The sequence below is a fragment of the Camellia sinensis genome, chromosome 13 (assembly GCF_055761805.1).
Source record: "Camellia sinensis isolate YWXY chromosome 13, ASM5576180v1, whole genome shotgun sequence".
Lineage (NCBI taxonomy): Eukaryota > Viridiplantae > Streptophyta > Magnoliopsida > Ericales > Theaceae > Camellia > Camellia sinensis.
In genome coordinates, this window is record NC_138973.1 from 115,218,637 (window position 1) to 115,362,815 (window position 144,179).

A 144,179-nucleotide genomic window follows, 5' to 3' on the forward strand; every position below is an offset into this window, starting at 1 on the left:
GATATGACGGGGAGGAACTTTCGTCTGCTATGACCTGGTTGAACTTTCATTGATTTGATCTGAGGAGACCCTTATTGAGAGCTATTATCTGATTCGATTACATTATGGGGGATTGTGAATTGGTTATGATCGAGTAACAGGGCCGTGTTGCTAAGGGAACTAACCGAATGGGAATTAGAATCAATCTTGAACCCTTAGGAAGAATGTGAACTGTCAACAGCAGACTATGAGATTACGAATAGCTTCTTACTGTATGCCCATAATCGATTGGGAAAACACGTGAATGAGATTATGAAATATGGTAACTTGTGCTTAGGAAATATGGGAATACCGTATACATGACACGTGGTTAATTACCCAGTATTACCGTTATGACTATGAACTTGTTTGACTAGAGAACGATTGCTTTGGTGTTGCTGTACTTCAAACTGATGGAATTTGTTGACAACAGACTGGTTGATTATAAACTCTGACTACCTAGGGGTATATGTAATCAGTATGACAGAGCTGTGTTGACACATAGTACGAATGAATCTATGGAAACTGAGGCTGATGAATAGTATATGAATGATTACTTCGGAATTTCGTTTACTGCTACGGGGTTAATGTACGAAATTGCCTTGTATTTCTGCTATACTTTGGGTGACCTGGACTAACTGTAATGGATTACCGATTTGAAAACCAAGTTGAACAAAGATCGGATGAATGACTCGGAATGAATAATCAAATCTCTATAATTTAACAGGGGAAATTACTTATGAAAATGGAAACAGTGTGAATCTATGACCCCGATAAGTACTTGATATAAGTAATGTAATTAATAACGTAGTAAAGTTGTGTTCAACTGCATTTGCTTTCTGTATGTCTAAAGGGGATTTGTTTTCTAAAATATTATGTGTTATGCAATGAACAATTGTCTGATCTCTGATATGTATTCATGTGACTCTTGGTATTATGTGGTATCTGTTAGCTGTTACCCGGTATCAGAGGTTCCTTTATGGAACTTATTTCTGTCTGCACTATGTTACCCGTACCGAAGGCCCTGTCGCGGGGGCTCAGCTTCTGTTCTATTCTGTTACCCGGATTCGGAGGTTCCTTTATGGAACTGGCTATTTATAACCATCACGTGTCTGTATCTGTTCTGTATCTGCTATGTCTACATCTGTTCTATATCTGCTCTGTTGTGCTAATAAATGCACCATGTATGTTTAAGCAAGACTTGTGACATCTGTGTATGATCTGGACAAGAATATGAATATTAGCACGTATCTGAATCTATTTTTGAGTAAAATCAGGATGCGTATAAGACTCTATTTTGTTACGAACCCTAATCTCTGTATATGATTTATGATTCTTTTTCTATACGAAGCTAAGGTCGAGATTAGGTCATGAATATGGTTATGCTTCTGTTTTGTAGAGTTAAAGTTATATTTTTTATGGGCATCATTTCTGTTAGCATAAGATAACTTGAGTTTGGAGGACCAAACTTTTTAAGGTGGGGAGACTGTAATAACCCCGATTTGTAATTAGCCACTAATCCGTAATTAATGATGCTAATGAGAGGATTAAAATAAATTATGTGTTTATTCTGTATTTTGCATGATATTTGGCTTTTTATCTGTTGCCTGTAGAAATATCTGTTCGGATTTTCCGCTTTAATATGTAAATTGAAAGCCTTATCGGCATCCGAAACCGAAATTGATTACAGCAATATGTTATTTGGGATTTTTAGAACCTTGTGGCAAATTTTATTAAAAATTGATTCAGAACGATTAATTAGGTCGTGTTTGGTTAGCCTAATGTCCCAATTAATGCATTATATCGTCATAACTACATATGTATCACATTTAGCTCTTTTGAGCTCATTTCCTTTCATTTCCCTTGAGTGGGAAAATCTGAGATTTCATCTTAGAGAGAGACAGAGTGAAATTCTAGAAAGAGGGAATGAGAGATTAAAAGAAGAAGTTGAAGATTTTACTTGAGTTCATCAATTTTGTGCAAGAGCTAGACTAATTCAAGACTATAGGTATGAATTCAACTCCTAGATTTATGAATCTAAGTTGTTAACATGTAGATTGTGAGTTTTAATGTGTATATTGAGCCTAGGATGAAGATTTGAGTTACAAATCATACATGCATGCTCATATAGGTGTTAATTACCAAGTTAGCTTTGAATTGCATCAATTGTGTTGGAAATGGAGATTGAATGGTACATGCATGCATATTTCATCAAGTCTTGTAAGTCAATCCCATGTTTTTGAAGTCTTGAAAGAGAATTTGGAAGAGAAATCCACATGCATGCATGAATACATGGAGTTTTGACATGTCAAGTTTGATTTTGGGCATTTATGTTGTTATCATGAGTTATTTGGCACATGCATGTGTAATTCATCATATTTTAAAGCTTAAATCCATGTTTTGAAAAGGATTTCCCTCATGCATGGAGCCTTTGAGCTCAATTTACTAGTTTCATGGAGTTTGAAGAAAAGATTTTACATGCATGTTTTGTTTCTTGAATTTCAAGTTGAAATTGTGAATTTTTAACAAAACCTTGGGCCATGATTTTATGAAATGATCCTAAATTCTTCATGTTTTACAAGTTTACTATGTTATCTCAAGTTTTGGGGCCCAAGAGATGTGTTTTGGTAGATTGAATTCGAGTTTTGAGCTTGGTGATCAAATCTGGAAATTCCAGAATTTGCATCCACGCTCGAGCGTGGGAGTTCACGCTCGAGCGACCACTCTGAGTGCGTGCACTCTGCTCGAGTGACCAAAAGTCCACTCGAGCGTGAATTGCAAGCTCCCAGAAGTTTCATGTCATTTACAGATCGTTCGAGTGAAGGAATGTGCGCTCGAGCAACCATTCACATTTTGCATGTCCGCTCAAGCGAGGAAGTCTACGCTCGAGCGGGGACTTTATTTTTAGAAAATTTGCCTAAGTGTTCCAACTCATGTTTTGGCATCCTCATTGCATCTTAGGCATTCCTAAGACCTAATTAAGCTTTGATAATGAGATTATGGATTAGAAACACACTAAGTGAAGAATGTTCTAAGTTATGAGATTCAAGAGTGTGTTTAGAGCAATGTGTTAAGCAAGAAACCTATGTAAGCTAAGCTGTGTTGGCCACTTGAATGTGTAATGATAAGACATGCTTGTGTTATGTATTTTGTGATTGTAGGTCAAAACTCTAGGATTGATTGACCGCTTACTAGAACCACTGTAAGTAACGTTATCGTAAAGATACATTTATATGAAATTATGTTCCAAATGAAATGTGATAAGCTATGATTTCTGAAATGATATCTGTTTACGTGAACGAACATCCCAAGTTTGAAATCTATTATGACATCCATAGATAGTCCCAAGTCATGCGGGACGGCATGAAAATGCGGGTCCATGACATACAAGTAATTACGAGACCTCGTTAGCCACTTCACTGTGGTGATATGTGTTTAATCGGTATCCGGAACCGATTACTCTAGTCGGAAGACGTTCTGTGATGTGTTCTATGGGATGTACCATTATTGTGTTCTGATATGAGGATGATTATGCTATGATCTATTTTCTGCTTATGATTTGTTCGGATTTCGTTCACTAACTCATTTACCTTAATGTTATTCACTGGACTTTAGCTCACTGTTTGTATATATATATATATATATGTATATGTGAGCCTTCTGGAGTTTGAGCCTGAAGGTTTTTGTTTGGATCTGGGGTCCGTTGTCAGCCAACCATTGTGCCTCAGGTGGAGGTTCCCGAAGTATCATGTGTTTAAGCTCTGTGGTTTCTGTTTATATAAGACTTGAATTGATGTCATTGGCTGTACTTAAAAATACTATAATGTGTGTGGGTATAATGTATGAATGATTTTTGACTATGTATATAAAGTTTTAAATATTCTGTTCATATAAGTCAGCACAGCTCATTGGACAATTATATTTATGTATTTGCTTCCGCTAGCCCCCTTAATTTTGTTAATCTGTTCAGAGGCCTTTGATAATCCAAGGATTACTGGCCGGTTACGATGCTAAACCTACAGGGGCAGGTTTGGGTCGTGACACCTTAGCACAAATGTACCAAATTACTAAACCAAACTTCAATAGAGAGATAGTAAATTAGAATGCAAAAACACAATGAAGAACCCTAGATAGACACAAACGGACCAAAGCAAGCACACAAACCGAATGAAAACAAAAAATAGATAGAATGACTTACCAACAATGAAGATGCACGACTAATGAAGAGAAACGCCCCAAAAACAAGTGAAACCCAAGAGATGAAAAGCAAAGGAAGAGTAATCGCCCAAGGAGAGTGAAAAAGAAAACAATCGAAGCAAAAAGGGCAAAATTGATAACTGAAAGGACGAACGGTGCTATTTAAACCTGAACAAGTAGCTCGAGTGAGACAACGGTCGCTCAAGCTTAGACACTAACGCATAAGGGGTTGCTCGAGCCAAGATCTTGTCACTCAAGCCTAAAAAGCACACTCTCATAATCTAAGCCATCTGCAGAAGCACACTCGATCGAACACTCCCTTGCTCGAGCGAAGAAGAAAAAAAAACAAAAGAAATTAAAAAAAAATTTGAGCAAAAATCCAATACGCACATTATGAAGTGAAACCTGAAACAAAAGTAGTTGAGTACAATAGCATGAAGGTAATACTAAGATGAAATAATCTACAAACCATGAAGCCTGCAAACTTGCAATTTTGACAATATAAAGCATATAATCATGGGCAAATCAGATAAAATATAATTAGTGATCATAAGCTACATGAGAATGTACAACTCAAAAACCAACATGAGAGCTCACAAAATGAATGTGTGTGTGTGTGCAGTCCTTGAGAGGCTACAGAGCTAGAGTTAATCCTCGTAGTGATCGGATGGCTGGACCTCCAGCAAGAGTTACTAAACATCACAGAGAAAAGTCAAACCACTAGGTATCACGGGATATTTGTTGAGTAAATGCGGAGGCTCCCCCTCAAACGATGAGTCCCTATTTTATTTTATTATTATTCTTTTTTCAACTTTTATTTCTTGTGGGCACTCACTGGTGGCATGCACACTCAAGAGTATGGAGACCAAACCAAAGAAGTATGAAATCAAAAAGGATGGCCTGGTTGGTGCCTTTGAGGTAGCCTTTTCCTAATGCCCGGACTTCAATGAATTGAGGGAGAAATCGTGGAATTGAAAAACAATGGTAGATGGTTAAGAGACTCAACATCACCCATGATATACTAGTATAGGTCAATTCTTCTGAAAAAGTACAAGAAACACTATTAGTGATCCATAGAGAACTTTGATCACTTGTACGGAAACCCCTGCAATAGTTTATCTCAAGAATGTGTACAGAATGAGATCATGAAGTTAATGAGCATGGGCATTTAGAATGAGCTATGAACAAAGAAGAATAAGATCTTGTAAGCAGCATGAGCAGTGTTCATATAAATTTGGATGCAAAGATGATAGGAATCAATGACTACGAGATTATAGCATCCAAGCACACATAAAGCCAAACACTTAGACCCACATAAGGAACAAGTAACACTCTAGTGATCGAGCACTACTCCCAAGGTCTTTCTAAGGAACTCAAACCGAAGAAGATCAAGGGATTTTGTAAAAATATAAGCTTTTTGATGCTCAGTGGGTACATGCTCAAGAACATCAAGGTCCTTTTTCACTAACTCTTGAATAAAATGATGACGAATGTCAATGTGTTTGGTGCGAGAGTGTTGGACAGGATTTTTTGAAATGTTTATGGTACTTGTGTTATCACAAAAAAAGAGTGAGAGTGTTCTGATCTATCCTATAATCATGAAGCATTTGCTTCATCCACAACATTTGTGCACAACAACTACCTGAAGCAATGTACTCAACCTCAGCAGTCGAAAGAGAGATGGCATTTTGCTTTTTACTATACTAGGAAACCAAATTATTCATAAGGTAAAAACACCCCCCGGATGTACTCTTCTTATCATCAGCAAACCCTGCCTAGTTGGCATCAGAAAAACCAGTAATTTCAGTTGTAGTATCAGTAGAAAACCAAACCCCATACCCTAATGTCCCATTAACATATTTAATGGTGCGTTTGACCACAAGAAGATGAGACTCTTTAGGACTGGCTTGGTAACGGGCACAAACACCTACACTAAAAGTAATATCAAAACGACTAGCTGTGAGGTAAATAAGACTCCCTATCATACTCCTATAAAGGGTAGGATCAACATCAGTACTAGAGGAATCTTTGGAAATGTGAAGATTGGTGCTCATGGGAGTGCGTGCATGTTTGGCAGACTCAAGACCGAACTTTGACACAAGATTTTTGGCATACTTGGTTTGAGAAACAAACATACCCGAAGGAGATTGTTTAATTTGAAGACCTAAGAAATAAGACAACTCTCCCATCATGCTCATCTCAAACTCACGTGTCATGCAATCTGAAAAATATTTTACAAGATGATCAGTAGTGGATCCAAACACTATATCATCAATATAGATCTGAGCAACAAAAATATGAGACTTAGTATGTTTCACAAATAAAGTCTTATCCACACTACCCCTTTGAAAGTCATTACCAAAAAGAAAGGTAGTAAGTCTATCGTACCAAGCCCGAGGGGCTTGTTTCAACCCATACAAAGCCTTGTCTAACTTGTAGACATGGTTTGGACATTAAGGGTCCTCAAATCCTTTTGGTTGCTCAACATAAGCCTCTTCTTTCAAGTATCCATTCAGAAAGGCACTTTTCATATCCATTTGAAATAATTTAAAATCAAGAAAACATGCAACACCAAGTAAAAGACGAATAGATTCAAGACGTGCAACTGGGGCAAACGTCTCATCATGGTCAACACCCTCTACTTGTGTGTAGCCTTGAGCAACCAACCTAGCTTTATTTCTAACCACAGTACCATACTCATCAGATTTATTCTTAAAGATCCACTTGGTACCTATTACATTCATGTCTCTAGGTCTGGGAATTAGAGTCCAAACATTGTTACGTTCAAATTGACCTAATTGTTCATGCATAGCATTGACCCAACTATCATCTAGTAAGGTTTCTTTTATATTCTTAGGTTCAATTAATGAAGCATAACATATATGAGATACCTCATCCCGAATTTGTCTTTGGGTTTTTATTCGATCCGAGACACTTCCAATCACCTGTTGAGCTGGATGATTCAGTTTCACCCTTGCTGATGGTTTAAACTCAGGACTTGTGGTGACAGAAGCATCAAAAGCGGTGTCTCTCTGTGCACTCTTTGGACTCTGACTTACCTGAGAAGTTGGTGCTGTCTCAACTTCTTGTGCTTGGACCTCAGCTTCTCTTTGACTTTATAGTTCAGTATCTAGGATTGGAGGCTCACCATTTTCTTTCTTATTTGTTACTGAAATAGGAGAACCTGTGTTATCTATAACCATATTGATTGATTCCATTAAAGATGAAGTTCACAGGTTATACACTCGAAAAGCCCTACTAGTGGTTGAATACCCTAGAAAAATACCTTCATCACTTCAGGAGTCAAATTTGCCCAAAGGCTCTCTATCTTTGAAAATGTAACACTTGCTCCCAAAAGTTTTGAAGTATTTTACATTAGGTTTCAATCCCTTCCGCAATTCATGTGGAGTTTGTAAAGTGTCGGGCCTTAAATATACACGATTTATGACATAAACAACAGTATTTAGGGTTTTAGACCAAAACTTTGGAGGAAATTTCTTACTAAAGAGCATGACCTTAGCCATCTCTTGAACAACCCTGTTCTTCCTCTCAACCACTCCATTTTGTTGTGGTGTAATAGGTGCAGAAAATTCATGCTTAATTCTATGCATATCACAAAAATCTGAAAGCGAACTGTTTTCAAACTCATGACCATGATTAGCTTGGATTCTTATGATACGCCCAATGGCAACACCTTGTTCATTTTGGATTTTAAGGACTAAAGCCTGGAAAGCATCAAACGTTTCAGATTTTTTTCTTAAAAAATTTACCCATGAAAACTGAGTAAAATCATCAACAGTTAAAAAAAAATATCTGTTACCTCCAATGCTTTTAGCACGAGTAGGTCCCATTAAAACCATGTGAACCAATTCAAGAGGACGTTTGGTTGTAATGCTGTTCACCTTTTTATGAGGGGCATGGGTTTGCTTTCCAAGTTGACATGGTCCGTACACATGGTTCAGATTCTTACCTAGCTTAGGTACGCCTCTCACAAGCTCTTTGTTGGCTATCTTAGTTAGGTCTTTGAAATTCATGTGACCTAATCTTTGATGCCATAGATCAATGTTACTTATGATGGCTGAGTGGCAAGTGAGATCATTAGTAGTAACAATCTCATAGTAGTTATCAGATGTGCAAATCCCATGCAAGACAGTATTTCCCTTTTTATCCAAAATTTCGCATTTATTTTTTGAAAACAATACTTCATGGTGGGAATCACACATTTGACTAATGCTCAAAAGATTTGCTTTAAGACCATCAACAAGTAATGCATTTTCAAGCTTGGGAAGACCAGCTACATTTATAGAGCCCTTACCAATGACTCTAGAAGTGCCACCATCTCCAAAGGTAACAATTTCACCTTTATATTTTTCAAGGGAGGTGAAATAGGATTTGTCACCTGACATGTGACGAGAGCACACACTATCAACATACCACATGTGTGAGTCATGTGCTTTTAGAGCAGTGTGAACAACTAAACAAGTCAAGTCATCTTTTCTCACCCATATCTTTTTGGTCTTAACAAAATCAGGTCTGGCGGTCTTGGTAAATGTCATGGTGTTGTGAACACCCTTATGTATCTTGGTGTTCCGCCTAGACATGTAAGGTTGTCTCCTAACCCAAAACGTATTTGAATTTCTACCATTTTGAGACACCTTACCAAACAATTCAAAGCAATAAGGATGAATGTGGCCATACCTACCACAATGATGACAAACAAAAACAGGTTTTACCTCTTTTTTGTTGATCTTACCCCCATTAGGTAGATAAAGTGAGGGATCACCTTGGTGTACCTTCAGCTTTCCCTTTGCTTGAGTATTCAGGTCATGTGATGTAGAGGCCTATCCCTTGTGAGTTGTCGCGTTACCATAGCCTACACTACAAGAAAAAACACTTTTGGCGACCACCTATTTTTTTGGGTCGCAAATAGTCCACTTTTTGCGACTGAAATTTAACTTTTGGCGACCACAATTTTTTGGTCGCGGAAAATCACCTTTTGGCGATCAAAAAAAAAAGTTGGTAACGAAAAGTATACCTATTGGTGACCAAAGGTTTTTTTGGTCGCGGAAGATCACCTTTTGGCGACCCAAAAAAAAGTTGGTCACGGAAAGTATATCCTTTGGTGACCAAAAAAAAAAGTTGGTCGCGGAAAGTATATTATTGGCGACCAAAGGCTTTTTTGGTCGCGGAAGATTACCCTTTGGCGACCAAAAAAAAAAGTTGGTCGCGGAAAGTTATGGCGGGATAAATTTTTAAAAAAATGATACTATTGTAATTACATGCTATTTTTTTGTTTAGGCATTGAAAGTTTTATAAAATAATATATAACCCAATTTTTATGGGTTATATGTTTTTTTTGCCAAATATGAACAAGAAGCATGTTATTGGCAGAGAGGATTGGGTGCATGGTGACTCCTTGGTCAGGAGTTTAAGTCCTAGGTAGTACAAAAGAATTATTATTTTTGGATCAAGGCGATGATTTTTGGCGACCAACTTATTTTCAGTCGCTAAAAGTTTACTTTTGGCTAATATGAATTGGACTTTCCGCGACCAAAAAAGTTGGTCGCGAATGGTCACTTTTAGCGACCAAAGGGTTTTTTGGTTGCAGAAAACTATCTGTGACGAGGCTTTAGCGACCAACTCGCGACTAACATATTTTGGTCGCGAAAAGGTTTTAGCGACCAAATATGGTACTTTTTGCGACCAAAATGTTGGCCACGAAAAATGTTTTTTCTTGTAGTGCTAGCCTACTTTTGTTACAACCCATTTGTTGAGACTCGAGGATGTCTTCTAATGATTTGGAACCTTTGTTCCACATGGCAATTGTGGCTCTAGCAATTCGGAGTTCTTCATCTTTATGACAAACCATCTCTTCCAATGTAGCTTGTGATATCTCAAGGCTTGCAATCTTCTCTTCATATGTGGAATACACTTTCAAGAGTTCATTCCTTTCAGTTTCACAAGATAGAAGTTTCCCACATAGGTCTTGCATGTTACTAGAGATCTTGATGACATTCTGCTTTGCTATTACAAGTTCTCATTTTAGCTTGACATTCTCGCTTTTCACATACTTTGAGCTTGAGAGTGAGTTTGTCATTGATCTTGGACAAATTCAGAGATTTGTCGTAAAGCTTTTCGTAAGCTTGTTGTAGATCATCACCATTAATCTCATCATTGTCTTCTGATGTTTCATCATCGTCTTCTGATGTTTCATCATCTTCTTTTTGCTCCTCATTCTCCTTAACCTCATTCAGTCGAGCAACTAAGGCAGGAAAGGTGATAGATGGTGGTAAAGATGAGTCTCCTCTTTCATGAAATTGGCTCAAAATGTCCCATGCATCTTTAGCCTTTGTGCAGTGAGCAGCCCAATGCTGTTCTTCATCAGAAATTGTTCCATGAATAGTAATCAGAACTCCTTGATTGCTCGAATTGTCAGCACTTTCAACATCCTCTTCAATGGCTTGCCAACCTTCTGGGTTGAAAGCTCTCAGAAATGTCCTTATTCTGATCTTCCAATACAGTAATTACTCCTATCAAAGATGGGAGCATGATGCAGATTCTGACCACGATCAAATTCCATTGGCTTCGGAAGAGGTTGAGTGAAAGTGGACCAGAATGCCATGAAAGCACTATCCCCATCTTCACCGAATTCAGTTTTTTCGGGTTCTTGTTCCGACCTGCTTTCATCATCCCAAGTCACTGTATAGACTTTCTTCTGATTCTTTTTCGATGGACATTCAAGTGCAATATGTCTAAACCCTTGACATTCATAACACTTGACCCCTTGCCCATTTACTATCTTCTTTTTAGTTTTTGGAGCAAGTTTTGGTGAAAAAGTTTTGGGTTTATCATTACTTTTATCTTTTGAAATAGGGTTTCTGAAATTAGGCTTCTTTTTCTTTAAAAACTTTTCGAACTGTTTAGTAAACATAGCCGTCATCTCGGACTCTAGATCAAACTTAGTCTCAGGAGTTTTTGTAGTCTCATGAGCACTAGTGAAAGCCACACTATCTTTTTGTGTTTTCTTAGAAATCCGGTGGGCTTCATAAATCTGCAAGTTTCCAACCAACTGATCAAGCTTGATGGTATCAACATTCTGAGCCTCCTCAATGGCTGTCACTTTTGATTGGAACCTCTCAGGTAAGACCTCAAAATTTTTCCAACAACCTTAGCTTCAAGGATTTTTTTATCGAGTGTGAAACAGGAATTCACGCTGTCACTAAGTTTAGCGTAGAAATCATCAAGCGTCTCATCATCACTCATAAAAAGGGTTTCAAAGGTAGAGGTGAGACGTTGAAGTTTTGACCTTTTAATAGAAGTAGTACCCTTGTGAATTGTTTCAAGAATGTCCCAAGCCTCTTTTGCTACCTCACACGTGCAAATATGACGAAACTCTTCGGGTGTGACGGAGCAAAAAAGGGAATTGAGAGCTTTACTGTTCCAACTCAAGTTTTGATAATCGGTTGTGTCCCATTTATCAAGGGGTATCAATACAATCAATGGTGACAATAGGTTCACTCCACCCATAGATCACACAGTGCTAAACTTTCTCATCGATGGATTTTAGAAACACTCTCATACGAGCTTTCCAATAAGAATAGTTTGTACCATCAAGTAACGGAGGTCTATCGGTCGAGTTACCTTCACGAATTGAATCCATACCACCAATCACACAAAATCACACTCCTATAGTTTTGATAAAAACAAAGAGTGACCTGCTTTAATACTTATTGAAAATCCTAAATGATTCGTGATTGGATCGAGATTTAATTACTCCAATTCCCAATCATTCAAAACTCACAATCTAAATCATCAAGTACTTACGAAAGTAATTTAAATTGTTGTTTTCGAAAAACAATAAATCGACACAAACGATTTTTACGTGGAAAAAACCATAATTGAAGCACCTTCAATTGTAATAAAAAAACCACGGGTGAAACACCTCTAATCAATCCACTACTGAAGAAACAAAGATTAAAAAGATAACAAACAAATTACCCAAACGCTTCCAATTTGTCTTCAAATCTTCTGTATATCTTTCACTGCAATCTTCGTCTCGGAATTGATTAGACTGAAGTTGAATCCACAACTTCTATTGTCGAATCAACAACTACGCACAGTATCAAACTTTTTTGAAACTCCACGCTTGAATCTCCGGATTCCACCGAAGAAGAACACTCTTGAATATAGCCAATCAACCTTCTTGATATGTGCTTAACAAAACATGAGTTTAATACTCACTCAACTCATCAAAGAAAACTCACAAAAAACTCCAAAAGAAAACCTCAGAAAACCTTAAAGTAGATCTCAAAACGTAATCCTAGTTTTGGACTAAAACTAGTATTTATAGAAAATTGGGATAGCGACGCTCGCTCGAGTGAGGAACCAATCACGCGTATTTTCCTTAAGTGGCTTTGCTCGAGCCACGCTACTTGCGCTTGAGCGTACATTCATCCTTCTCAGGTTTTTTACAAAAGCAGCCTTCGCTCGAGCAATGACTCCTTCGCTCCAGTGAGCAAGACAAAAAATTTAGAAAAAATACAACTTGATAAAACCATATTTGTCCATGGGATTGACAACAAGACTAAGGGACCTAACAAAGTCAATTCCCGTTCTTTTTTTGAGTTGATGGGCCTTCTGAAACATTTTTAAGGATGCTAACCATGAATTTTCTATTTTCTGAATTTTGTGATAAATTAAATTATTGCTATTATATCCCCTTGCTACTATTATTAGGGTTGTATAAAATACCATCTAATTTGTTAAAATCACCTAATTTGCATTGATTTCTTCGCTAATTGTAGGCTAGTTTGATTAGTTGTTTGAAATTTATAATCCACCTTCCAAACAGTCCCGCCTTGCTATAGTTAATACATATATAATTTTTTTATATTTTATTTTCAATGAAATGTCAAAATAAAAATCAATGTAAGAGAGATGTGAGATATGTGGAATTAGTGTCATATATATATATGAAAAATGTTATGTAAAATCAGTTATTGTTATATATATAAATATTATAAAATTAATGTTATATATTAGGTAAATGCTTGATAATTGTTTGAAGTTATTCTTCATTCAACTAATAGGTTGAAACTGCTCAAACAATGGTTTAGTTACGGATAGTAAATTTGTCAAACCACCATCCACGGTATAGTTATAATTTTATACTCAAACCATACCGAATCGCATCGGACAGACCCATAATTGTTACCCTTTTCTCCTTTTTCTTTTTCTTATATATATATATATATATATATAATAAGTAGCATAAAACCCAAACTATACATGGTCTTAACAGTGATCCAAATTTTTATTTTAAAATTAAATTAAATTAAATTATTTTAATTTTTAATTTAACTATAAAAAAAAAGAAAAAAAAATGTTGATAAATTCAAGCTGAGGGGTGCGTTAGGCGTTATGCATTAGGTCAAAGTTTTGGTTTTTGCTTAGTTGTAAGGACACACGCTTGTCATTTCCTCATTGTTTAGTCCAAACATGCAGTGATAAACATATATAATTTTTTATATTTTTACCTTTTATGTGTATTTTATGTTAAAAAAATTTCAAAACAAATATGTTTTTAACAAAATTAATATACGTAGATTTGTCTTTTCCACATCTTTCAAATAAGATCAATATTGAATATGAATTTTTTTTTTTTTAAAAAAAAAACATTTAATAGATCGATTTTTTGCTTAATTAAAACAACGGAACAACAATTTTCCTATAGGAAGCGCTCCAAATTGTTTTCAACAATTTTAAATAGATAAATCTTCAAAAAAATAAAAAAATAAAAAAAATACATGGAATAAAAAAATTTTAAAAAAAATTCCATCCAACACGAATTGCCAAACATAAAATTATTAGCTATTGAAGTTTTAATAAACGATTTGAATAGTTAATTACAAACAATTTGAAACATGATTTAAACAGATAATATATGTTTAAAAGTTCAATAGGTCATAAGTTTACATTTGGTAGTCTATTTTGGACGAATTATTTTTTGATTCCATGTATTTTTTTGAGATCTATCCATTTAAAATTGTCAAAGACGATTTCGAACCTTTACTCTTTGAAAAAAAAATATTATTTTGCAGTTTTGATTAATTGAAAAATTAATTTATTAATTTTTTTAACTTCAATTCTACAAATGCATATCTATGAATTTGTATTTTTGAGATCTTTCAAATAAGATCAATATTTAATATGAATTAAAAAAAAATATATTGATAGATTGATTTTTCGATTAATCAAAAGAATGAAACTATATACTTTTTCAGAAATTAAGTACTTGAAATCGTCTTTGACAATTTTAAATGGATAAATCACCAAAAAAATACATTGAATCAAAAACAAATTCGCTCGAAACAGACTACCAAGCATAAAATTATAACATATTGAAGTTTTAACCAAATAGCTATAGGTTTAAATCATTTGAACACGTTAGTTATCTATTCAATTGTTTATTGTGTTAAAACTTTAATATATCATAACTTTATACTCGGTAGTCTATTTTGGATGAATTTATTTTATTCCATGTGTTTTTTTTTTTTTTTTTATTTATTTTTTTAAAGATTTGTCCATCTAAAATGTCCAAAGACGATTTCGAATGGTTATCTTTTGAAAAAATGTTGTTTCAATATGTTGATTAACAAAAAAATCAAGCCATTAATTTTTTTAGCTTGAGTTCTAAAAATCCATTTTTAACAAAATTAAAACCAACAAATTTATATTTTCGAGAACTTTCAAATTAGATCAATATTGAATGTGAGATTTTAAAAAAATAAATAAAAATTAATAGATCAAAATTTCGATTAATCAAAATAGTGAAATGATAATTTTTCAAAAATTAAGTGTTCGAAATCGTCTTTGACAATTTTAGATGGATAGATCGAAAAAAATTATATGGAATAAATTTTTTTATCCAAAATGAACTACCAAGTATAAAGTTACGACCTATTAAAGTTTTAAACAGATAGCAATATATTTAAATCGTTCGTTTACATAAATTTGTGTTCGGTAGTCTATTTTGGACTAATTTTTTGTTGATTTGAGATATATTCATCCAAAATTGCCAAAAAACAATTTTGAATACTTGCTTTCTGAAAAAATGCCATTTCATTGTTTTGATTAACCAAAAAATTAGTGTATTAATTTTTTTTTTAGCTTGAGTTCTACAAATCCGTTTTGATTAACCAAGACGGACTATCGAACAAAAAGTGATGACCTATTGAAGTTTTAAACAAAGATATCTATCTGTTCAAATTGTTTATGGTGTTAAAAACTCAATAGGTTATAACTTTATGTTCTAGTCTGTTTTGGATGAACTTTTTTGATTCCATGTATTTTTCAAGATCTATCCATCCAAAATTGTCAAAGACAATTTCAAATGCTTACTTTCTAAAAAAATGTTGTTTTGTTGTTTTGATTAACCAAAAAATTAATCTATAAATATTTTTTACTTGAGTTTTAAATATCCATTTTGATTCACTATTTGGATTTACCAAAAAATCAATCTATTAATTTTTTTCACTTGAGTTTTCATAACAAAATTGATATATGTAAACTTGTATTTTTGAAAATTTTCAAATAAAATTGATATTGAATATGAAATTTAAAATAAATATAAAAAAAATTATTAGATTGATGTTTTAGTTAATCAAAATAGTGAAACAACATTTTTTAGAAATTAAGTCCTCAAAATCATCTTAGGCAATTTTGGATAGATAGACCTTGAAAAAATAAATAGAATTAAAAAAAAATTCAAAATGGACTACGGAGAATAAAGTTACAACCTATTGGAGTTTCACTAGGTCATAAGTTTATGTTTGATAGTCATGTTTTTTTTTTTTTTTAGATTTATTCATCCAAAATTGATAAAGATGATTTTGAACGATTACTTTTTAAAAAAACGTTGAAAAAAAAAATCAATGTATTAGTTTTTTTAACATGACTTTTATCAATCCATTTTTAACAAAATTGATATCTGTGAATTTATATTTTTGAGATCTTTTAAATAAGATCAATATTGAATATGAAATTTCACCAGATAAAAATAAATAAATAAATAAAAATAAAAAAATTAAGAAATTAATTTTCAGTTAATCAAAACAGTGAAACAATATTTTTTCGTAAATTAAGCTCTTGGAATCATATTTGACAATTTTGGATAAATTTCGAAAAGATACATAAAATGAAAAAAAAAAAAAAAAAAAAAAAAAAAACTCTGGGGGCTCGTAATGGTCTACCGAACATAAGATGCGTGAATAATACGATTTCGATGCTCTCCATTACATGTTTATGAAACTATGGAAGCCATGAACACCCTGTACATGTTGGAAGAAAACTTGCAATTACCCAAAATTTAGTTGAGCAGGGTCCAAACACCCGTTATAAGTAAATCTGTGAGTTGTGAGTTGACATCTTGGAAGGTACCTTCTCCCCTATTTTTTTTGAACTCCCAAACTTTCATTAAAGAGGCAAATGGGATACATCTGAAGAAAGAACAGAAATTAAAGCAACAGGGGGGTTGACAACCCAATTAAAGGGTAAAGAATTTGTGAACAAGGCCTTTGCTATCCAATGGGCTGCACCATTGTTGTGTCTGCTAGTCAGAATGTCCAGAATTACAGCACTAGATTCCCATGGCGGCACTGTTTCAGAAACACAGATGAATCACCCAATGATTATCACTCTCAATTTCCGCATGTGACAAGGGCCCGAGCCATAAGGCATGCCAAACGCACTGCAGAAGCCTCAGCTTGCGGAGCAGACGTGGCTTTGATGAGTTTAGCACATCCATCTATAAGGTTTCCTTTTGAATCTCTGAGGATCACAGCAATAGCAGCTGAAGAAGAAAGATTGCAGAAAGCTGCATCGCAATTGAACTTAGCTCTACCACCCGAAGCCGGTTGCCATCCTGACGTGATTATTATTAGAATCACTTGAGGACTGAGGGGGTGTAGTAGCATGGTGAAGAAGATCCTCTCTTTTCTTCCAAAAGCGATTGATTTTTTGAAGAGTGACATAAGGATCCACCAAGACATGATTAAACACGAGCTCATTCTTGGACTTCTAGATAAACGAGGCAATAGTGGCAACTTGACTGATGAGTTGTTTGGCTTCTTCCTTGAATCAGGATCCTCTCCTTCCTACTTGATTTCTTACTTGTTGAGCTATTGGGCTTACTTTTAGGCCTAATTTTAATAATCCGAACTATTCACATTTTAAGATTTGTTGAGTATATCATACATGTAAAAAATCAAATTGATTGGATATCAGAAAGCATGTGTTTGAATAACTATTTATTAAAAATCAAGTTGAACGGTTCGAATTATCAAAATTAGGCCTAAAAATAGGCCCAATAACCTAACAAATAGGAAGTTAAGTAAGAACCTCAAAAAGAGGATCCTGATTCTTCTTCCTTAGTGAGGGCGCGCTGCTTTCGGACATTGGTCCATTGGGCCACGTTACGAATGAAGCCTGGATCCATTCTCATATTTAAAGAGCTACCAAACCAAACACTTCTAGTCCAGGGACAATCAAATAATAGACGCTCCACTGACTCATCATTTCTTCGACCAGGAATAGAATTAGAATTTCATCATCACAATCAAATTAGAATTTTTTGAGAAACACAAACCAAATAAGGCCATTGGCCTTGTTTGGTTTGTGTTTCTCAAAAAATTTTGGGAAAAATTCTCTACAAATAAGTTTTCAAAAGTAATCAAATCAAACAAATTTTTCCAAAAAAAATTTTCAAAACTTGTTTGGTTTACAAGTTTTCCAAACAAATCTCTCTCTGATACACATCAAATCAATCACTTTTTCCAAAACTCTCTCTCAAAATAATTTTTCAAAACATCTTTTGAAAAAAAACCAAACCAAACAAATTTTCGTACTTTTTATCTCAAAACATGTTTCTCAAATACAAACCAAACAAGTGTATAGACAAACATGTTGGAGATTTCTTAAAAGTTTCAAAAATTTATTTGTATTTATTTATTATTTATTATATTATTTGTATTTATTTATGTATTTCTTTTAACAGTCATATTTCTTTGAATTTTAAATTTATATTTAATTTCAAAAGGAATGGGTGTACATGTTTCTAACAGACACTATAGAGCCTATCTATAAAGGACTCTAATTCGGGAAAAACACAACAACGTATTTTGTTTTGCTCTCTTTCTCTCTGCTCTTTACTGTATTTTTTATATTCTATGTTTTTGGACAATTGATACATACTTGACAAATCATTCTAGTACAACTATGCATGCTACCAGATCCTGTGAAGTTTTGGGTTGTATCTTGGCATTGTTTGTAATCGTTATAACATGCACGGAGGGAGCACATAACGATTTTAGGACAACGTTTTTAATATGCCTCTCACAATTACATAGGCTATTTTTCGAACCCTTTTCTTGTCTTCTTGTTATTCTGTTATATATATATCAAATGGTAAAAAACCTATTTTCAGAATCTGTTTTGATTAATGCTTTTATTCTGTTTAATATCAGTGTTCTGCAAAATTGATTTAGAATAATTATTGTTCAATTCCCACAACAATCACTACAAGAAAAAACACTTTTCGTGACCAACATTTTGGTCGCGAAAAGTACCATATTTGGTCGCTAAAACCTTTTCGCGACCAAAATATGTTGGCCGCGAGTTGGTCGCTAAAGCCTCGTCACAGATAGTTTTTTGCGACCAAAAAAGCCTTTGGTCGTTAAAAGTGACCATTCGCGACCAACTTTTTTGGTCGCGGAAAGTCTAATTCATATTAGCCAAAAGTAAACTTTTAGCGACCAAAGGTAAGTTGGTCGCCAAAAGTCAGCGCCTTGACCCAAAAAAAATAATTCTTTTGTGCTACCTGGGGCTTGAACTCTTGACCAAGGAGTCACCATGCACCCAATCCACTCTGCCAATAACATGCTTCTTGTTCATATTTGGCAAAAAAAATATATAACCCATAAAAATTGGGTTATATATTATTTTATAAAACTTTTAATGCCTAAACAGAAAAATAACATGTAATTACAGTAGTATCTTTTTTTTTTTAATTTATCCCGCCATAACTTTCCGCGACCAACTTTTTTTTTTGGTCACTAAAGGGTAATCTTCGGTAACCAAAAAAGCCTTTGGTCGCCAATAGTATACTTTCCGCAACCAACTTTTTTTTTTTGTCGCAAAAAGGTGATCTTCTACGACCAAAAAAGCCTTTGGTCGCCAATAATATACTTTCCGCGACCAACTTTTTTTTTTGGTCGCCAAAGGGTAATCTTTCGCGACAAAAAAAGTCTTTGGTCGCCAATAGTATACTTTCCGTGACCAACTTTTTTTTTTGGTCACCAAAGGGTATACTTTCCGTGACCAACTTTTTTTTTGGTCGCCAAAAAGTGATCTTCCGCGACCAAAAAAGCCTTTGGTTGCCAATAGGTATACTTTCCGCTACCAACTTTTTGTTTGGTCGCCAAAAGGTGATTTTCCGATACCAAAAAATTATGGTCGCCAAAAGTTAAATTTTAGTCGCAGAAAGTGGACTATTTGCGACCAAAAAAAATAGGTGATTGCCAAAAGTGTTTTTTCTTGTAGTGAATCTTAAGTCATTATTTTGTAACATATTTAATCTTTACATTATTTGTGTTTTACAATTCAATCTGTTGGTCTTGAACAAATCTGTTAGGAAAAAAAAATCTGAATTTTTGTTTCCGTTAATTTGGTAAAAAATCTGAAAATTTTATTTTCTCGATCAATTCGATAAACATGAGTCCCTTGCTTGATTACAGTACAATACATAAATATGTTTGTATTATAGATGTGAGTCCCTTGTTTGATTACAGAGATCTGCATATAGTATTGATTCTATTAAATTACAAATTATTCTTGGAAGTTGTAGAATTTATTTGTTTTGGGAGTTTTTTTTTTTCTTATTATTATTATTTTTTTTTAAAAAGAAAAGTTGTAACGTAAGTTTTCATATGGTAAACATTACATTATTATTTAAAAGTGTGTAGTCATATGATGTTTTCTACATTATAGAACACTTCATACAACTCATGATATTTAATTAGCATTGTTCATGTTATAAATTATTTTGTTTAAATTGGATCTGAATAAAAACTGTGCATTTTATCTATCCTTAAATTGTTGATAATTAAATTTACACTTTCAATAACATTAGTATTTGTTTTATTGTTATTACAAATTAATATAGGAAAAATTAGTCTAAGGTCCCTTTCCCATTTTTAGTAATGGAAGACATCTACAATATTATTTTATGATGTCTAAGGTCTCTCAACTCTCACACCCATATATTACAGAGAAATTTGACCGAAATCAAACCTCATGTTTTTTCTCTCTCTCACTCTAAACTCTCTCGGTGTGCCCAATTCATCAGATCGTCCACCTCTAAGATCACAAACTTTGGCACCTTCGACATCCCCGCCAAAGACGTCACTGAAGGTGGCGACGCAAGGCGTAGGGTGTGGGATGCGACGGCGGAGCTGTTAGCGACTGCAAGGTTGTGTGGATCGTCGCAGCCCTCTATTATGTGATTTGAGGCGAGTTTCGAAGTAGGACTGTGGCGATTAGCTGCACACACACACACACACACACAGAGAGAGAGAGAGAGAGAGAGAGAGAGAGAGAGAGATTGAGATTTTTCGATATGCCCTCGATGCCTTCAGTGCTACGTCCTTGATTTGCAAAACCTTGAAGCTTATTCCCCTAGTTCACTTGGTACCCATGTGTGTGTGCCTACAATGAGAGAGAGGGAGAGAATGCAACCCTGTTGATTATCAGAAAGTGAAAGAGAATATGTTGATGGCACCGTTTTTGGAGGAATTGTAAGCTCTTCCATCTCAATGATACATCTAAACTGTTTGACAAAAGGCCTCACCCAGATACATTCTTATAGCTTTATTTTTAACCATCATCATCATCATCATTTCTCTCTCTCTCTCTCTCTCTCTCTCAGTTTTTGTGAATTTCTCTTGATTGAAGGGAATTTTCTTTGGGTTTTTTTGAATTTCACTAGGTTGGAAGGGAATTTTCTCTACATTTTTGTGAATTTCTCTGAGTTTAAGGGAATTTTCTCTGGGTTTTTGTGAATTTCTCTGGGTTGGAAGGAAATTTTCTCCGAGTTTTTGTGAATTTCACTAGGATGGAAAGGGAAATTTCTCTGGTTTTGAGAGAAATTCTCTGGTAAGTTTTTCTCTATTTCTCTTGTTTTTTTCAGTCTTCTGTGAGTTCGTTTTTATTTTTTTATATTTGTTTCTATAACTTGTTAACTTTCTGGATCATATAGTGTTTGTTTTTTTAGATGGGATTTTATAAGAGAAGTCTCTTCAATATGCAAACTTGCAGGAGTTATTGTTGTAATTCTTCATGATGTAAAGGTGAACAAGTACTGCGGATAGCGTCCATATGTTGATTGTGTTCCCTCCAAATGGTAGAGCGGCAATGACAAACCATTGCATTGCGAGGTATTTTCTTAAGTCAAAACTGTAAGATGACATTTGAATAAGTAACCCATATGAGCAGAAAACTACAAAAATGATAACACACTGAAATGTGAATGCCAATTGTTAAAAGACAAGAAGTAATTTAATTTCTAGCATGGTAAATATTGCTCAACATATCATTCTAAAAGAAAACTTCAAATGCAATCTTATTTTTGTTTTTGTCATGCTACTAACATCTGGCACCAGACAGCTAAAAACCCATTCTTATTCTAGTGTTTTTGTTTTTATGGTAAATGTAGACAGAGGTAAGAACAGGGCGATTGACTTTGACTTGCGAGGGTGGTAACAAGTTCAGGGTTTTCCCTTTCACTGACATCTCACAAGGAAGGATTGAGGACTTGTACAATCTGATATGCTCATAAAAGAACCCTTAACCTTGTGTGAGATTTGTAAGCAAGCTTTTCTCCACTTTGAGAAAACTAGTTGTAGTTTGGGTCTTGTAACATGTTTGGATGACTGATATTGGTAACTCTGTTATCATTCATGTAAAAGAATTGTATAAAAGAATTGGTTCATAAAAACAATGAATTTCTTTGGAGTGGTTTGGAAATTTCTTTGGACGTAATTTTGTGGAAGTCCAGGGAAGGTCTGGAAGGTCAGAGAAATTTAATTTTCAAAATTTCTCTGGAGAGTGGGAAGTATAAGAAAGGTCAGAGAAAAAAAATTTCCTGCAGAGAAGGGACGGCCAGAGAAATTTACAATGGGAAGTGTAGGGAAGGTCAGAGAAATTTTCAAAAGTCCAGAGAAATTCTTCCCAGAATTTCTCTAGACCAATTTTCACTATGAAGTCGAATTTTCTCTGGATCAATTTGAGAAACCTTAGACATTATTAAAATATTAAATGTCCTTTATACTATAAAATCTTAATAATAGGGACCTTAAAAAAAATTCCCCATTAATATACTCTATTGCTCTCATGTTCTTTAAATATTTAAAATGGCTAATTTAGAAGAAACTGCTTGTGTGAAACCTGAAAAATTTAATGGAAATTGTTTTGAAAGATGGCAAAAACAAACAAAATATTGGTTGACCCTGTTAGGTCTTATGTTTAACATAGAAGATCAGGATTTTGTTGGATCCTAGTTGTCTCCTGAACAAATTGAATTTCATTGTTACAACATAATCCTTAGTGTTTTGTCCAACCATATGTATGATGTGTATCAGTCAACCACCTCGACTGCAAAAGAACTATGAAAAACCTTAGAGGCCGAATATGGAACTGCAGATGCTAGTATTGATAGATTCACTATCTCTAAACTTAACAGGGTATAAAATGAAAGATGACAAACTTTGAGGAGACCAAATACATGAGTTTCAAGAACAACTTAGAAAAGTAGGAAAGAAAGGAACAACTTTTGGTGAGGAGTTTAAAGTGTCTTCCCTTATCGATAAACTACCTCCATCTTGGAATGACTTTTGCTAAACGTCTTAGGCACAAACAAGGAGATTTGTCATGAAATCAACTAATCAATACACTTAGGGTGGATGAAAAGTATAGATCAAATCTAGAAACTGGAAAAGAGAAAACTTCTAAGGTAATTTGGTGGAGAATGGGAATAAGAATATTTCTGACAATAGGCATAACTTTTGATCTAAAGGTAAAAATTTCAAGAACAACCTTAAGTTTAAATCTAGAAGTCAAAATGGAAAACACCAAAATAACAACTACCAAACCAATACTAATAATTTTAAGGGATAAGGGAGTGGCAAAAGGTTGTACTATGTGTGTGGGAAATCCAATCACTATGCTAAGGATTGCTTCTTTAAGAAGACTTGGGATTATAAACTAAGGATCAACAACAAGCAAACTACTAAAGGTCATAATGCTCAAGTAAACATGATATTGGAAAAAAAGGAAATTGCCGGACCATCTTTTAGGTATAATTCTGAAATTAATTCTATCAAGATTTGTGGTTAGATTCTGGGGCTAACATACATGTGTGTTTTGATTATGGTTATTTTAAAACTTTCTAGAAATCAAGTGGAGGAATTGTAACTTTGGGGAATGGATTAGTCGCACTGATACTTGGCATTGGAGATATAAATTTAAAGATGACTTCTGGAAAGATTTTAACTTTGAAAAATGTGTGATATGTTCCTAAAGTTAGAAAAAATCTTATTAGTAGATCATGTTTAGTACAGTTAGGTTACAAAGTCGTAATCAAATCAAATAAAATTGTAATAAGTAAAAATGATATTTTTATTGGAAAAGATTTTGTATGTGATGGTTTATTTAAATTAAATATATCTTTTGAAGTTTATAATATCTCTTATAATATTTTGAATATTGAAGTTTGTGATTTCTAGCATTGAAGACGTGGGCATGTGAATTTAAGAAAAATTAGGAAAATGATGGATTTAGAATTAGTACCTAAATCACCAATTGATGTCAAATGCAAATGTGAAATATGTGTGCAAGCAAAACAACTTAAGAAACCTTATAAATCTATAAAAAGAAATTCAAAACTCCTAGACCTTATAAATAGTAACATTTGTGATTCTAATAGACCACCAACTAGAGCAGGAAATAAATATTTTGTGACTTTTATAGATGATTGTTCTAAGTTTTGTTACTTATAGTTAATAAAAACCAAAGATGGAGTGTTTAATAAATTTAAAATTTATAAAGCTGAAATGGAAAATCAATTAGAAAAGAAGATTAAGAAACTTAGATTTGATAGAGGAGGCAAATATATTGTAGGTACCCTTAGTACTTTTTGTGTAGAACTGGAATTATTCATGAAGTAACCCCACCTTATTCTCCACAATCTAATGTAGTAGATGAAGAGAAAAATAGAACTCTAATAGATATGATAAATGCAATGCTTATTAGTTCTAGTATACCGAAGAGCTTGTGGGGGGAAGCGATACTCACTGCTCGTGTTATTTTAAATAGAATGATTGTGAATGATAATGATAAAACACCTTATCAAATTTTGAAAAAAACAAGTACCTAATCTTAAAATGTTGAAAGTGTGGGAGTGTCTAGCAAAAGTAGTAATTCCAGAACCTAAACATAAGAAAATAGGACTCAAAACCGTTGATACTGTTTTCATAGGATATGATTAAAATAGTAGTGCTAATAGATTTCTAGTAATAAATTTAGAAATTATGAAATTACTAATAATACAATAATTGAATGTTGCAAAGTTACATTTTTTGAAGATACTTTTCCATATAAAACTAGGATCTCAAATCAGGTTGTAGATAGAACTTTTAATACTAGTACAAGTGTTATTCCTTTGAGAGATGATTCTGAACATCTAGACTTAGAACCTAGAAAGAGTAAGAGAACTAGAATAGAGAAAAACTTTGGAGATGATTTTTTTATATATTTTTAACTAAAGGAGAACCAAATACTTTTATAGAAACTATGTCATCATTAGATGCATCACTTTGGAAGGAAGCCATTAATAGTGAGATTGAATTAATGCTTCAAAATAATATTTGGTATTTGACTAATCTACCTCCTAGTACTAAAGCTATCGTTTGCAAATGGATATTTAGAAAGAAATTAAAACCTGATGGAAGCATAGATAAATATAAGCAAGATTAGTAGCCAAGCGATTTACACAAAAGAAAGTAATAGACTATTTTGACACATATTCACCTGTTTCTAGGATTACAACCATTAGAATCTTAATTGCTCTAGCATCCATTTATAATTTAGAAATTCATCAAATAGACGTTAAAACTGCTTTTTTGAATAGAGATTTAGAGGAAGAAATTTATATGAAACAACTTGAAGGTTTTGTGATTAAAGGACAAGAACATAAAGTTTGCAAGTTGGTTAAATCTTTATATGGACTTAAGCAAGCTCTTAAACAGTGGCATGAAAAATTTGATAAGGTAATTTTAGAATATGGTTTTAAGATCAATGAACATGGTAGATGTGTATACTTTAAAGAAGATAATTGATAATGTATTATTTTGTGTTTATATGATGATATCTTATTATTTCGAACAAATTTAGAGATAATTAAAAATGTGAAATTCATGTTTGTTTTCAAAATTTGATATGAAAGATTTAGGAGAAACTTATCAGTGCGTTTGGTTTCAGCTTTTTGAATTCAGTTTTCTGAAAATAGAGCTTTTTTGTTTTTTTAAATTTTAAGGAACTTTTTTACTTTTTTGGATGCACCTTACTTAGATATATTTAAATAGTAAAATATTTGTGAAAAAATATTTTAAAAAATTAATAAATACCCAAAAATATAAAAAAAAAATGTACTAAATTTTCGTATTTTTTTTTTGTATTTTTTGGTATTTATTAAATTTTTTGAAGATTTTTTTCACGAATATTATGCTTTCTAAGTGTATTTATGGTAGGTGTGTCTAAAAAAAATTTAAAAAAAAAATTGTTTAAAATATTAAAAAAATTCATTGAAAACATTAAAATGTAAAATAAAAAAGTTAAATTTTCTTTAAACCAAAACCAAACAAGCTATATATAATTTTAGGTATGAAATTAGAGAAAACAACCAAAGGTATTACATTAAATCAATCTGGAATCCTAGAGAAGATGTTTAAAAAGTTAGATTATTATAATCGCAAACCTATTTCAACTTCTTTTGATCCTAGCATGAATTTAAAGGAAAATAATGGTGCACTTGTATCTCAACTTAGATATTCTCAAATTATTGGATCACTGCTCTATATTGCTAATAAGACTAGACTAGATATTGCCTATGCAATTGGAAGATTAAGTAGACACACTCATAATCCTAGTAAAAGATCATTGGGTTGTTGTGGAAAAAGTTTTTAAGTATCTAAGAGGAACTCTAGATTATTCACTCCGCTTTAGTGGTTTTCTTGATGTGGTAGAAGGTTATAGTGATGCTAATTGGATAACAAATAGTCTAGATGTTAAGTCTACTACTGGATATATATTTATGTTAGGTGAAGCATCAATATTTTGGAGTTCTAAAAAGCAAATTGTTATCTCTAGAAGTACAACATAATCAAAACTTATAGCTTTAGATACTACATGTTTTGAAGCTGAGTGGATTAAAAATTTACTCCTTTATATTCCACTTATGAAAAATCCTATTCCTGCTTTTTCCATACATTGTGACAATAGAGCCATAATAGAACTTGTGAGACAAGCACATACTAATGAAAAGATGAATATGCATATGCAAGTGAGGTATAAATCTTAAAGAAGTTTGGTGAATAAAAATGTTGTATATTTGAGTTTTTTGAAATCTGAAAAGAATATTGTTGTTTAGTTAACAAAAGGTTTATCTAAGAATGTGGTCTTAGATTTATCGAGGGGATGCGTTTAAGCCCATAGGGAGTCAACTAAGGAGGTAACCTGACTTCTGTGATTAGAGATTCCATGAAGGAAGTTCAACAGGTAGGAGGCTTTATTAAATTGATTATTTATGTTCTCCTGCTCATCCCTAAGATATCAGTGCTGATGTAAATCTGATGGTTAAGGAAGAGTACTTACTCTAAATGAATCCCAGGCGGGCATATTCTTGCAAGATAAACATCCGTTACTTCTATCTTTGGAGGATTCACCTAAGTGAGAGCGTCATGAAGTCACGACTGTGGAAATAGGGTTGTTCCCTAAAACTCTCATGAGAATCAATATTGAGCTCATAGCTGCTAATAGTGCTAACCTACGAAACAGTTATGTCTCATACCATAGATGTGACATGTTGAATTCTGGTTAAAAAGATTTAGTTCAAGACTTGGTTTACTAAGATTCTTTTCAGAATGAAACTGTTAACACTAAGTGAGGTTCAAGTTTGAAAAACACCTACACCCATTGTATTGTTTTAGTGTTACCCATATTATTATTATTGTATTTATTTGATGGTTTTACAAAGTTTTGAATCTTGTGAGGGATTGTTAGAGATTTCCTAAAAGTTTCAAAACTTTATTTGTACTTATTTATTATTTATTATGTTATTTTTATTTATTTATGTATTTACTTTAACAGTCATATTTGTTTGAATTGTAAACTTATATTTGATTTCAAAAGGGGTGTGTTTGTTCCTAATAGACACCATAGAGACTATCTATACAGGACTCTAACTTAAGAAAAACACAACAACGTATTCTGTTTTTCTTTCTCTCTATCTCTCTCTCTCTCTCTCCCTCTCTCGCCCCTCTTTACTGTATTCTTTATATTCTATGTCTCTCTCTCTCTCCTCTTTACTATATTCTTTATATTCTATGTTTCTAGGCAACTGACACATGCTTGGCAAATCCTTCTGGTGCAACTGTGCATTGTGTTAGATCCTGTAAAGTTTTGGATTGCATCTTGGAGTGATTTGTGGTCGTTAAAACCTACACGAAGGGAGTGCATAACGACTTTAGGACAACGTCTTTGACGTGCCCCTCACAATCACACTGTTTATTTTCTGAACCCTTTTCCTAATCTTCTTCTTATTCTGTTACATATATATAGTTTTATCAAATGGTAAAAGAACATATTTTCAGAATCTGTTTTCATTAATGTTTTTATTTTGTTTAATGTCAGTGTTCTGCAAAATTGATTTAGAATAATTATTGTTCAATTCTCGCAACAAAACACACATGTATGTACAATACGATATATAAATTATATATATTTAGAACTGCTATGACAAATATAATTTTTTACAAAAGCAGGGGGGCCATAGCCCTCCATAGTTTTCTCTTAGTTCAATCCCTGCCTTTGATAGATAGGGCATTCTCCAGAAGGTGCACATTTATGTCTATATAAGCCCACTTTGGTAGCTAACAGATTGTGGCACACCCTCTACCAAAAGTGACAGATTTTAGAAGGGACCTCAAGACTCCAAATAAATTTCTAGAAGTTTGAGTCAAGGTTGAGGTATCCTGAAGGCCTGTTGGGAGCACTAAGTTGCGTGGTTAGATAGTAACCCGATTTAATTATGTAGATTCCGGAGGAAATTGGGTGCCATACCAAATGGTCATCTTTGTTACTAGTTGCAATGGGAATGGCTAGGACAACCTCCAAATCCTCTCTAGACAACCAAGTTTTGAGTTCATTTTGCTTCCAAGTCTTAAAAACAAGATCAATAGCATATGAGACTTTATGGATACTACATCGTCAGGTTTATGTGAAGCAATGATTAAGCCTTTAGAAGAAGAGACCAAATTGTCCTCCAAAAAATTTGCAAGGTTGCTATTGTGGATTTGCCATTGTAGCCCATTTTGGAGGAGCTCTCTCATTTTCAAAAGACTTGACCAAGCCCACGAGGCTTGAGTGCCTTTAGAAGCATGCAAGAAATTAGAATAGGGAAAGTAAAGGCCCTTTTACATACAAGCCCATAAAGAGTTGGGATTCATAAGAAGCCTCCATCTCTATTTGGCAAATGAGGGCTAGGTTGAAAGCTTTGAAATCTCTGAAACCCATACCACCTTGAGATTTAGGGTTGTCATTGTTACCCAATTTAACCACGAAATACCTCTACACTTGGGGCCCCTTTTCTACCAATAATTGGTGATGAGAAAATTTAGTTTGGAACAGAAAGATTGTGGCAAATCAAAACAAGACATGCTATATGAAGGTAGGGCCTGAACAATAGCTTTAATTAAAATCTACTTACTAGCTTGTGATACTAGTTTGGACTTCTACCCTTGCATTTTAGCTAATGCTTTTTTGATCAAACTCCTAAAAGCCTCCGATTTAGATTTGCCCCATGAAGATGGAATGCCCAAATATTGTGCTCTAGGATTGGTTTGCGAAACACCCAATAAAGCATAAATGGAGCTTCGAACTTGTGTTGTGGCATTAGAAGAAAACATATGATTCCAAACTTGTCAAGATTGAGAAGTTGACCAAATGCCTCACTATAAATTTTCAAAACATCCTTAATATGCCTGCACTCATTCAGATTTACCTTTAGGAAGAGGATGGCATCATTGGCAAAGAAGATATGAGATAGAATTGGGCATGATTTTCGCATCTTCAAACTTGAAATTTCCATATCAGAGATATCATGAGTAATAAGATTTGACAAGACATCAGCCATCAAAAGAAACAAGTATAGTGAGAGTAGGTCGCCTTACCACAAACCACATGAAGGAATGAAATAAGTATGTTTTTCCCCATCAGCATAAACTACAAACCTCACTGTAGTGACACATTCCATAATCAAATTCACCTAGTTCGTATGGAACCCCAACTTAAGTAAAATTGATTTCAAAAAATCCCATTGGATCCTACATAGGCATAGTTCTAAATCGCAGTATCGGGTAACGTAACGGTATCGATCGCAGAGTATCGGTATCGATAGTATCGACCGGTACGTATCGGGTATCGGACGTCGCGGCTGTGAAATTTCAAAAATCATTAGCAATCCCTTTAAAACTCAATTTTATGCATTTTTTTTTTTACTCTTTTAGCCTTAATTTATCACATTTTAATCAAAATTTTGATATATAGAGGCACTTTTGACTCATTTTCAACTAAATGATATGTATTTATTTTAGTCTCAAGCTTTTATTTAGCATATATGTTAAACTTTTAATATAAAATTGATGTGGAAATATTTTTTTACTTATTTTCAACAATGAAATACTTCCACATGCACAACAAATTAATAAGAGAAAGAGGGACATGAAAATAAATCATTCGCTTCAGTCATAATCGCATATAAATATTTGAAGAATTATAAATATATATTAAAATATATCTCATTCCCATCCCATACCATAATATATAAATAAAAAAATAACCACAGAAAAAAGAAAAAAGAAAAAAAAATGCAAATTATAAACAAACCGAACACAACTTACAAGCAAAACCATGACTTCTTCAGCCAAAAGAAAAAACAGAGGCATTATAAATGCTTCTAATAAACAGAGCATGGGATGTGAATGTATCGGAGCTGTATCAGAGCATGGGATTAGAAAAAATAGAGCATTATAAACAGAGCATTTTTGCAGGTGCTTTGCTCGTTTTCAGCCGTATCAGACTATATCGGAGCTATATCGCTCATGTATCAGATTCAGGCTGATACGTATCGGGAATCGGCAGCTACGGACGTGAAATTCATTCTCACCGGTATACCAATGAGTATCTGACTTGGCACTCCCATTTTCCGGTATGAACCGGCCGATACGGCACGTACCGGCCGATATTTAGAACCTTGATCATAGGCTTTGTTGAAATGTAACTTGAGGGCCATATCTGCTTGCTTTCCCTTCTTCTATTTTAAAAAATGGAAAGCCTCATGAGCCATGAGAATGCTATCTTGAATGAGCCTACCGGGGACAAAGGCAACTTGCTGTAGGGAAATGAGGTGATTCAATATCCCTTTTAGTTTGTTGGTGATGACTTTAGTGATGACTTTAATGTTGAATTTTCTTAGACTCATAAGGTGATACTGGTTAAGGCTTGTTGGAGCAACCTCTTTAGGGATTAAAATGAGGTTGGTATGATTAAGGTTTTTAAGAAGGTACCTCACTAGTAAAGAAGTTCTGAATTGTAGCACACAACCCTGGTCCCACTTCTTCCTAATTCTTGTGATAGAAGATCCCTGGAAAACCATCAGGCCCCGGGGCCCTTAAAGACCCTAATTAGAAGGTGGCACATTTAATGTCCTCATCTGTGACTGGTCTAAGCAATCTATCATTCATCTAAGTTGAAATCTTTGGACTAACTACTAAGAGGGCTTCATCGATTTACCCTAGGCCCAAAGCTTTCAATAAATTAGTAAAGTAAGAATGAAGATGAATGCTGATTTCATGTTTTGTGTCCAACCACACACCTTTATTATCTCTTATTTTGACCAATTGATTTCTTTGGCGTTGTTGGTCAACTGTGGCATGGAAGAAGGCTGAATTATGGTCCCTATAACTTAGCTAATCAATTCGAGATCATTGATGTTAATATATCTCTTCTTGAAATAAAATTATTTTCATCTCTTCTTGGATTAACCGAATATGAGAATCACTTTCAAGTGAATAAGGGAGTTGTTGAGCGAGAAGTAGCTTGGTTTTAACTCAATTAGTTTGATTCGGTGATTCCCAAAAGTACTCCCATTCCAAGAAGTAAGTCCCTATTGACAAGAGGCCAAACGATATATGGGTGATCCTTGTTGATGTAAGCGCCAATTAGATTTGATGATCTCAGCACATTTTAGCTTAGTGGTCCACAACGACTCAAATTTCAATTGTCGCAATATCTTCTTGAGTGGAACTATATAATGGAGCACCAATGGGCAATGGTCAGAGCCCACAAAAGCCTTATGGCAGAGTTGAGCATAAGGAAATTTCATACGTCAGTTAGTGATTGCAAAGGCTTTATTAACTCTTTCTCGTAGGTAGGCATCTCCCATTTGATTATTGGTCCAAGTGTATGGGGCCCCTTTAAATTCATGATCCATGAATGAGATAAGTTGTTGGAACTTCTCCTTTCTGAGTTTATTACAGGCCACTGATCCTTGTGTTTCCCATGACATACCCATCTCATTAAGGTCCCCAATGCATAACCAGCGGTACTGATTTTCTGAAGTTATCTTACACAAATAATTCCAAAAAACTTGTCGCTCTGCCCATCTAAGGGAGGTATAAATGAAAGTAGCAAGCCAATCATCTGAAATTACCCCATTAGAAATAATACATCCAAAAATATTTGACGATTTGAAATGAATTTGTAGACTCACCTCATCAGACCACCATAGAGCCAAACCTCTTGACATACCAAGAGGTTCTACATAGCATTTGTTAGGAAAGTGGAGCCTTCTGCCAACACCCTCTAGCTTTACAGCCTTATTATTATTATTATTATTTTTGGTCTCCATAGGAAAAATTATTGTAGGGCAATGGGTATTACAAAACCCTCGGAGGATCTGGAATGTCAGGGGTCGCCCTATCCCCTGACAATTCCAACACAAAATCAACATGGCTTTAATGGCTGTTTAGGGCCAGCTACCACCGCCTGATCAAGGGATTCCAAACATGGAAAAGTGCTAGGGACTTGGGATGCATAAACATCGGACTTGAGCAAAAGTTGGCTTACCTCAATGGGTTCAAAAAAATCACCCCTTTTCTCCTTTTCTTATTGAACATTGACGGACCCTAAGACTTCGGGTGCTTCTAAGCTTCCCGATGATGAAATGGTAATTTTTCCTTCATTAGCGACACTTAAGTCTGGTAAGAGCTACTGTGTAATCCCATTTTGGCCAAAAATCATATTTTTGTAAAAATGATCATTTTGCCCTTGAATCCATTTTCATCCAAAATTAAATTTTTGGTTTTTGCCAAGGAAGTAGAGGTCTGGTTGAGCTTGAATTGATAGATATTTTCCAAATTATTTCACCCAAAAACATCAATTAGAAGTCAAATAGACCTACTTAGGAGAAATGAAGGTTCAAAAGCCTAAAATCATGTACTTGTGCATGCATAGAGAACATATGCGCCCACTTTTGGAGGCAAGACTGTATGACCAGCCACATAAGGCTTGTACACACTACATAAACAAGCCATGCGGCAGGACCTCCTATTGGCGGTGCTGAGTGAGTTTTAGCTGCGATTTGATCGGGGGGTGCAAGGAGAAAGTGATGGACAACCTTAGGGTGACCTAAGGCATTCCGGAACCTTCTCCTTCAGCCTATATGTACCCCCTTCCTCCCCTCTTTGGAGAGGACCAAGTTTTGACCAAGCTTTCACTAATTGTTGTGAGTTTAAGAGAGCACACTTCCTCTTTTCAACCCTCAACCCTAAGTTCGAAATTTCAAACCCTAGAAGTAGCTTTTGACAACACTAAAGTTCATCTATGATCTAAAACAAAGTAATTAAAGTGAAACTGAAGCCTATGGGAAGTTTCATACAAGCATTCTCTCTTCCAATGCTCCAAACTCCATCATCGTCTCAAAATGTATGTTTCCCCAGCCATAGTGGTTAGTCTCAGAACTCAAGCCAATTTCAAAGTTAGCCCATGTCAATTTTCTTTACCCATTCATTTCTTCTTTACTCCTCCTCTTCGAACAAAAACTAGTCTTCGTCCATTTTTGTTTGATTTTCTTTCTCCTTATTCTTCCTATGAAGTACAACAGACTTCAGCCAACCCAACATCCCTTCATTTCAGTGTTTCCCTTTCAATATAGCAGTTAAGGGTTAGAAATTTCCTTTTCCAAGCACCCTAAATGGACTCTCGGATGTTAGTTATTTCCCACTCCTCTAACTCCATGTGACGACCGAGTCTCCTTTTTCCACCCTTTCTTCTCTTTTCCTTCCTTCTTCACTCTACTTTCTTTTATTCTCATTGAGCTTGAAACGCCCGAAATTTAGTTTTTAAAATAAAATCCTTACTCTTGTTTCGATTTGGTTTTAAACCTCGTTTGTTCCGGAGAGTGCAAGGACAGGTCCGGAGTGTCCGGGAGCTAAATCAGGAGATTCTGGGCTACTGGGCACGGGATGCACGTGCAGGGGCCCAAGGCCGCACATACGGGGTTTGGTTGCACGTGCGGTAGGCCAAGCCACACGTGCGGAGAAAGGGGAGGTAGTGTGCGTTGCATTCTGCTTAAAAAGCAAGTGCGGGAGCAGCCGTACGTACGGAGATCAGTGTCGCACGTCTGGGAGAGGGTAGCCGCACGTGCGGGACGGGCAGTCCGAAAACTCTATTTTTCTACTCCTTTGGTCTGAATTTGTATCACATTTGGGGCTCATGTCTCTCACTCAAAAACCTAAATTTTCTCTTCCTTCTCTCTAGAAAAAAATTCCCAAACATTAAAAACCCTTGATTGTTGCAATCCATTGGGTCTAGATCATCATCCTCACTCTCAAATCTTGAAGGTCAAGTAGGGGCTCTTCTTGGTGTGTTGGAAATCAAGATTCTTCTCATCCTTGAAGTTAGGTTTTCACCCCTCCTTCTTCATCAATCCCTAAGGTAGGGTTAGTCTTGAGTTATATATACATGCTTTGCAAGATTCAGTGTGGATTTTTATACTTCTTGAATTTATTTCAAAATTTTGGTTTTTGATTAAAAAATAATGAGATTTCTCAAAGGAAAGTTTAAAGACTCAAAGCTTTTTATGTTAACCCTTAAGATCTTGTATTTATGATCTCATAAGGTAGATTTTGATAAACTTTCACCATAAAATGGGAGTTGCTTGGGTTTTTGATGGAACCCTAGAAATTGGAGATCTTGCAAAATAATGAAAATGTCTTTGAAATAAATTCCTTTCTTGTATTAAAAGGGTGCATGAGATAGTATGTAAATATTGTTGCTCATCCTTGAACTTGTAATGTGGTAAGATGATAATTGTTAAACACCGTGGTTTTTGAAAAATTTAAATCTTGGAGGGTGATGCTTGAGAAATTTCATACAATCTTGAAATGGCTAGAATGTTAACGATATGTGCATGATGAGAAGTTATGTTAAGAGTTGATAGCGTTATTTGAGCTTATGGTCAATTTGTGAATTGATATTGGAAGAAGGTAAAGCGAAGAAGGATTGTGAGATATAAATTGTTGCATCATATTTGCTTTTAAATTCATTATTATTATTATTGGACATCTTGATATGAGTTGGAGATTGTTTATATTGAGAAAGTTTACATTGTAATGAGAACTATGGAAATGTGTTATGGGGTAAATACGTGGTAAGTTCAGATAGAGGGTGTAGTTGAACTTGATTAGTTGGCCTGAGTGTCCTTGGTGAAAGACCAGAAAGCCGAGCGGATAGGTGTTGAGCCTTCCGGTTAATACCGGTAAAAATGACAGTTTGGTAGTACTCGTAGAGTCTACTTGCAGACACCAACCTAGGGATTACCAGTGTCGTATTTACCGCCCCTATTGAATTAATATTGAAAGTTTGAAATTGATGAAATCACGTGATAATGCTGAGTATATGGTGATTTTGAAACAATGCATTGAAATGAATATTTTCCTCATTGACTAACCGTGGCATGGCATTGCATTTACATTTATTTTCATGTTGAGGAAAAAGCATAACCGTATATACTTTGTGAGAATTCTCTACTGGGCTTTGTGCTCACCCCTATGGGATTTGGTGCAGGTAAAGATGTTGTGATCCCGCCGAGCTAAGGGTGTGGATATGTTTTGGTGAAGAGTAGTCTTGATCTTATTTTTGTGGTGATAATTTTTGTAAGCCAAGGGCTAATATGTTTGGGTCCGAGAGACCATTTTGTGTGACCGAGCTATTTCCTTGGAAGATGTAAACCCTAAGGGCATTTTATTGTTTTGAGATTAGATGCCTCACATGCTATAGATTCAAGTGGTTCTTTTAACATTGAATGAACATTTGTATGTAGACTTTTGTATAAACTCTCTCATTGATTATGTAAGGATGGAAAGTTTATTGTCATGGCTTAGTGGATGTTAATTAATGTAGGTTGTTCATGTTGGTTTATTTTCGGGGCATTACACTCCAGGTAGACTTCAGTTTTCTCCTCCCCTTCCTTATTGTCATTTTCCTCTTCATTGAACTTGCTTCCCCATTCTTGGTTTCTACATGTTGGAAACCATCAAGATCATCGGGGGTAGTCTAGAATGCTTGAGTTCCCGAGAGTTGGAAGGTTTTTTTTTATGAGGTCTACCCCTAAGAAGTAGACATCCATGGATTCAGGGAGTACCACTTTTGGTTTCGACTCACTAGTAGGTACAATGTACTTAGTAGGACCATATGACTCCCCGGGCTGCTTTTCTCACTTGTTGTGGAGATTGTTGGTACCTCCTCTACCAATTCGATTTTTCCAAACATGAAGTCTAATTATTCATCTTTAGTAAAGCCTTCATCTTGTTTTGACAGCCCTAGCTTGTTCAACTCTTCTTCCTTTATGATTAGTGCTTTCGTTTGCATGAGGAAAGTCACTATCGGGTCATGCCGACATGCTGTATTGGCTAGGGTTGAATGTTGTTAGGGTGGTTTGTATGGCATTGACATTAGGTGGATGAGGGATGGCTTTGTTATGTTTAGGCAAAGGGTTGGTGGTGAGACACAGCTTAGGTTCGTATGGCGTGAATTTCAGTGGGCTTGGTATTCGAAGATGTGGTTGGTGTGTTTCTGGTAAAGGCCTTTTTTTGAGGTTGTATAGCTGTGGTGTTGGTGTTGTGCCTTTTTCAAGTCTAAGGCATTGCTTCCCACACCAATTTGCTTTGACCAACAAAGAGTCTCCACTTCATTTTTAATGAAGAATTAAAAAAAAAAAACTTTTAATGATGAAAACTAAGTTATGGCCTACTCCGTCATAATCAAGAAAATTTCGGGTTCGGGAGCTTAGGTACAAAAGGGAAAGGCCATTTACATGGAAACCCTTTTTTGCCTAATCCAACGATTGACTTCTACTCACTTTCTATTTTATGATTTTAGTTTTTAAGTATTCACATAAATTCATTTTTAGACCTAAAACCTTTAACTAGCCTATACTATGTGATTTGAAGAAAATAAATACCGTATATTTTAGATTTAAAGAATAAAGCCACGTTCCTTGTAAAATAATGATTTTTCATAATAAAAAAAAGATTTTTAACATAACATGACTATAAACTTAATCTAAAATAAACAATATTCATAAAAACATACAAAACACACAATTTTGCATAGAAAAACAATTAACTTGCATAATTGAAAAACAATGCAAGAAACAACCATATGCCAAGAAAGAAAAGAGGACTTACCCGGTCACCCTCTTTCAGCCTCTTACATGAATGCATAAAGTAAATATTTCCTAATATGCAAATAGTACACACAATGATGGTCCTAGACCTGGTTTGAGGCTACAAATGATGAATATGCACAAAGATACAACTAACAAATAAAAAAAAAAGAAAAAAAAAAGAAGCATAAATATAAATCAAACTACATGATAATCAAACCAACCAATGCATGATTATTCGGCTAAATAAGAACCAAAACATGTTGTTCTAATGACATAGAAGAAATGTGCATAGAAAGAGGCCAGAAAGTTAATGAAGTAAAGGAACTACATGATAGAATGATGAACTAACAACCTAGCATGGATAAGCATTGAAAAAAAAAAGAAAGAAAGTATTAAAATACAAAAAGGCAAAGAGTTTTAATTGTTGGTTTGATTAAACTGAAGAACACACCAAGAAATAGCAAAAAAAGTCTAGTTTCTTGCTTGCAAGCCTTCCTCAAGCTTAGGTTTCTGAAGTAGTTCAGGTTCTTCACATCCTAGGATGATTGCCAAAAGTTCAGAGCTGCTGTGAGTGTAGGAATTTAGTGGCTGAGGCTAAGGGAGAGGAGGAGAGGAGTGTTTGGCTTTTAAAACTCTCTAAAAGCTCAAGATTTCTTAACCCCTTGAAAATGAGGGGGAAGGGATTTATTTATAGGTATGGTGGAAGGTTCTGAAACTCTTTCTAGGGATCCATCGCTTTCTCCCTCTACCTCCCACAAAAAATGCACCAACATTGAGTTTCCATACCTGGCTCTACAGCACTTAGATATGCATATGTGCAACAATTGTGCACATGCATAGATAAGGTATGCACACACCTGGCACATGTGCACATACCCTTTTCCATGGTACACGTGTCATCCCTGTATACATTCCATGTTCCTGGCTTGCTTGTAGCCCAAGTAAGTCCAAATTGTTTTTTGATCAATGTTTTTGACTAAATTGGTCACTAATTTTGAAAATTATATTTGATCAAAGCACAATCAGGCTTATCTCTCTCTTTCTTATGGTTAAAATTTTGGTTTCCCCCTCCCCCTAAAAATGGGTTCAGAGGTAAAATGGTTATTTTGCAAAAAGTCAATTTTTGGCCAAAACGGGTTTACATAGTAACTCTAAACACCTTCAAATAGTCTGAAGATGAAGTAAGTACCGTTTCATTATCGGGAGACTTGCAAGCGCCTAAAGTCTTGGGATCACTCAAAATGGGATGTTTATAATTGCCTCTCTTTGACAGAGCTCAAACAATCATGAAGTGTTGAGAAGTGAATGTCAATATTCGAGACTATCCCAGTTGACATGACACTAAGGCTTAAGGCAGTGCCATACATTCTTTCAAGTGATCGAATTCGTAGGTTGTCTACATATCCTTGGTGCAAGGAATCAAATCAGTGTAGTTCAGGGACCAATTGTGCAATAATTCACACGTGAATGAGTGTGTGTAACAAGCACTCAAACATTCGTCCAAGCATGCAAAAGAGGAGAGCGGGCAATACCTGCCATGCTTACTTTGTTGTGCTAGTGCCTATGCTTAGTTCCTTTTGTTCCTTTCCAAGTGTGTGCTAGTCTTGCAAATTTGTTTCCAAAGAGAGCTATTCCAAATAATACACACTGTAGTGTGCTTAGAGTAATGCCTGCCAATGTATTCTCTTTTATGCTCGTATCAATGAGGCAACAGTGTGCCAATGTATACCATTCCATACTTGTATCAATGAGTCAGGGGTTCATCAAGAGCCAAGTGGTACTATTCTACGCTTGTATCAATGAGTCATGGGGTTTAATAGTTTGCCAAGTGGTGTCATCTCATGCTCTTATCGATAAGTCATGGGATTTAAGAAATGTTATTCCATGCTTGCATCGACAAGACACGGGGTTTATTAGATGCCAAGTGGTATCTGTCCATACTTGTATCAACGAGACATGGGGGTTTATCAGGTGCCATTCCACACTCGCATCGACAAGGCGTGTGGGTTTATTTGATGCCAAGTTGTGCCTTTCCATGGTCGTATTGACGAGACATAGGGGTTTATTAGGTTCCATTCTATGCTCGCATCAGCAAAACGTTGGGGTTTATTATTCCACGTGGTGCCAAGTGGTTCCAAATTTTCTAAGCGTTCGCCAAAATGTATTAAATGTGTGCCAGCATTTACCAAGTGGATGCCAAGTATTTGCCAGAATTTACCAAGTGTTACCAAGTGTTTTGTCAAAATTTGCCAATGTGTGCCATACTGGCAAGTGTGATTTTGAAAACATTTTACCATTCTAGTTAACAACCCAGCTAGGGGAAGTTAAGGGTTCACTTCTCGTGCAGATATCGAACGATTCCTGTGCCAGTGTGATGCCATGCAATAGATTATTGAATTCAGAATTAAAAATGTTGTGCCTTGAAAGACATGCCAATGTTTGAGCTTGAGTTTAGAACGTATTTGTGCCTTATGAGGTCACCCGTAGGTGAAATGATTTGCGACACGTACGGGAAATGTGGGCCATACATGTGCGAACTTAAGAAGTGCTTGCCAGTGATGACCACTGCTGTTTTGATGATGGTGCCAGCAAGTGGCACAGTGGTAGGGGTCACTCCTGAGCTGGTCATAGCACCTTTCCATCTACCTACTATAGTCAAGCAGATACTTTCTCCATTTTTTTTAGGTGTTTGTATCTTGTTTTTGCCTTGTAATTGTACTAATCATAATCCTCATTTATAATACAGGTCTCTTGTGAGCATGCCAAAAGATGCTATAGGACACTGTCAGGCATGATGGTGCTGATTTGAGAGTATGCTACAGATGTCCAGGGCTTGATTTAGGTAACTTACTCTTCATTTTTTCTGATAATTCGAACCATTTTCTAATCCTGTCAAATTCAGACTTCTTTTTGATTATTTGTGGGGTGCTTGCCCTTCGTGCATCTGCATCCCATACGGCTAGGCGAGGTGTCTTGAATGATGGCTATAAGTCCAACAACAGTGGCTACGATGATGATGAATGATGATTATAAGTCCAATTTTCCAATCCATTTTCATTAAACACATGCTTGACTATTGAATTTGACAATGACTATAAATTCAAAAAAGAAAAGTGAAACTTACGACTCGAAAAAGCTATACAAACATCCTAACCACCGAAAATAAAAAACATGACTCTAAAACTGATGTCAGAATTCCCCATTGCTCTTGAAACACTGTGTCGTTCCCAGCCTTAAGTTGCCAAACTGTCAGGCCAAGCACTCGTGTCTTCCGATGAGAACTTTGCCCCACTTTCAATGAATTCAAAACTCTTCTAGAATGTCCTCCACAGGCTAATTTGGTGCAACCGATTTCCTTAGTAGGCTACCTGTCATGACCCAAACCCACCCCTATGGGTTAAGGACATAACCGGCCAATAATCAAGGGATTACCTACGACCTCAAACCATTCCGGACAAAACTCAACAGAGTAAAGGGGCCAAATGGAAGCAATTTTAAACTTTTGTCCATAGAGCTGTGCTTATATGGCACGTCATAACAATCCATACATATACATGTTAATAACTCACATCAAAATATGAATTAACACAGAGTTCTGTACATACAGGATCATTCAAGTCTAGGTCAGCCAATCAAAACTATATATAAACGTATCCAAAGTCCTCGCCAATATGACAAAATAAAACAAGATAGCAGAAGAGCGAAGATGAGTCTCATGCGTGAGACGTAAGGGCTGACTCTACAAAACCTTGGTTGTTTCACACAAACTTCACTAGGGCTGGGTTTGGACCACCCTTAGCTCACCTACAGACACATGAATGAGTGTGAGCAAAAGCCCAGTGAATAATATCAAATAAAGAAGTTACACAAACGGTATTTAGAACAACGTGCTTCAAACAGCCTTGGGCCCAATTCGTTTGTGTCATTCATGTCAAACTAGCCTTTGGCCCATTCATTCTTTCATTCATGTCAAACTGGCCTCTGGCCCATTCATTCTTTCGTTCATGTCAAACTGGCCTTTGGCCCATTCATTCTTTTGTTCATGTCAAACTGGCCCTTGGCCCACTCATTCTTTCATTCACGTCAAACTGGCCTTTGGCCCATTCATTCTTTCATTCATGTTAAACTGGCCTTTGGCCCATTCATTTTCATTTATTTCATTCATGTCAAACTGGGCTTTGGCCCATTCATTCTTTCGTTCATGTCAAACTGGCCTTTGGCCCATTCATTTATAGCAAACGGCCTTAGGCCCAACCATATGGCATGGCAAATATTTGTCCATAATTCGACTCAACAAACTCATAAGGCTTATAGAGAAATAAGCAGTTGGACAAACAACATATCTCAAAACATCTTCATTAAGATATTACTCACAGTGATCGACGGGATGATTTGCCCTGGAGCTCGACCCTACACATTCCACGAACACAATGGGTCACAAACAATTCAATCCGTTCTTGATTCACACATTCCTCTTTAAGCTTTATTCTTATCCTTTTAACTCATTTACAATACTTGATGCATGCCTAAGAGTACTTAGAAGTGAAAGGGAACGAAAAACGAAACACAGAACACATTTATAAAATTTCAGAAACAGGAGTCCCGCTCGAGCGTGAGTTTGGGCGCTCGAGCTGAAGGTCATTCCACATAGCTCCCCGCTCAAGCGTGAACTTCCCCACTCGTGCGGACATCCATGACTGTAAAAATACTGGGAGCTCGTATTTTACGCTCGAGTGGCGGTTCCCCCGCTCGAGCGGACGTCAAGAATTCTGGGTTTTCCAGAACTTGTTCTTGAGCTCAAATTCGACCTTCAAACGTCCAAAACTCATAATTTTGGTTCCAAATCATGCAAATACATTATATATCATGAGTATACAGGCAAGATGAGGTCAATTGCTCAAAATCATGGTCCAATTCTTCAAAATAAATCAACATTTCTTGGCATAATCAAGGCTCATGCATTCAAATCTCATTTGAGCTCCATATCTCCAATAATCAAACATGCATGTCAAAAATATGGTGCAAATGGTGTTCATTCTCATGAAGCTCAACTAAAACCATGCTTGCATGTATGATTCAACCCACAATCTTTCATAATTCACATGTTACATGCTAGATTATGTAATTTTATAGGAATTTTCTACATGCATGCACACATGGACTTCAATCTTAACTTAATCAACTCAATTCATGATCTAACCCACCAATTAATCTTCAATTCACAAAACCATAACTCAAACTCATGAATTAAGGGTTGATTACTCACCTAGGAGCTTTAATGTTTCCAATTTATGATTAAATCTTGACTTGGTCTTCAATTTATGCAAGCTTCTTAAACAAACCTTCAATCTCCTACACTCTCTCTCTCTCTCTCTCTAATTCGGTTCTCTCACTTTCTAGAGAACCAAAATCAGCCAAAATGAAATAAAATAGAGGAATTGAGTGTATAAGGGTCCTTTTTATATAAGTTCCATTAATCACAATTATTAATATTAAATAATTTGAGCATTACACCATCAATTTGATCTAATTAATCTGATCCGAATAAATTTTTAATTAAATTTCACCGTAGGCTCTAAAAATTACGCTAGTCATAATGGCGTAGTCAATTTCAGTTTCTGTGACCGATAAGACCTTCAATTTAATTTCCAAAGCAGAAAGTCAAACAGATATTCCTATGGTGAACAGATAGAAATTCAAAACCACATATTTTCACATAAATGGCACACGAAATCATATCAAACACATAATCACATTCATAATAAGGACCAACTAGCATGATACGGAATAGGGTTATCACATATCTCAAGTTGCTCGGAGATATCTGTAGGTTGTTTTCGGGTAAAGCCAAGGCTTCTATTCAAAATGATACACTATCAATCATCACTTTGATTGATAATTCACTTGTTGGTGAGATACGAGGTTCCAAAAGTGTAGGCAAATTGCTCTATGTATCTGTTTGCTAGCCCACATCTTGGTGATGCCGAATAACGGGATAGTTAGCCCTATTTTAGTTAATGTGGTTTGGATGAAGTTCATGTTGTTAGGACCGTGGACTTTGCTGGTAGCCCATTTATTGCTTTAGGTACCACCTAACTCACTTGGTTTCTCACATTTCACCTCTTTATTCTTTATCTCTCTTTTATGTTTTTGCACACTCTAACTCACTTTTTCCTCTTATCTCAAGCATCTCTATTCTTTGGTCTCTCTTTTCTTTTTCTCTCTTTCCCTAGATATGGCTTATGGACAAGTTGAACGTGTAGACAGCTCCTACTTGTTACTCAGCAATCTTGTACCATACATGTGCCCAATTGGTAAAGACGGACACTGTTGATGGTTGGCATGACTAGATATGCATTTAGACTTGCAGAGACTTTACTTGGCACAGTTTCTAGTTGACACTTTTGGCCATGACTCGAGAGATGCCCCCATTTGTTGGCATAGAGGTAGTAAGGTTGACTCACACGACCTATTACTTTTTACATTGAATTTCGTGACAACTTGGGCAAAGACAGGTGGCCCACTTAAGGGTCAACTCATATCATATTTTCTTTACTTTCCAAGTTTCTCACTTGAAGGCAAATGTCTAGGTTTAACAGGACAGGATGTTCATGATGGCAGAAGAAGGTTTTAATTGCAAACTTTCTAGTGAGTACATTCGATGGCTAGAGGGCAAAATTTAGTTGGTCAAAATACACACACACACACGAAGCGAGAGAGAGAGAGAGAGAGAGAGAGAGAGAGAGAGTACGAATAAAGACTAAGTGATTATTGACGCACGGTGCCCCTAATTTAGAGTTTTTGCTTTCATTTGATATATCTGAGACTATTATCAATAAAACAGTGCAATGAAGTTTATTCCTTTATTTTTTGAAATTCCTGTGCAATTGGTCAATCAGAAAGGAACATACATCACCCACACTTCTCATTGGAAATAATTCAAAGTACATTTTGTAAGTTCACTAATCAAACATTTCCAGAATTGAATCCATGAGTTGCATAGCTAAACATTTCTAGTCCACTCTAAGTATCCAGATTTATTTGTGAGTGCTTGAGTTTCTATAATTTGTAATATCCTCTAGTGTTGAAGGGAATGTACCAAGGTTATTATCATGTGTTGTTATAAGTGTTGTGTTTTGAATATAAAGTGGATATGTGTGGTCATTATTGTTGATTGAACTATTTCGCACTTATAAGATATCGTAAACCGTTGATGTTAGCCTTGGGGCTAGGCACTTGGAGGCCGTGACGAGAATGGAAAATCTTGATTGAAAATGGATATTGTGATTTGAAACAACTTTTGCATAGTTTTAATCACTTGCTATCTTTTCTGGTTTGGGAAGTTTATTCAAATTTCGGGGACGAAATTTCCTATGGTGGGGAGGTTGTGATGACCGGGTACGTTACTCGTTTCGCTTTCCTTCATTTAGACTTTGGGTTTGTCTTGTGGGGTGTCGGGTTGACTTGAAACCTTGTTATTCATTTGGGTTTGTGGTGTCCGAAGGTTTCTCTCAAATGAATTCTTGTTCTCATTTATTCGGTGTTGATTTTCACTTGTTTTGGAGAGTGCGAGACCAGGTCCGAAGTGCCTAGAATTGAGTGGAAAAAAATTTTGGGCTAGAAAACCAGGGCCGCACGTGCAGGAGAGGGGCCACACGTGCAGAATTCAAGGGAGGTTTAGGGCAGCACACTGCAATATATGCAGGTGCGGAGCTAGGTGTCGGAGGGGATGACCACACGTGCAGATAGGAGGCTCCGCATGTGCGGGATGCTGTGCAATTCGAATCTCTGTTTTATTTTCTCCCTAGGGCTGTGTTTGTATCACTTTTGGCTCATCTCCCTCTCTCTAAAAATCATCTCCTCTCCCTTCTCTCTACATTTCATCTACCAAAACACTTAGAGTTCTTGATTTCTCAAGATCTATTGCATTTCTAACCCAAGTTCCTTCATCAAAGTGGGAGAGCTCCTCAAGAGCTACATTGTGGACAGTGGAGATTAGGCTTTGGCATATTTGATTTCTAGGGTTTCATCTCTTTTCTTCATCAAACTTTGAGGTAGGGAGATTTCTTTGAGTTATATATATATATATATGCTAGATTTTGTTGATTTAAAAGTTTCTTTAATGACATTGAAAGTTTGGTTTTGTCTCATAAATGTTGAAGGTTTTAAAAGTGGGTTTAATCTATCTCTCTGTCTAAACTATTTTCTTGAGGGTTCTAAATCACATGGTAAGAGAGGTGATGTTTTGGGGAGAAACCATTTCAAAAGATGAGCGAATGTTGATTTTGGAGAAAAACCCTAGAAATTTGGGGTTGAAGAACATGTTGAGGATTCCATGAAATAATATTATTATTACCAATGTTAGCATTGTTTTTCTTGTGTGTTAAATGAAATGAAGAAAAGGGATTTTCTTAACAATGTTGATGAACGAGAAATGGTGAGGGGTATGTGGAATAGTTTTTATTTATTTATTTATTTATTATTGTTAAAATGTAGTTATTCTTGATGAATCTAAATGGATTCATGGTCATCTTGTGAATTTTACTTTTGGAGTGAGAAGTGGAAATTACAACCACTAATGGGATAGTGTATGGAAAATGGGAGAATTGGAAAGATACACATTTCGTTGATAGTTGTTACATTTAGTTGAACTTGTGGTATGTGTTGGTTTTATGTTAAAGGAAGGAAAATGGGAAATGTTGTTGCCATTGTATTATTGTTGGGGTACTTAAAAAATGATGGATGTTATGAAACGTTGATCATCATTGCATTACACATTCATACAATTAATTATAATGTATCTTGAATTGAGTGTGAAAAAATGACTACATTGAGAAAGGAATATTTTGAAATGATACGTTGGTAAGTCCGGTTAGGGGGTATAGATGAGATTGATAAGTTGGCCTGAGTGTCTGAGGTGAAAGACCGAAAACATGCGTAGAGGAGGTACCACTTCCCTTTCGGTTAGCAACTGGTAAAGTGGGGTTATTGGTGGTGCTTGTTGAGCCTACTTGCAGACACCAACCTAGGGATTACTTGAGTCATATTTACCGTCCCATCGAAATAAATTGTAAGTGTTGAAATCGTTGAAATCTCAAGCTATTGTTGAACATGGTAATTCTTTTAAAATAAAAGGCATGTGAATGAAATTCTTCTATTGGCATTGCATGGCATTTGCATTCAATATTGGGAACATCGAATCAATGTATATACTTTGTGAAGAATTATTTACTGGGCTTTATGCTCACCCTTATAGGTTTTGGTGGAGGAAAGGACGTCGTGAACCCACCAAATTAGGGCGTGGGAATATGTTTTGAGAGCACAAGGCTCTTTGTTGTGATTGTAAAATTTTGTAAGCCAAGGGCTAATCATGTATTGGTCCGAGAGACCATTTTGTGTAACCGGGCTTATGCCTTGGAACTTATAAGCCCTTGAGGGCCTTTATTCGTTTTTGTTAGATGATTTTACATGCTATAGATACATGTACTAGTTTTCAATGAATGTATAATCGCATGTGAGATCATTGTGTATAAACATTTGAGTTATGTAATGGAACATGTTGAATATATATATTTCCGGCATCTCTTATGAGCCATGATTAATACTATATTGAAATGGTATGTATATTTTTGGGGCATTACAATGCAATTAACAATTAACCACTAAACTCAAAAAATATAAATTTTCTAGTCAAGTTAACTTAATTCCCTAGTGAAGTCATGAACTATGAGCGCCTTGCCTTTTCGAGTCTAAGGCATTACTTCTCACGCCGACTTGCTTTGACCAACAAAGAGTCGCCACTTAATTTTTCTAGGGGAATTAAGAAACCTGTAAGATGAAAACTAAGTTAAGGCCTAGTCCATCACAACTAAGAAAATTTTAGGTTCAAGAGCTTAGGTATAAAAGGGGAAGATCATTTACATGGAAGCACCCCCTTTGGCCTAATTCGAAAATTGGCCTCTACTCACTTTCTATATTATGATTTTAGTGGTTAATTATTCACACAAATTCATTTTTAGGCCTAAAACCTTTAACTAATCTAGACTAAGTGATTTGGAGAAAATAAATACCTCCTATTTTAGATTTAAAGAATAAAGTCATGTTCCTTGTAAAATAAAAAAAAATAAAAAATTTAACAAATCGTGGCCATAAACTTAATCCAAAATAAGTAATAGTCATAAAAACATACAAAACACATAATTTTTCATAGAAAAGCAATTAACTTGCATAATTGAAAAACAATGCAAGACACAATTATATGCCAAGGAGGAAAAGAGGACTTACTTGGTCGCCCACTTTTAGCGTCTTACATGTGTGCATAAAGTAACTGTATCATAATATGAAACTAATACACACAATGATAGTCCTAGACTCGGTTGAAGGCTTCTAATGATGAATATGCACAAAGATACAACTGACAAATTAAAAAAAGACAGCATAAATATAAACTAAACTATGTGATAATCATACCGACCCATGCATGATTATTATATGGCTAAATAAGACCTAAAACATGTTGTTCTAATGACATAGAAAAAACATGCATAAAAAGAGGCGATAAAGTTAATGAAATAAAGGAACTACGTGATGCAATGATGCACTAACAACCTAGCATGGATAAGCGTTGAAAAATAAAGCAAGAAAGTGATGAAATGTAGAAAGGTAAAGGAGTTTTTCTTGCTGGTTTGATTAAACTAAAGAACACACCAAGAAATAGCAAGAAAAGTCAAGTTTCTTACTTACAAGCCTCCCTCAAGCTTAGGTTTCTGAAGTAGTTTAGGTTCTTCACACATCAGGATGATCTTCAAAGGTCATAGCTGCTATGAGGGTAGGAATTTCGTGGCTAAGGCTAAGGGAGAGGATATGGGGAGTGTTTGGCTCTTAAAACTTTCTAAAAGATCAAGATTTTTTAACCCTTTGGGAGGGAGGGAAAGGGTTTTTTTTATAGGTATGGGGGAAGGTTCTTGAACCTTTTTAGGTTCCATCGCTTTCTTCTTTCACCTCCTATCAAAAATACACCAAGATTGAATTTCCATACCTAGCTTTACCGCGCTTGGATATATGTATGCACCATTCTTGTGTGCACGCGCAACGATTGTGAGTATGCATAGATAAGGTGCACACGCACAAGGAACGTGCGTACACACCTTTTGCCATGGTTACATGTATCATCCCTACATGCATTCTATGTTCTTGGCTTGATTGTGGCCTAAGTAAGTCCGAATTGTCTTCTTATCAATGTTTTTGACAAAACCAATCACTAATTTTGGAAAATAGGTTTGATCAAAGCGCAATCAAGCTTATCTCTCTTTCTCAGGGTTAAAAGTTTTTTTTTTTTGGGGGAGGGGGGGCTAAAAATTGGTTCAGGGGTAAAATGGTCATTTTTGAAAAACTCCAAACACCCTTAAATATTCTAAAGATGAAGTAAGTACCGTTTCATTATCTAAAGGCTTGCAAGCTCCTAAAGTCTTGGTGTTAGCCAAAAGTGGCTTCTAATTTGATGATACCTTATTTGATTCCATCTTTTATTTGGTTCCCAGTGTCAAGCAATTCTCAGAAACTAAATAGAGGCAAAAGCAACATGATGCCAAGTAGAGATGGATGTAGGTTTTTCATAATGGTCTTCACTTTGTCCTTCTCATCGAGCCGACTGGTCATTCTTGCCACTTTAGCTCTCCATCTCATGACAAAGTCACTGAAGCTTTCATTGACCTCTTACTTGGTGGTTCCACGTTTCCTCATGGTTACCTCGAGTTGGGTGTTGTAAGAGTACTAGGCGACAAATGCCTCAACTAACTCATCCTACTTTCATTTGATCTCATTCTTGGCGTACCAATTGGCTGCCACTCCAGACAAGGTTCAGCCAAACAAAGACAAGGTTTGTTGGCGGGTGATTTCCATGGTTCTCAGAATGTCAACAAAAAGTTAGACATGTACCATGGGGTCTCCCGAGCCATCAAACTTATCTATGTGTGGCATTTTAAATTTCTTAGGAAGATAGACAATCACTTCTCGTAATCTGGCATCTAGGTCCGGAATGTAGTCAGAACCCTTAGTCTTTTTTTGGCCCTTCTCCAACTTGGTTATTCTGTCAGTATTGATGTTGAGTTTCGACACATCAATCTTAGGCTCATCCTTTGGCTGATCTAGGGGTGGAATGAGGACAACCAACACTTCCTCCCTCAGAACTTGTTGTGGTTTCGACGGTGGTGGTAGTGGTGCAGGCACTTGGGCTTACAGCTAGTTCAAATTTCTAGGTGTCCATGATCATAGATAGGGTGTCTACAGACCTTTCACAGATTAAAGCAGTCAAATCTTGGGCTTAGGCCATCAAAATTTTTGGTTATGCACTCGGAAACCTAAAGTGCTCTGGGCTAGGATGAAGTGACAAATGCGGGCTGGCTTATTCTATATCCACTAATTCTGAATCGGGCCAAACTGTTCGAATGGGCTTGGGCTTAGACTTGCAAATCTTCCTTGTTGGTGGCTTAAATGAGACTAACACGGGTTTTCCATAAACTATGTCTTGGGTACCAGACAAACAACTGAGTCTGGCCTACCTAGCTTGGGAAACTTCCTTTCTAGGAGTGATGGTTGCAACAAACCTGAGAATAAGAGAATGGACCCAATCAAATTCTAATCAAGACTTACCATGACTCCTCAAAATCATCATCATTGTCAGTTAGATTGTGGTTTCCCAGTGAAGGAAGCTTGAGGAATTTTTAGAATTCTTACTAGAGTGATCAATTAAACAATTGCCTTTCCATTGTTTATTGCTTATCAAAGGAGAATGTCCCATTTTCATTTAAAAGTATATGATCAAATTACAACTTTTTTAAAAAAAAATTATTTTTCAAAATAAAGGTTTTTTTTTTTTTTTTTGAGTAGTTCAAATTTTATTTGAAGGAATCAATCAAAAAACCATCTTTTAGCTAAATATCTCATTGAGGAACCATAATTTTATTCAAAATGGCAGTCTTGGTCACCACTTCCTTGTCTACCATTCTTTCAATAAAATAAGGTTCCTCCAATGTTAGTAGCCAACAGATTTTTATTTAACTAGACCACTTTCCACAATTTCCAACTCTACTCAAATTTTATTTCAAAATTTTCCAAGGAATCTCAGATTTTATTCAAAGAAATCAATCAAACAATTATCTTCTAGTCAAATGCCTCATAAAGAAATTCAGAATTTTATTTCAAAGTGAAAGATTTGGTCATCACCGCCTTGTGTGACACTTTTCCATGAAATCAAATTCCTTCTAAAGTCAATAACTTAAATATTTTTGTCGAATAAAAAATTTCCATAATTTTTAAAATTCTACTTGGAAATTTCTTTTTATTTTAAAAATTCTTTCCTCGCAAGGAGTTTTGGATTTTATTTCCAATATCTAATCAAACAATTATCTTCTAGTCAAATATCTTTTAGGAGAACTGGAATTTGGTTATCACTTCCTAATCTAAACATTTTTCCATAAAATTTGAAATCCTTCCAAAGTCAATAACTTAAAGACTCTCATTCAATCGAACACCTTCCATAATCTCTAATGCACTACTTAAGTTGGAATTTTTTTTTTTTTAGAAGTTATTCTTTCATTATATATTTTCTTAGGGATTTATAGTTAAATTTTAAAAAGGCAATCATTTCCAATTGATCACTAAGATAGGAATTCAAATTCAAAATTCATAACCCAAATCCTTTAAAATGGGAAACTACCCCCTAATTTGCTACTAATTGCTAGAATCATAATCAGGATCAAATCACTGCCTAAATCAAACTCCCCAAATTTTTGGAATTGAATCGTAGCTCAAAATACATTCAGATTTCCTCCAAAATCAAATCACTACGTAATCAGATTGTTGATTCCTGAAATAAATCAAATCATTTCTATACAAGACATGATACCACATAAGTACATAATTTGCATTCTTACCTATTTGGAGGGTAAGTTTGCTCGGTCCTAACTTTGAAATAGGATATAAGATTCACTAAATCACACAATAAGGTAACAATACAATCCTAGAAAGGTAGGTATACTGTCCTAGTTTGGAAGGTGGTAAATCTCTCTCTATATGCAAAGGGCAGGTTTAGTCAAGAGGGTACATCAATTGTTACTATCAATGTACCTCTCATACTGTGACAACCCCAACATGCATATCATGATTATATTTATTCAATTATGTGTTAATTATTAATTGTGATATGTGCCATATGATTAATTTGAGTATACCTGTTCAATTTGAAAATTACCTATTGTGATTTCTATTTTGAGTTTGAAATTGAAAGCCGTAATGGTGTTAGAAACCAAAATTGAGTACCTGAATAGACTAATTAGAATTTTTGGAACCATATGATAAGTTTAATTAAAAATTGATTCAGACTAAGTAATTAAGTTGTGTTTAATTAGTTAATGTTCTAATTGATGTATTATGATATCCTAGATATATAAATAAATGTCTTGAGCCCATTTGAGTTCATCCTTTTCATTTGAGAAAAAGAATTCTGAGATTACATCTGAGAGAGAGAGAGAGAGAGAGAGAAATCTCACATTCTAGAGAGAGAAAGTGTGAAGATTGAAGAGGAATTTGAAAAGTTAGCTTAAATTAGTCAATTTGTGCTAGAATTGGTGTGTTTGAAATCTCTAGGTAAGCACTTAACTCTCAATTCTTGAAGATGATATGTTTTAGAGTTGTGTTCATGGATTATACATCATCTTTTGCATGTATTTTGTTAATGAAGGTGAAAAAGATGAAGAAGCTTTACATACATGTATTAATATGTTGAGTTTTGCCATGTTGAATTTGAATTCTAGCATCCATGTTGATATTGTGGGTTAATTTGCACATGCATGTTTCATTCATCATGTGTTAACTCTTAAATTCATATTTTGGAAAAGAGTTTTATACATGCATGGAGTTTTCAAGCTCAAAGTTGGAAATTTCATGAGTTTTGAGAAAAGGACTTGGAAAAACTTACATGCATGAGTTTTCGAGTTCAATTTTGGTGGATTTAAAGTGATTTTGAGCAAATGGTTTTTGAGGGTCATGTATACATGCTTTCCAAAGTAACTTTGTGTTTTTGAATGAGCCATGCATGACTGAAGGCTTTGAGTTCGTATTTTTGGAGCTCAAACTCTGTTTTGGGAAAACCTAAAAATTCTGCAAACCACTCGAGTGACCAAGTGTGCGCTTGAGTGAACTTGATGAGCTGCCAATACTTTTGTTGTCTTTACAGATAGCTTGAGTGACCAAGTGTGCACTCGAGCGAACCCTCTGCATACTATTAGACCGCTCAAACAACCTAGTGTTGGCTCGAGTACAGATCAGACCTTCCTAGTATTTTTGCAGTCCATGCAGTTCGCTCGAGTGAGCAAAAGGTCAGGCCATTTTCAGCATATTTTGACAAGTTCTTCTATGTTCACATCTTTGTTCTCATCTTCTCTGTAGTATTTCTAGGCATGAATTGTGGCTCATTAAGGAACTAATAAGTGAGAAATTAAGAAGAATGATTGAATTAGAAAGTGAACATGAATTATTCAATTCGAACCATGTATTCCAATGTATATGGTTATGTGTAGGTTTGGACGTTGTGGAAGAATATCAACCTACTCAAGGTGAGTAATATCTTAGTAAATATATTTTCTCCTATTCTATTTTCTGACTGTATCAATATGGTAAGCTTTTCTGCACTTATGATTTGGAAAGTATGAATGAGCCTTCTATCTGTCTGATTGGTATGTTATTTGTAAAAGTAACTGATATGGACCCAAGGTCATTTTGGTATGTATTGGACCTAAGGTCGTTCTGCTATATGTTGGGCCGGAGGTCATTTTATACAACTGTATTTGACCCGAGGTCATTCTGCTATGTAATGAGGTTATCTTATGATTTTACTTTTGTATATAGAACTCATTCACATAGCCTCTTTACTTTGATGTTATTCACTGGGCATTAGCTCACTCCGTATATATATATATATATATATGTTTGTAAGCGAGCAGCGAGACGTCTAATCCCAACCTTAGTGAATTTGTGAAGGTTACCAAGTTTTTGAGGAGTCAACCAAAGATGCCTTACGCAGCAGGCTTTTGTCTTTCGTTTTTCGATTTTCTTTGTTGGCCATGTTTATCCATGACTGTAGATATGTTTTGAGTTTGTATAATAATAATCTTGTGAATGGTCTTGGCTGAATACTATCTTTTGTGTAGGAATGGATGGGAGTTATTAACTAAGTGAGATGTCTTGATATGTCATATATGCACAGCTCATTGGACAAATGTTTAAATTTTATATCTCTGCTTCCGCTTGTGGCACTGTTATTAATTAAATATATTTTGTTAATTTTGATTTTGAGGCAGGGTAAGTGTAGACGTCCCCGAACGCCCCGAGGAGGAACGAGTCCTGTTCCGTTTGATATTGGGCTCACTACAGTTCAGGACTCTCAAATTGTCACGGTTCGTAATCTGAACCAAAAAGTCCAAATCCGGCAAATCGTTTTGAGAAAACAGATTTTGAAAGAAGTGCCAAACATGGACTGCTTTTCCAGATACAGAGTCGCCACCTAAATAATTTATTTTGAGAAATTTAGGAAACCCTGACTCGTTGCCTAAGGCCACGTGTCCGTCATCACCAAAGTTGCCTCAGCTCGGGAACTTGGGTACGATTGGGGAAGGTCACTTCGTGAGCAGCCCCGCTCGCCCGATCAAAGATCGGTCTCTACTAACCATGATTATCAAGTTTTGAAAACATTGTGTGTTCTTATTCCGGTTATTAGCCTAGATTTACTATGTGATGCGCACAGCATACAAGTATAGATTGGATCGCCTGAATTGGAACAAAACATTTCATGTTTGTTTATTTGAAAATGGTTTGATGGTGCTACCCGCAAGTAGGCTAAAACGTGGATTTGCCACCCTCGGGTGGGCTTAGAAAATATGATTTTGCCACTATCTAGTGGGCTTAAAACATACATTTGATGAATTGTTCCAATTCAAATAACCCAACCTTCACCCACAGGCATTCAGGCAGTTATATCACATAAGCATATAGCCTCATGGTAAGCATGCTATTCATGGCAGTCACTCACACGCATGCAAGGATGCTAAAGCATAAAACTTACCGAGTGCTCCAAGCCAAAACAGAAGCTAATTAGAAATCCATGCATGATCCTAATTATACAGAAATGCCTAATGCAACGCATGCAAAAATGCAACTATAGCAGGCTCGGCTATTCTAAACATGGCATATGAAATGCTACAGCTAACATGTATTCAACTTGGAATTGAAAATACAATGCAGTTAGTATGATGCGCCGAGCCCGTTGCATGCAAAACAGATGAATGAATGCAAACATGCTATCATACTGTATGCTAATTAAAACATGCCCTAATCTAACCATCATAAGCGGGTAAATAAAAGGGAGAAAGACATGGGGTTGGAGGACATACATCGCACACACGCACACTTATCACAGTTGTGCCCTCGCGCAGAGGGTCCGAATAAATAATATACAGTCCCAAATGAATATTACAGTCCAAATATGTACAAAAAATCCTAATTAATTACCAAATTAACTAAGCAAACAATAAACTGGCATGCAAGCCAGGGACTACCTTGACTCTTCTTCAGATGATGGATGATGCATGTCTGGGTCGCCTTTGCACGGAAATCCCTTGCGATGCCCCAATTAGCCTCTGTTTGCAATTATTCTCGGGATGCATGCCAAGCTTCGGGAGGCTGCTGATTGTTGATTTGCTGTAACAGAGAGCAAGAAAGGGGCATGGCAAAGTATTTTCACATATGTATGCATGACTCCTCTTCAGGGAGTGCAGTCCTCGGTCCTCGTACCACCAATCACGCATATCGATGCATGATGGTCGAGGAGTCGAATTGCACGACCCAATATGAAATGAATACACATATAAACACAACAAAACCTAAACTCCATCATGGATAATCCGGAGTGTCGGTGACTGGGAATTGAGACACGTTTCGTCACTCGAAGTACGAAACGTCCCTCGTTTCCCGTGCTCGGGCTAACTCCTATCCAAAGCACAATGCAATATGCATGACATGCATGAATGCAACTAATATACAGCCTAGCATGCACAATGCTATGAAATGGCATACACGATGCACGAGGTAACATGGCATACACAATGCGCTAACATACAACCTAGCATACGCAATGCTATGAAATGAAATGGCATACACAATGCATAATGGACTTACACCAACACAAGTGGACCTCAGCCACACTCGCATAGGAGGCCATGAGATGAAAATGAGACACTCGAAATGCGTACACACATGCACGCAAACCGAGAACCGATCCTAAGGCACAAAATGCCACTCTAACAGGACATGGCAAGGCATGGAATATGGCACACTAGCATGTAAATTTCAGTAGCAAAACATGATTCAAAACAGCCCCGAAACATGGCAATATGGTACCCGATGCACGGAATGAACCCGAAACACAAAACTAGGCATATGCATTAGCCTATAGCTATACAAAACATGCATTATTTGAAAATGAAATGTGAAGAAAGATTCAAGGCAGCCCCAAAACAAGCATATTTTCATTTTTAGGTAAGGCCAAACAATGAACACAAATAGGGCTAAACTAGCATGCAAAAATGGCCCTAAATGTGAGATAAAGAAGCAAGTCACAGCTGTTGGTCCCAAATGGCCAAGAGCCCTTCAACAAAGTTGAATAGAGGCTCAAAATGAAGCACTTTAAAGTTTACAACCGAGCCCAAAACAGTGAATAAGCAAGCCTAAAATATCATACAAAATAAGGCCTAAAAAGAGGCTTAAACACAAAGTGAAAAAATGGGGCCTCAAAAAGCAAAATACCCTTGACCAAACATGAATAGGGGGTCAAAATAAGGCCATTTACAGTTCAGACCAAAGCCTAAAAAAATAAGCACAAGGGGCTAACAAATCATGCAAAAATAAGGCCAAAATAGGGATATAAAGGCAAGTGGCAAATGGAAGCCTCAAACAGTGATGAGCCCTTCAAAAATGTTGAATAAGGGCTCAAAATAAGCCACTTTACAGTTTATGACAGAGCTCAAAACAGTTTACACGTAGGCCAAAAATACTACACAAGAAATAGGCATACAAGAGAGGTAAAGAAGCAAGTGCCAAAAGGAAGCCTCAAACAGCGAGAGGCCCTTAAACAAACATGAAAAAGAGATCAAAAAAATGCTATTTTAAGTTAGGGTCGGAGCCCAAATATGCAAGCATGTATGGCTTAGAAAGGATACAAAAATAAGCTTAAAAGAGTGGAAATGTTGCTCACCCTTGAAGACCAAATTTTAGCAGCCTTTTGGCTTGAGAAAAGGTGCCTCCAAAGCTCTGAGAAGACCCTCCAAGCTACTGGAATGGAATGGTGGTGTGGTGTTAGGTGGTGGTGTAGAAATGAGTATAGGACTTGAGAGGTTTGAGGCTTGGAAATGTAGAGGGAGAGAGATACAACATGGGAGCTCAAAGGAAAATTTTCTAACCCCTAAACCAGAGCTGGGAGGCTGGTCTTATAGGCAAAAGAGGGAGAGAAAAAGGGGAGAGAAATGGGAGGGAAATGAATTCAAGTTTCCCCCAAAAAGTTGGCCCCCCAGATACAAAATCTAGGGGGGAAAGGGATGCATATTTGAAATGTACCTGCAAAAAGGAGCAAGGCCGGCCGGTTATTGGAGTTGCAAGTGGCCGGCCGGCTCTTCCCATGGCCGGCCGGCCAAGAGTCAAAAGGCTCAATGAGAATTAATGGCCGGCCATATCAAAAAAGGAGCCTCTCATGTGTGCACAACACAACCATGTGGTCAAAAACTGGAGAGAATGAACTAGGAGAGAGAAAAGGCCACTTTTAGGAGGGATTCAAAAGGGTCAGCCAGAATTACTGGCCGGCCATGTGATATTGTAGACACCCCATTTTTGACCGCCCTTAAGACTTGGGCACTACTGATGGTTTGCTCGGTGTTGAGAGATGTGCAGGGCAAAGAATCAGTTTCTTCGGCTAGAAGAGAGGCAAATCTTTCAAAAAACTTTGTTTAGGGTTTTGGAGTTGAAGAAAAGAGGAAAGGAGAGGAGAAAACTAGTTTGGGAGAAGTTCGGCATGAATCCGGGTAGAAGCGAGTCGAGCAGCCCTCGCTGAATCGGGCTTATCTGTCTGTACACTTGGAGTTTAGCTATGAGGCCACCACTGTCGGAAAGTTTACTTCCGGGGCTTCATTTGTCACTCAAGAATCTCTTAAAGCCAAGTCCGGGTGGGGGAGATATGATTGGTTGAAGTTGGGTATCATCCCGGTTGGATCGAATCTGCGCGGCTTCACCAAAATGGGCATAACTTTTTCCACAGGAGGAATTTTAATGCAAGGTTTGCGCCATTGGAAAGCTAACTTCCGGGGCTTCAATTTGGGCACCAACTGGACGTTTTTTGACCTTACCGGCCATCCACCGGCACTATGTTTATACGGTCGGTAATTTATTGTGCCGACCGGCACTTTATTTTGCTGACCGGCAATTTTTGCTAGCCGACGACCTTCCGGGGCATTCTGCAGATTGAGTGGATTCTAGCTGTGCCAGTTGGAATGCATAGAATCGATCCCCCACGCACATGTGTGTTTGTTTTGCACCTTGTGAGCCTTTGAACCCCTTAACCTTCTAGAAGCTTGAACCCTTTGGCCAAGCTTCTTGGAGAAGCTTGGCCAAGAAGCTTGGCCAGCTGTTTTAGCTTCCTCTAGAAGCCTTGCACCCCCTTGAACCCCTTTGACCCTTTCCCTTTACTTAGCTTGTAAGTTAAATGCTTCCCTTGCCTTATATAAGCACCATTCCTCTCCCTTTGTCTAGGTTGGATGGTTTAAAGCAAAAAAACCAGAGATATACCATGTATATCTGATATACATACATACAACCCTTCATCTCTCACCATATCTCTCCCATTCAACCATCAAACACCCTTGTTCTTGGGCCATTTCTTCATCAACTCATAGCACAAGGCATCCAACGCCCATTCCAGCAGCTTGAGGCTATTCTCCAGAGCTTAGGAGCACCTGAACTTGGTCCAAGAGGTGCTGGTTTGCTGGTCTTCAAGGGTGAGTCCTCCTCTTCCCTTTTCTAGTCTTTTCTTGCTTCATATCTAAGCCATAGTTGCTTGCATCTTTGGGCTCCGACCCAAACTTCAAATCATCATATTTTGAGGTCCTCTTCATGTTTGATTGAGGACCTCTTGCTGTTTGAGGACAGTAGCTAGCACTTCCTTCATTAGCCCTCTTTATGCCATAATTTTGCATAATATTTTTGGCTTGTGTGTGATCTGTTTTGAGGCATGTTATAAACTGTGAAGTTGCTTCTTTTGAGTCCTTCTTCGACATTGAAGAAGGGCTCAACACTGTTTGGATACTCTATGTGCTACTTGCTTTGAAATCCATGTGTTAGCCCCGTTTTTGTATGCCATTTTAGCCCCATCTTTGCTTGCTGTTTGGCCATATCATAAACTGTAAAAATGCTTGTGTCAAAGCTGTCTTGCTTCTGTCTTCATGCTCCATGTCCATATTGTGCATGCTTTGTATAGCTGTAAGCCATTTCATGTGCCTAATCTTGCATTTCGGGATCTATTCCATGCGTTGAGTGTCGTTTCGTTATGTTTCGGGGCCGTTTTGCATCACCTATCGCCTCTGAAATTTGCATGCGAATTGTCCATGTTTGTGCCTTTCAAATGCATCGAAAAGTCGCTTCATTATGCTTAAGTCTTGGACCATGTATCTATGCATGTTTGCATGTCATTTGCCTCCATGCACTTAGCATTTTGGCCACTGTTTTGGGCCTAACTAGAGCTGCCTAATTCATGTTTAAGACCATCCTTTGCTTATTTGCATGCTCACCTTGCATGTTTGCTTGTATCGGCATGTTGCATCCTTAGCTCGTATGCCTAAGTTGCATTGCATGTTGCATGCATCACCTTGCCTCTTGAGATGAGTATGATAGAGGTTAGGCCCCCTTGTGTGTTTATTTGGCTTGCATGCATTTTGAAATTGAAGTTGCACACTTGATTCTTTGGGCCATCATGCATGGAAATGCGTAATTGGTGGTCCGAGAATCGGGGCACATCCTCCTTTGAGTCATTAACATGATAAGGAATGTGATTGGTGCATAAATTGTTTAAATTGCATTGCCATGCAAGATTTTGCCCTCTGCTGCTGTGAGTTGCAGGTTCTGCAGGAATTTATTGCCGGCCGGCAGTATTTAGTGCCGACCGGCAGTCAATCGATGGCCGGTGGATCTATTTTGTACCGGTGACTAAATTCTACTGCCGGTGGAAATTCTGCTCAGCCGATGATATCCCCCAGTGTCCTGAGAGGCATCCCTGAGACTTTGGCAGTTTTCAGAGGAGCAGAGCAGGGAAAACAGGGGCAAACTATGCATGGCAGTGCAATTCCGAGCCAGTCCCGAGCATGTGTTGCATCTGGCCCTCGCCCTGAGGCGGTTTACCGTTTTTCTTTAGTTTAGTTAATTTGTTAATTAATTAAGCAATTTGTAATATTTAATTAGCTTGCGTAGTTAATTAATTTGTATTATTATTTTGGTCCCTCCGACTGAGGGCGTGTCTGTAATAAGTGTGTGTGCGTGGTGTGCATGTCTTCCAACCTCCACTTCTTTCTTCCCTTTTATTTACCTGCTTATGATGGTAGATTAGGGCACATTTATTTTAGCATACCTTATGCTATGCATGCGTGCATTCTTGCATTTGTTGACATGCATCAGGCTCGGCACATCATGCTAACTGCATTTGTACTTTAATTTCAAAATTGAATACGTGCATCAATTGATTGCATCTCACATGCCATGCTTAGGTTAGCCGAGCCTACTTCAATTGCATCCCGTATGTGTTGCATTAGTCAATCTAACATGAACTAGGACATGCATGTTTGCTAACTAGTTTATTATTTTGGCACGGAGTACGATGTAAGTGTTTATGCTTTAGCATCCCGCATGCGTGTGAGTGTTGCCATGACAGTATGCTTAACATGTGGCTAGATGCTTATGTGTTATAAATTGTTTGAATGCCTGTGGATGGAGGTTGAATTACCTAAATTGGAATAATGCATTAAAACTGTGAGTTTTAAGCCCACTAGATAGTGGCAAAATCATCTTTTGTAAAAGCCCACTTGAGGGTGGCAAAATCTGCATTTTAGCCTACTTGCGAGTAGCAAACCATTTTCAAAACAAACATGAAATGTTTTGTTCCAATTTGGGTGATTTGGTCTATACTTGTTTGCTGCGCGCACAACATAGTAATTCTAGGCTAATAACCGGATTAAGAACACATAACGTTTTCAAAATTGGATATCACGGTTAGTAGAGGCCGGTCTTCGGACCGGGCGAAAGGGGGTGCTCATAGCTGACCTTCCCCGATCGTACCCAAGCTCCCGAACCGAGACAACTCCGGTGATGACGGACATGTGGCCTTCGGCAGCGAGTCAGGGTTTTCTAAATTTTCCCATTTAAAAAATATTTAGGTGGCGACTCTGTATCTGGCAAAGCAGTCCATGTTTGGCACTACTTTTTCAAAAATCTATTTCTCAAAACGATTTGCCAGATTTGGACTCTTTGGTTCAGATTAAGAACCATGACACAAATCGAGTCCGAATTGTAGCATGAGGCTCACGCGGGCGCGTCTACAGATATTGGTGGCCTCCCAGGTGTGTACAACACAAATATGTGGTTTGGGGCAAGAAAAAGTGGCCTTAGGGTGGTCAACATTGGCTTTTAAGTGAGAAAAAACGGGCGACGGAGGAATAAAATTGGTTGTCAGAACAATTACTGGCCTCCCACCCTTCAACGACCTTTCTATCAATGAAACAGAGGTCCCTGCCAAAAATGAACCCAAACCGATGCAAAATGAAGGTTCGGGGGCCGAAACGCGGAGCCCGAGGCCCCGAAAACTGACTGTTAGGCACCGGAAGTGGTGTTCGACCACGAAGTTGGTTTCTCAAGCCACAGTGTCCCTCAAAAGGGAGAGAATAAGATGTATGCCAAAAACCAGAGCAAACGGAGGTGGTTAAGCGGTCCCGAACCGAGGCGCACGGCCAACGGCTCCGAAAAATCGGAAACCGGACTCCAAACGGGCAAAATGGCCTACGACCACGAAACGTAGCCTACGGCCACTGAGAGATGATCTACGAGACCTCTCCCTCCCTTTGGGAAGAGAAAACAGAGAAAATAGCGTCTGGTTCGTAAACCGAGGCAAAGCATGAAAGAGTCCGAAAGTCTGGAGGCAAGGCTCGCGGCCAAGACTCTGAAACCTCTGAACGAGCACGATATGCAACATCACCAAGCGCTCAATCGGTGACGTCTGAGTCTTAAGGTGGGTCAAAAATGGGGTGACTACAGTAAGCTGGGATTACTGGCCGGTTACAATCTTAAACCTATAGGGGCAGGTTTGGATCGTGACAGTTGGTATCTAGGCACTAGTTAATAACTCACACACTTGTCCAATTAAGCGTTAAGGTGTCTAGAAAAGACTTAAGACTGCATTCACTTAAAAGTATATGCTTATGTGAATTCTAACTCTATAAATGTGTGAATAAATGAAAATATGTATATGAGAATATGTGTTTACGTGCAACTATGTCTATGTCAATCTATATATATCTCTATACTTGTCATAATATAAGCTCATGTAAAACATGGTGAGACTAAGAGCCAATGAAATAAAAGTGTCCTCCACTGCTTGATCAGATAGAATGGAGAGAATGCTGCAAGATATGGTAGAAAATCAGAGACAACAACAGTAGTGACGACAATAATGGCAACAACCACCACCCCCACCTCCAATGCCAGTACCGTCTGTGCAAGATCATCAGATTGATGACCGAACGACTGTCCTCACTAAAGAATTTAAGAAGATAGAACCACCACTGTTTCATGGGAGAGTGAACCCATTAAAAGATAAAGCTTGGGTCCTTGGAATCGAAAAAGGTTCAATTGGCCACATTCACTCTAGAGGATGAGGCAAGAAGATGGTGGATGTTAATCCCAGACGACAATAAAGGGATTGATTGGACACAATTTCTTAAAGTCTTCTATGAAAAGTATTTTCCTCAATGTGCCACGCCCCACTTTTTATTACTCGAAGTATTACCAATTTCATTTACTTAATTCCATTTTAGAGATAACATGCGGAAATAAACTCGTATATCCAACTTGTAGAAGTGAATAACATTGCTCTCATTCGTATGCAAGTAAATACAACATGAGAACACTAAATAAATTGCCCTTGGGCATACATCATTAAAAAGTCAAGAAGAAGGGTATAACCCTTTTACATAAATGGCATTCCGCCAACACAAAAGAGGCCCCGTGGCAAACAAATAAGAAGATCCAAAACCTTGTAGCACATCCTGGCTATCACCTAAAAAAGATTCAACAACGTGGGATGAACATATAGTCCAATAGAGATCTCAACATGATCCTCAACAATAACAACTTACAAATAGCTATGATCATGAATGTTCAATCTCATACTAGAATAGTAATGTGGCAGTTTATACAAAATATAAATAAGTATGAACTTTTCTCGAAAACAGCCATTTCATTCAACGCTATAAGCGGTTCGCCTTCTTTCCTTTTAATTTCCCATCTTTCCAAACTTTCATGACTATAACAGTTTTAGAAAAAAAACAATTTCACCAAGCCCATTACTCTTTCCCCATTTTTCGTACTTACAACAAAATGACCTTTTTTGAAAACATGTTCACAAATACCCCATTTTCCTTCACACTTTCCAAAATCTCAAAATGGCATTTTGGTTTGTTCCTAATACATTCATATCAATACATGCATGCCTTAAATAAAAGGGAAATAACAAATCATCAACATGTATATAATCCACAAATGAGGCAGCTCAGCCTTTCAAAACTGTAACCATCGCAACCCATAACATACTCAGATACACTGACGATAACAATTAAAACTCTGCTCCACCGGCTATATGCACAGTAGCTAAGGATATGCCAAAGCGATAAGCGAGATAATAACTCATTTTAAACATTTCATACCTCATAATAGATACACATTTTAGTCCTGTATCAATCTCAGACAAAAACACTTCCGTACTTCACAAATGATACACATTTTGGTGTTGTATCAATATCAAACAAAAACACTTCTACACTTCACAAATGATACACACTGTAGTGCTGTATCAATGTCAAACAGTTTCCGGTTTAGAGGTCCATCCCCTATCTTCCCCTAAACTGTGGAGTACATCCCCTATCTCCTCCCACACCCACACAACACAATGTATATAAACAACTATCACATACAAATTTCTCAATACAACAAAGCATCAATAACAAGTGTAATACATACACATAAACTATTCAATAATGTTAAACCAACACAAGTGTAACGCATACATCAGAATTCAACACACCAATGTCATCCTCCACCGATGACCAAGGACAAAACCTCTAGATGCATGTATTCTGTACACCTAATAAAAGAGACTCAACTCTCAAGCAAACCTTAAACCCAACAACGACACTAGTACGATAGGTAACGATAAAACCCCCAAATATGTGTATTCGACACTCATGATACAATAGTTTAATTCTCAAATTTATTTTCCGAGACTCACATAGAGTTAACATTTCATTTACCATTTTCAAGATCAACTTCATAATTTTCTTAAGTCAACATGTTCCATCACTTATTCCAAAAACACTTTTCCCTTTTCACAAAACCAATTACATTCTCTTCATTTTACAAAATCAATTCCATGGATAATAAGTCATAACCCAACTTGATTCAATACGTTCATTTCAAAATAACCCCAATACCATAATTAATCCCTTAACTGTTAACACCTTCTACACAACTCATATTAACAATAGAAATTTACCAACATTGTTCAACCATAAATCCTTTTTATTTTACCAAATCAAAATATAATTTAGGGCTTTCTCTTCTTTCAACAATAACATGCTAATTTTACTCTCTAATTAGTCCAAACCACAGTCAGTGATAACAAAACCATTCTCAAACAACCAACCCTAGGTTCCCCTCATGATTTTCAAACAAATCCAACACGGATATGATTTTCATGCAATACAAAACTACCACATGTCTATCTATAGACGGAGTATTGAAAAGGAACAAAGAAATCCCTACCTCAAATGGAGAGACCAAATGGAGAAGATGAAGGCCAAAAACGAAAGTGCTCCAAATCGCCAAACTTTCAGATTAAAAATGAAGCCCTCAGCCCACTCTACCTTTCTTACAAAGGACTTAGTATAGATTTACACTAGAGGGAGATGAAAACCTAGAGAGAAGGTGTGTAGGGAGAGAGAGAAGATGGTTCTAGGGTTTTGAAATCAAAAGGGAGATGAACAAGTGACATTGAAAGGTTGTTATTAAAGCCCATTAATTGGAAAATGAAGGGACAAGTTAGAATTAAATGAACACTAATTGAAATTAAATGAACACTAACTAGCATTAAATGAACACTAAATAGAATTAAATGAACACTAGTTAGAAATATGAATGGACAAGTTTGTCATAAAATCCCACTAATGGAATATGAATGGATCACTAATTGGAATTGAATGAACCATTATGAAAATTTAATAGACACTAGTTGGAATTAAATGGACATCAACCCTTGGTTTCCAAACATAACCAACCTATTTTAAACCTACCCAACACGACCAAAGACTCATATACAAAGAGTAAAGGATGGAAACATGAAAAAGACAACAATACATCCACGGAACCAAGTCTGAAATACAATTAAACAATGAAGGGAAAACCGGGATCGCTATAACCTCCCCTCCTTAAAGAATTTCGTCCCCGAAATTAAGAGTGCACCAGAAACACAAGGCCAACTAATCACATAGCACTCAACACCCGAGCACTTAGAAAAGAAACTATTCTCACCACAAACCTCTGGTTAACTCTCACAAAAGAAAGGGCTTACCAAGGAAACACGTTTCAAAAGGCAACACTCAGGCACAAAAGCCTCAACAAAACCAAACCCTTCCCGAAACAAATCACCAAAACACCCGACTAGCGCTCCAAGCTATGTCACTACTCAACATTCATAAATTCACATAAGACAATCAAAGCAAATCTTTTGTATAAATATAAGAAAAATCATTCTTTTGTTCATGAGACATTTCTCAAAGATAATCAAATTTTCAACGTTGACATTCAAAAATAAATTTTGCATTTTCCATGCGAAACTCAAAAGTTTTGTAAACATTTTTCATAAACCCATAATACATAAACATCTCCAGTTTATTTGCCAAAAACTACTCGTTTGGAAATTCTCATAACATTCAAATTAAATCAAATCCTCAACATTTTCCTTTCAAAGATTACTGTCAGCATCCACTCAAGAAATTCTCTTCCCACTCACAAACCATACCCAATAACCAATAACACCACTAACTCATTTCACCCACACATAGTCACCAACCGATAACAAGTCGTAATACGAACACCACCCAAATACATAACTGATGGGATCACAACAAACTCATTAACTAGCAAAGCCCAAAACACTAATCAACACACCGGTACCATTTCCTCTAACCTGAGATACAAATCTCATGCTCCCTCGTGTAGACATCCTATAAAGTCCAAAAACAAAACCACACTTACCGCACAACACAACAGCCTTCCCCGAGGCATGCACTTACCACCCTAAACATACATTTCTATTGCATATAAACATTTAAACATTTAAACACATAATCGAATCAAGTCCATAAAGATAGTCACTCATCTCGGAACTCTCAAGGAATTCCTATCAGAAACCACGTTGATCAGGCGTGTTTCCAAGAGGACCTCAAAGCAAGTTCACCGGCTACGAGTACTATCCAGAAACCTTAATCCCATGCCCACATAAATGCAACATACAAGTCCTAACATTCATGTTAACTATATGCAACGTCCTCACCACATGAAGCAAACCCACTATAGTAAAAACTACTTCCCACGAGCCCAAAGTATTCAAACCCGGCTCGCTCTGATACCAAGATGTCACGCCCCACTTTTTATTACTCGAAGTATTATCAATTTCATTTACTTAATTCCATTTCAGAGATAACATGCGGAAATAAACTCGTATATTCAACTTGTAAAAGTGAATAACATTGCTCTCATTCGTATGCAAGTAAATACAACATGAGAACACTAAATAAATTGCCCTTGGGCATACATCATTAAAAAGTCAAGAAGAAGGGTATAACCCTTTTACATAAATGGCATTCCGCCAACACAAAAGAGGCACCGTGGCCAACAAATAAGAAGATCCAAAACCTTGTAGCACATCCTGGCTATCACCAGAAAAAGATTCAACAACGTGGGATGAACATATAGTCCAATAGAGATCTCAACATGATCCTCAACAATAACAACTTACAGATAGCTATAATCATGAATGTTCAATCTCATACTAGAATAGTAATGTGGCAGTTTATACAAAATATACATAAGTATGAATTTTTCTCGAAAACAGCCATTTCATTCAACGCTATAAGCGGTTCGCCTTCTTTTCTTTAATTACCCATCTTTCCAAACTTTCATGACTATAACAGTTTTAGAAAAAAAAAATTTGACCAAGCCCATTACTCTTTCCCCATTTTCCTACTTACAACAAAATGACCTTTTTTGAAAACATGTTCACAAATACCCCATTTTCCTTCACACTTTCCAAAATCTCAAAATGGCATTTTGGTTTGTTCCTAATACATTCATATCAATACATGCATGCCTTAAATAAAAGGGAAATAACAAATCATCAACATGTATATAATCCACAAATGAGGCAGCTCAGCCTTTCAAAACTGTAACCATCGCAACCCATAACATACTCAGATACACTGACGATAACAATTAAAACTCTGCTCCACCGGCTATATGCACAGTAGCTAAGGATATGCCAAAGCGATAAGCGAGATAATAACTCATTTTAAACATTTCATACCTCATAATAGATACACATTTTAGTCCTGTATCAATCTCAGACAAAAACACTTCCGTACTTCACAAATGATACACATTTTGGTGTTGTATCAATATCAAACAAAAACACTTCTATACTTCACAAATGATACACACTGTAGTGCTGTATCAATGTCAAACAGTTTCCAGTTTAGAGGTCCATCCCCTATCTTCCCCTAAACCGTGGAGTACATCCTCTATCTCCTCCCACACCCACACAACACAATGTATATAAACAACTATCACATACAAATTTCTTAATACAACAAAGCATCAATAACAAGTGTAATACATACACATAAACTATTCAATAATGTTAAACCAACACAAGTGTAACGCATACATCAGAATTCAACACACCAATGTCATCCTCCACCGATGACCAAGGACAAAACCTCTAGATGCATGTATTTAGTACACCTAATAAAAGAGACTCAACTCTCAAGCAAACCTTAAACCCAACAACGACACTAGTGCGATAGGTAAGGATAAAACCCCCAAATATGTGTATTCAACACTCATGATACAATAGTTTAATTCTCAAATTTATTTTCCGAGACTCACGTAGAGTTAACATTTCATTTACCATTTTCAAGATCAACTTCATAATTTTCTTAAGTCAACATGTTCCATCACTTATTCCAAAAACACTTTTCCCTTTTCACAAAACCAATTACATTCTCTTCATTTTACAAAATCAATTCCATGGATAATAAGCCATAACCCAACTTGATTCAATACGTTCATTTCAAAATAACCCCAATACCATAATTAATCCCTTAACTGTTAACACCTTCTACACAACTCATATTAACAATAGAAATTTACCAACATTGTTCAACCGTAAATCCTTTTTATTTTACCAAATCAAAATATAATTTAGGGCTTTCTCTTCTTTCAACAATAACATGCTAATTTTACTCTCTAATTAGTCCAAACCACAGTCAGTGATAACAAAACCATTCTCAAACAACCAATCCTAAGTTCCCCTCATGATTTTCAAACAAATCCAACACGGATATGATTTTCATGCAATACAAAACTATCACATGTCTATCTATAGACGAAGTATTGAAAAGGAACAAAGAAATCTCTACCTCAAATGGAGAGACCAAATGGAGAAGATGAAGGCCAAAAACCAAAGTGCTCCAAATCGCCAAACTTTCAGATTAAAAATGAAGCCCTCAACCCACTCTACCTTTCTTACAAAGGACTTAGTATAGATTTACACTAGAGGGAGATGAAAACCTAGAGAGTAGGTGTGTAGGGAGAGAGAGAAGATGGTTCTAGGGTTTTGAAATCAAAAGGGAGATGAACAAGTGACATTGAAAGGTTGTTATTAAAGCCCATTAATTGGAAAATGAAAGGACAAGTTAAAATTAAATGAACACTAATTGAAATTAAATGAACACTAACTAGCATTAAATGAACACTAACTAGAATTAAATGAACACTAGTTAGAAATATGAATGGACAAGTTTGTCATAAAATCCCACTAATGGAATATGAATGGATCACTAATTGGAATTGAATGAACCATTATGAAAATTTAATAGACACTAGTTGGAATTAAATGGACATCAACCCTTGGTTTCCAAACACAACCAACCTATTTTAAACCTACCCAACACGACCAAAGACTCATATGCAAAGAGTAAAGGATGGAAACAGGAAAAAGACAACAATACATCCACGGAACCGAGTCTGAAATATAATTAATCAATGAAGGGAAAACCGGGATCGCTATACAATGCATTTGGGATAGGAAAGTGCCTAAATTTAAAGGGTTGAAGGAATGTAATCAAACTGTAGCCGAGTATGAAGCATGATTCACTAAGTTGGCCAGATTTGCACCATATATGGTTGACACTGATTACAAGAAGGCAATAAAAGTTAAGGGTGAACTTCGAAATGAAATCCTAGAGAAAGTGAATGTTCTGAAATTGCCAAAGTATGTGGATGTTCTAGATAGGGCTTTGATGTCTGAATTAAACATGGCCTCACATCACCAACCGTCTGAATGGAAAAGGAAAAGACAAGGCTCTTATTCAAATAAGGGGTCATCATTGTCTAAGAAGCAAAATCAGGGAGCATCCAGTACTCTTAATTCCACTAGGGATTCTGCCCCAATGTGCAATGAATATGGTAGGAGACATTGAGGAGTCTGTTACCTAGCTTATTTTCGGTTTGGTAAATGTCATACCCCAAATCGAGGCATGACCGGCCATGGCCCACAGGGACTCAGCCCAAGGCACACATAAGCCTAAACATGAACCCAAAATCACAAAGAATAAATATGATGACAACCCATAAATAAATAAATCAAAACCCAATCCAATGACAATTCACAAGTATAATGGTAAAACCAACCATAACCAACTTCCAAAAATATATACTAAATGGAACACAAATCGTCCACAACATAAAATAATTCTAAATAAAAATCCAACTACAATGTATGCACAAAACCCGACATAACAAGCTAAAACAAAATAAATGAATGTCATAGAGGTCCATGCAATTGAGTCCCCAATACACCATGAGTCCACTCTAACTTCTTCTAACACTTGGAAGTGATAAACAACTAAGTTAGCTGATAGCTCAGTGAGTAGCAACATAGATAGTAAATACAGTTTTGAAAACAATGTTCAATTCCAAAATAAAATATATATCACAGAAACTAGATTAGCGTACAAATTGGTAAAGACAACCTGTTTCAAAAAGAAGGTTCCATAGTTCAACAGTTAAAATACTCATGTCTCTCAAGAACATGATAAATGACATTTTTCGCTAAAACAGATTACAACATGAACACTAATAATTTTTTGGGTATGCAGAAATAACAAGTAACATGCCACACAGTTCTCAAGGCAATAAGCCCGTTGGATCCAATATCAAACTAAGAGTCATCCTCAGGGAGGCAACCTGGGCCTTTTCTCTAAGACGATCCGATTGAAGGTCACCTAGCTTAACGTAGGTCTTTTCCTTACAATTGTTGAGCACTAGAGTCATCACGGCCCAACCCAGATTTGTTCCCTAGTGGCCAGAGCCACCACACACAGTGGAATAATTTCCCTGGACTAAAATATACGGATGGTCCCAATAATCAATACACATCGGTTTCGCAAAACATGGTAGTTCACCATTATAAACATGAGACCAAAACAAATAGTTTATGGTATGCCAAGTTCACACATATTTCAGAAATAATTTGATTCCAATGATAATATAATAATTTATCAAAATAGTTTAGTCCTGAAACAACAATTAAATTTTTCAACAGTTCAGGGTATGGGAACATTTATAAAAATATGTAGCATGAAACTACTCACCCGAAAACAGAATAATGTTATCCTCAAATAGAGTATAAAGTCCAACTAGTGCCCTGAGCCCAGTATGAAAACTACACGTCACTACTAATTTAAAAATACTAAAGAATAAGAAACTAAGTACTCCACACTAAAGCGCACTAACACAGCTCAACCTCACTCACCATTACTCTTAAATAATACCTAAGTTCATGTTCTTCAAGGTCTAAAATCACCCAAGACATGGGTTCCGGTCGGAACTTAATTAAATGTGATTTTAAGATAAAATAGAATTTTTGATAGGTTTTCCCAAACTATTCACTAACTCTGAAAATTAAAAACCCACTCTACACCATTCGAAAAATTCCAAAAGCCTCCAAATATTAACTAATATATCCTAGGTTTCAAACCCAATTGGTTTTACTTGATTTGCTTATCAAAATAATTATTTACAATTAATTATATCCAATCAGATTGTTTTCTGCAGCACTTTAAAGAAAATAATGGTTCCCTTAGTATACACCAACAATCAATGCAAGGCTAAAATGTACGAAACTAGACTTGTAACCAGTTTTAATGACACTAATTTGATAATTTTCGAATTTATACACAAAGAGAACGACACTCCCGAACTTACTATTTTAAACCTATTTTCTGGACAAATTTGAACGCATCAGTTTATATTGATTTTGACTCCCAAAAATTATGAAAAAATTTAGATGTGAAATTCAATATCTAATTAATCTACTGTAAAGATTTCAATTCAAAATTCGTCCGTTTGATATGGTTTCTTGATTTTTAAAATTTGTGATTCTGTGCAGAATTATTATCTAATGACTTAACTCCTTAATTTGCTTTAAAATTTTGCATGATAATAATATACACAAAATACTATCCCAATCAGTCAATCCGTTCCTTTTTCTTCCAACAACTCACAACACCCACATGCACCATAATTATGTATACAACATACTATAATAGAACAAGAATAGATTTATTGTTACCTTAAAATTGTTGAGCCACAAAGGTGCTTTCTCTCCCTCTCTCTTTTCTATCTCTTGCTCTGTCTTCCTCTCTTACGTTTCTACTGCTGCTGCTGCTATAGTGTTGATTAGGAACCCTAGGGTTGCTATATATATATATATATATCTAAACAAAACTCTAAATAATTATCCTTTGTTTTATATTTTTTTTCCTCTCACCATTAATTTAAATAAAATATAACTATTATTATATCAAAATATACTTACTAACTTATCTCCTTTTTTTTTTAATAAAAAATCTTACCTCCAAATTAAAGATTTTCACTATAAATTTATTTTAGGTTTAAAATTAATTAAAAGACCCTCCAAATATTTAATTTGCACCTTAGGATTCACCATCAAAATATTTGAGATTGTAAAATTATTATTATTTAATTATTTACTTTATTTTTATATTCGGATTCTCACAGTAAAACATGCCATATGGTAAAGGATTGTTCTGAACAAAGAAGTGGAAGTCCAACCGTTAGCTTAGTCGGATAGATCCTTACGCCAAGAAACACTACAGGATCTACTGCTACAAGGGATACACTCAGACAAGAGAGTGTTTTTGCACTCGTCCCAAGGGATACTCAGACTACTGAGACCGTTATCCCAGGTACCTTTACTATTTATAAATGAATGCCTATGTATTGATTGATTTTGGACTCTTATAAATATATATACTTTTGCTTGAATTGTTAATTGATTCTGGACATATATACCTTTGGACATATATACCTTTGCTAGGAATGACTTGCCATATTACTTGTTCCCACTAACTAGACCATTAGGGCTATGATTATGTAATTATGTGACTGAGTTGGGCATCCCAAACAGTGAACTCTATATTATGTGTGACTGTGTACGTTGCTTATTTAAAGATTGACTAGATTATTCAACCAGACTATGGGAACCATGATTTCGTGATTATATGACTTGTTTGGAATTCCCACATAACGAACCCAATACTACGTGCAACCGAGGAACTTTGTATGATGTGTTACTATGTACCTGTATACCTACATGTGAGGCTTATTTGGGAACTGCTATATTGAATATGATACATACCTCCTAATATGAACTATCATGATATGACATTGATACGACTTTGAGGACTGATGAACTTAGAACGATTGTGGAACGGTATACCTAAATGAGTGGAATGTGACCTACAGAACCAAATGTACCTTATTTGAGAATAATAGGGTAGAACCTATAGCGATCCCGGGTTTACCCTTGTTGTATAGTGATCCGGACATGTGTCCGTGGATGTTGGTAGTTGATTATTATTTTGTTTACATCCTTTTTACAACGTATTTGAGTTATAGGATGTGTTGGGCGGATTTGTTTCAGGTTGGTTGAGTTTAGAAACCAAAACTAGTTGCCCAGATTTTTGGCCTGTACGCTCGAGCGGAGGTGTTGGCACTCGAGCGGGTAATACACCCATCCAGTATTTGTTGTGCAGTGTTGTACGCTCGAGCATGGAGTTGGCCGCTCGAGCGGATCTGTGTGAGTGGACGCTCGAGCGTAGGGTTGGGAGCTCGAGCGGAGGCCTGGTTCTGCAAAAGTGCTGGGCGAGTGCATTCTGCGCTCGAGCGGGAGGTTGGCCGCTCGAGCGGAAGTCTGTGAGTGGCCGCTCGAGCGGGGTGTTTTACGCTCGAGCGGAGACCTGGGTTAAAGTCCCGAATTTGTGACTCTTCAAATCACTTTTTCACTTTCTCTTCTCTCTCTTACTTTTCCAAAATCACCATTGTTGAGCCTCTCACTCTAGACTCTACCTTCTCTCTTGGTTTTGATCTAGTAGGAGTGATTTACTCACCTTTGGCCTTTACAAAAAGGTTGTTGATCGTCGAGGGCTTCATTTTAATCTGAAAATCTCGGGTTTTGGAGCACGTTGAGTTTTGTCGTCTTCTCCTTTGGGACTCCGAATTTGAGGTAGGGATATCCTACTCCTCTCTATGGGTTTTGTCTTTAAATTTTGGTATTTTGAGATGTTGGGCTTGGTTTGGTAATTTTGTGAAAGTTTGGGGCTTTTGTGTAATTTTACAAAAGTTGGGGTTTTATTCATAATAAACCTAGATGCATGTTTGGCATGGAGAAATGGAATTGATGTTGAATCATTGATGAAAATGGGACCTAAGGGTTGAAATGGTAATTATGGAAAATGGCCTAATTACATTGTTTAATTAATTGGGATAATTAATTGTGAGAAATGAGGAAATGAAATGTTGATTGAATATCCATTTGTGCATTTATTTTCTGTTTAGAAGTAATTGCTTTGGGCTATCGGTGGAGGATAGTCGTGATTGTTGTAGACAATGCATGATGATTAGGTAAACTGAAACTAATCAATGAAATGTGTCATGGAACTTGACGGTTGATAGAATACATTAACTGTATGTATTGGGTGATTGTATATAGAACCAATGTGTTTATATACGTTAAGTGTAAAGGAGGAGATAGGGGATGTACTCCGCGGTTTAGGGGAAGATAGGGGATGTACCTCTAAACCGGATAAGTATTGGGAGAAGATAGGGGATGAACTCCGTAGACACAGCTCATATGCTTGTCTAGAGAAGTGAAGATAGAGCTCATATGCTTATCTTTGTGAAGTGTGGATACAGCTTTTATGCTTATCTGTGGATATTGTTGTTATACATATCTGTTGTAGAATGTGGATATAGCTTATTTGCTTATCTGAGAATGTGGATATTGTTGTTATACATATTTGTTGAGCATGTGGGTAGTGCTTATATGCCTATCTGTTGAAAAAGAAAAAAAAAGAAAGGTAACTTAGACTCATAAGTTGTATGACATAAATATGTGATTTATGTGGATGTATCAGTGTTGACCATCTATCAATTGCTAATATTTTAGTCATTGTCCATGGTTGGTTTAGTGTATTTCTACTGGGCTGTGGCTCACCCTATATGGGAATATCATTTTCAGGTGCAGGAAGCATGCCACCTCCAAGAACATAGCTGGGAGGCTAGTGGCGGACATACTTTTGTCGCTTAACTTTTGATGTATTACATGTAACTTCAAGCCCAGGGCTTAATGTGTAAACGAGTTAGTACTCTTTTGTTGTAACCAAGTGTTAACTTGGAAAGCTGTAAGCCTGTAGGGCATTTTGTTATGATGTTAACATGTAATACCTATGTAATGGAGCTCTAATGAATAAAAGAATGTGGTTAGTTTATATGCAAATGGTTGCCTTGTTTGATGGGTTTTATGTTATATATTTGAGGGCGTTACAGAACCTTTATTTGATTTGATTTGATAGAACCTTCACCTGATTTGATCTAATAGGACCTTTGTTTGATTTGATATGATGAGACCTTTACCTGATTTGAGAGCCATTATCTAAGATTTTGTTTACAGGAGATTAATTGTTCATGAACAAATGACCGGATTATTACTATTGTCAGGGAAATTGACAGACCTAGAACTTGAATCTATTTTGAATACTTGACTTATTTAGAAGACTTTATGTGGACTACCAACAGATTAATCTAATCATGAACATTAGTGAGAATTAACCTTCAACTACTGGGGACATATATGTTATAGATGAACTAAATCGTGCAAGTCCAGTAATTGATTGTTCTAGAGAATGCCTACTTCTGTGTTACCATGTCTTAAATTTGATGCTATGAGAATTGATAGACCGAGAACTTGTGTTTAATTTGAATGCTTACCACCTTGAAGACCTTGTGTGAATTATCAATAGTAGACTATGTGATTATGAATAGTATTTAAACATGTACCTTCGATTGATTGGGAACACATGTATTATGTTAAAGATTGACTGCTTTTGTATTGCTGTATTTTTAATTTGATGCTATGGGAACTGTTAACAGCAGACCGATTTGATTATAAACAGTATTTGAATGTTTACCATTGACTAATCAAAATATGTATTATATGAGAGACTAGTTTCTTTAGTATTATCGGATGTTACAATTCATGCTATAGGAATTGTGAACCGCGAACTATTTTGATTATGAACACTATTAAGGTTAAAAACCTCGACTATTTGGATGTGAATTTAGTGTGCTCTATGATTGACTGCTCAGTGTCATCATATTCTACAATTGAGGCTATGGGCATATCTGAATTATGCACAACATGTGATTGATTACTTCGGCATTACCTTTGTTACCATGAGATTAATATCTAGATCCACTTTATAAACCTAAATGACTTGGAATGACTATGATAGATTGCTGAATTGAATGATTAAATTGAACTGTGAACTGCTAGATGATTGAGAAATAATCGAGCATCTGTGACAAAGGAGAATGATATGAGACCGATGTATTTGATTTGTTTCTGATGCAAGGTAATATAAGTTTGGAGGACCAAACTTCTTAAAAGGAGGAAGACTATGACAACCCCAATATGCATATCATGATTATATTTATTCAATCATGTGTTAATTATTAATTTTGATATGTGCCATGTGATTAATTTGAGTATATCTGTTCAATTTGAAAATTATCTATTGTGATTTATGCTTTGAGTTTGAAATTGAAGGCCTTAAAGGCGTCAGAAACCAAAATTGAGTACATGAATAGACTAATTGGAATTTTTGGAACCATATTGTAAGTTTAATTAAAAATTGATGCAGATTAAGTAATTAAGTTGTGTTTAATTAGCTTAATGTTCTAATTGATGTATTATGCTATAGTAGATATATAAATAAGTGTCTTGAGCTCATTTGAGCTCATCTTTTTCATCTGAGAGCAAGAATTTTAAGATTACATCTTAGAGAGAGAGAGAGAGCTCACATTCTAGAGAGAGAGTGTGGAGATTGAAGAGGAATTTGAAAAGTTGGCTTGAATTAGTCAATTTGTGCTAGAACTGGTGTGTTTGAAGTCTCTAGGTAAGCACTTAACTCTCAATTCTTGAAGATGATATGTTTTAAAGTTGTGTTCATGGATTATACATCCTCTTTTGCATGTATTTTGTTAAAGAAGGTCAAAAAGATGAAGAAGCTTTACATGCATGTATTAATATGTTGAGTTTTTCCATGTTGAATTTGAATTCTAGCATCCATGTTGAAATTATGAGTCAATTTGCACATGCATGTTTCAGCGATCATGTGTTAACTCTTAAATTCATGTTTTGGAAACAAGTTTTGAACATGCATAGAGCTTTCAAGCTCAAATTTGGTAAATTCATGAGTTTTGAGAAAAGGACTTGAAAAACTTACATGCATGAGTTTTTAGGTTCAATTTTGGTGGATTTAAAGTGATTTTGAGCAAATGGTTTTTGAGGGGTCATGTATACATGTTTTCCAAAGCAACTTTGTGTTTTTGAATAAGCTAAGCATGACCCAAGGCTTTGAATTTGCATTTTTGGAGCTCAAACTCTATTCTAGAAAACCCAGAAATTCTGCAGACCACTCGAGCTATCAAGTATGCCTTTAAGCGAACTTGACGAGCTCCCAGTACTTTTGTAATCTTTACAGACAGCTTGAACGACCAAGTGTGCTCTTGAGTGAACCCTCTTTATATTGTTGGACCACTCCAATGATCAATTGTTGGCTCGAGGTCAGATTAGGTCATCCCAGCATTTTTGCAATCCATGCAATCCGCTCGAGCGACTAAAAGGTGGCTGAAGTGGCCAGGCCATTTTTAGTATATTTTGACAAGTTCTTCTGTGTTCATATCTTCATTATCATCTTCTCTGGAGTATTTCTAGGCATGAATTGTGGCTCATTAAGGAACTAATAACTAAGAAATTGACAAGAATGATTGAATTAGAAAGAGAAGACAAATTATTTGATTTGAACCGTGTGTTCCAATGTGTGTAGTTATGTGTAGGTTTGAACGTTGTGGAAGAACATCAACCTGCTCAAGGTGAGTAATATCTTAGTAAAGATATTTTCTCATATTCTATCTTCTGACCATATCAATGTGGTAAGCTTTTTTGCAGTTATGATTTTGAAAGTATGAATGAGCCTTATATCTGTATGATCGGTATGTTATTTGTAAATGTAACTGCTATGGACCCCAGGTCGTTCGATTATGTATTGGACCTAAGGTCGTTCTGCTATGTGTTAGGCCGAAGGCCTTCTTATACTATTGTATTGGAGCCGAGGTTGTTTTGTCATGTAATGGACCTAAGGTTGTTCTACTATGGACCCAAGGTCATTCTGTCATGTGTTGAACCCGAGGTCGTTCTGCTATGTAATGAGGTTATCTTATGATTTTACTTTTGTATAAGGAACTCATTCATATAATCTCTTTACTCTGATACTATTTACTGGGTGTTAGCTCACTCCATATGTATATATATGTAGATGAGCAGCGAGACGTCCAACCCCAGCCTTAGTGAATCTGTGAAGGCTACCAAGTTTTGGAGGAGTCAGCCAAGGATGCCTCAAGCAGGAGGCTTTGGTCTTTCGATTTTCTGTTTTCTTTGTTAGCCATGTTTAGCCATGACTGTAGATGTGTTTTGAGTTTGTATAATAATAATCTCGTGAATGGTCTTGGCTGAGTACTATTTTTTGTGTATGAATGGATGTAAGTTGTTGACTAAATGAGATGTCTTGATATGTCATATATACATAGCTTAGTGGACAAATGTTTAAATTTTATATCTCTGCTTCGGCTTCTGGCCCAATTATTTATTAAATATTTTGTATTAATTTTGATCTTGAGGTCGGGTAATCTAGGATTATTGGCTGGTTACGGTCCTAAACCTATAAGGGTCGGTTTGGGTCATGACACATACCATATTAGAGTACATAGGGATGATCAATAACGCTTGCTTGTTAACATAACAAAGCTTGTGAATAGTGTTTGGGCTATTATGCAACGAAGCTATGTTTTCTAAGCCCACAATGGTGCAATGCAATTTAATAATTAACCACTAATCTCATAAAATAGAAAATTTCAAGTCAAGCCAGGTTAATTCCCTAGCAAAGTCGCCAATTGTGGGCGCCATGCCTTTTTCGAGTCTAAGGTCCGTTTCCCACACTAACTCACTTTGACCAATAAAAAGTCGCCACTTAATTTTTAAAGGGGAATTAAGAAACCTTTAATGATGAAAACTAAGTTAAGGACCAGTCCACCACAATCAAGAAAACTTCCAGGTGCAAGATCTTAGGTACAAAAGGGGAAGGTCATTGAATGACAACACACCATTTTGCCCAATCCGAAGATTGGCCTCTACTAACTTTCTATTTTATGATTTTAGTGGTTAATTATTCATACACTTAATTTTAAGCCCTAAAACCCTAAACTAACATAAAAAACCCTTAATTATTGTCACAATTAATTGTGAAATATGAATATCACCTAACTTATTGCCAAAAATTAATTGTGAAATATGAATATCACATGAATGAAATCATATCCTTTCCAAAAATGAAAATTTTATTTCCAAGAATGGAATTTTCAAGGATATGATCATACACATGAACTAAGTCAAGGAATAATCATGAAAACATACAAAACACACAATTTTGTATAGAAAGAGCATTTAACTTGGATTATTTGAAGAACAATATGACAAAGAACAAGCATATGCTATGAAGTTCAAGAAGACTTACCTGCATGCCCACTCAAACGTCTTTCATGCAATACTTGAAATAAATATGACATAAATATGCAATTAAACATACAAAATATGATCCTCGGTCTGGTTTGAGGCTACTAACATGATGAATATGCAAGAAAAACAACTAACAAGTTAAAAGAAAAAATAATCTAAAACTATATAATGATCAAAACGGGCTTATGCATGCATACTATATGATTTAAAACAAGCCTAAAACATGCTGTTTAACAAGAGAAAAGAAAGCTTGGAAAGATAGGTGAGACAATAAGAGAAATCAACAAACTACATGATGAAACAATGGATAGATGCCTAAACTATCATTAACTATTAAAATAAAGATCAAAAGAAGCACTGGGATACAAAAAGAGTGAGAGTTTACCTTCTGGTTTGATTAAACTGAAGAGCACATGAAGAAAAACGCAAAGAAACTCACGTTTCTTACTTACAAGCCTCCCTCAAGCAAAAGTTCTGATTATAGTTCAAGTTCTTCAAACCTTAGAGTATTTTTCAGTGTTTAAAGTTGTTGTGAGGGTGGGAATTTAGGTGCTAAGGCAAAAAGGAGAGAGAAAAGGTGTTTTTACTCTCAAATGCTAAAAGAAACTCTCAAACTTTTAACCACTTGAAAGGGAGGGGGAGGGCCTCCCTATATAGGAAGAGGGGAAGGTTTTAGAGCCCTTCCTATGGTTCCATTGCTTTCTCTCTCCGCTCCCCTCAAAAAATGCACCAAGATTAAGTTACCAAAAAATAACTCTGTCATGCTTGGATGTGCACACGCACAACTATCGTGTGCATTCATAAATAATGTGTACACACGTTTTTCCTTAGTACATGTGCCATGCATGCACAAGTGTGAAGTCCCACGCCTTTGGCTTGCTTGTGGCTCAAGTAAACTCGAATTGCTTTCTGATCGATATTTTTGTTAAAATCGGTCACTAGTTTTAAAAAATATATTCAATCAAAGTACAACCAGGCCTCTCTCTCTCTCTCTATCTCTCTCTCTCTCTCTCTCTCTCTCTCTCTCTCTCTCTTTCTTGGGGTTAAAAAGTTGGTTTTTGACTAAAAATAGGTCCAGAGGTATGGTCATTTTCGTAAAAAGTTAATTTTTGGCCAAAAACAGATTTCTACAACAATTCCAAACAACTTTAAATATCCTGAAGATGAAATAATTACTGTTTCATCATCAGAAGGCTTGCAAGCGCCTGAAGTATTAGGGTCAATCAAAATGTGGTGTCTACAATAGTTAATCAATCTTTATAATTTGATACATAGGTGAGTTGTATTATACCTTGAGCTATCATAACTTGTTTCAAGTTTAATTATGTTTTGTAAACTGTTAATATGACAAAAGATATTATTTGTTATTTGAACCCTACTTGTGTAAAAAGGAAAACCAATGGATATAAATGTTTATTAAATATAGTTGTGATAACGGTTTGGTAAATGATCATCTGCATAAATATTTATATAAGTACCACTACGAAGGTCTCACACTTTGGGGGACTTTAATCATGATTGGCCCTCTCTTTGGTGACCCTTTAGCAAGGAGCAAAGTGCTATGCAGAGTTACGTGCTACATTATTGTGGGAGCCACCTTTAGAATCCGTACGAACCAGCTCTTGAATCCATACATCTGTACTGTTATAGATCTATTGACCATCTGTTTTGATTGTTACTCTAGTGACCTTCTGATTTGGAGCAAAGTGTTGTGCAAAGCTATGTACTACACTATTGTGAGAGCCACCTTTAGAATCTGTATAAGCCATCTCTTGAGTCTATACACGTGTTATGGATCCACTAACCCTCTGTTTTGTACTGCCCATGGGTATGGTTATATGTTCTGTATGATATCATATGTATTTGATTTCTAAAAGTGGTTTCCATTATGCTCTTAATATAATGTTCCTTACTCTACAATATGCTTATAAGCAATCAACTGATTTTTAGAAAAGAATGATTAGAGAGGGAGGTGTATGGCTTGTTTCAGGAAGGGAATTATGGAGTAGATGCACAGTGCACTTCTACAATATTTGTAAAGATCAACCTACTTGATTATGGGAGCCAAAATTAAGTAGAAGCCCGAAAAGGTGAACGGGCCCATGCAAGTCCAATCTAACTGGGCCCAATTTGAGATCGGCCCACTAGGCAAATCTATTGGGCCCAATTAGAGTCGAGTAAATATTGAGAATCACATTAAATGTTGAATTAGGGATATTCATCTCGTACAGTCACGTATACATGCCTCTTCTCAAATTTCATAATTTATCGAGATCGTTTACAATTTTTCAACATGTACAAATATGTACAAATCAATACAAACTTCGGCCTCCACTTCCGGTCTACACATATATCTCATGTGCCTCCCGTATACCTAACACTGCTCCGAAGCCAAACTTGCACGGGGATATCGTCCCGAGTTTGACCCACACTCCCCAGATGGTTAGCATATACATACGCGCGTAAATCAAAGCACTCATCTACTCATGAGAACGAGGCAACAATATACATATGCAAAACATCTCACTCATGAGAACAAACATAACAGTGCCAAGCTTAAGGCATTCAAATAAATCTCATAATCCTCACTTTTTTATACACTCTTTCACACCATCACTCAAATAAAACAACAATCCATGGAGTCATGGTGGAGTATAAGGAATTTATCTATGAGTTCCTAATTAATTTTAATTTCAATTTCATATATTCAGGAGTGTAATTATAATTATAAAATAAATACATATAAAAATCATAAACATTACATACACATCTAACCAAATAATGAAATCAATCCATCATCTACATGCAAATACAAAATCAAACCAACATCAAATAAATAAAAATAAATAAATACCAACAACAAATCAATACATCTAACCAATATCTATGGATTCTAAGTTTATTCCAATTTCATATAATTATGAGTGTGATTAAAACCATAAAATAAATACAAAAAAAAAAATCTTAAACCTTGCATACATAACTAATTAAAATAATTGAAATCAATCATTCATCTAAAAATTCTAAACTTTACTTACACAACTAATCAAAGTAATTAAAATCAATCAATTATCTAAAAACCTTAAACTTTACATATACAACTAATCAAAATAATTAAAATTAATCTATCATCTTTATGTAAATACAAAATCAAACTAATATCAAATAAATAAACATAAATAAATAAAAACAAAGAATTAAACATGAATCAAGAAAAATAGATTTTGTACTCACAATATTTTTTTAAAGATCAAAAAATTACTTGAATAATTAACAAAACTACTAAAATAAAACTCTAATCTTTTTTATTCTTTTTCCCTACCTTCTTCCACCGTCTCTCTTGAATCCTCAATACAACTCTTTGATTTTGATCACTCTCTCTCTCTGTCTCTCTCTGTCTCTCTCTCCTTTCCCCCGTGGCTGCTCTCCTCTCCCGTGGCTGCTCTCTTCCAAATTCCCTTTTCTTTTCTTTGATTCCCTAATCCATATTCTAACCTAATTCACTTTATATAATATTATATTAAAACCTAATCCTATTTTAACTTAATAAATTATTATAATATATTGTATTATATATAAATATAAATATGAGATTAAATATATATATATATAACACTTTTTTTTATAACAAATATATATATATAGATTAATTATATATAATTAAATAACACATTAAATTAATTAATCACCACATTAAATTCATTAAATATTACATTAAATTCTCATGTGACCACACAATTAATAAAGACAAAAATAAAATAAGATAATAATAATCATAATAATAATAATTAATGACTTAAGAAAATTAGGGTCGCTACAATATACACACCCCAAAAGAATCTTATTCTGAGATTCTATATGAGAGAGTACTAATCAAAAAGTTTCGGGTGCATATGCCGAACTTTCTCTTCTAACTCCTAGGTAATATCGTTCTCATCTTCACTCCATTGCACTTTCACCAAGTTTACTTTCTTGCGCCACAATTGCTTTACATCCCGATTTAGAATAGTAATCAGTTGCACCACATACGTTATATCATCACTAATCTCCATCACTTCTGGTGATACTACTTGGGAAAGGTCTTGCACGCACTTCCGCAATAAAGATACATAGAACACATTGTGAATCATAGCTAAAGCAGGTGGTAGAACTAGTTTGTAAGCCACATTACCAATCCTCTCAGTGATCTCGTATGGTCCCACAAATCTAGGTGCCAACTTTCCCTTCTTTCCAAACCGCATGATATCCTTCATCGGCAAGACCTTCAAAAACACAATCTCTAACATTCAACTCAACTCCCTTATGTTTTTTATCAGCGTAACTCTTTTGACGACTTTGTGCAGTCTTAATACATTCCCGAATAATGTTCACCTTCTCCGTGGTCTCTTTCACCAACTCTGGCCCTAACAACGTCACATCTCCTACCTCCATCCAACAAACAGGTGATCGACATAGCTTCTCATACAAAGCGTCAAAAGGTGTCATCCCGATACTGGAGTGACAATTGTTATTATAAGCAAACTCCACCAATGGCAAGTGTTCTTCCCAATTACCACCAAGATCGAGGACACAAGCTCTCAACATATCCTCCAAGATCTAATTTACCCGCTCAGTTTGCCCATCTGTCTGGGATGGTAAGCCGTGCTCAAGTCTAACCTAGCACCTAAAACATGCTGAAAACTCTCCCAAACCATAAACAATGGATCACGATCCGAAACTATAGAAACTGGTGCGCCATGAAGTCGCAACACCTCCCGAAAATACAGCCTAACTAGTTTATCTGCAGTTCGGTGAACACTAATAGGAATAAAAATGAGCAGACTAGGTGAGTCGATCCACGATCACCCAAATAAATTCATTGCCTCGCTTAGACCGCGACAATCTATCCACGAAACCCATTGAGATATACTCTTATTTCCAAGTAGGAATCTCAAAAGGCTACAAAAGTCTAAACGGTCGTTGGTGTTCTGCCTTAACCTGTTGGCACACATAACATCAAGAAACATACTCTCCTATATCTTTCTTCATACCTTCCCACCAAAACGTCCTCTTCAGGTCCTGATACATCTTAATCCCACCAAGGTGAATGGTGTATCGGAACCTATGGGTATCATCCATAATCTCTTTCATCAATTCAACAATGTTAGGTACATACAACCTGCCCTTGAATCGCAATCTCCCATCTGAGTCCACAGACCAATCAGTAGGACAATCATCGATCAAATCCACTACAAGGTCATCGAGCTTGCTGACGAGAAACCCATCTAAATTCTGCATCTCACGAACTTTGCCCAGTAACGTCGGCTGCATGGTCAAACTACCAATGTATGACCTCTCAGCACTCTCTATTGGTTGAACATCATGCATCGAAATTAACTCCAAGGACTTCTATTCTTGAATCATCAAAGAAGCTATAATCCCATGTTGTCGACTAAGTGCATCAGCGACCACATTTCCGTTTCTCGGGTGGTAAAGGATCTCAAAATCATAACTACTGGCAAATTCAACCCACCTCTGTTGCCTCATGTTCAACTCTTTTTGAGAAAAGAGATATTTGAGGCTCTTGTGATCTGCGTACAACTCAAAGTGCTCCCCAAACAAATAGTGTCGCCACACTTTCAACGCAAAAGCAACTGCTGCCAACTCTAAGTCATGAGTAGCGTATCGTCTCTCATGAGGTTTTAATTGTCGAGAAGTGTCACGACCCAAACCCGCCCCTATGGGTTTAGCACCGTAACCGGCCAGTAATCCGTGGATTACCAAAAGCCTCTGAACAGATTAGCAAAATAATAAGGGGTTGCGGAAGCAATAATACAAAATAGACATAGTCCAACTGTGATAACGTACATGGGACAGAATATTTCAACACTTATTTATATATATAAACATGCCAGTCCAGGTACACAACATTTACACAGTATTACATCCCAAGACCTAACTTTACAAGACTAGCATGAATACAAAACAAAATAGCCATGGCGTTAGGCTTCATTCGGAACCTCCTCGGGAGGCGCAATAGTTGGCTGACAAAACAAAATAGAAGGTCGTCAACTCTGGCCCTAGTCATGTGCTAGCTCACCCACATACATAATAATAACTGTGAGTAAAAGCCCAGTGAATAATAATAGAGTAAAGGGTTTCAATGAATGAGTTCGTATAGATTCAAAAATCATAATTCAGTTCATACCAAAATCATAGTTTGTCCAAATCATATACATACAGAAATCATAAGTCATGATTAAGTTTACGTGATACATCCATTAGCACTAACAGAACAGAACAGAACAGAACGTATGCACGTGGGGTTACGAATAACCAGTTCCATAAAGGAACCTCCGGATCCGGGTAAAAGAACAGAACAGAAGTTGAGCCCCCGTGACAAGGCCTCCGGTACGGGTAACAGAATGCAGATAGAAATAAGTTCCGCAAAGGAACCTCCAATACCAGGTAACAGCTAACAGATATCACATGATGCTAAGGATGTCACGAATACATATCAAAAATTGAACAATCATTCATTGTACAGAACATACCATTTCGAAAAACAGGTCTTGTTTTATCACACAGAAAATAAATATAATTGAACATAACTTTACTAAATTATTACTCACATTTGGCCTTGAAGCAGACAGACGGAGCGGGTTAGTCAAACAGGACGTGGCACGTGACCTACATAACACATAACAGATACAAACTTGAAACACACGTTCCAATTGTACAAAACTTACGTCGTTGGTTCTTTGTGTGTTTCTAACCTTAAATCCTCACTATAGAGTCTTATACATGGTCTAGGATGGAATGAGGATGCAAAGATGCCTTGGAAAACATTTCTCAAATTTTGCTGAAGATAAGGTCCACGCTCGAGCGTGGATTTCTCCACTCGAGTGGACATGCAGAAAAAGAAGCCCCGCTCGAGAGTAGACTTCCCCGCTCGAGCGAACTGCAAACTTATGAAAAAGTGATGGATGCATGAATTCATGCTCGATGGGCGATCGACCCCTGCCCGAGCGTGTGACACACACCCTCGCTCGAACATGGATTCTCCTGCTCGAGCAGACTGCAAAACACACAAACTTTTGGGTATACGCATTTCATGCTTGAGCGTGACTCTCACCGCTCGAGCGGAAGTGCATGTACTCAGGCTTCACACTCGAGCGTGAAAGTCCCCTCTCGAGCGTGGGTCAAATTTCTGGAAAATCCAGATTGACCTCCAAGCATGAAACTCGACCTTCAACCATTCAAAACTCATTTTTCTGGGCCAAATCCTTGGAAAACACTTGGTAACCCATAAAACAACATGTCTAAAGCTTCAATTCAAGAAATCATGGCCCAAAAGTAAACCAATTTGTGTAAAATCAACATGAACTTGATGAACATGCTCTTAATTCAACATGCAAGAACCTCTTAAAATCAACCTTCTAAAACATAACCAAACTTAATAATTTGATTGGAAAAATAAGTTGAATGGCTATAATATGAGTGAAATGAACACATGCATGGAAGAAATCTTAGAATTCCAACTCAAAATATGAAAATTTTGTGCATGCATGCATGGATTCCTTGGAAGGACAACTCAAGTGCTATGAATTGCACATGCTAGTATGTATTGGGCTTCAATTTACCAATTTCACCAAGAACCTAGCAAGAACAACCCTCATTCATAATTAAAAGAATGAATTCACTACCTTTAGGTCTTCAATTTCAAGTGTGGGAACTTAAACATGCAATCCTCCTTCAATTCTCCTAAGTTCTCCAAGCTAATCTGTAGATGAATTTAATTCCTCCCTCTCTCCCTCTCTCTCACAGTTTCCAGCAAGGAAAGTAGCTGAAAATGGTGTGTGAGTTCAGTCTAAACATTGTATGAGAAAGTGGCCCACTCAAGGGCAATTTCATAAATAATTGGACTAATGTAATTTAACGTTATTTAATCAAATTTAATTGCTCCGAACTGAATTTTAATGAAACCTACCATAAAATTCTATAAATCATAACTAACACATATATCAAGTCAATTTCGAAATCGGGCGCCGATAAGGCTTTCAATTCGCAATGCAAAACTCAAACATGAACAAATCTTTCTACGCCTGACAGATAGAAATACAAAGATGATGCAATACTCATGCAAATTAGTTCCAAATCCTTCCTAAATTATTGTTAACAGTAATCTGGGGTCGGGGTTATTACAGTCTCCCCCCGTTAAAAGAGTTTGGTCCCCAAACTCGAATTACCTTCATTCTGGAAGAACATTGAGTTCAACGGAAACAGTTCCGAATATCTCTTCACCATGTCTTCCTCAGTTTCCCAGGTTGCATAGGTTCCTCCGTGGTTTTGCTAGTCAACTTTTACTAGTGGTATTTCTTTATTTTTCAGTCTTTTGATTCTACGGTTCATAATCTGAATAGGTCTTTCCTCGTAGGTGTAATCATCTTTCAACAGTACATGTGTTGGCTCAATGACATGGAGTGGATCTCTCAAATATTCCCGAAGCATCGATACATGAAATATATTGTGCATATGCTCCATTACCAGTGGTAAAGCTACCTGATACGATACTGGATTGATCTTTTCAAGGACTTCATAAGGTCCAACATATCTTGGAGCGAACTTGCCCTTAACACCAAACTGAGTTTGACCCTTCATCGGGGTCACCTTTATAAACACGTGGTCCCCAACTTCATATTCTTTATCTCGTCTTTGAACATCGGCATAGCTCTTCTGCCGACTCTGTGCAGATTTCAAATGTTACTGGATCAATTTCATTATCTCGATTGTTTCTTGCACCAGTTCTGGTCCCAACAAAGGTCTGTCACCTACTTCAGCCCAATATATTGGAGAATGACACTTTCTTCCATACAAAGCTTCGTAAGGCGCCATTCCAATGCTTGAATGGTAACTGTTGTTGTACACAAATTCAGCTAATGGCAAATAGGTCTCCCAATTTCCTTGGAAGTCTAACACGCACATTCTGAGCATATCCTCTAGAGTTTGGTTCGTTCGTTCAGTTTGGCCATCTGTCTGTGGGTGATAGGCACTGCTCAGTCTCAATTCAGTCCCCAAATCCTGTTGTAAACTCTGCCAAAATCTCAATACAAACTTTAAGTCCCTGTCAGACACAATAGATACTGGCACTCCATGCAATCTCACAATTTCAATCATATAGATATTGGCCAATTTATCAGCATTATAAATAGTTTTGACAGACAGAAAATGGGCAGACTTAGTTAAATGGTCAACTATAACTCAGACAGAGTCCATACCTCGAGAAGAACGAGGCAATCCCACAATGAAGTCCATGGTAATGTGCTCCCATTTCCATTTCGGTATTGGGAGTGGTTATAGCAAACTAGCAGGTCGTTGATGTTCAGCCTTAACCTATTGGCACTGTAGACATCTAGCCACAAAGTCTGCAATGCTCTTTTTCATTCCAGGCCAACAAAAATTCTGTTTCAAATTATGATACGTCTTTGTGTTCTCCGGATGCATAGCAAATTTATTACTGTGAGTTTGGGTCATAACACGTTTCCTCAAATCATAACAATCGGGCACACAAAGACGGTTCTGAAATTTCAACACATCATTCTCAAACACAAATCCTGGCCTCGGCTTTGAGTCATGTTCCTCCGTGATCTTTTTCAAGTATTCATCCTCGCACTATTTCTGTTTGATTTCATCAAGAATTACAGGTTGAGCGGCAATAGCAGTTAATAGCCCGTCTTGTTCTAGGTCAGTCCACAAATCTTTTCGGTTGGATAGCAAACATGACAAATTCGCACTGGATTTTCGGCTCAAGACATCTGCCACGGTATTAGCTTTTCCTGGATGATACAAGATTTGCAAGTCATAATCCTTGATTAACTCTAACCATCGCCTCTGTCTCATGTTCAATTCCTTTTGGGTGAAAAAGTATTTCAAACTTTTATGGTCTGTATACATCTCGCAAGTTACCCCATACAAATAGTGGCGCCATATTTTCAAAGCGAACACCACAACTATTAATTCAAGATCATGTGTTGGGTAATTCTTTTCATGAGGTCGGAGTTGTCTAGATGCATAGGCAATCACCTTTCCATTTTGCATTAGTACACACCCCAAACCTTTATAGGAAGCATCACCGTACACTTGAAACCCATCAGTACCATTAGGCAAGGTTAAGATTGGTGCGGTCACTAACCTAGTTTTCAACTCTTGGAAAGCTGCCTCTCTTTGTTCATTCCAGTCAAATGGCACATTTTTCTGAGTTAACTGCGTCAATGGCATGGCAAGCTTGGAAAAGTCTTTCACAAACCTGCAATAGTAACCTGTAAGTCCCAAAAAACTTCGGACTTCTGTCACATTTGTCGGTCTAGGCCAATCCACGACAGCTGCAATTTTCTGAGGGTTAACAGAAACTCCATCCTTGTTAATTACATGTCCCAAAAATGTCACACTGTCAAGCCAGAATTCACACTTGGACAATTTAGCATACAATTTCTTTTCTCTCAAAATCCGCAAGGTGGTTCTCAGATGGTTCTCATGTTCTTTCAATCAAAATGTCATCAATAAATACAACAATGAAGTCATCCAAATATGATGTAAACACCCTATTCATTAAATCCATGAAAGCTGCAGGTGCATTGGTCATCCCAAACGGCATTACTAAAAATTCATAATGTCCATATCTAGTTCGGAATGCATTTTTCTCTATGTCCTCAGCTATAACCTTTAATTGATGATACCCGGACCTGAAGTCAATTTTGGAAAACACTTGATCAAACAAGTCATCTATTTGGGGCAGAGGGTATTTATTCTTGATAGTCATTTTGTTCAGTTCTCGGTAGTCTATACACAATCTTAAAGATCCATCCTTCTTTTTGACAAATAAAGCTGGAGCACCCCAAGGTGAAGTACTCGGACGGATAAATTTCTTATCCAATAGTTCCTGAAATTGGGTTTTTAATTCTTTTAATTCAGAGGTAGAAATTCTATAGGGAGTCTTGGAAATAGGCTGTGTCCCCGAAAACACCTCAACAGTGAATTCAATTTCTCTATCAACTAAGTCCCCAGGTAAGTCAGTGGGAAACACATCGGAAAATTCACAAACAACAGGGATTGTTTCTACAGTAGTACTGTCAGATGGTGCAGTCAGTATACAACACAGATAACCCCTACATCCCTTCCTAAGGAGTTTTACAGCTTTCATAGCCGAAATCAAATATGGGGGAGGAGCTACCCCATTCCCAATAAAAGTAAATTCAGGCATACCCGGTGATCTAAACACAATAGTTTTATTCAAACAGTCAATGGTAGCACAGTATTTAATCAACCAGTCCATCTCCAAAATACAATCAAAATGACTAATGTCCAAGGGTAATAAGTCCACATATAACATCATATCGCCAATCATAATATCACATGCCGGATAAACATGGGTACACATCATAGAATCCTCGGATGGTGTGGATACAGATGACACATATGTCATTTGTTCTAAGGGTCTAGTCAACTTTCGAGAAAAAGCATGTGATACAAAAGAATATGTAGAACCAGAATCTATCAGTACACATGCATTATGAGAGCGTATAGGGAATGTACCTGACACCACAGTATAGGTGTTTGGTACGTCACCGGGCACTAAGGCAAACACTCGGCCTTGTCTCAAAGGTTCTTTCCCAGTATTGGCTTTGGCATTGGTTTTGGCCACAGAAGCGGATCCCGCTGAACTTGCTGCAGGACGGCTAGTAGTCTCAGACCTGAGCGGGTAATCTTTCACTACATGGCCTGGCTGGCCACACCGGAAACAAGCACCGAACGCTCGGTAGCACACACCCCTGTTCCTTTTACTACAATCAGAATAGACCGGAATAAACCCACTACTTTGACTCGAGCTGTTCGAAGTCCCTGTGTTTTGCTTTTTACTAACAAAGGACCGGCTCTTTCTAAAACCAAACCCGGATCTTTTTCCTCTCCACTCAGTTGTTGTAGTTGCTGGGGCTTTACCTTGTTTCATGCCGGCTATGATAGCTTCCACCATTAAGGATTTGTCCAAGACTTCCACATAAGTAGGCAATTTCAACACGCCCACCCGATCGAACACCTCCAAATCCAATCCACCTTCAAATTTTCGTGCTTTCTTGTAATCAGTATCCACCATGTGTGGAGCGAACCGTGCTAGTTTGTAAATTTAGCTTCATACTCTGCTACAAACATTCTTCCCTGTTTGAGTTCCTGAAATTTAGACACTTTTCGATCCCTGAAACATTGGGAAAAATATTTATCATAAAAGATTGCATTGAACTGTGCCCATGTCATACTCTCATTGCCACTTCGAATCAGTAACCACCACCTGCGGGCTTCATCTTTCAGAGTGTAGGTGGCCAAGAGGACTTTCTGAGTTTCCAAACAAGGAAATACTTCATACAACTTTTCCATCTCAAGCAACCACGTCTCAGCTTTCAAAGGTTCAACCCCACCATAGAACGTTGGCGATTTCACTTTCATAAATTTCTGTGTCAGATTGATGAAGTCATTATTATCTGCCTCAGCTTGTGCCGGTGGAGGCGGAGGAGGCAAAGGTTGTTGTCTCGGTTGTTGTGTCCAGGCTTCAGTCAATGCTGCTAACATCTGTTCCATTCGGCCCATGCGAGCCCCTGAAGACTCACTTTCACTACTTTCCCTTGCATTCTCCATCTTACTATGCAGACATCAAATGATAATAAACACAAGCACAATCGTATTCGTTTTCTTTAATTCATTATATTCAAATGTACATTCAGTTTTCATATTCAGTTATATTACCACACACTCACACATGCAGATGGAATGCCCCTAACTCTTACTAGGACATCCTAAGCTCATACGGACCTATGTGTGCGGTAGAACACGTGCTCGGATACCATTCTGTCACGGCCCAAACCCGCCCCTATGGGTTTATCACTGTAACCGGCCAGTAATCCATAGATTACCAAAAGCCTCTAAACAGATTAGCAAAAAAATAAGGGGTTGCGGAAGCAATAATACAAAATAGACATGGTCCAATGAGCTGTGATAATGTACATGGGACAGAACATTTCAAAACTTATTTATATATATAAACATGCTGGTCTAGGTACATAATATTTACACAGTATTAAATCCCAAGACCTGACTTTACAAGACTAGCATGAATACAAAACAAAACAGCCATGGCATTAGGCTTCGTTCGGAACCTCCTAGGGAGGCGCAACAGTTGGCTGACAAAACAAAACAGAAGGCCGTCAACTCTGGCCCTGGTCATGTGCCGGCTCACCCGCATACATAATAATAGTTGTGAGCAAAAGCTCAGTGAATAATAATAGAGTAAAGGGTTTCAATGAATGAGTTCGTACAGATTCAAAAATCATAATTTAGTTCATATCAAAATCATAGTTTGTCCAGATCATATATAGACAGAAATCATAAGTCATGATTAAGTTTACGTGATACATCCACTAGCACTAACAGAACAGAACAGAGCGTATACACGTGGGGTTACGAATAACCAGTTCCATAAAGGAACCTCCGGATCCGGGTAACAGAACAGAACAGAAGTTGAGCCCGCGTGACAGGGCCTCCGGTACGGGTAATAGAATGCAGACAGAAATAAGTTCCGTAAAGGAACCTCCGATACCAGGTAACAACTAACATATATCATATGATGCTAAGGATGTCACGAATACATATCAGAAATTGAACAATCATTCATTGTACAGAACATACCATTTCGGAAAATAGGTCATGTTCTATCACACTGAAAATAAATATAATTGAACATAACTTTACTAAATTATTACTCACAGTTGGCCGTGAAACAGACAGACGGAGCAGGTTAGTAAAACAGGACGCGACACGTGACCTACATAATACATAACAGATACAAACTTGAAACACACGTTCCAATTGTACAAAACTTACGTCGTTGGTTCTTTGTGTGTTTCTAACCTTAAATCCTCACTATAGAGTCTTATACATGGTCTAGGATGGAATGAGGATGCAAAGATGCCTTAGAAAACATTTCTCAAATTTTACTGAAGATAAAGTCCACGCTCGAGCATGGATTTCTCCGCTCGAGCGAACTGCAAACTTATGAAAAAGTGCTTGATGCATGAAATTCATGCTCGACGGGCGATCGACCCCCGCCCGAGGACAAAGATCCTCGCTCGAGCACGGATTTTCCCGCTCGAGCGGACTGCAAAACACACAAACTTCTGGGTATACGCATTTCACGCTCGAGCGTGACTCTCGCTGCTCGAGCAGAAGTGCATGTACTCAGGCTTCACGCTCGAGCGTGAAAGTCCCCTCTCGAGCGTGGGTCAAATTTCTGGAAAATCCAAATTGACCTCCAAGCATGAAACTCGACCTTCAACCATTCAAAACTCATTTTTCTGAGCCAACTCCTTGGAAAACACTTGGTAACCCATAAAACAACATGTCTAAAGCTTCAATTCAAGAAATCATGGCCCAAAAGTAAACCAATTTGTGTAAAATCAACATGAACTTGATGAACATGCTCTTAATTCAACATGCAAGAACCTCTTAAAATCAACCTTCCAAAACATAACCAAACTTAATAATTTGATGGAAAAATAAGTTGAATGGCTATAATATGAGTGAAATGGACACATGCATGGAAGAAATCTTAGAATTCCAACTCAAAACATGGAAATTTTGTTCATGCATGCATGGCTTCCTTGGAAGGACAACTCAAGTGCTATGAATTGCACATGCTAGTATGTATTGGGCTTCAATTTACCAATTTCACCAAGAACCTAGCAAGAACAACCCTCATTCATAATTAAAAGGATGAATTCACTACCTTTAGGTCTTCAATTTCAAGTGTGGGAGCTTAAACATGCAATCCTCCTTCAATTCTCCTAAGTTCTCCAAGCTAATCTCTACATGAATTCAATTCCTCGCTCACTCCCACTCTCTCACGGTTTCTAGCAAGGAGAGTGGCTGAAAATGGTGTGTGAATTCAGTCTAAACATTGTATGAGAAAGTGGCCCACTCAAGGGCAATTTCGTAAATAATTGGACTAATGTATGTAGACACCGATTTTTGACCAACCTTAAGACTCAGACGTCACCGATTGAGCACTTGGTGATGTTACATATCGTGCTCGTTCAGAGGTTTCAGAGTCTCGGCTGCGAGCCTTGCCTCTGGACTTCCGGACACTTTCATGTTTTTCCTCGGTTTGCGAACCAGGCTCTATTTTCTCTGTTTTCTCTTCCCGAAGGGAGGGAGAGGTCTCGTAGATCATCTCTCAGTGGCCGTAGGCTACGTTTCGTGGTCGTAGGCCATTTTGCCCGTTTGGAGTCTGATTTTTGATTTTTCGGAGCCGTTGGCCGTGTGCCTCGGTTCGAGACCGCTTAACCACCTCCATTTGCTCCGATTTTTGGCGTACATCACATTTGCTCCCTTTTGAGGGACACTGTGGCTCGAGAAACCAACTTCGTGGTCGAACACCGCTTCTGGTGCCTAACAGTCAGTTTTTGGGGCCTCGGGCTGCGCGTTTCGGCCCCCGAACCTTCATTTTGCATCGGTTTGGGTTCATTTTTGGCAAGGACCTCTGTTTCATTGTTAGGAAGGTCATAGAAGGGTGGGAGGCCAGTAATTGTTCTGACAACCAGTTTTATCCCTTCATCGCCCTCCGTCGCCCGTTTTTCTCACTTGAAAGCAAATGTTGACCACCCTAAGGCCACTTTTTCCAGCCCTAAACCACTTATTTGTGTTGTACACACCTGGGAGGCCACCAATATCACATGGCCGGCTAGTAATTCTGTGTGACCCTTTTGAACCCCTCCTAAAAATGGCATTTTCTCTCTCATGGTTCATTTTCTCCAATTTTTGACCACATAGTTGTGTTGTGCACACATGGGAGGCCACCAATCTCGGGTGGCCAGCCACTAATATTTCTTGAACCTTTTGACCCTTGGCCGGCCGGCCATGGGGAGAGCCGTCCAGCCACCTAAACCCTAGGAAACCGGCCGGCCATGATCCTCTCTCCAGGTACTTTACAGAAATGTATTCTGTTTCCCCCCAGATTTTGTATCCGGGGGGCTGCACTTTTGGGGGGAAACTTGAATTCCTTTCCCCCCCATTTTTCCCCCCTTTTTCTCCCCTCTTTTGCCTATATATCAGGCCCTCCAGATCCCATTACAATGGTTACAAAATTTGTCTTAAGGCTCTTGCATTGCCTCTCTCTCTCTCTACACTCCAACCTTCAAAACCTCCCAAACCCTACACCATTTCTACACCACCACCTAGCACCACACCACCACCATCCATTCCAGCCACTTGGAGCTGTTTTCCAGAGCTAAGGAGCCACCAAACTTGGTCCAAGAGTTGTCAAAGACTTGGTCTTCAAGGGTAAGTCTCCTCCTCCCTCTTTCTTGCCTTATTTTGCTCAATATATTAGCTATACTTTCTTGCATATTTGGGCTCCGACCATAACTTAAAATAGTATTATTTTGAGGTCTTATTCATGTTTGTTTTAGGGTCCTTCCATGTTTAAGGTCTCTAGCTACCACTTGCTTCTTTACCTCTCTTGTATGCCTCTTTCTTGCATAGTATTTTAGGCCTATTTTTAAACTTTTTTCAGTTTGGTTATGAACTGAAAAGTGGCTTATTTTGAGCCCTTCTTCAACATTGTTGAAGGGCTCTTCACTGTTTGAGGCTTTCTTTTATCACTTGCCTCTTTATCCCTCTTTTGGCCTTATTTTTGCATGTTTTGTTAGCCCCTTGTGCTTGTATTTTTGGGCTCTGGTCCAAACTGTAAATAGCCTTATTCTGACCCCCTCTTCATGTTTGATTAAGGGACCTTTGCTGTTTGAAGTTCCTTTTTTGCTCTTTGTGTTTAAACCTCTTTTTAGGCCTTATTTTGCATAGTATTTTAAGCTTGCATGTACACTGTTTTGGGTTTGGTCACTAACTGTAAAACACCATGTTTTGGGCCCCTCTTCAATTTTGTTGAAGGGCCCTCCTCTGTTTGAGGCCAGCACTTGCTTCTTTGTCTCCCTTTTGGCCCATTTCTTGCACAATGTTTTAGGCCTGTTTTTGTTTAGATCCGTGGCTTGTTGTAAACTGTAAAGTGCTTCATTTTGAACTCCTATTAAACTTTGTTGAAGGGCTCTTGGCCATTTAGGTCTGGCAGCTGCTACTTGCTTCATTACCTCTCTTACGGGGCCATTTTTGCATGCTAGTTTAGTCCTATTTGTGTCCATTGTTTGGCCTTACTTAAAACTGTAAATATGCTTTTTTTCGGAATTTCTTGATTCTGTCTTCACACTTCATGTTCAAATAATGCATGTTTTGTATAGCTATAGGCCAATGCATATGCCTAGTTTTGTGTTTCAGGTTCATTCCATGCATTGAGTGCCATGTTTCCATGTTTCGGGGCTGTTTTGCATCACATTTCAGTGTTGAAACTTGCATGTTTATGTGCCATATTCCATGCCTTGCCATGTCATGTTAGAGTGGCATTTGGTGCCTTAGGTTCGGTCCTCAGTTTGCGTGCACGTGTGCACGCATCTCGAGTGTCTCATTTCCATCTAATGGCCTCCTATGTGAGTGTGGCTGAGGTCTACTCATGTTGGTGTAAGTCCATTACGCATTGTGTATGCCATTTCATTTCATAGCATTGCGTATGCTAGGTTGTATGTTAGCGCATTGCGTATGCCATGTTATCTCGTGCATCGTGTATGCCATTTCATAGCATTGTGTATGCTAGGTTGCATGTTAGAATTGCATTCATGCATGTCATGCATATTGCATTGTGCTTGGGATAGGAGTTAGCCCGAGCACGGGAAACGAGGGACGTTTCGTACTTCGAGTGACGGAACGTGTCTCAATTCCCAGTCACCGACACTCTGGATTATCCATGATGGAGTTTAAGTTTTGTTGTGTTTATATGTGCATTCATTTCATATTGAGTCGCGCAATTTGAGTCCTCGGCCATCATGCATCGATATGCGTGATTGGTGGCACGAGGATCGAGGCATGCATACATTTGCGAAAATACATTGCCATGCCCTTTTCCTGCTCTCTGTTGCAGCAAATTAAGAATCAGTAGCCTTTCAAAAGCTTGGCACGCATTCCAAGAAAAATTGCAAACAAAGGCAAACCAGGGCATCGCAATGGATTTCCGCGCAAGGCAACCCGAACATGCATCATCCGTCATTCGGAACAGAGTCGAGGCAGTCCCTAGCTTGCATGCTAGTTTACCGCTTTCCTAGTTAAATTTGTTATTTAATTTGGATTCTGTACATATTTGGACTGTATTATTTATTTGGACTGTACTATTTATTTGGGACTGTATATTATTTTATTCGGACCCTCTGCGCGAGGGCAATGTTGTAATAAGTGTGCGTTTGTGTGATGTATGTCTTCCAACCCCACGTCTTTCTCCCTTTTATTTACTCGCTTATGATGGTTAGATTAGGGCATGTTTCAATTAGCATACAGTATGATAGCATGTTGCATTCATTCATCTGTTTTGCATGCACCGGGCTCGGCGCATCATACTAACTGCATTGTATTTTCAATTCCAAGTTGAATACATGTTAGCTGTAGCATTTCATATGCCATGTTTAGAATAGCTGAGCCTGCTATAGTTGCATTTTTGCATGTGTTGCATTAGGTATTTCTGTATAATTAGGATCATACCTGGATTTCTAATCAGTTTTTATTTTGGCTTGGAGTACTCGGTAAGTTTTATGCTTTAGCATCCTTGCATGCGTGTGAGTGACTGCCATGATAGCATGCTTACCATGAGGCTATATGTTTATGTGATATAACTGCCTGAATGCCTGTGGGTGAAGGTTGGGTTATTTGGGTTGGAACAAATCATCAAATGTGTGTTTTAAGCCCACTAGATAGTGGCAAAATCATGTTTTCTAAGCCCACCCGAGGGTGGCAAATCCACGTCTTAGCCTACTTGCGGGTAGAACCATCAAACCATTTTTAAACAAACAAACATGAAATGTTTTGTTCCAACTCAGGCGATCCAGTCTATACTTGTATGCTGTGCGCATCACATAGTAATCTAGGCTAATAACCGGAATAAGAACATATAGTGTTTTTAAAAATAGATATCATGGTTAGTAGAGGCCGATCTTTGGTCGGGCGAGCGGGGGTGCTCACGAAGTGACCTTCCCCAATCGTACCCAAGTTCCCGAGCCGAGGCAACTTTGGTGATGACGGACACGTGGCCTTAGGCAACGAGTCAGGGTTTCTTAAATTTCCCAAAATAAAACATTTAGGAGGCGACTCTGTATCTGGCAAAGCAGTCCATGTTTGGCACTTCTTTCAAAATCTGTTTTCTCAAAACGATTTGCCGGATTTGGACTCTTTGGTTCAGATTTAGAACCGTGACAATTTTAGAGTCCTAAACTGTAGTGAGCCCAATATCGAACGGAACGGGGGACTCGTTCCTCCCGGGGCGTTCGGGGGACGTCTACAGTTTCTGGCGACTCTGCTGGAGATTTAGAGAACTTGACTCGAACTCATGATATCTTGTTTTGATTACACTTATGTGTTTCTTTGCATTGCATTTGCATTGGTATGCCTAGGACACCGTGTTTGCCATCTGCTATTCCTGAACGGTTTGCCGGAGGCTTGTCTTGTCAAGGCATGACCATAAGGCTGACCGGTTGTGGGCTCTGCCAGTATGGGAACACAAACCCCGGTTTTACCGAGGCACCCTTTTGACCATTCGACCTAGTGCATATTCGGAATCCATAGTGACCATTCCAAACTAGGACAGGTTGCTACCCGTTTATAGGTTGTTTGAAACCGCTGCGTACATAGTGAAACCCTAGCTCCTGACAAAATAGGACAGGGAAAACCCTACCCCAACATAGGGGTGTTTTGGCTCTCAATTATCTGTTACGTGCTGTCAGAGTGTGTCTCTACAGGGGTTACATATATCAGTTTGCGAATTTGGGGCATCAGGCCTGCGGGCATCAGTCAGTGTTTGAGAATCAGTTATCTGCGGGTATCAGATTCAGTCTTTGGGGACAGTGATTCAAGGATAATGATCAGTGATTGAGGACAGCATGTGTTCAGCTTACCGACTGTGTGTTGTTATGCCCGGCTGTGTGTTGTGCATTTACTTTAAGCTGTTATGCTGTCCATTTATCTGTTTATTTATTTCCTTATTGCTTTATTTATCTTTTTACTAGGGCAGTTTTAGCACAATTGTTTCTGACTAAGTAGATATTCCCCAAGCACCCTGGACAAGAGGTCACCGACTCAATCGATCCGAGGATCTGGTTGACGGACAGCCAGTGTTTCACTCCCTACCCCCGGTTATCAGGCAGAGACCAAGGAAACGCAGTGTATCCGAGCAGAGGTTACCAGAACAGTGGACTACCCCATCAGTGGACAGTCAGATTGAGATCCCAATTGTTGCTATAGAAATAGACCTGCCAATAGTTCAGACAAATCAGGGCAGTATGGCAACACCGATAAGAGTCGAGGAAATGATGCGTCAGATGCAAGAAACCATGAGAGCCATGCAGCAGGACGCTATTCGCCGGGATGAGTTTGCCAAACAACAGGTCGAGATCATGGCCTAACAGGCAGAATTAATTGCTAGGCTGCAACAACAAACCGGAGCGTCTGCCTCACATCCAGTTCCTCCCCCACCAGGGGTCCCGTTACCTAAGCAGGCACCTACTGTCCAAAATGCCCTGCCAAACACCCAAAACACCTTACCCAATGTCCAGAACATCCAAGAGGACACAGACCTTCCAACGGGGCCAGCTCCGCCCCCGCTTCCGCCTCAACTGTCCAAGACCCATACAGCCAACCACCCAGACTCTCCCTTCGAGTTCGAAATAGACCATACAGCTCTGAAACTGAGCAAGCTCGAGAAGCTTTTCAAGAAATCACAAGGAGTAAAGGCTATTCTGGATATCAAGGACGGATATACCGATGTGGCCGTAACCTTGCCAGATAGATTCAAGATACCGCAGATTGATCGTTTCGACGGATCCGGGGATCCCATGGTCCACCTCCGGTTATTCTCAGATATACTGCGACCAATGGGCCTAACCCGACCACAAAAGCTTTCGCTGTTCGGCCGAACCCTGTCAGGTATGGCCGCTATCTGGTACGCGAAGTTGGAAGATGAGGTAAAAAGAAGTTGGGATGAAATGGCCGAGGCCTTTGTCGCACAGTACTCGTACAATACCCAGATCGAGATTACAACTCGTGATCTCGAAACAACGAGGCAGGAGCCCAAAGAGACTTTCTCAGATTTCGTAACTCGGTGGAGGGCGAAGGCTTCGATGATGACTTTAAGGCCTACTAACAAAGACCAGATCAGGATGATTGTGCGCAATCTCCAGCCAAAACTGATGCAAAAGATGATTGTACTCCCATTCCCCACTTTTTCAGATCTGCACGAGATGGGGGTACAGATTGAAGATGCAATGAAACAAGGTTTGTTCGACCAAGATAGGGAGCAACCCCGGAGAACATTTAACAGCAACAATAACGCAGGCCCGAGTGGTGCTGCAACCACAAGAGCTTCGGAGGTCAGCATGGTCGCCACCATTCCCCCTTCCCTTCCAAGGCCCATGGCAGCCACACCCTTCTCCGGTGCATCCGGAAGTAATACCCAAACCACTAAATATCAGCCCAGAGGCCAGAGAACCTTCACCCCACTGTACATGCCTTTGTCTAAGACTCTGGGGGTCTTAATCAGAAAGGGGCATCTAAAACCCCTAGAGCCGAGGCCATTACCAAATCCACTTCCACCCTCTCACAACCCAGCCAAGTACTGTGCATATCACCAGCAGCACGGTCATGAAACTGACCAATGTTTCAGGCTGTGTCACGAGATTTAAGACCTCGTTGACAAAAATGTGATTCTACCTCTAGAGAAACCTAACATCACAACCAATCCACTCCCTACACACAACCAAGCTCCACCTCCCAAAAGAGTCAATCTTATCCAGACTGGGGTCGTGTCTTACGATCCTAGCATCTATATTACTCCTACCCATCTACCTAAGCCAGAGGTGCTCCTTCCCGACTGCACCGACGCTTTGTGCATGTTGGACATCTCCACAACCCAACCAGAGCCGACGATGGTGACCATCGAAGATGGGGCAACACAGACTTCAGAAAGGAATGGAATTATTGAGTCTGGGATTGAACAGAGTTTTGCTAGGGAAGTTTATGATCCGAGTGAGTATATCTTGTCAACAGGCCAGGTTGGGCTGGGTTTAGAATTGCCAGAGAAGGAAGAGTTGTGTGTGATCCAGAGGGATGGATTTGAGCAAGGGGCAAATGATTTGACGGCTGTGGAGGAGGACTTTGCCAACCTACAGTTTTTCGATGACCAAGAATCAGGGGGCGCGGCAGTCAACTGGTTTGATTATGAGGAATCGGCAGAGGCCACTGGATGGTTGGATGATCAACCAGATGTGGTGGAAGAATCCCAACCAGAGCAGGGCCCGACAGGGGCGAGAGTACCAGTGATGGCCGGAAGAGCCGAAAGTCAGAGTGCATTGCCGGAGAGCACCGGTACAAAGAATTTCGCTCAGGAAGAAGCATTGTGAATGCAGGGAAAGTTGAACAACAAACTGCACTGATGCAGGTAGAACAACAGGGATCTGAGAGAACCGGGAAAGCCAAAATCCATGAGGGGATTGGAAGTGCTGTGGGTACAAGAACAGAGGATGCTGTGAGCATACAGGCTGAAAGTGCTGTGAGTACAAACATGCCCGAGCCAGACAGGTGCCTTTTGAATGCCAACGGAATGTGGTGGGAAGACGATGACTTATGTCTTGCCCACACAAACGAAGACTGGGGAAGTAATCAACCAGATGGCACCTGGTACCTCGATGAGGTTGATCACATGACAAGAAGCGGGCGGTACTTCAAGCCCCCGCACCTAGACCAACCCGAGGCATTTGGGAAGGACAAAGAAGCCGAGAGACAGAAAGAGAAGCAGATCGAAGAGGAAGCTGTACTGAAACAGCTGAAGAAAATACAAGCAGACATCTCCATCTGGGGACTGCTTATGGCGTCGCGAGTACACAGACAGGCTGTCTTATCTGCCATGGACAAGGCCAAACTCTCTATAGATACTACACCAGAACAGCTAGTTGGGCTGGTTTTTCCGGGAGAAGGTTCCTCGGCATTAACCTTTTCAGACAAAGAACTACCACCTGAGGTCACAAATCACAACAAACCCCTCTACGTTTCCGTGGAATGTAGAGACAAGTGGATACCGGGTCCGCCATCAATGTCTGCCCAGCCAGAACAGCGTATGCAATCGGGTTGAAGCCCGCGGACTTCGTGCCGACTACTCAAGTGATCAGAGCCTATGATAACACTAGCAGGGAAGTGATGGGGACTGTCAAAATTCAGACCCAGGTTGGTCCCGGACAACACAACATTGAATTCCATGTCTTGGACGTTCCCGCAACCTTCAATCTACTCTTGGGGCGGCCGTGGTTCCACCAAGTAAAGGCAATCTCTTCCACTTTATATCAGATGTTAAAGTACCCTCACGGGAAGGGGGTGGCTATTGTCTTCGGGAATTCATCAATCCATCCGCCACCGGAAGTGTCCACACCAGTCTTGGAAATCGAGCATGGCACTGAGGATGTGTTCTTATCAGGGTAGACTTTGGCTGAGGCTCGAGTGGTGCATAATATTATGGCTGTGAATGAGGGGGTGTACGTCAGTGCTCAATCCGTCTACCTCATGAACAAGTTACAACACATCCCCGGGATGGGATTAGGAAGGAGCGGCCGGAAGGGCATCGCAGCATTGGCCGAAGTGCCACACAACCCTCATACCTTTGGCTTGGGTTATATGCCCACCAAAGAGGACTGGGTAAGGAAGGGTAAGGAAATGGCCGGAAGAGCCAGAGCAAAGCAGGTTGGGAAGCCTTTCGAATTAATGCATAGGCCCATTCAGGGTACCCTAAACGGACGCTTCGTCCGAGAGGGAGAGGACTTTCCGTTTTGCGGCTTTCCGGAGCCGTGGCTAAACGCGGAGAAGAAGCGCGTACCAGGTTTTGAGATCTTCTTCGACCTGCAACTACCCGGGGATGATATTGCCGAAGAGCAGACGGACCCATCAGCTGAGATTAGGCAGTGTAAGGCAGTGGATTCCGAAGGCGTTGAAATTGAAATGGGGGTAGCACTGGCAAGTCTACTCTCAGATCCTCCGATCGACCATAAGTGCTTGGGGGATAGCTTCTCGGTATGCGTGATCGAGAATGAAACGGTTGCGGGGCTACCAGTAACTATTTTGGATGCATCTATCGCACCCTCTCTTACTTAGCAGTACGAGAAGGGATTTTTGTCCAGCAGCACCGGGTTAGGTAGTGAACCGGAATCTGATTCCACCGAGTCTTGTGAGTCGGAATCAGGTTCCAGCTCGACTGAGTCTGAGTCTGAGTCTGGTAATCCTGGGGATGATAACCCGGATGCCACAGTTATGTCCATGTCGTCTTTTTCTTTCTCGTTTGAGTCTGTTGTAACCGAGAATTCGGACGATTTGGATGTGCTTAATGAGAATCAAGTAACTGTGGTTTCTGAATACTTTTCTGTGCCCTTAATTTATTGCATAAACTCAGACTTTCAAAATTTTGATGAAAACGACGAGGAAGAAATTCCTCCGGTTTTGCAACGTTTAATTGAGCAGGAGCATGAGAGATTTGTCAAACCCTTAACGGATGAAATCATTACCGTGAATATTGGTACTGAGGAGGACCCGCGGCTGGTCCAGATCGGGTCCACGTTGTCTTCAGAGGAACGCGAGCGCTTAGTCGCCTTATTAAAAAATTTTAAAGATGTTTTCGCATGGTCCTACGAAGACATGCCTGGGATCGATCCTGAGATTGTACAGCACCGGATCCCCCTTGACCCCGAGGCCCGACCTGTCAAACAGAAACTCAGAAGGATCCGCCCGGACTGGGCTCTCAAGATTAAAGAAGAGGTCACCAAGCAAATCGATGCAGGCTTCCTGCTGGTGTCCGAATACCCGACTTGGTTGGCCAACATTGTCCCAATGCTGAAGAAGGATGGCAGGATCCGGGTGTGCGTGGATTTCAGGGATTTAAATAGAGCTAGTCCGAAGGACGACTTTCCCTTGCCGCATATTGATAAGTTGGTGGATTTCACAACAGGGCATGCTTTGCTCTCATTCATGGATGGCTTCTCAGGGTACAATCAGATAGTAATGGCACCTGAAGATCGGGAAAAGACTGCATTCACCACCCCGTGGGGGACATACTACTACAGAGTAATGCTGTTTGGGTTGAAGAATGCCGGAGCTACTTATCAACGGGCCGCGACCACAATATTGCATGATATGATCCACAAAGAGGTTGAGGTGTACGTGGACGACATGATTGTCAAGTCCAAAGAAAGAGAGGGCCACTACACCGCCTTACAGAAGTTCTTCCAAAGGATCAGGGAATTCCGGTTGCGGCTGAATCCTCAGAAATGTACGTTCGGTGTTACAGCGGGAAGAATGCTGGGATTTCTGATTATACAAAGGGGCATCGAGGTCGACCCTTCAAAAATCAAGGCCATCTTAGAAATGCCACCACCAAGGACTGAAAAGGAGGTGCGAGGCTTTCTGGGTAAAGTGCAATTCATAAGACGGTTTATCTCGAAATTAACCTTGACTTGTGAACCACTTTTTGGTCTCCTGAAGAAAGGCAAGAAATTCCAATGGGACGGCCGATGCCAAGCTGCTTTTGAATAGATCAAGAAATATTTACAGAACCCGCCCGTGTTGTCGCTACCAGAGCCAGGGAAACCGTTGATATTGTACCTTTCAGTGACTGAGACTACAATGGGCTGCATGCTCGCACAAGAATCAGAGGATAAGGTGGAGAGGGCCATCTACTATCTGAGCAAGAAGATGTTGGATTACGAGACCCGCTACACTCCGCTGGAGAAGGCTTGCTTAGCTTTGGTATGGGCTACCAGGAAGCTGCGGCACTACTTGTTAGCTCACTCCGTAATGTTGGTTTCACGACTGGATCCCATCAAATACCTTTTCGAGAAACCGGCACTTACAGGTAGGCTAGCTCGTTGGTTGCTGTTGCTCTCCGAATTCGATCTGAAATATGTAACACGCAAGTCAGTCAAGGGAAGAGCAGTGGCAGAGTTCTTAGCCGATCATCCAGTCGAAGGAAGTGAAGCAGTTGAATACTTATTCCCAGATGAAGCCATTTTTCACATCGATGACGAGTATTGGACGATGTACTTTGACTGAGCATCAAATCAGTACGGGTATGGGATAGGAGTGTTGCTGATAGCACCCGACAATTCCCGTATCCCTCTAGCCTTCAAACTCCGGTTCAAAGTCTCGAACAACGAAGCAGAATATGAGGCGTGCATTGCCGGTCTAGAAACAGCCCTGGAACTAGGAGCAAGACGCTTGGACGTCATCGGGGATTCAAACCTTGTTGTGTCTCAAGCAAAAGGAGACTAGAGAGTCAAAGAAGAGAAGATGATGATGTATCACCAAACCTTGGACTTGCTAATTCCTCGGTTTGAGAGGCTAAGCTTTACTCATCTACTAAGAGAGAACAACATGTTTGCAGATTCTTTAGCAACTCTATCTTCCATGATAGACATCCCGTTTGGAATCCGGATGCGTCCAGTCGCCATTGACCAGAAATTTGCGCCAGCCTACGAGTCGATTGCTGCTATAGATGAGGTTCAGGACGAAAACCCCTAGTATTACGACATTTGGAATTTCTTGGAGAAGGAAACATACCCGCCACGGGTGAACGCCAAAGACAAAAGGGCAATCAGAAGAATGGCCGTTCAGTTCATCATCTGTGGGGGTAAGCTGTATAAGAGAGGTCATCTGGGAATGCATAAGCTATGTGTTAAAGCCGAGGAATCGAAGCGCCTGATGGAGGCCATCCATGGAGGGGAATGCGGTGCGCATATGAACAGAGTAATGCTGGCACGGAAGATCCTCAAACAAGGTTACTACTGGTCCACCATGGAGGAGGACTGTATCGGCTTTGTTCGGCGATGCCACAAATGTCAAATCCATGCAAATCGCATAAACATTCCGCCGTCTAAGCTGTACAACATGACTTCGCCATGGCCATTTTCAGTCTGGAGAATTGATGTGATCGGGGCTGTCACTTTGAAGGGGTCGAATGGGCATGAGTTCATCTTGGTAGCGATAGATTATTTCACGAAGTGGGTCGAGGCCCAATCTTATGCGGTGCTGAAGGCTTCGCATGTCGCAAAGTTTATCAGAAACAACATCATCTGTCGCTACGGGGTCCCAAACGAGATTATTTCAGACAATGATTCCCACTTCAAGAAGGAGGTGATTGATTTGTTGGAGAAATACAATGTGGCTTTTCATAAGTCGTCTACATACCGGCCGCAGACCAATGGAGCAGTTGAGGCTTCCAACAAGAACATCAAACACATATTGCAGAAGATGGTGGAAACCTACCGGGACTGGCCAAATAAATTGCCATTTGCTCTATAGGGCTACCGGACTTCAATCAGAACTTCTACTGGGGCGACTCCGTACTCATTGGTTTACGGGATTGAGGCCGTTCTACCTATTGAGATTGAGGTCCCGTCATTACGAGTATTGGCTGAGTGTCAAATAGCCGAAGCAGATTGGCAGCAGAGCAGGTTTGAGGAACTCATGCTTTTTGATGAAAGGAGACTGAAAGCACTGTACCATGTTCAAGGTTATCAGCGCAGAATTTCCTGGGCTTTCAACAAGAAAGTTAAGTCCAAGAATCTAAAGGAAGGAGATTTGGTGCTCAAGGACAACCGAGCTCCCATCCACGACCCAAGGGGCAAGTTCAGACCTAATTGGACTGGTCCCTATATCATCAAAGCTATCTGGTCAGGTGGAGCTGTGGTTCTGATGGACCTAGATGGCCTAGAATTTTCCCAACCGATCAACATGGACAAGTTGAAGAAATATTACCCCTGAGAGGCTCGCTAGGCCGAAAACCTGAAAGGGCGACCTAGGCAAAAGTTAGAGCACAAAAAATTGGAAAATATAAAAACTGAGCTCGCAAGGTTGAAAACCCGCAAAGGGCGGCCTTGGCAAAAGTTAGAGCGTAAAAGGAGAGTGAAAATACCCGAGTGAACCTAAGCCTAAACTACGTAAGGCTTGATTCCCATCTTTGGGATACGTAGGCAACTTCATCCTGAAGTTCAACCATAAACTTTTCCCCGATCAACTTTGACCATTTTGACCATCTCAGTCATCTTTGTCCATCAGCATTTATCGCAATCTCCGGTGCAATGCTATTCAGACTAGGGGCAACTTTTCATTGCCACACGGTGTCGCGGTACTATTCAGACTAGGGGCAACTTTCCGTTGCCACACGATGTCGCGGTACTATCCAGACTAGGGGCAACTTTCCAGTTGCTAGGATCCGGGGTTGTGCATCTCAGTGACAGATCTTAGGCGTGTCCAGTTCTGATCCATATCGAAAATGCTTTTGAAAAGTATTAATAAAAGTTGACTTTGTTCAAATTAATCTCTTTACAACTAAGACCATTTTTGGACCAAAGTGGAAAATTTTCAGTACCACAACCTTCAATTTCATTAATTTCAAAACAGAGTTCTCCTGCTCTTGCATACAATCGAAGTTGCTTTTTATTACATTCATAAAGAAAACTTGAAATTACTAATAAAGCAATAAATCCGAGGCATAGTCAAGTCAAGTATCCCTGTGCCCCCTCCCAGAGCTGGTCGAAGCCTCTGATGCCAAGCTGGGCCCGACCTGTGCCTCCTCATTGAGCCAGTCCCAGCACTCGTCAGACAAAGTGCAGCTGAAAGTAAGAGCGAGGGCCAGGAGCTTTCTAGTCCTCCATGATGTGGCATATCGGGCAAGCTGTGCACCTCGGACCGGGAAAGTAGCCGGGTACTCAATCCCCTCTGGCGGGCAAATCTGATCATGACCAAACTGGCGCAGGAACCGGAACGGAAAGTAGAACACACAGTGGGTCAGACCAATTAACTGGATCCCGATCAGCCGGGACATGCTATAGCTCCTTGCCGGGAGATTGAGCCAAGGACAACGCCAAGCAATGCGATCTGCAAACAAATTGCACATCCAGTCAAACCACCACCTTTCATCAGGGGCATCGACTAGGTGCTGTCGAAAGAAATAGCCTCGAGCTGAGTAGGCTGGGCAAGAGTCCACAACCTGCAATTTATTCATCAACCATACTTGGGGAGGGATGAAAAATGAGAGAATAAAGAATAGAGAGATGTACGGTGAGAGAAAAGTGAGAAAAGGGTTTTTGTGAGAAAAATCGAGCCTGAGGGCCGAGTGATGTGAGCAAATACATATGTAAAATTGGGTGGGAAACATTACCTGCAGCAGCAGTGGACTCCCAGCAAATCTAGTCGTCTCCCGGCGATAGATAGCATCCAAGCTCATCAGTGTCTCGGCCAAGGTCATGGCGATGTAGCTCTTTCCTTCTTTCAAGCCTTGAGCAACTTCAATCAGACGAATGCTAAATCTGCCAAAGCCCGGGGAAAGCAGAAAGTGAGACAGCAGGCACAAGCAAAAGGCGTGTCGCCGGAAACCTTGCCAATAATGGTTGCTGCGGTCACCAGCGTCAAAAAAGCGATGAATCAAGCCGAGGATATCCAGCTCCCCATTACAGATCAGAGACTGAGCGTCATGCGCGGTGAGTCCACATATCCGCCCTAAAGCTTGGGCGTGGCCAAAGCGGAACTGGGGCAAGATCTCTTCATGGCATTCAGATTCCATCAAGACTTGAAAATCTTCAAAAGTTGGACATACCTCTTGCCCGCCAAAGCTAAAGACATGTGTCACCGGGTTCCAAAACCTCGCCGCGACATGGAGGAAAGGAAGGTGCAGCGGAGTACGACTCAGTGTTAATAGTGCATTCAACCCGAAACCCCGGAAGTTCAACTTCTCCGAGCCATCTAGAGAAGCAATCCAAGATGTGAGATTTTCGACGAGAAACGCCTCCATTTTTGTGCAAAACTAAGATGAATTGAATGAACCACGGAGCTAAGGCTTTTAAAGAGGAAAAGACACTATTCGGGGGACAAGTGTCAAAAATTTGACGGTTGCTGAGCTGAGTGGCCGGCCGGCCACCTTTTCTGGCAGGCCGGCCATTTCTTTTTTCAAAACCTGGCCGGTGGCCTCCCCTTTGCAATAAATCTAGCCGGCCGGCTCCCAAAAGTAGCCGGCCATGCTCCAATGTGTGTCTTGAGTTGTTACTCTCTGTTTAAGCTTTTTTCTTGTTTTGTTTATTGAGTTGTCAACACTATTGTGTTTTTCTTATCGAGTTGTAAACTTGCTAAGGTTTTGTTATATCTTAGAAAGTTAAGTTGTTGCGTCGGTTCACTGCCTAACTGGGCAAAATGCACAATGCACATTTCCATTCAATCTCATTATGGTGCAAAATGATGCGATATAATGCTAAGAGTTTAAAATACAACACCTTTTTCAAAAGCTGTTTCATTCCGTCATGCTTCCTTTGTTACAACATTTTACAACAAGGGTACAAGTTTTTACAGAAAATAAAACTGCCTAATGATGTACAATGTGCTATAACTACTAGTAAAAAGGTAAATAAAGCAGGAAACGGTTGCGTCAATGCTCTTAAGGGCAGGAATAAGAGGCCCTCTTCGTCCTCTTTTGCGGGACTGGCTCTGCACCACCAGCACCATCTGAGTCGGAACTGTTATCCCCGGGATCCTCCTCCTCAGCCTCCTCTCCACTCCCGGAACCAGGGTCAGAACCCTCCTCTCTATCAGCAGATGTCTCTGACTGACGATCTGCAGCCTCCTCCTCCTCTTCGTCCTCACCGGGCTCCTCCTCTACAATGTGTGCTCTGCGTCTACGAGACGACCCCCCCTCCAGCTCCTCGAAAAGGCCTGGATGGCCCAGCTCCTCCAAAAGGCCTGGATGGCCCAGCTCCTCCAAAAGGCCCGGATAGTCCACCTCCCCGAGAAGGCCCAGGTGGCCCGGCCTGCGGCTGAGCATATACCAGGGGCATCTGAGAATAAAGAGTTCAATTTAAATACATCAGTCCAAATATGTACATCAGATGCAGATACAAGAAAACTACATGAAGTGGGTACATGTAAACACAGTGTATAAGTGAGGTGTGTGTCAGATGTGCCCTACACAAGTAGCCTATCAATGCAGTAGAAATCAGCCTATCATCAGAAGTATGATAAATGCCAGAAAACTAAAGGGTACCTGGAAGCCCATGATGGACAACTGCGCCTCCCTCCGCAGGACCATCCCCTCAAGTGAGGCTACCATCTCGAGCACCTGATCCATGTACTCAACAGGGGGCTGCAGATGCAAAGGCAAGGGTATCAGTAAAGGAATGAACGTCCAAGTATCTGAGTAATGAATCAAAGCCGTAAAACATACCGGTGGTGAGTCGGGGTCTCTGACATATCGGTGGCCAGGCATCGGAGGCTCTATCGGGATCAGAATCGGAGAGGTAGTCCCATATTGCCACCCCATCAACTCGGTTGGCATGTCCGGCCATCCAGGATGAGGATAAGTCGGAGGAATCGGGGGAACCAATCCACCCCCACCTCTAGATGTACCAGCCCTGCTGGTGGAAGGGGCGTCTGCAGCCCGAGCCCGGGCCTGGCTCGAAGATGGCATGCCAGCAGGCCTCATCGTCGGAGTATGAACTCCCGTCAATGGAGGGATCAGGTATATGTGACGGTAAGTAGCGTAATCCCCCTCCTCAAGATGTAGCAAAGCATCAGTACCCAGCATAGCACTAACGACATCCTGGGAAGGGAGCCTATCAGCAATCCGCATGTCGTCTGGGGGTGCTGAAGGAGGGTCTTGAGAGGTGTAGCTCCACACCTGGCGCAAGAAGTGGTCCCCCAAAAACCAGGCCCTACCAACTGGCCCTTCGAACAGGAACCTGTACCGGGAGACACCCCACCCTCCGGCAAACTGGAACCGGAGACCTTCACCTAAAGGCGCCCAGGGCTGCCATGTAATCTGCGGATAACAGACACATAAACCAAGCAGAAATCGAAAATGTACAGGACAAATCAAAGATGAAAACAGAAAGAACTGAGAGTTCTGAAATACCTCCGTCGACCGCACCGTGTCGAAGTACTGCCGCAGATAAAGGAGAGACTCCCGAGGTCTTGGCCGGTGCTGGCCTTCAAATACAAGTGAGTACGGGGTCACGAGAGGTCCCTCTACCACCAACTTCGGGGCCAATATCGGGAAATACGCATAGACCCACAACTGTGGAAAACAAAGCAGAATACGAAGTGCTGAGGGCAAAGTGCACGATACAGAGTATAAAGTGCGCCGTGTGTACAATGTGCAGGTAATGAGGAGCAGAAATGTAAATCAAGAGGGCAGAAAGTACCTCCCAGGCTCTCCAATAGCCGCTAAGTAAGTCCCCCCGTCCACGAGAGGTCGCGCTCATGTAGCAATAAAGGGTAGCCAAGCCGGTGCCACCCCAGTCATACCGTCTGACCTGTGACAGGTCCACCAAAGCACTCAACAGATAAAGCCCAACAGTGTTCCCCCTGTCGGCAAACAAAGTGGTCCTGAAGAGGAACATCAGAAAGCCGCGGGCATACTGTGCTGCCTCCTCAGGAGTCCCAGGCTCCATCTCCACCCGCCGAAAATGGGAAGAGAACCAGGTGTATCGGACTCTCCCCGAAGATCTATCAACAGGCGGGCGAACCCCCAGCAAATATATCCAAGCAGCCTCCCACTGGCCTATGTCCTCGTCATAAGGGATGGGCCAACCTCCCACGTCAAGGCCAGTCAGTACGGCAAAGTCAAACGGGGTCATAGTCAAGTCCCCCGTGGCAGAAAAATAGAAGGAGTTCGTGGTGTCCCACCATCTCTCCACCAAGGCGGCCATCAACGTCCTCCTGGCAGGACAACAAGATAGCCCAATACAGAAGGGCCCAAACCCCGCCAAGTCAACCAAATCCCGAACAGTCTCCGGGAGCTCGGCGTACCAATCTCTCGCCGTGGTAGAGCCATATCCCCGCACAGTGCGAGAAGTCACCTGCATTCAGGATGAATACATGTTTTAGAATAAAATGAATAAGCTGCGTGCAAATAAAATGAATAGGCTGCGTGCAAAGTAAAGTAAGTGAGCCGCGTGTTCAAATCAGAATCAGTGTGTGCTGCGTGTTCACCTTCAATTTGGGCTGTGTGTTCAGAAAATCAGTGTTTTGGGCTGCGTGTTCAACTCTCAATCAGTGTGTGCTGCGTGTTCACCTTCAATTTGGGCTGTGTGTTCAGAAAATCAGTGTTTTGGGCTGCGTGTTCAACTCTCAATCAGTGTGTGTTGCGTGTTCACCTTCAATTTGGGCTGTGTGTTTAGAAAATCAGTGTTTGGGCTGCGTATTCAACTCTCAATCAGTGTGTGCTGCGTGTTCACCTTCAATTTGGGCTGTGTGTTCAGAAAATCAGTATTTTGGGCTGCGTGTTCAACTCTCAATCAGTGTGTGCTGCGTGTTCACCTTCAATTTGGGCTGTGTGTTCAGAACATCAGTATTTTGGGCTGCGTGTTCAACTCTCAATCAGTGTGTGCTGCGTGTTCACCTTCAATTTGGGCTGTGTGTTCAGAACATCAGTATTTTGGGCTGCGTGTTCAACTCTCAATCAGTGTGTGCTGCGTGTTCACCTTCAATTTGGGCTGTGTGTTTAGAAAATCAGTATTTTGGGCTGCGTGTTCAACTCTCAATCAGTGTGTGCTGCGTGTTCACCTTCAATTTGGGCTGTGTGTTTAGAAAATCAGCGTTTTGGGCTGCGTGTTGAACTCTCAATCAGTGTGTGCTGCGTGTTCACCTTCAATTTGGGCTGTGTGTTCAGAAAATCAGTGTTGGGCTGCGTGTTCAATTCTCAATCAGTGTGTGCTGCGTGTTCACCTTCAATTTGGGTCGTGTGTTCAGAAAATCAGTGTGTGGGCTGCGTGTTCAGCCCTCAACCGATGTGTGCCGTGTGTTCACGATCAATTTATGGGCTGAGTGTTCAGGAATTCAAGTGATTGAACCGTGTGTTCAGAGTGCAAACATAATGCATGAAAAATTCATAATATGTTATAGAAAAGGTAAGAACGAAGTAAATACCTCTTGTGCCTTATGGGAGAGATGATACTCTGGCTCCCATAGAAGGAGATCCCCAGGTGCTCGCTCGTCGAAATCGGTGAAGTGATAGAAAACAGCCCGCGGAAGAATATGTACCGGTGGGTCATACCTCTCGGGTATAAAGGGTCGAACCCTCGGAGGCAGAGCCATGATATCAGGATCACCTCCGGTGTCTGGAGGACCTCCACCGTGGCGGAAATGACCAGCCATTTTAGAAAATCTGCAAAAGGGGCAAAAATGAGCAAAATGAGCCAAAATTGGAAAAAGTCAACAAAAGTCAACTCTCGAGAAATGAAAAAGTCAACAAAATTCAACTCTCGAGAAAATCTTCCAAATATTGAGACAAACTCACCTCAAGTGGCGAAAATGAGAAAAGAAGCCCCGAAATCAAAATTTAATCGGTTCAAAGTGCTTAAAACTGAAAGATTTCGCGAAGACAACTTGCGTGGAACGTTGGAAAACGCGTATAGAGCACAGATCTGAGGGAGAAAATGGTTTGGGAAGCTAGAGGAGATGATTTCGGAGCTGCACTTGTGAACACAAAGTGTTTGGATGAGTGGATTTAAAGAAAAGAGGGTGAAAGTACAAAATTGCCCCCGGATTTGGCAAAGTGGCCGGCTGGCCACTTTTTCTGGCAGGCCGGCCATTCCCTTTTCAAAAACTGGCCGGTCGCCTCCCTCTCCCAATAAAGATGGCCGGTGGTGTTCCCCACATGCCCCCCAAGGTCCCTGCAAACTTTGGGGAGGATTGGAGTCCCCGGGACCAGAAAAAGTACAAGAGAAGTGCACTTTCTGTCGCGAAATCGCTCTGCCGGAACCTCAGCTTCAACTTCCGATGCGTGTTTCATCATTACTCATCGAAAGTGAGATATATCCTTTTGAACATGTTGCAACCTCTCCGGGAGGTAAACCGGAGGCCGCGATTGAGTCGCCCTCACCGAAACACACATTTCCTTGCTCGTTGTTTTGTGACAAACATACATCCTGGTTTACGCTTGTTCTGCGTTATCATGCATGTGACTTGCATTCTCATGCACATACTTGCATTGTTATGCACGTCTCTTTGATATCACCGAGCCTCCGTGCTTAAACTCGCGTTGTCACGCGCGTTTCTTCCCGCATTACGATGCACTTTTCCATCAACACCGCGATTGTCTGCATTCGATATCACATTGAACATATATTGTTAGATATGTTGTGCTTGTTGAGTTTCTTTATTTTGCAGGCACAATATTGTATGTACGGTTCATTTGAAGCTGGTGCGACCAGACGAATCGCGCAGGTATCGTATCTTCTCCGTGTGAGACGCGACGAGAATTGAATAATTCTCTGCATTCCTAACTGCATGAAATGTAGTTGTTGCTTTGCATGCTTGCTTAAAACTGTTGCATCTATTTGCGAATACTTGCTTCATTACAGCTTGCCGCATTTGCATGATCATCAAGTCACATCTGGCCTTGTGTGTACCGTTTTGCATTTTGCCCCCTGCCTGCGGGCACATCTCTGTTTATCTCACCTGTTTGTCTAAGTCTTCGGCCTTGTCAAAAATGGTCGTCTCTGGGCTTTGACATTCACTCCCGTCACTTATGACTTTCGAGTTCTGTCAAAGAGGAGCAACGGTAGACACCCCATTTTTTACCAACCTTAAGACTCAGACGTCACCGATTGAGCGCTTGGTGATGTTGCATATCGTGCTCGTTCAGAGGTTTTAGAGTCTCGGTTGCGAGCCTTGCCCCCGAACTTCCGGACTCTTTCATGCTTTGCCTTGGTTTGCGAACCAGGCTCTTTTTTCTCTGTTTTCTCTTCCCGAAGGGAGGAAGAGGTCTCGTAGATCATCTCTCAGTGGCCGTAGGCTACGTTTCGTGGTCGTAGGCCATTTTGCCCGTTTGGAGTCTGATTTTTGATTTTTCGGAGCCGTTAGCCGTGTGCCTCGGTTCGAGACCGCTTAACCACCTCCATTTGCTCCGATTTTTAGCGTACATCTCATTTGCTCCCTTTTGAGGGACACTGTGGCTCGAGAAACCAACTTCGTGGTCGAACATCGCTTCTGGTGCCTAACAGTCAGTTTTTGGGGCCTCGGGCTGCGCGTTTCGGCCCCCGAACCTTCATTTTGCATCGGTTTGGGTTCATTTTTGGCAAGGACCACTGTTTCATTGTTAGGAAGTTCATAGAAGGGTGGGAGGCCAGTAATTGTTCTGACAACCAGTTTTATCCCTTCATCGCCCTCCGTCGCCCGTTTTTCTCACTTGAAAGCAAATGTTGACCACCCTAAGGCCACTTTTTCCAGCCCTAAACCACTTATTTGTGTTGTCCACACCTGGGAGGCCACCAATATCACATGGCCGGCTAGTAATTCTGTGTGACCCTTTTGAACCCCTCCTAAAAATGGCATTTTCTCTCTCCTGGTTCATTTTCTCCAATTTTTGACCACATAGTTGTGTTGTGCACACATGGGAGGCCACCAATCTGGGGTGGCCAGCCACTAATATTTCTTGAACCTTTTGACCCTTGGTCGGCCGGCCATGGGGAGAGCCGTCCAGCCACCTAAACCCTAGGAAACCGGCCGGCCATGATCCTCTCTCCAGGTACTTTACAGAAATGTATTCTGTTTCCCCCCAGATTTTGTATCCGGGGGGCTGCACTTTTGGGGGGAAACTTGAATTCCTTTCCCCCCCATTTTTCCCCCCTTTTTCTCCCCTCTTTTGCCTATATATCAGGCCCTCCAGCTCCCATTACAATGGTTACAAAATTTGTCTTAAGGCTCTTGCATTGCCTCTCTCTCTCTCTACACTCCAACCTTCAAAACCTCCCAAACCCTACACCATTTCTACACCACCACCTAGCACCACACCACCACCATCCATTCCAGCCACTTGGAGCTATTTTCCAGAGCTAAGGAGCCACCAAACTTGGTCCAAGAGTTGTCAAAGACTTGGTCTTCAAGGGTAAGTCTCCTCTTCCCTCTTTCTTGCCTTATTTTGTTCAATATATTAGCCATACTTTCTTGCATATTTGGGTTCCGATCCTAACTGAAAATGGCATTATTTTGAGGTCTTCTTCATGTTTGTTTTAGGGTCCTTCCATGTTTAAGGTCTCTAGCTACCACTTGCTTCTTTACCTCTCTTGTATGCCTCTTTCTTGCATAGTATTTTAGGCCTATTTGTAAACTGTTTTGAGTTTGGTTATGAACTGAAAAGTGGCTTATTTTGAGCCCTTCTTCAACATTTTTGAAGGGCTCTTCACTGTTTGAGGCTTACTTTTGTCACTTGCCTCTTTATCCCTCTTTTGGCCTTATTTTTTCATGTTTTGTTAGCCCCTTGTGCTTGTATTTTTGGGCTCTGGTCCGAACTGTAAATAGCCTTATTTTGACCCCCTCTTCATGTTTGATTAAGGGACCTTTGCTGTTTGAAGTTCCTTTTTTGCTCTTTGTGTTTAAACCTCTTTTTAGGCCTTATTTTGCATAGTATTTTAAGCTTGCATGTGCACTGTTTTGGGTTTGGTCACTAACTGTAAAACACCATTTTTTGGGCCCCTCTTCAACTTTGTTGAAGGGCCCTCCTCTGTTTGAGGCCAGAAACCATCACTTGCTTCTTTGTCTCCCTTTTGGCCCATTTCTTGCACAATGTTTTAGGCCAGTTTTTCTTTAGATCCGTGGCTTGTTGTAAACTGTAAAGTGCTTCATTTTGAGCTCCTATTAAACTTTTTTGAAGGATCTTGGCCATTTAGGGCCGGCAGATGCTACTTGCTTCATTACCTCTCTTACGGGGCCATTTTTGCATGCTAGTTTAGTCCTATTTGTGTCCATTGTTTGGCCTTGCTTAAAATAGTAAATATGCTTTTTTTGGGACTTTCTTGATTCTGTCTTCACACTTCATGTTCAAATAATGCATGTTTTGTATAGCTATAGGCCAATGCATATGCCTAGTTTTGTGTTTCGGGTTCATTCCATGCATCGGGTGCCATGTTTCCATGTTTTGGGGCTGTTTTGCATCACATTTCAGTGTTGAAACTTGCATGCTTATGTGCCATATTCCATGCCTTGCTATGTCTTGTTAGAGTGGCATTTGGTGCCTTAGGTTCGGTCCTTGGTTTGCGTGCACGTGTGCACGCATCTCGAGTGTCTCATTTCCATCTAATGGCCTCCTATGTGAGTGTGGCTGAGGTCTACTCATGTTGGTGTAAGTCCATTACGCATTGTGTATGCCATTTCATTTCATAGCATTGCGTATGCTAGGTTGTATGTTAGCGCATTGTGTATGCCATGTTATCTCGTGCATCGTGTATGCCATTTCATAGCATTGTGTATGCTAGGTTGCATGTTAGAATTGCATTCATGCATGTCATGCATATTGCATTGTGCTTGGGATAGGAGTTAGCCCGAGCACGGGAAACGAGGGACGTTTCGTACTTCGAGCGACGGAACGTGTCTCAATTCCCAGTCACCGACACTCCGGATTATCCACGATGGAGTTTAGGTTTTGTTGTGTTTATATGTGCATTCATTTCATATTGAGTCGTGCAATTCAACTCCTCGGCCATCATGCATCGATATGCGTGATTGGTGGCACGAGGATCGAGGCATGCATACATTTGCGAAAATACATTGCCATGTCCTTTTCCTGCTCTCTGTTGTAGCAAATCAAGAATCAGTAGCCTTTCAAAAGCTTGGCACGCATTCCAAGAAAAATTGTAAACAGAGGCAAACCGGGGCATCGCAATGGATTTCCGCGCAAGGCAACCCGAACATGCATCATCCGTCATTCGGAACAGAGTCGAGGCAGTCCCTAGCTTGCATGCTAGTTTACCGCTTTCCTAGTTAATTTTGTTATTTAATTTGGATTCTGTACATATTTGGACTGTATTATTTATTTGGACTGTACTATTTATTTGGGACTGTATATTATTTTATTCGGACCCTCTGCACGAGGGCAATGTTGTAATAAGTGTGCGTGTGTGTGATGTATGTCTTCCAACCCCACGTCTTTCTCCCTTTTATTTACCCGCTTATGATGGCTAGATTAGGGCATGTTTCAATTAGCATACAGTATGATAGTATGTTGCATTCATTCATCTGTTTTGCATGCACCGGACTCGGCGCATCATACTAACTGCATTGTATTTTAAATTCCAAGTTGAATACATGTTAGCTGTAGCATTTCATATGCCATGTTTAGAATAGCCGAGCCTACTATAGTTGCATTTTTGCATGTGTTGCATTAGGCATTTTTGTATAATTAGGATCATGCATGAATTTCTAATCAGTTTCTGTTTTGGCTTGGAGTACTCGGTAAGTTTTATGCTTTAGCATCCTTGCATGCGTGTGAGTGACTGCCATGATAGCATGCTTACCATGAGGCTATATGCTTATGTGATATAACTGCCTGAATGCCTGTGGGTGAAGGTCGGGTTATTTGGGTTGGAACAAATCATCAAATGTGTGTTTTAAGCCCACTAGATAGTGGCAAAATCATGTTTTCTAAGCCCACCCGAGGGTGGCAAATCCACGTCTTAGCCTACTTGCGAGTAGCACCATCAAACCATTTTCAAACAAACCAATATGAAATGTTTTGTTCCAACTCAGGCGATCCAGTCTATACTTGTATGCTGTGCGCATCACATAGTAATCTAGGCTAATAACCGGAATAAGAACACATAGTGTTTTCAAAAATAGAGGCCGATCTTTGATCGGGCGAGCGGGAGTGCTCACGAAGTGACCTTCCCCAATCGTACCCAAGTTCCCGAGTCGAGGCAACTTTGGTGATGACGGACACGTGGCCTTAGGCAACGAGTCAGGGTTTCCTAAATTTCTCAAAATAAAACATTTAGGTGGCGACTCTGTATCTGGCAAAGCAGTCCATGTTTGGCACTTCTTTCAAAATCTGTTTTCTCAAAACAATTTGCCGGATTTGGACTCTTTGGTTCAGATTTAGAACCGTGACAATTTCAGAGTCCTGAACTGTAGTGAGCCCAATATCGAACGGAACGGGGGACTCGTTCCTCCCGGGGCGTTCGGGGGACGTCTACAATGTAATTTAACGTTATTTAATCTAATTTAATCGTTCCGAACCGAATTTTAATGAAACCTACCATAAAATTCTATAAATCATAACTAACACATATATCAAGTCAATTTCAAAATCGAGCGCCGATAAGGCTTTCAATTCGCAATGCAAAACTCAAACATGAACAGATCTTTCTACGCCTGACAGATAGAAATACAAAGATGATGCAATACTCATGCAAATTAGTTCCAAATCTTTCTTAAATTATTGTTAGGCTTAACTAAGCATGAATTAACATTAATCTGGGGTCGGTGTTATTACAAGAAGCATAAGATTCAACCTTCTAATGCTGTATCAACACACTTCCCAACTCAGTTCCACTCGCATCAGTAAACACTACTAACTTTTCCCCTTGTACCGGTATAGTTGACACCGGAGCTGTAGTTAACCGCTGCTTTAACTCCTGTAGTTAACCAATGCCAAATTCTACTACCCGTTGAGGTGGAGGTCTAGGTATGTCCTAAAATACATCCTCAAACTCACGCACCACATCTACCTCACTAATATCCTGCTTAGGAATTTCTATTGAGCACAGAAAACTCGTTATCGCCGACTCTTCTCCATCACTAGAAGTGTGGGTAAGCTGTGACATACCAGGAATATCTATATTTACAGTCCTTCCTACACAATCTAGAGTCACAAAATATTCTCGCATCCAATCCATACCCAAAATAATTGTAAATCCTTCAAACCCTAACACAATTAGGTCTGCATGCAAGACTTTGCTCGCGAAGTCAATCTCAAAATCTTTACACATCTCATAAAGAGTAACTGCCCCTCCTAAAGTGGACTCAACACGAATTGGTCTAGATGAGGAGGTAGTTACAAAGTGTTCTCTTTCTACAAACTGTCTAGATATAAAAGAATGAGAGGCACCAGTATCAAAAAGTACTCTAATAGGTTCTTAAAAAAGATTAAAAGATACATTCCAGCCATCACTTTCAAGTTAAACACAGAAAAAGAATTCGTTCCAAACTACTTAGAATAAACTCAACCACAAAACTAAACCAGCTAATCCACATTTCCACAATTCGAGGATCACCTAAACTTTAACAAGTCTAGGGTAGCCTAGAGCGCTAATACTAAACTGTCACGCCCCAAAATTCGGACAATTAAATATTAAATTAAGACTAACCCCAATCAATATTCCATCATCCAAATCTTAGGGGTGAAACAAAAAAACTAAACGTCAACCAAACCATCCACCATAAATTCATAACTAACTAATACCTCCAACATTAAAGTAACAATAAATAGTCAAAATAAACTTAAATAATGTACGGTTACAAACCATGCCAAATTATTTCAATACTAAAGTCATTAAAAAAAATATAGTAAATACATAAACTAATATCAACCTTAAGCTCAAGAAAACAAAAGAAGTTCAAACGACAAGTCCAACAACTATAGTAATTCCGCGTCACCACCATAGGCCCAACTAATCCTGCAAAGGAAGCTCAACTGTGCTCAAACAGAACGCACCCAAGTTGTCATGAGACAAAACGGGTCAGTATATAGGTATACTGGTATGAGTACAAGATTTAACACCCACGTGTCCACCAGACATAAACAAAAATACATTTAATTCTTGCTACGAGACAAGACAAGTAGTTCCATCCGAATTAAGACGAATAGGTAGTTTCTTGAGATACGATGGCATTTAGTTTCTTGCCCGTACACAACGAAATATAAATTCAGTATGAAATAGATAAAATAGAAATAAAAATATGGTGAGTCAGCCCTGCAAAAAAAATTAGTAAGACTCACCATCCTGGAAAAAAAATAAAGTTAGTATAATTTAATCATAAGTAACTTGCTAAAGAAGTATAAAAATGCACCGTTTCATACTTAAATAATTCAAATTGACCAGAACTTAAAGAACAAAAGTTGTACAGAATCAAATTTCCTAAAAGACTACGTGAACGAATTTAGTAGAAACTAAACAGGTTGAGAGAAAAGCTCGATAGAAGAACCTAGATAGATTTCAACCGAAAAATCTGAAACTGAAAATGAACAGAAACTGTCCTAAGATGATTTTTTTCGAAAAAGTTCAAAACACGAAAAGTGTGCAGAATAATGTTTTACTTCAGTTTATGCAAAATCAATAAAAATGAGCTCTTTTCGTGGGTTAAAACAAACTCTAAAATCTGCAATACTAAAATGAATTAAAACTACTATAATCAAGATATCTGATTATAAGTTCTAGTCGATCTTTTTAATAAAAAGTTAAAACACAAAAATTGTCTAGAATCACGTATACATGCCTCTTTTCAAATTTTATAATTTATCAAGATCGTTTACAATTTTTCAACATGTACAAATCAATACAATTCATACTATACAAATAAACTCATAATTAAATTTTTTATAGCTTAACTCCACCACATCGGCCTCCACTTCTGGCCTACACATATATCCTATGTGCCTCTCGTATACCTAACACCGCTCCGAAGCCAAACTTGCACGGTGATATCGTCCCGAGTTTGACCCACACTTCCTGGATGGTTAGCATATACGTACGCGGGTAAATCAAAGCACTCATCTACTCATGAGAATGAGGCAACAACATACATATGCAAAATATCTCACTCATGAGAACAAGCATAACAATACCAAGCTTAAGGCATTCAAATAAATCTCATAATCCTCACTTTTTTTATACACCCTTTCTCACCATCATTCAAATAAAACAACAATCCATGGAGTCATGGTGGAGTATAAGGAATTTATCTATGGGTTCCTAATTAATTTTAATTTCATATATTCGGGAGTGTGATTATAATAATAAAATAAATACATATAAAAATCATAAACATTACATACACATTTAACCAAATAATGAAATCAATCCATCATCTAAATGCAAATACAAAATAAAACCAAAATGAAATAAATAAAAATAAATAAATAAATACCAAAAACAAATCAAAACATCTAACCAATATATATGAATTCTAAGTTTATTCCAATTTCATATAATTATGAGTGTGATTAAAACCATAAAATAAATACAAAAAAAAAAACTTAAATTTTGCATACACAACTAATTAAAATAATTGAAATCAATTAATCATCTAAAAACCCTAAACTTTACTTACACAACTAATCAAAGTAATTAAAATCAATCAATTATCTAAAAGCCCTAAACTTTACATATACAACTAATCAAAATAATTAAAATCAATCTATCATCTTTATGTAAATACAAAATCAAACTAATATCAAATAAATAAACATAAATAAATAAAAACAAAGAATTAAACATAAATCAAGAAAAATAAATTTTGTACTCACAATATTTTTTTTAAAAAATCAAAAAATTACTTGAATAATTAATGAAACTACCAAAATAAAACCTCAATCTTTTTTATTTTTTTTCCCCACCTTCCGCCGTCTCTCTTGAATCCTCAATTCAACTCTTTGATTTTGATTACACTCACTCTCTCTCTCTCTCTCTCTCTCTCTCTCTCTCTCTCTCTCTCCCTTTCCCCCGTGGCTGCTCTACTCTCCCGTGGCTGCTCTTTTCCAAATTCACTTTTCTTTTCTTTGATTCCCTTCCCCCGTGGCTGCTCTACTCTCCCGTGGCTGCTCTCTTCCAAATTCACTTTTCTTTTCTTTGATTCCCTGTTTTATATTCTAACCTAATTCACTTTATATAATATTATATTAAAACCTAATCCTATTTTAACTTAATAAATTATTATAATATATTATATTATATATGAATATAAATATAAGATTAAATATATATATATATATAAAACACATTTTTTTAACAAATATATATATATATATTTAGATTAATTATATATAATTAAATAACACATTAAATTAATTAATCACCACATTAAATTCATTAAATTCTCATGTGACCACACAATTAATAAAGCAAAAAATAAAATAATAATAATAATAATAATAATAAATAATAACTTTAAAAAATTAGGATCGCTATAAATATAGTGGAGATAAAAATATATATATATATAAAAGAAAGCGGCGGTAGTATAATGATGGTAGTTATTGTGAAGGTGGAATGAGAGTAATGATTATGACAATGGTGGGAAAAGTTGTGGAGATGTAGTAATAATTGTTGTAGTAGTGATGATAATGATAATAACGATTCTGGTGGTCATAATAAAATGATGATGGTCCTTATGTAACAATAACAATGGTGATGAAGGTTGTGGTCGTAGTAGGGTGATGGATGGTTGAGGCAACGGTGGTAAGAATGGTGGTGACAATGATAGTGATGGTAGCTGTTTGATGTTTATATGTAAGTATATATAAATTTAGTTAAAATTATGTAAGTTTTATATCAATTAAGTTTTCTTACATTTTAAAAACTACTTAAATTTTTAAATGATACCATTTGTAGTTATCAGACGGATTTAATTGATTTTTGCTTAATACATTTATTTTAATGCTAAATTAGGTTATTGAACACCACTTTAATATGAAAGTATGAGTTCTGTGTCATTTTGATCTTGAAACAATTATGATAGGGAAAAGCATAGCCTTACAATATTAATAGATAAAATTTACAACATTAAAAATTTAGCAACCAAAGTGACGAAACGTTATACTTTAGGGAATATAGGTAAAATTTATAATTATTTTGTTAATGATTTAGAATACCACCTTTAATTTGACCAATTGGATTAAAATTGAAAATTTTAGAGGCAAAGTTAACAAAACTGAATTTTAGACGAATAAGGCCTTGTTTGGAGAGTTTGAATTTTAGTTTAGAAATTAAAAAGTCAATAAAAAAGCTAAAAAGTCAACAAACTATACAAAATAAATAAATAAATAAGGATTTTATTTCTCTACACAACACGTTTTTTTCTCATAAAAAGTTAAAAAATAATCTCAAATACAACAATTTTCTTTTAAGATTTGACTTTTTTCATGTTGTCACCTCAACTTGGGAAAGTATTTGAGTTTCGAGTGATTCGAACCGTTCACTTTTAAAGACTCATTGAGTAAAATATTCTTGTAAAAAATCAAGATGATTGAATATTGATAGTTATATATTTGAATTATATTTATTTTAAAAAAAATAAACGATAAATATAATTTTGAGAATATTCATCTATTTTTGTAATACAAATTTATTCAAACATATAGTTACCTCGACCTTCTTAATTTTTTACATAAATATTATACTCAACGACTCCTAAAAAGTAAACCACTTAAATTACCAAAATCAATTTCAAAATAGGCCTACGAAATTTAAACACTCTCACAAGTGGGGATGTCTAACATGAGAGAAGTCAAATTTTTTTTTTTAATTTTATATTTTAGTTAAGAAATTAAAAAAATAATATATTTCTAAACAAATCCTAAAATGATCCAAAACTGTAATTATATAAACACAAAAACAATCACAAGCATTTGACGAGCAATGGCATGGAAGAGTGACAAAAGACTTTACTATTTTCTGATTGAAATATATCTACACGTGATATGCTATAATTTTGATTGGGTCCTTTCTTTTGGACTGCTTCCTCAATTATTGAAATTCTTTTCCATGAACAAGACTTTTCTATGCAACTTCAGAAAGGATAGGTCTTCTTGGTCATAATCAATATGACCCTACAGCTTGGCCATCAGTTTTCAATAAAAACGAGCGGTGGTAAGACTTTTAAGCCAAAGCAAACCAATATATACAGCTGTCACAATAATTCATAACTTCCATTAAATTCAAGTCATAATGTAATTAAATTGATTTATTAAAAGAAAGCAGCCAATGCAGACTTTAATTCAAAACAAAGCACCACAAAGGATTTCATAACCAGGTCGCAAATCAGGTAACTTCCATTTAATTAGGATGTGAGTTTAATAATTGTGTAACATCATTTGTGGTGTTTGGTTGCGGATTTAACTCTTATAGATAAAGTTTGATATAGGGTTAGGTTAGTTACTAACTAGTCCCGTTTTAATTGACATAAATACTCTCATAAGTATTATTGATAACTTTTTTAATACAACAGTAAGTTCTACAATGCCTAGGTTTCCTTCATTTAATATATTCCGTCATTCAATTTTTCGTTTTTATTAGGGCAAATTGCGACACTAGTTCTTGTAATTTCGTCTCTGTGTCATTTCAGTTAGGGGTGACCATGGATCTATCCAATCCACCCAACCCAACAGACCCAATCCAACCAGATTGATTTTAGGCGGATGCGTGCCTTTTAGCAGATGAATACGGATGACATATTTCAAAATCCGTAAATATAATTCAGATGGTGGATCAATCATCTTGCACCCGCATGAACTCAATTTACCCATAGATAAAGTTTAAATAAATAAATAAATAAAACTAAACTACTAACAAGTAACAACATAGAGTAAAAATAATAAATATATATTTTTACGAAAATGAAAAACAATACCTTAAAAAGATACATGTTGTTCCAGGGCTATTATAGACAGATAATACTTTCTTTTCTTTTTTTTAGAATATTAATTATTGGAGATTGTAAAAATTATGAATTATAGTTCAGAAAAATAATCAAAATTTGTAAAGTTTAAACCGTCAAACTGATCGCATTCATCCGCCAATTCACACGGTCCACTCAATCCACATTCGCCAAACCGGTGCATGGATATGGATTGACTTTTTCTAATCCGCCTAATTTTGGACGGATGGTGGATAGGCTGCCACCCAACCTAGTCCGATCCGAGATCACCCATAATTTTGGTCCATATAATTTCAATTGACTCGATTTTGACTTGAATTTATGATTTCGTTTTAATTTGGTCTAGTTGATTACAACTCTTAACATTTTTTTTAATAAAAATATGCATATAAGTGATATGTGTTATATTTTTTAGAGTAAAATTATAAATTTCCAAAACTCAGTGAGTTAACCTCAATTGATTTAGTGATTATTTTTCGTAAAAAACACTAATGACATTATCAATTGGACTATATTGACACAAAATTAAAATTAAGGGGTCAAAATTGAGCCAATTGAAAGTGGATGAACCAAAATGACACAGGAGACAAAATGTAGGGACTACAAGTGTAATTTCCCTTTATTATCTTCTTTCCTTTTTTCACTATTTCTCCAAATAACTTTTCCCCTTTAAAAAATCTAAAATCCTCTGAACTTGTGATTTGCAATTAGGATTCAATTTTTAGTAATGAACAACAATTCTCAATCAAACAATCATAGATCTAATACAATTGACTAGAATTGAATTATATCTACAGACAATCAACGACCAATCAACACAATGATATAACATGAAAGAAAATCATAATTAGAGTACCTCCAATTATGATAAAAAAAATCACGGGCCAAAGTCACAAAATAATTCACTAAGAAGACAAAAGAATTACACACACGAACCCTCAATTACCTAACGAATCCATGCCCAAATTAAACTGAACCCAAAATGCCCCTAAACCCGTTTTTCAATCAAAACCAAATTTCTGACACCGAGAGACAAGGGAAGCCTAATTGCACTTAGTTTGATGATATTTTTCAAAATTATTGATCAGTTTTATCAAAAACAATGATCGACAGACAATTTGAGCTTACTTGGCCCATAAGTAGGCAAAAGTTGTGCAAAGTCGCACCTTGCCATGCAAACCCACATTTAACCTACTGAAGTTGACACCTAGACCCTTGGCTATTGAGAGTCGGTCGGGCTTTGGTAGCGAGAAACACTGTTTTGGGCGGGAGGCCGCCACCTGTCTATTTTTGAAGATATTTATGATATTTCTAGCTCAAATTCTATATAAACGACCATATATCTCTGTTTTGAGGGTTGAACAATTGAGAGAAAGCCTATACACATGGAGAGAGCTCATTCTTCCTCCTTCTTCCATTGCAAGCTATCTTTGAGTTAACCTACCTTTATTGTATCATCTATATACACCATACACAACCTTGACTCATCATCTTAGAGCCTTGGTTGACCCTTGAGAAGCATCATTCAAGTTTGAGAGTGTGTCAAGAGTGAGTTTGATCATCAACCAAAGCTTACTCCATTTTGAGAGGTATAAGCTTGCAACTGTTGTTCTTGCTTTTGCTTAATTCATTTTTATCTATTTCTTGTATTCTTGGGTTGTTTTGCATCCATTTTAAGTGTTGAAACTTGGGTTTGGATAAGCTACCAAAGGTGGTAAGGTTAACACCCTTACTTGCACATATCTTCATAGCTCAACCCTTGGTTCCTTTACACTCTTTTCCTTTGATTTTTGAACTGATTTTCAGAGTTGAACTAAGGCCAAAAAACATGGTTTGAAGTCTTAAAATTGGAGGGGTTGGCCACCCCTCCTTATTTTTGCTTACATAGATTTATTGTCTTTACTTTTTGTTTAGTTTTTTGAGTTTTTTTCTTGCATTTTCAGCCACTACTTTGGCTTATTAGAGACTATTTTAGGGCTATCCTAATCTATTTAATTGATTCAAGCTTTGATTAGTTTCATTGTTGTAGCATTGGTCTTTGTCTATAGCTTGTATTATGTTGTTCTTAGCCTTTCTTCGTCTAACTTTCATGTTAATCACCTCATTTTAAAAATCATCTTCACATTCCTTTCTTTCATTTGAGAGTTGTTTCAATGAGTTGACGGTCATTCAATAGATGAACTAGAGATTCACGCTTAATGGATTAATCTCTATGGAGATTTATTGTCAACGGCATAACCTCTTTTCATGTTGAGAATTACTTCCCGTTTGACGCTTCTCTTCTTTTTGAGGACTTAATCATCACTTCGGACAAATGGACTAAAGAATGGAAATGACTAGCAGAATTGGTTTAAAAGCAACCAACACAGCCAACACATATAAAGAAAATGAGTCATATTGCTTGGGCTTAGCCGGATGTTATGCCAAGTTTATCAAGTCAAGAGTGGTCATACGCTAATTCATGGTGTTTTGATGATCCTTGAAGCGTCTCTACTTCCTTTGTTTTAGTTCATTCCATGATAAAGAGGGAGGAGTGGTCATATTCATTTCATTTATTGATTTTTGTCCCAAATTGTGTATCAAAATCATCAAGCAATCAATTTGCTCATTGATGGTTTTGAAAACAATTCTAACCTTCTCTCGAGGCTTTCCCATGACAGAGAAGTGTGAGAGTGACAAACAGAGTCCAGATCACTCTGTCTACACTGTTTTCATTTAAATACACAAAACTGAGTTTTGCACAAAATTAAGACACGACCGGGTGTAACGCCCCAAACTAATTCAACATAAACTAACCACATCAACTAACATTCACTAAATAATGACAATAATCCTTCCATCTTTACATGATTAATAACCAAGCTTATACAAAAGTTTCACATGTGGTTACACATTCAATGGTGTGAAAAACACATGAATCTATAGCATGTGAAGCATCTAGTCCCAAGTAATTAAAATGCCTTTAAGGGCTTATATCTTCCAAGGCAATAGCCCGGTTACACAAAATGGTCTCTCAGACCCATACATGTTTAGCTCTTGGCTTACAAAAATGTACAATAAAATAAAAGAGCAATCTACTCTTCTCAAAATATGTCCACGCCCTCAACTCGGCGGGATCACCACATCTTTACCTGCACCAAAATCCCATAGGGGTGAGCATAAAGCCCAGTAGAAATTTCTTACAAAGTATATATAGTTATGCTAGACTTTCCAATATTAAATGCGATGCCATGCAATGCCATTTTAAAGGAAATTTCATGCACATGCTCTTCTTAAAAATCATCAAGTTTCAACGACAGTTTAAAAATCTCAATAATTCTGAAATCTCCAATTTTAATCAATAGGGGCGGTAAATATGACTTAGGTAATCCCTAGGTTGGTGTCTGCAAGTAGGCTCAACAAGCACTACCAATAACCCCACTTTACCGGTTGCTAACCGAAAAGGAAGTGGTATCTCCTCCGCGCGTGTTTTCGGTCTTTCACCCCGAACACTTAGGCCAACTTATCAAATTTATCTAGACCTCCTAACTGGACTTACCAATGTATTTACCCCATAACATTTCAAGAATAGTATTTGACATTATTCCTTCCTCAAGCAAAATGATTTTAAATCTCAACTCAACACTTGCAACAATAGATGCCAAAAATGTTTATACAACATGCCAAAGCTAAATAAAAATCTTGTAATAATTAATTTGAATGAATGTGCAATGCCATAATTGTTTGTTTTTCAACATAATATTCACAATACATAATAATGATCAACTTCCTTTTCTCCTTGCAATGCTATTCCACAAATAGCCCAAAGTTTGTTACCAGTCATCACCATTACAATAACATGCCCACAATCCATACACTTCCATTACTGTCACCATTCCTAGTGATATTGCAAAATTTTAAACAAACACTCTCAATCGCCAAAACTTTTCATGAGTAGAGAAATCCAACACCACTATATTGTTATACAAGCATTTATAGTTAAACAAGGAAATTCTCCACTTTCTACCCTTATCATGGCACATCACTATGAATTTATATATATATATATATATATATATATATGTAATGGAAACCATAAAACCCTCATCTTCTTTTATTCAAGAAGATCCCCAAATTTCTAGGTTTTTTTCTCTACAAAACACACACACACTAAATACTTGAAAGGGGACTCAAGGTAACACCCCATCTTCCTATTTAAGAAGATTTCACTCTCAAGATGCCATCTTTAGAAAGGTTTGAGATTTTAAAACCCACATTTGAAAATCTCTACATCTTAGCCACAACACCAAAAACAACATAATAACTTCAAGAAAACCTTTATATCAACATCAATATAACAAAACATGTATATATAACTCAAGAAATCCCTACCTCAAGGATTTGATGAAAAAAAAGTTCAAACCCTAGAATTGATGGTGCCAAGAACCAAATCTCCACCACACACAAAATAGCTCTTGAGGAGTTCTATAACTTTGATGTAGAAGCTACGGTTAAAATCCAAGTGGATGGAAGAGGATCAAGTGTGTTGATCTTGTTTTTGAGGTAGAAATGTAGAGAGAAGGGAGAGAGATGTATTTTCAGAGAGAGATAGAGAGAGAGAGATAGAGAGAGAAGTAATTAAAATGATATGCAAACAGCCCAAAGGAAGAGAAAAATAGAGTTTTCGGGCATCAGACAGTTCCGCATGTGCGGCACGTGCCCCCACACGTGCGGCTGCCTCCGCACTTCCCCCTCAACACCTGCAATTTAAGCAGTATGGAACCCACTAAAATTCACCCCTCCCTGCACGTGCGGCCCCTCCCCGCACGTGTGGCCCTTGTCCTACGGCCTAAAACTTTCTGATTCAAATCCCGGGCACTTCGGACTTGACCGTGCACCCTCCGGAACAAGTGAAATTCAACACCAAACAAGAACAAGAACAAGAACAAGAACTTTATTTTGAGAACAACTTCCGAACGTTTCAAATCCAACAAAAGCAAAAGGAAAACGGAGTGAAGAAGAAAGAAAAGAAAAGAAAAAAAGAGACCCGGTCATCACAACGGGCTTCATTGAGGGCCGGCCGGTCTTCAATATTTGGATAGCAGTGTATTTTTACAGAAAACAGAGGGCAGTGGCTAAGGTGAAACAAAGCAAACCTGGGGCAGACAGAGCTATTCTTGAACATTATGAACGTGCATGCATGCAACCCTTGTGCATCCTCGCTTACATCATGATCATCATTGTAATTAATTTGTTCAATATTGTTTATTGTAATTATTATTATTTTCCATTTGTAACTGTTGTAGTTAATTAGTTTAAATAGCGAGTTTATTTATCACGGTTATCCTTGTTGTAATAGCATAGTTAGCTAGTTAATTGGCCTCGCTTAATTTATTCATTCAGTTTGTAATAATTAGTTTAATTCAGACTTTTGGACTTTGATTCACACCCTCTTGCACGAGGGCAATCCTGTAATAAGTTATATGTATTTCAACACCATGTCTTTCTCCCTTTTACTTATTTGCTTATGATGGTTAGTATAGGACATCACATTTCATTAGCATTCTTATGCTTTGCATCCATCGTCTTGCATGCATCCAAGGCTCGACTCATCATACTAACCCAATATCAATGCTCAAAACTCATTTCTTGAATACGTGCTCTCTTGCATGTCTTGAATGCAATCATATACCATGCTCATAGCTGAGCCTGTAAAATACATAATGTGTGCGTTGCATTAGTCATATCGCATAAGTTAGGAACATGCATACTTTTTCCTAACTCTTTCACCTGTTTTGGCTCAAAGTACTAGGTGAGTAATGTTATGTTTTAGCATCTTGCATCGAATGTTTGTGTTGCCATGTCAAAGCATGAATACCATATGGTTAATTTCTTAAATGATATAATTGTTTGAATGCCTGTGGATGAAGGCTAGTTGCTTGAATTGGGATGACTTGATTAGTGTTCGTTTTAGCCAACTTTTTCAAGTGGCAAATCCACAAAACAATTTCGAAACAAAACATGAAATCAAGTGCTCCAAATCTTGCAATGTGACGACCAGGTCTTGTTTTCTTCTCTTTTCTTCCGTCCTCACTCCGTTTTCTTCTCGCTCTTAGTGAGTTTGAGGTATTCAGAAATACTCCTTGAGATTTAGTTCTTATTTTTGTCTTGTTTATTGAGAGATTTCACCTATTCCAGAGGATGCGCGGTTGGGTTCGGAGCTCCCGGGAGCCAAATTAGGAAATTCTGGGCTACTGGGCTCGGGCCACACGTGTGGGGGCCCAGGGCCGCATGTGCGGGGTTGGGCCGCACGTGCGGGAGGTCAAACCACACTTGTGGGAAGAGAGAAGTTCGACTGTGTTGCATTCTAATTAAATTGCAGGCGCGGAGGGGAAGTACGGGACCAACCGCATGTGCAAGGATCAATGCCGTATGTGCGGGAAAGGGCAGCCGCACGTACGGGGGAACGTGCCGCACGTGCGGGGCGTGACAAGTCTAAAAACTCTATTTTTTTTTACACTTTTGGGTTGTTTGTATCTCATTCTAATACCTCTCACTCTCTCTCTAAAAACATTTTGTCTCCTCCTTCTCTCTAAAAACCCTAACCAAAGCGCCAAAAACCTTTGATTCTTGCTCCATAGGGTTAGATCATCATCATCTCTTATAACCTTGAAGATCTTGAGCAAGAGTTTCACTTGTGGTGGTGGAAATCAAAGCTCTCTCTTATTCTTGAATCTTAGGGTTTCTATTCCATTTCTCCATCAAACTTGAGGTAGGGAAATTTCCATGAGTTATATATATATATTTATGATTGGTTTGGTTGGTTAAGGGTTTCATAAATGGTATTGGGGGTTTGGTTTTGTCTCATAAATGCTAGAGTTTGAATGGTGGGTTTGATTTCTCTCTCCTTCTAACTATTTTCATGAGAAGTATAACTCACATAATAAGAGAGGGAATGCCATAAGAGAGAATTTTTTTTTTAAAAAAGATAGAGATGTTTGTTTTGTTTTGACAAAAACCCTAGAAATTTTGGGAAAATTTTGAAAGATGTGAACATGCTTAGAGATGTCTTGGTGTTCTATATTAAGAGAGTACACTTTCATCATATGTTTACAAGAATGGCAATTTACATGATACACGAGAAATGAGATGTGATTTTAACATTATGGTTGTGTATCTTGGTTTTGTGAAAGATCGAGAAACATGGGGGTTAATGTTTGAAAAGTATCTCTTGTGACCTTGAAGGGGATAACTTGTTATGAATTGGTCATGTTGAGGGATTGTTGTTGCTATAAATTGGTGGCTTTGCCATTGTGAAATAGTGTTGAGGGGAAGTAATGAATAATGTAGTAAATTGATTCTTGTTGTAGAAATGTTTTGAAATGGAAGGATATTTTGGGTTATTTTGTATTGCATCATGTCTCCATTGGATTTATCATTATCATTGCACATTCTCATCATGTTTATTTTGAGAAGGATTATACTATAATGTGAACTATGAAATTGTGTATGAGGTAAATATGGTGGTAAGTCCGGTTAGGGGATGTAGATGAATTTGATAAGTTGGCCTGAGAGTCCATGGTGAAAGACCAGAAAACTGCGCAGATAGGTGTCGAGCCTTTCGGTTAATACCGGTAAAAATGACAGTTTGGTAGTACTCGTAGAGTCTACTTGCAGACACTAGCCTAGGGATTAGCAGTGTCATATTTACCGCCCCTTGTGACTAAAAAGTTGAAATTTGGAAATTGATGAGATTGCAATTGTAAATAAAATGCATGGTGTTTCTCAAGAAAGACAACTAATGTTTTGAAAAGAGTATTGCATCGTATATGCACTCACATTCAATTTCGGCCATCTAACATTAATGTATATACTTTGTTTGGTATTTCTCTACTGGGCTTTACGCTCACCCCTATGGGTTTTGGTGCAAACAAAGATGTGGTGATCCTGCCGAATTGAAGGCGTGGAATTGTTGTGAAGAGTAATACTCTTTTTGTTGTTATGATTAAATTGCTAGCCAATGGCTATTTTTGTATGGGTCCGTGAGACCACTTTTGTGTAACTGGGCTTAAGCATTGGAAGTTGTAACCGCAAGGGCATTCTATTTATTTGGAACTTTATGCTTCACATGCGATAGATTCATTTGTTTTCTTACCTATGAATATATAATTTGCATATGGAACCTTTGTATAAACTATGGAGATTTTGATATAGCAAATGGAGAATGGTTGAAACTAATAAATGTATGTGGTTGACGTATCATTCATGTTGGGATTATTTCGGGGCGTTACATGCAAACTAGTCTATACTTTGTGTACGCAACACATAGTAAAAATAGCTAATAAATCAGAACAAGAGCATGTAATGTAAATAAGAATCACATCATGATTAGTAGAGGCCGATCTTTGATCGGGCCAGTGCGGTGCTCAATTTATGACCTTCTCCTCTCGTACTTAAGTTCCAGAGCTGAGACACTTTGGTGATGACGGACTAATGGCCTTTGGCACGAGTCTCGGGTTTCTTAAATTTTTCTAAAATATTTAGGTGGCGACCATGTAATCTGGCAAAGCAGTCCATTTTTTTAGCATTTGATTCAAACATCGATTTTTCAAAAAGAATTGCCGGATTTTGACTTTTTTTGTGTTTTCACTATTTCACATTACACTTATAAAATCAGATTCAGAACCACAAATGAAGTCCGAACTGTAGGGCTATTCACTATTTATTGATGTCCTTGTAATTCGCATTGTGGATTATGATTGATGTTAGACAAATGAGCTCTAAAATAGAACCAATGAAAACTTACCAAATGAGTCATAATTTGTTTATATTTTGGTCTTACTTTTTTTATTTATCTTTTTTCTTTCCATTTTTTCATTTTTTTTTTCACTATATAAATATATGTAGTGAAGTCCATATTGCATTCAAACACACCTTGCCTGTTTTGGCTCAAGTTTCACATCATAAGTGTTGTTAGAAAATCACAAATGAGATTAAGTAGACAAGTCTAACCTAACTATATTGTAGTCTTTATGGCAAGTGAAATTACTGGTTAGATAGTAACACCATCACATAATATATCACCATTATATTCAATATTTATTCATTGAAAGAAACCTCAAAGACCATCATTTTCTTGATGAGTCCTTCCTATGGAATTGCTATCTCAATTATTTTATTGATTGTTTTATGGGTTTTTTTACTCAATTAATGCTATTCTTGAAAATCTTTTTCCATGAGCTAGACTTTTCTATGCAGCTCGAGAAGGACAGGCCTTCTTGGTCATCTCCAATTAGGCTTATAGTTTGGTCTTCAGTTTTGGATGAAAATTTTGTATTAGTTGAGAGTTTGCCAAACCAATATCCTTTAAAATGTCTAATTTGTTACACAAACAAATATATGTGATATCTCTATTTAAATTTTATTAGTTAAAATAATGATATTCGTCACTTTTTTGTCTTCTTTAACGACACAACATGACACTAGTTATGAGATGAGTGATGTAGAGCAAAATTAAATTGGTTCACCAAAAAAAAAATACAATGAAAATGTCATAACCAAAGTGACTTCGGTTCAAAACAAAACAAGACAAAATCTTGTAACCAAATCCACTTTGATTTATAACCAAACACCACAAAATGTTATAAACAAATAATAAGTCCAAGTAAAATTATTAAGTTGTGTAATTTTAATTGGCCAATGCAATATAAAATAAAATTAAAAAAAGGATTTAATTGGTAAATAACCAAAAGATTACATCTAATTGTTCCGAATAGTTAAATCTAATTATTACGTCAAATTTCAAAAATTTATTTATTTTCCAATTTTATATTCAATGTAAATCTTTTTTGATAGATCTTAAAAAGGGAAATTAAAAAAATAATCTGTTTGATTTCGTCTTTAAAATGTGCTCAATGAAAAACTAAAGTTAATGAAAAATTCTTTTAGTAAACAAATAATAAAAATTTCAAAAAACACTCATGATTTTCTTCTTTTTTAAATGCAAAAAGAAGATATCAAACGATATATAAATATCTATAGAATACCCAAAACAACAAAAAATAATAAAGTCAATATCCATAAGATTCAAACAACTTTTGCCTGCATTGTTTCATTCATTTATATTTATTTATGGGATAATTATACTTTTACCTCTTATATTTTGATTCAAATTTCATTTTGCTTATAATTTCAAACTAAATAATTTAGTTGATGTAATTTAAAATCAATTTTAATGTGGTCATTCTATCTAAATTTTTATTAATTTTTTTTTTTACAGGTACATCCCAGGAGAATGATAAGTGTTCTAAAATTGTTAACTTTAACTTTTAACTTGACTGAAGTACCGAACTGAAACTAGATTTGAAACGTAATGATTAAATTGCTAAATTTAAAACTATTAAGAATGAAAGTAAAAATATGAATCAAACTATAATGCTAAAAAGTGTAATTAACCCTTTATTTACTGACAACTCTTGCTCATCATATATAGGCCGAAGCTAATTGGATTACATAAAATTTCAGCCCCAAACACTAAATTTCCGTTAATTATAACTAAATAAAAATTGGTGGCTTTTTAGCTCAACATTATTGGATGATTTATGTCATATTTTGAAACATAATACAACTTTTGTTCAAAAATGATGAATTTTGTGATTTAAAATGATTTTAATTTATTTTTCTATTAATTTATTCCTGGAAGGTGTCCTTATGAGGCAAATCATCATACATATATAGATATATATATTTATAATGATTTTCATGTAAAAAATGGGTCCTAAAAATGTATTTTTATATGATCAATGTGCAAAAATAGACTATACATATTACAGAGTAATTAAGGTCATGTTTAATTAGCAAGGTTAATAGTGAGCTGATTAATAATTTATGGAATTAGTGTAGAATTTGTTATCTATATGAATTAGTACCATATATAATTCCTTTTATCCAGGTTTGTTTTGCAATGAATATAAAAATATATGTAATCTAAATTATACTTTTATTTTGCAGTATTATAGTTGTACAATTAGAAAACTTACCAATTTTGTTGGATAGAATATGTATTAAAATCTAATCCAAATAAAAAAAAATTACAGCCAAACACTAGAACATGAGTATTGCAGATTAAGAATTCTATCCCTATTCTATAATTCGTCCAATTAAACAAGTCCTAATACTAATAATGGCCTCATTTGGGAAGTTAGATATTTTAGTTGATTTTTTGACTATATTAGTTTGGCTTAAAATGTTGTGTACGGGAAGATAGTTTTTTTTTTTTTTTTTTAGTTGATTTGATAATTGTGAGAGAAAAGTAAAATGACTATTGATTGGATATCACATTTTGTCTTATTGACTATTTTAACCTATTTTGTCCGTACAACAATGCTAGAGGGCCACAATTTTTGTGGCCACAATGGCTCAAAACTGTCAAAACGATGTCGTTTTGACATGTTTTGCACCCAAAACAACGTCGTTTTGGCAGGTTTGAGCCATTGTGGCCACAAAAATTGTGGCCCACAAACATTTTCCTTTGTCCGTATTGACTGTTTTATCCCAAATAACCCAACTCTATCCTTACCCAACCATAATTTCAAACATGTGATTTACCACAGTAGTTATTGAATCAAATTTGTTAAAGTTAAAGACCTCAACTTTATAAGTGAGGTTGGCATATTATGGAATCAATTTGGATCCATCTCCTAATCTGAACCGTTCATCTCAAATGACAAGTTAAAAAAACGTGCATATAAAAAATTAGAATAATCAAATATAAGTATTCACAGGATCAAGTCACATATATATTATAACAAATGAATAATCAATTCTTAAAAACATGTATGCTATATAAATAAAAATGATCTGATTGTATAACAATTTATGTTGGTTGAATTTGATATTTTACATAGATAATTTTTTCAATTAATTATATAAAATGAATAATTTAAATTATCAAAATAAATAAAAAATATTCCCATAATAATTAAACTTTCATAAGGAAATTGACATCTTCAACTATAACATCGGTAGTTGTTACTGTTTCACGCCCTCAATGCAACTTGTATTCCAATGTATAATGTGTACTGCTCTCATATTTCCACAACCACCCTCTTAGATGTGTATTATATGCCCACTTACCACGTTTGTACTTGACAGACTTTGATTTTCTTCATTCATAATCAATATTAGGAAAATAATATACGATTTCGTTTTTTAATCTATTTTCTAGATTAAATAATATATAAGTGATATGATTAATTGATAATTAGATAAGATATGAAAGAAAGTATTACTTTTATGCTGTGTTTGGTTGGGGGATTTGAGAAGTGATTTGGAAAGGGAAATGGAAAAAATAGGTGAAATATGAATAAAACATGCCTATATTTCATTTAATTTCACATACATTTTTCCTTTCCCTTACCAAATCCCTCTCCAAATCTCTCAACCAAACACAGCGTTAATATTTTAATTGATTATTGCACTATTGAACTTGAAAAGTGAATCTAATTTTTGGCCTTCCATAACAATACTCTTAATACTAACAAAATCTCATAACTAAGGCCTCATTTGGGAACAAGTTTTTTCAGTAACTTTTTGACTTTTTAGCTAAAAAATAGTGTAAAAAAAATTAATATGTTTGAGAAGAACCTTTTGACTTTTACTGTAACGCCCCAAAATTTATAACATCATATAGGTGCATCAATCTACGTTCATTATAAGAAAGGATGTAATTCCTCAACTTTTACATCTTTGATCATTAAGGTTTGTACAAAATAGTCCAACATACAAATTATACATTCATTGATATCAAATACATGAATCTATAGCACGTGAAACGTCAAATCCAAAAATAAATAAATAAGTGCCTTCAAGGGCTTATAAATTCCAATGCCTAAACCCGGTTATACAAAAATGGTCTCTCGGACCCAAACAGTTATAGCCCTTGGCTAACAAAAATATACCACAACAAGAATAAGAGCTCTATGCTTCCAACACATACGTCCACGCCCTAACTTAGTGGGATCACCACGTCCTTTCCTGCACCAAAATCTCGTAAGGGTGAGCATAAAGCTCAGTAAGAAATTCTTAACAAAGTATATACATTCTATACAAGCTTCACAAAATAAAATGCACATGTTATGCTATGCCTATTGAAAAAAAAATCACATTTTCATCTATTTGAAAATCATCATGATAATAATAACTTAAAATCTCAACAATTTAGAAATTTTCAATTTAAGCGGCGGTAAATACGACTCAGGTAATCACTAGGTTGGTGTCTGCAAGTAGGCATAACTAGCACTACCAAATCCCCACTTCACTGGTAGCTAACCAAAAGGTACGTGATACCTCCTCCGTGCATGTTTTCGGTCTTTCACCCCGGACACTCAGGCCAACTTAATCAATTTCATCTACAGCTCCTATCCGAACTTACCAACGTATTTACCCCCAAAATGTTTCAATAATTCTCGTTTCACAATATTTATTTCTCAATGCAAAATTTCAAATCCCAATTTAATATTTATAACAAGCAAGGTATTGAAGTGCCAAAGCAACAATATTCCATGCAATACAATAATCAACCATGCAATGTGATAATTATCCATGCGATTTAACTTCCTACCATTTACAAAATTTCCACACAAATGTTTCATTTGTGATCACAATTTCTACTTTCCTTTCCAATACATCTCGACATATCACATAGAAATTTAATAACTATCCAAGTGTAACAACAATTCCACATCTCATGTGTTCTCAACAATTTGCCATTTCATGATTATATATATATATATATACTTAAACAATAGATTCCAAAAATCCACTAATTCTCATATGCTAAGAAGAATTATCATTTTGTATACAATAATATGAAATTTCCGCCCGTTCATTCATTTAGCACAAGAAAATCCATAGATTCTCAACATCTTCCAAAAACCCCCATATTTCTAGGTTTTTCATCAAAACGAGACATTTCCTCATCCCTTGGTGGAATCTTACCAAAATTATCTTTCTTAAATCAATGTGATTCAAATCTTCAAGAAAATCATTTAAAGAAAACAAGAGGTGAACCCATTTTCAAAACCACCAATATTCTTGAGCCAAAAACCACATTTTAACGCCACCAATGGAAATCTCGAAATTTACATAAACTTACATATATATATATATATATAGCTCTAAGAAAATCCCTACCTCAAGCTTTGGTGAAGAAGAGAGAAGAAACCCTCAAATTCGAGGGTATTGAAATCCAATCTCCACCGCACAAAACGAAGTCCTCGGAGAGTTTTCCAACTTTAATCAACGAACTAAGGTCAAAACATTTATGGGTTTGGAGAAATCAAAGATCTAGTGAGGTTTGATGTAGGAAATGTAGAGAGAATGAGGAGAAAAGGGTGTTTAGAGAGAGAGATGTGTAAAAAGTGATACACACAGTCCAAGAAGAGAGAAAAGCAGAAAAATTCGGATTCAACGACTCCCACACGTACAGAGCATGCCTCCCGCATGTGCGATACTCACCCCGCACGTGCGGTGCTCTTACCCCGCACCTCCTCCCGCACCTGCATATAATGCAGTAGGCAACCTAGAAATTCCCCTAATTCCCGCACGTTCGGCCCCCTTCTCGCACGTGCGACCCAAGGCCTCGCACGTGCGGCTCTACCCTTCCAGCCAGGAAACTCTTCAGCTCAAGCCAAGCCACTCAGGACCCAACCTTGCACCTTCTGAAACGTGTGAAACTCAACACAGAAATAAATGAATGCAATGATTTGAAACAAGTTTCCAAATACAACAAAATGAATCGTTAATAAGACTCTCGGCCATCACATTTATGAAAAGATGTGAAACAAAATAATATATAGTAAAAATGAGTGAATTGACATTTTTGCACTTCAAAAGTGACTTGTTCAATTGGTGAGAGAGTGAATTTACCTAACATCACTACAAAAAATTAAAGTTTTAGAGACAAAAAAAAAAAATTGGCACCAAATATTTTTCTTGTGAAAGGTGTCATTATATTTTTAGTAACGAAAATTGGACATTAGTGATGAATTATTATTCTTTTGGGACCAAATTTTTTGTCTCAAAAAACAAACCATTTTGAGATCAAATTATTTTGTTCCTAAAATCCTATTTATTAGCGATATTTTCAAAATTTTGTCGCTAAAAACCTTATTTTTGACTTTTCAGGACGATCTTTTAGCGACTATCCGTGTGACAATGGAAATTGGTCCCTAAATGTCTTTTGTAACAAAATTTTCACTTTTATAAACCCAAACATTTGGTCTCTAAAATTATTATATGTTATAGTGCATGCTGCCAGGTAAAGTGTGCATAAGAGGGCTAGCGGCATGTAACCTATATGCATGGGAAATAGGGGGTTGTTGCCACATAATATTGGACTTCATATAATGGACTTCACCGATTTTAATATGTAAAAATATTTTATAAACAAAAAATGTACAAATTGGACATCACCAATTTTGTATTTTGAAAAAATACTCATTAAAAAAAAAATTGTTACGATTTGATTGATGAAAATGTTTTGTTGTAATTTGTGGAATGTAATAATTGTATTAATTTTTTTTTAAAAAAAGGTCTTTTTCAAACTCATTACGAAACTATTTTCACAACTTCCCTGATAATTGTAAATATTTCAAAACTCTTTTCAAATCTTCATTCAAAACTCATGAGCACATCAATACCAAATTCTTTGCAAAACTCTATTTTCCCCAAAAAATATTTAAAAATAAATCAAATATTGGACTTCACCAATTTTGTATTCCAAAAAAGTTATCATAAATAAAAAAACTATTAATTTATGAAAATGTTATGTTGTAATTTGTAAAATGTAATCAGTTTGTTTGGTTTGGTTTTTCAGGATTCACTTATCAGAAAATTAAAATTTTAAGTTTTTCGTATTTTTTTTGCACTGAATTATTTTAATATTCTAAGCAATTTATTTAATTATTAGATACACCTAATATAAATATACTGAAAAATAGAATATTTGTGGAAAGAATCTTTAGAAAATCAAATAGCCAAAAAAAAATGTTAATCAATGCAGTTATTTTCTGTGTTGTTGTGTAATTATTAATTTTGTAATATAATTAACAAAAAGGAGGGGTTCGGACAGAGAGGGGCTCGGTCAGAAATTTGAAAAAATAAATAAATAATAAATAAATAAAATAACAAAAAGGTGGGGTAGAAAGGTCATTTCACCTCTTCTGTGATTGCAACACAGCCTTAGGTGTGTACGATAAAATGGTAGGTTTTTTTAATTTTTTTAATAACTTTTTGAATTTTAAGCTAAAATTTTTGCATGCCAAATGACGCCTAAATGCTAACACAATTCATAATTAGTATTAACAAAATCTCATAACTAAACCCCAACATAATTCATAATTAATATACTACAAATACTCATAACAGCATGTAATACACACCTTTTAACAAAGTGCCTACCATAAAATTTTGGTATATGTCCTATTATGTAGACTTATTATCTAATTGGTCATAATTAACAACGTTTTTCATCAAACACTATTAAAAATTTATTAATTGTTAATTTTTAGCAAGAGTTTAATTTTTTTTTTTTACAACAATGTTATTAAATATAAGTTTTAGCGACGGTTTAAAAAAATCATCACAAAAAAAGCCACTAATTTTCAAATTTTAGTGACAGTTTAAAAATTTTATCATAAAAAAGTCACTAATTGTAAGTTTAAACGACAATTTATAAAAATCATAATAAAAAAATATTACTAATTATCAATTTTTAACGATAATTTTATTTGAATTAATTTTCAATAAGATTTAATGAGAATTAAGTCCAACCATTAAGACTTATTAATAATTTATCCTAAAATTTTTCCTATATAAAGGAATGAATTAGACTAATAAATCAGTACCCACTTCCTCCCATCCTTCTCTTCTCTTAATCCTTCGTACTTGTTACTCCTCCTTTACAACAAAACGAAACCAAAAATGGAGCGATTGATATGGTTGTTTCAATTCCTTTTGTTTTTCATGCAATATCATCGGGTTTCTTGTTCATCATCTGTGGCTTCTTTTTCTACTTGTACACAGCATTTGTGTCCACATGACCAGAGGTTTGCATTGTTGCAATTCAAGCATATGTTTACTTTAGAAAGCTCTGCTTCTTTGGGGTGTGGCGATTTGGCTTCTCCAAAGATGTTATCTTGGAACGAGAGTTGTATTGATTGTTGTTCGTGGGAAGGAGTCACCTGTGATGGTCTGACGGGTCACGTGATTGGGCTTGACCTCAGTTGTAGCCAGCTCTACGGCAGTATCCATCCTAACAGTAGCCTCTTCGAACTCTCTCACCTCCAAAACCTCAATCTCGCCTTCAATCACTTCAATTACTCCCACATTCCATCAGCATTTGGTCAATTTGCCAGTTTGACACATCTCAACCTATCTTATTCCAGTTTTTCAGGCTCAATCCCGTCAGAAATTCGCCACCTGTCCAACCTAGTTTCACTCGATCTCTCCTGTAGTGAACCACTAAGACTTGAACCGCACAATTTCAGAATGATGCTCAAAAACCAAACCCAATTGCAAGAACTTGTCCTTTCTTCTGTAAACATATCTTCAGTTGTACCGATGTCTTTGACGAATATGTCTTCTTTGACATATCTCGATCTTACTTTCACCGGGTTGCATGGGAAATTACCAGATAGCATTTTTCACCTTCCAAACTTGCAAATTCTCTTTTTAGGAGGCAACCATGATCTCATTGGTAATTTACCCAAAGTAAATTGGAGTAGTAGTAGTTCCCTCGAGACGTTGTATCTTGGGTCTTCGGGTTTTTCTGGAGAATTGCCTGATTCAATTGGCTATCTCAAGTCTTTGAATTACTTGGATCTCAGCGATTGCAAATTCTCCGGGTCCATTCCTGAATCACTCGGGAACCTTACACAGATCACTCATCTATACTTGCGGGGAAATAGTTTCAATGGTCAGATCCCATTTACTCTCTCAAATCTCAATCAACTCATTAACTTTAATCTTTTTGGAAATAATCTTGATGGAAAAATTCCTAATTTTATCGGTAAGCTGATAAAGCTAGAGGTTTTAGCACTTGGAGATAACAATTTCAACGGTCCATTTCCATGTGGGGTAGCCAACCTGACAAAACTTGGTATTTTAGATATATCAAGTAGTGCAGTGATGGGTCCCATTCCCTCCATCATGAGTGGGCTACACAACCTACAAGCACTTGACTTGCACAATAACTCACTGAATGGGACACTACCATCTTGGTTGTTGAATCTTCCATCATTGACAGATTTAAACCTGGGTAGTAATCGACTAACTGGCCAAATTCCTGAGTTCCAG

General features: G+C 37.7%; 2 protein-coding genes across 2 annotated transcripts in view; one reads left to right on the forward strand and one right to left on the reverse strand.

The window, feature by feature from the left end:
* Positions 1–16,689: 16,689 nt before the first annotated feature.
* LOC145805651 (uncharacterized) lies at positions 16,690–84,602 on the reverse strand. Its single transcript, XM_082900821.1, has 3 exons — positions 84,266–84,602; positions 16,961–17,065; positions 16,690–16,871 (listed from the first exon to the last, which is right to left on the reverse strand). Exons 1-3 carry the CDS (start codon positions 84,600–84,602, stop codon positions 16,690–16,692), a joined length of 624 nt encoding a protein of 207 aa, XP_082756947.1.
* Positions 84,603–142,728: 58,126 nt separating this feature from the next.
* The window catches only part of LOC114305208 (receptor-like protein 6), a 7,489-nt gene continuing 6,038 nt past the window's right edge, over positions 142,729–144,179 (forward strand). Inside the window, exon 1 of the mRNA XM_082903220.1 lies at positions 142,729–144,179. This exon is cut by the window's right edge and continues 1,750 nt beyond it. Coding sequence (XP_082759346.1) covers positions 142,806–144,179 — 1,374 coding nt within the window. The 5' untranslated portion in view covers positions 142,729–142,805.

Coding starts and splice junctions, on each gene's coding strand:
- LOC145805651 (XM_082900821.1), bottom strand. CDS start 84,602: ATGCATGATGTTCAACCAATAGAGAGTGCTGAGAGGTCATACATTGGT. Junction 17,066..84,265: donor GAGGACGTTTTGGTGGGAAG/GTATGAAGAAAG, acceptor TTTCTTCTTCAG/CTGCTATTGCTGTGATCCTC. Junction 16,872..16,960: donor AGCTGAGGCTTCTGCAGTGC/GTTTGGCATGCC, acceptor TTTCTGAAACAG/TGCCGCCATGGGAATCTAGT.